Genomic DNA, 144,179 nt, shown 5'->3' with positions numbered 1-144,179 from the left:
GTTATTAGAGGTAGAATTATGTTTGTATAGCTATCTTCTTTTGGGGTTGTTGGAAGATTACTTCCTTGCTTTTTCTAGGTTGTAGTTTCCCTCCTTGTATTGGCGTTTTTCATCAATTATCCTTTGAAGTACTGAGTTTGTGGGAAGATATTGTGCAAATTTGGTTTTTTCATGGAATATCTTGGTTTCACCATCTATAGTGATTAAGAGTTTTGCTGGGTATAGTAGTCTGGGCTGGCATTTGTGTTCTCTTAGGGTCTGTATGATGTCAGTCCAGGCTTTTCTGGCTTTTATAGTCTCTGGTGAGAAGTCTGGTGTAATTCTTATAGGTCTGCCTTTATATGTTACTTGACTTTTTTCCCTTACTTCTTTTAGTATTTTTTCTTTGTTTTGTGCATTTGATGTTTTGATTATTATATGACTGGAGGTATTTCTTTTCTAATCTAGTCTATTTGATGTTCTGTAAGCTTCTTGTATGTTTATGGGCATCTAGTTCTTTTGGTTAGGGAAGTTTTCCTCAATAATTTTGTTGAAGATATTTACTGGCCCTTTAAGTTGGTAATCTTCACTCTCATCTATACCTATTATCCATAGGTTTGGTTTTCTCATTGTGTCCTGGATTTCCTGAATATTTTGGGTTAGGAGTTTTTTGCATTTTGCATTTTCTTTGACAGCTGTGTCAATGTTTTCCATGATATCTTCTGCACATGAGATTCTCTCTTCTACCTCTTGTATTCGGTTGTTGATGCTTGCGTCTATGACTCCTGATCTCTTTCCTAGGTTTTCTATCTCCATGGTTGTCTCCCTTTGAGATTTCTTTATTGTTTCTATTTCCATTTTCAGATCCTGAATGTTTTTGTTTAATTCCTTCTTTGTGTTTTCTTGCAGTCCTTTAAGGGATTTCTGTGTTTCCTCTTTAAGGGCTTCTAGCTGTTTATTTGTGCTCTCCTGTATTTCTTTAAGGGGGTTACTTATGTCCTTCTTAAAATCCTCTATCATCATCACGAGAAGTGATTTTAATTCTGAATCCTGCTTTTCCAGTGTGATGGGGTGTCCAGGGTTTGCTATATTGGGAGAACTGGGTACTGATGATGCCAAGTAACTTTGATTTCTGTTGCTTATGTTCTTGTGCTTGCCTTTTGCCATCTGGTTAACTCTAGTGTTACCTCCCCTCACTGTGTAAGACTGAGTCTGTATTTCCTGTTATCTTGCTTGTGTCAGAGCTCCTCAGAGTCCAGTTGTCTCTGTGATCTTATGATCCTAATCTCCTGGGTGGAAGAACTCCTGGGACTCAGGCCACCTCTGGGATCTGGAAATCCTTCTGCTCTGGGTGCGGTTGTTCCTCTAGGATGGCTCAGGATATGATGATGTCTCCACAAGTGCACACCAGCTAGGTGTCTGCTGCTCTGAGTGCAGTGGCTCCTCTAGGATGGCTCATGATTCAGTATCTCCACAGGAGCAGGCCAGCTACATGTCTGCCCCAGCCAAAAGGACCAGGCAGGGGCAGAAGGGAAGTGGAATTCTGGAGGGGTGGGGTTTGGGTAGCTGGTGGGTCCTGAGCATCCTTGGATCCCAGATGTATCTCTGGGGCTTAGGGAGTGAGATAGGGTTCTTACCCACTGCTCTGCGTGCAATCGCTCCTCTAGGATGGCTCAGTATTCGGTATCTTCACAGGAGCAGACCAGCTCTGTGTCTGCCCCAGCCAAAAGGGAATGTTGCTTCTAATACACCTCTCTTCTACTGGCATTTGGTAGCTTTGGGTTTGCATAGTCTTGTGCACACTATCACAACCACAGGAGTTCATATATGCAGCTTCCCTTCTGTGTCTACACATATTATAAAAGTTTTAGATTCTCAACCATAAGATATGGGCTCATTGTAACAACCTTCATATAAGGATTTAAGTTCAATAGTTATTTGTAATTCAAGGGCAGTATCATTTGTGGAAGATCATTGCTGTGCATGTCTGTCTTTTAGGTTATGAGCCAAGTAGTCTGTTCTTAGGATTTTGTGCAATTATTATGACATTTTATATTGATTTTTATTATTGTACCATGATTATATATGTTGAAAGCAAAACATTCAAATCCGCCAAGTTTTTCCACTTTAAAAATATTTTGGCTCTAGATCTTCACATATCTCTCTGTCTCTCTGTCTCTGTCTCTGACTCTGTCTATCTATCTATCTATCTATCTATCTATCTATCTGTCTATCTATAATTTCTATCTCTCTATAATATCTATCTATCATCCTTTGTCTTTTGATGAATCTTATATAGATTATTTGCTAGATGGAACCCATTCCAAATCTCAGAGTTTAATATTTCTATGCGTGGCTAATTGTCTCCCATCAGTAATTTTCTCCTACAATCAAAGATTCCCCAGATTCCCTGGAAATGGATCTGTCTATTAGCTGAATGATACCATGTATCTGTCAGCTTAGTGACACCATAGATCTGTCAGCTGAGTGACAACACAGTATCAGCAGCACATTTGGAATGAAATCTCAGTGGTCACTGATGTTTGTTATTTTCCTTTTTCTGAGAGCTCACTCCCAGAGGATACCAGTTGATAAATGAAAACCATGATTTCATTGGTCATCTCTAGTTTTCATATTGTTTATGGTAAGACTTATGTTTCCTGTTATCTTATAATAACTATACAAGAAAACTTTTAAGCATTGTTTATCCTTGCCTATATTCAGTTTCTTAATTCTTGCTCTTCAAGTTCCAAGTACTTACAAGTACTTCAAGTACTTACGTCTGGAGTTTGTTTTGGATTTCTTTAAAGCTTCATTTAAGCATCTATTTTACTAAAATCGACTCATCTACTTCTTTTGTTGTTATACTCCATAATGTTTCCTTTCTGTTTTATGGAAAATGAATGAGGTAGTATTATATATGCTTTGTTTCATAGCAGGTACAGTTTTACTTTTAATTACTAGAAATTTTTGTTGGACTTTTTCAGAGTGTTGTAATAATAGCTACAGTTGAGTTGTTCACGAGGTCATTCAAATTTGATCATTATATCATAAAAATTTTTCTTGATAAAGTTGCTGTTTTCTACATTAATGAACATTTTCTCTTTTTCTTTCTTTCTTGGTTTTTTTGAGCTTTAATCTTTGTATATAGCTCAAACATGTCTCAAATTTGATATCCGTCTGTCCAAGAATCCTAAATATTGACAATTTATAAGCATTTGCCACCACTCTAGACTGGTGTTTGGTTCTTTTTTATATATTTTACATATTTATATTCATGTATGTGTGTTTGTATCTTCTGGAATTAGAAGTACAGGCAATTGTAAGCTACTATGTGGGTTCTGGAAATTGAACTCCAGTCCTCTGGGAGAGCAGCAAGTGTCCTTAAGCTGTGAGCCATCTCTCCAGCCCCTGGTGTTTGGTTCTTGGCTCATAGTTCCACATTTCATTTTATCCATCCAAAGGCTTGTAGTGGAACATGTGTCATGCAAGTAATACACCTTTAAGCTTACACTTTATGTGTGTCTTTTCAGCTCTCATTGATCTTCAGACATTTGCCTCTCCACTTAATTTGCAATCCTCAGTTCACCTGATTGAAGTGTTCAGACTGAAAAGCACAATCACATTGATGCCCTCATTTAGTCAATGATAAAGTCCTCTCTCTCTCTCTCTCTCTCTCTCTCTCTCTCTCTCTCTCTCTCTCTCTCTCTCTCTTTCTCTCTGTCACACACACACACACACACTTTCTTTCCTTCTTTTCTTATTCATAGCGGTGGGTTCTACTGTCAGGCAAATGATTTTTCACTGTAGCTTATAATAGCCTTTTACTTTTTAATGAAAAGCTCATTTTTTTGCTTCTTAACAACTTTTTGCTTTCGTTAAAATACATACATCTTACTGTACACAATTGGGTACATTTTTAAAATTTTTAGTTATACAGTTAGAAGAGTTTCGCTGTAACTTAAGCTTTTGGCTCTCTCTTTCCCTAGCTCAGTTCAACAACTGTTTGCTTGTTTGTCTGCTATTTCTCTCGACCTTTGGCATTGACTCTATACCAGGACACCTTTGCTCAATGAATTTAACACATGAGAAGAGCGCAATGATCATTGGACAATTCTTTGAAGCATGGCTAACTTTGCCCTTATAAGATAACCCTATCTGATTCATGTAGATCACCAGATACATGCAGAAAGTGTAGCTACTTACTTGTCTTGATTTTGAAAAGTCAAGTCACTAACAAAATTAAAAACACTACTTCCAAGTGGACAGTGAGCTTTTATGTGCATGTGGGATGATGAGGAAGAAAAGATAAACACCTGCTTCAGCATCATCAAGGAAGATGCTACGAGCTCCCCTTTAAGCCTTATGCTTATTTGTAGTATTATCGAAGATTGGAAATCTACTCGGTATTCTTTTGAGACTTGCATTACTGGCTGTGTACTATAAGTTTTTCATCTCCTGAGTATTTATTAATCATACCCCCTTTGGCTAGAAAGACTGAGTTACTGGTAGCTTTTTGGCTCCTGGGATCTTTCAAAGCAATATCACATGAGTCATGGGACACGTATTTATTAGACTTTTAGTTCTATCTTTTATGAAACAAATATCCTCATGTCTTGGTTGTGAGGAGGTGTCCTGCTCTAGGCATTATTCACTTCCAAGGTCTTAGGGACCTTGTCTTTATTATTTCAAAATGACTATAGTCAGACACTTTGTAGCCCCATGCCAGACATTTCAAACAATAAATCATTTAGACATTTCAGATGAAGAAACATCTATTCTGTTATTCCATCTAGATATTCATTTTCAAGGAATCTAATTGTCTCTAATAGATCTCTTTTTAGATGAAGGCATTACAGAGAAGTTTGTTGACAAATAAAGAAAACAAGCCCACAGAATGAGTATCTTTTATAGCAATCCTAGCAATGTCAAGGGACACCATACTAATGGCATTGAAAAGCAACATAGGTGAGAACAGGAAATTGAAAGGGGGTTTTGATTAATGTCTACAGTAATTAATAAATTTTCAATATATTCACATTTATTTTCAATCCAGGTATTAGTGTTTTAAATGAATAATCCATTTTTAGTTTTTCTTTACCACACACAATTGTGGGCTGAAGAATGTGTGATTTATGTTTGCATTAGCCTTCTCCTTTGAGCACATGCACATACTTATATGCTAGCTCGATGATATGAAATAGAAGTGTAGAAAGAGATTTGGTAACAGAAGAAAAAGGAGGAAGAAGGGAAATTGAATGAATAATATTCTCATGTTAAAGAGAATTTAGAAATTATAGACAGCTTTTAATGAAACAAACATAAGAGCATGCAATGCAATTTAAATTGCAAAATACTAGCACACACACTCACACACTCAGAGAGAGAGAGAGAGAGAGAGAGAGAGAGAGAGAGAGAGAATGAACAAGAACAAAAATTAGATTACTAATAAGAAATCCTCAAGTCTTCACAGTGGAGAAACAATGTTACTAGTTTAAATTTGATGCATCAAGACTTAAAGTGATTGTCCCAATTGTAGAATAAGTTAAATTAGAGGGTGTACAGAATTCTTATACCTGGATATAGCTTTCATAATAAATTTTGTTAAGATTTTAACTTGTTCTATATCATTTTAACAGACTCTTTTGTAGTGCTCAGGATTAAATACAGGAGCATTCACTGTATTCATGGCTACATCTTGAGCTCCCACAGAATCTTTACAAGTCATCACCACTGTGTGCCCTTGTATTTCTCATGGTTAATATAAGCTACTAACAAAGGCATTGTAGGTCCTACGTGATGATAGGACAAGATATAATAATTCTTTTCTTTACCTAGTGTTAGAACAAATTTCTCAAATACTTACATTAGCAAAGATATTGGATCTAAAAGACAAGAATTTTTTGGTACAAATGAGATATTTTTACAATATTTCTTGCTAAGTGAAAAGATATTCATAGTTTGAAACCTTGGAAGTAAATAAAACATGTCACTCTTTGTCCAAATATCAGCTTATCTGAGACCTATGCTTTAGGGATACATTTAATTACTGACATTTCTTCCTAAGAACACAAGTGCTTACTCTGTTTGGGTATTTTTAACTGTTGTAGTATCATGAATGAATCTCACTGTAGTATCATAACTGTGTTTATTTATCATAATTTGTTTTGCTGTATTCTAAAAGCTTCTGATATAAAGTCAAAAATTGCAAGTTAGAATAGGTTCACAGAATACCCTTCCATAGCTTCATAAACCCCCTACACCTTTAAGCTTCTTCCTGTAATTCCTGCCTATCTGTACAGATATATACATTAGTCATGGGGGGGGCACACTGAGAGACTATGGAGTACTCTGTCCCAAAAGTGAGATGTTGTACTTCTTCCTAGCAAAGCTCAGGGATCATTGAGGAAGAGGAGCACAAAGGGTGTGTGAATCAGAGCAGTGGCTGACAAGGTAAATGCATTTTCTGAAAACAGTAAGGCAGCTGCATATATGAGCTCACTGTTGTGACAGCATGTATAAAACCTGTGCAAGCCAAGCCAGAAAAAATCCTGAATGGGGAAAGGTGGAGAACATAAAGTATTGTCCCTAGCTGAAGAGCTATTGGCAACTGTTAGCTTCCAGAAAAGGGGAGAGTTGGTATTATTTTAGGGCGTGGCTCTTTGTAGAATGCCCTTGTTACATACAGAGTGTATGGACTAAACCAATTGTATGTAAATGAACACCTCCTCTTCTTCCTCCTCCTCCTCTTCCTCCTTCTCTTTCTTTTCCTCTTTCTCCTCCTTCTCCTTTTTTACAGGAAAATGATAAAAAGTCCAGTGGGTGGAAAAAGGATAAAATTGAAAGGATTCAAGGGAGAGATAAATTTGGTCAAATTTTATTGTATGAAATTCTCAGAGAACTAACAGAAATTCAAAATAGCAACAAAACACCCTGCCAATAGTACAGTGTATTGTCTAGAATACATAAATTTTTTTTTGGTATTGTGCTCCCTTGATGTGGCAAAGGATCAGTTACAGTTACCAGATAATATTATTTCTGGGCCAATAATATGGCTCAGTTGGCACGAATGCTGATTGTTAAGCTTGACAGCCCGAGTTTAATCACTGACACCTACATATGATAAGAGAAAACAGATTCCTACAAGTTGTCCTCTGACCTCCACAGAATGCTATAGTATAGATGAGTAAACATATACAAAAAGTAAATAAACAAGTCAAAATGTTAAATTATTATTTTTTGATGAAGCAAAACGGGAGCGAAGCGTTAGGAAGATACCCTGATGAGCGCCGCCTCCCGGGTGAGTGAGCGCTGCCTCCCGGGTGAATGATACTGATGTCAGTCCTGTAGCCTGATGGAGAGGAGCTTTAGGGGAATGAAGAGTGCTTTAATATTTTTGACACCACATAAAAACAATTACGGAAAATGCAAATTATTAGCCAACAAAAATAGCATGGGAGGGAATAACAGGTGCATGTCTTTCCCTTCTTTTTAAATTGTATTATTTTGTAAACATGTGAGCACTGTATGTACCATTTCCACATCTCCCCACCTCAGAAACCTTCTGTGTTCCCACCAACAGAAATTCACCATCTCTCCTTTAGTTTTATTATGATTGTTTTATATCTACAGATATAATATATGTACATATTCACATGTGTATGTACAACCTAATGAGTCCGTTAAGCACCGGTTCTATGTACATGTGTCCAAGGCTAACTATTTGGGATTGGATTATCTTAGAAGCAAGCTCAGTCTTGGAGGAAACTAACTCTCCCTTTCTCAACACTGGCTCGTGATAGTTTTAAAATGGATGAATGAGTCTTTTCCTCACTTGTGTGTCTTTGCACCATGTGCATGCAGTGTCCTTGAAAGTCAGAAGAGTATCAGATTCTTTGGAACTGGAGACAGTTGTGATCCACTCAGGTCCTCTATAAGAGCAGCAAGTGCTATTAACCACAGCCATGTTTCCAGCCCCTGTTGGAGCTATGTTTACGGACACTGATTTGATTCATGGGTGCTCTGCCCTCATGATCTGAATACTTCCTGGTGATCTGGCCCTCATACTACCACACTGGAGATTATGCTTCAACATGTACATGTTTAAAGGAACAAATATTCAAAGTAGTGGTATGGTAGAAAATAGAGATTTGGAAGGCAAGGAAGATGATCAAAAGTTCATTTGCATTGAAGCTATTTGATGATAGATGTGCTACAAACAAAATTTGGAATATTAGATGATATAGCTTAGGGAAGACCAAATACTGTAAAATAAAATGCTTGCAAAAACTAGTCAAGCTGAGGGAAGTGTGGCAAGTTAGGAATAGGAAGAGCCTGGTGCTAACCAGCTCCACCTTGTTGGGGATTGAAGATACCAGGTGACTCCTTATTTGCCAACATAAATTTAGAAGCATTTTTAGCTTAAATATTGGTAAACAAGTCAAGTCAATATTTAAATAAGGACGACCCTGCTTGTTTGAGGAAAGCCATTTCTATATGTTCTGCATAGGATGTGGAGGAAGAGCTAATGATACCTGGCACAGGGAACAGAGCTTCTTTTTCATTGCATTTGAGGCATTGTTTACTTCAATAGTTCTTAGGTGTCAGTCTTGATGGACTCAGTGAGTTCATATTTTGCAGCCTAAGAATGCAAGGACAAAGGGAGACAAAACCATTTGCATGCCTTTTCTCTTGTCCTTTGAAGTTCTAAGTATGTCTCGATTTTTAAGTGGTTTTTCTCGGCATCTGTAGACAATCTCAGATGGACTATATTACATAACTAAGATAGTAATCGTTTTCATGTCTGGCACAAAATCAGGAAGAGCCTTCAGATGCCCTGCCTTCATCTGTTGTGTGCAGATAGATAACATTTAATTGTCTAGAAATGCGAACCTATGGGGCACTTTTTAGAAACATTTAAGTAGAGACAGAAGAAGCATGTCCTCTGTGAGAAATCTTTACTGACCATGCATGTTCTATTTTCTAAGGAGAATCTGAAGGAAGTGTGGGGTGTGTATCATAAGGAGCACTCTCACTGTATTAGGAATCAATATGGCAGGTGCTCACTTAAGTGAAGAGATGTACTTTGCAATCATGGAATTCTTTCCCTGAGAGATAATGTGTCATTACACATTTCCATTAAATTCTTCTTAGATGGTGTCTCTGCATTAAGCTCTGACTCTGGGCTGTATCACTCAGCTCCATATTGTCAGTCAAGTTTATCATGGGGTAAAGTGATGGCGAGCGACCGGAGCAGCCCTACCTGCAGGAGTCTTACTCACCTCTAGTAAGAAATGCTGCATTGTCCAGAAGGAATGCCCCCAAAAGATCCCTTAACGTGTCATCTCATCCCCAAACATGTGATATCTTTTGGAAAACTATATAATGTAGGAAACAATTGCCTGAAGTTATTTAACACCAAAACAGAAAGGATTTCTGCCAATTTTGCAGGTTACCATTTAAGGAATTTTAGGAATTGTATTGGTTAGAACCCAAACTTCAAAGTTCAAGCTTGTCTTCAACATTTACTATTTTGGGAAACCTATGTATATGGTTGGGAATGAAAGAGTAATGAAAGAGTATAATATATTTTATATATATATATATATATATATATGTATATATATATATAAAATCAGTATATCTATCCTCAGAAGAGAGTAGCACCACATACTAGGTTTTGCTTTGATGTTACTGTGCAACACCATGTGCAGAACATACAGCCTATTGCATGTGCAGGATTAAGTACCTACGCAAGATTGGACAACACTTCATGCACTTTAGACAATTTACTGAATCATGTATCATGTTCAGCTCCTTTGGGATTCACTAGTGTTTGCCTTGGTGTTACAGGACATGAAGATTTTTAACGCATATAAACATATGAAAACTATGTTTTTCATGGTTTCATTAAGTGTCGTAGTAGTCACAGAGATGCAGGTGCTGCATTTGGAAAAGCTTGGGGGAAGCAACATACTCAGTTTTCTGCTCTTGTGTTCTCTCTCTCCCTCCCTCCCTCCCCTATTGCTCTCTCTCTTTCTCTCATGCTCTCTCCCTTCTGTTTTTCCACAAGAGAGACTGAATCCAGGGCCTCTGTATCACCACTGAACTATGAACTGTATCTCCTGACCTCTTCTTTACTTTTTATGTTGAGGAGGTTTTACTCTATTGGTCTTGAACTTCTAATTCTCCTGTCCCATCCTCTTAAGGATTTGTACCATCAGTTCTGCAGCAGCAAGCTCAGCTGTAAAGTGCTCCAACTAACTGGGGATTATTTTGTCAAATAAAACTTCTGTAAAACAGAAAGATTATTATAATGTCTATGTGTTAATGGAAATAGTTTTGAAAAACACCCCATTGAATTGGCCAGCTGTGGGCTATTTTGCATGCTTAAAATGCATGGCATTACCCACTTCATATGGCTCTTCTCCCTTGATACCAAACATTTCCCCACAGGGTGATAAAATAATTCAACCTTGAGTTTCAAACTCTTAGCAGTACTAATCTATCAGAGGAGAGGAAGCTCTCAAGGTCACCATGGATAGGATTACAAAGATCAAGTTCCTGTTAAAACCATTCCTTTTGGCTAAATGAAAACACCAAGAAGTGAATAGATTGAAGGGAGGCATTTCTCTTTCTTTCTTTCTTTCTTTCTTTCTTTCTTTCTTTCTTTCTTTCTTTCTTTCTTTCTTTTTGTAGCCTTTCAACATGCAAGGTATGCATTTAACTCATTCACTGTATATTTTTCCTGCTTGTTTAAAGATGACCTTTGCAAATATCTTTTGAGTAACCATCACACTTGGAAAATTGTCCCAAGAGATGAGTCAGAAGATACATGAGGGATACTAGTTGCTAAGCACTTAAAAATTTCAATTTCTGTTTCCTATGCACCAATATGGAAACAACATCAAATCAGCTCCAACAAAACTCAGCTTTAAGCCCGGCCCATCTACTTCTTGTCCTTGTCTGTCACACATTTCTGGATCGGCTCCCCTGCTACAGTCATCACTCAAGAAAGTGCTGTGCACAGGTACAGCTTTTACAAAGTCACTCCTTTGTTTTCATCTCAAAAACACATGACCTTATTTGTAAATCAAAGAATCTTCAAAGAACCTTCTCTTCTGCAAGATTTCTCCTGTCCAAGATGACAAAGTGCCCATAATTTGGTTATTTATTCATATTTGTTCCTAGATGTTTTGTCTACATGTACAATTTATTTTTATTTTTCAAAACTGATACCATATATTACTGGATAATAGATAAGATAATATAGCCTTATTATAAGATGGAAAATAGCATTCAGGCAAATAAGCTCAACATAACAGAGAGATATAAAGAGAATGTCCTTCTACTTGTCTTATCTCCTATTCTTTGATCTCCAGAAAAGCTAGCTTCCTTGTTTCCAGCATAATTTGTACCCACATGAACTTAAGACATCGTTCTCCCCACTGCTCTCCATGTAGACACACATACACATACTCACTGCATGCATATATCCTGTCTCTTTTTCCTATTTGCCTCTTCTTTCATCTTTGCAAGACATCTTCAGTGACATAATTCAAGGAGATGTTTAGATACGAGTTCCATCGCAAGAAGGGGAATTCTTCAAAGCATTTGCTTTGGTGTGGGTTTCTTACCCAATCACCTAATCTCTGTACATTGAGATTTTTAGAGTGAATGAAACCAGCATCTCAAATGCACATCCTGGTATACCCTTAACTTCCTTAATAATGTTTTATTTTTTTTTAAAACAGGGCACAAGGACCATGCAGGGAGAAATAGTAGTTATTAAAGTATTTCAGAATTCTTCTACAGGACTTTCAAGATCTTCTGCATTTTTCATTAATTTTATGCATACACCTTCCTATTTTAAGTTATTCATTACTATTTCAATAGAAAATACTTTAAATAATTTTGCCACAGCTGCACATGCTAAGTAACACTAATATCATAATGGAAAATCAGGACCTGTGTTAGCATTTGTGTGTTTATCTTCATGGGAATGAGAAGTAAACCAAATGTAATTGCACTTAAAAATATTTCAGGAGGTAGAGGGCTTATTATGATAAGTTTCTGTTTTACTTTGACAAACAAAACAACTCTCTAGCTCTGTACATTCTAAGGACACTTTCAGAAAGCTTGTTCATCCTTCTCTTTTCCACTGACAGACTGACAGTCAGCTCACCAGTACTAACAGTATTCCCTCCACAGTGCTCCGCACCCCTGCAGCTAACTGACACAGACCAGATGACAACAGAAATTATCCAAACATTTAAAGGCAGCTCAGATTTCCTCCTCTCTATACTGACAATGCTCAACTAGCCAGTACAAAAAGAGGATATTAACAGGGGAAAAGGAAATGCTATTCTTCCTATTGACTGTAAGATAGAGTATCTTTAAAGTATAACTTATTTTTCTTTTATTTCCTTCAGCTGTAAACATGATAATTCCACAAGGAAATCACCTCACTCTAGTACTGGCCCATTGTTCTCTTCAGACTTTGGGCTGAACTGTTCCAGCTGGTTGTCTAATACAGAAACAGCAGTCTTTTCTGCAGGGAGTGGAGGATACAAAACCTCATCTAAGCAAAGGGTGCAGCAGTCTAAGTTGATGATTAACAGAGAGAAGGTGAAGGCTTTACTTGCAAGCCCTAATCTACCAGAGACAGCTCCTTGCTTCTTGGAGATGTGTAGACATAATTACAAATGAACAAGTCTAAGTCTTAGAAGGTTAGCTTAGTGACAGATGGGAATATACGTGACAGTTCGTCAATATTGTTAGTGAAATCCTATTTGAATATATGTACATGTTATACAGTACCAGATATAGTCATTAAAATGCAGAAAACATTTTATGAATGAAAAAATTGACATGTCAGCATGGTTGCTATGAAAGGCTTAACATGATTAGAGACACTGACTATTCCTTAAATGTATAGTAGATAAACCACAAATAGATGAAATACAAACAATACATGGATATATCTCTAAAATATTACTACAGGTTTGTATTTAAATGTATCATTTGCATTTTAAATTACTTTTTCTTTTAGATTTGTATTGATTTCTTCTGTAAGACATATATAGTCATATATGTATAAATTGCTTCCAACCCCTCAGTTTGTTTCTGTGGAATCAAAATTTAAGAATTTTTAATGATAATTCAGCATTTAAACTGGCCAGGGATTATTTTGTGCTAAAGATTTGTTTCTACCTTTGGGTAATGGTTAGAAAATGGCAACATGATTGCAGTGTGGTTAAAAAAGAAAGCTTACAGCAAAGAGAAATAGAATTCTATGAGAATTTGAGACTCTGAAAATCATCCCTTCTGCAGATATACACATATACATATGTGTGTCTGTGTGCGCACACGTGTGTGTGTGTGTGTGTGTGTGTGTCTTTGAGCTGTAGTTCAATGGTAGACTGTCTGATTAGTTTCAGCAAAGCTAAGGGCTTAACCCTTAGTATGTATAATCAAGGGACATTAAAACTGAGAGATTAAAACATTTCTAGACAGGAATAACAAAGAAAGGAGAAGTGTAAATGAGGTGAAAACTATGAAGACAGTTTGGGGCTCTTTCCTCAGCTCAGTCTTCATTATTACCACTTCCTCTTCCTTTCTAAATAAGCTGTTTTCAGTTCATTCCTTTCTTGGAAGACATGACTTTTTCTTCATCTCTCCTCCTGAAAGCAACTGGAACTTTGCTAAAGTTGTACTATGCTTTAAAAAATATTATTATTATTATCATTATTATCTAATAAAATCATCCTGGCAAAAAAGAACAAAGAAGTAGGAGAAGAAGAGGAGAGAACCAGGTATAAATAGAAAAGGAAAGGGAAGAAATAAGAAAGAACAGTCACAGCTACCCAGTTACAATAGAAAATAAGTCTCCCTAAGTAACAGGAAGATAACCAATTTAGAAGAAGCTCTAACAAAGCATTCTGTTAGACCTGAACACATGCTTCTAAGTAATTATATAAAACAGTTAATTAATATGAATAGAATTGTAAAGAGTGAAAAAAGTCAAACTCTCATTCTAGTAGCTGGTGCTTATTTAGGAGCTGCCACTCCATGGCATCATATGAGAGGGTCTAAGAGTCTCAGTGTTATGAGTGCCAAGTGCTTAAGTTGTTTCACAAACTACTCAGAACTATAATTACATAAAAAGGGAGAGTGTGAGGTTGTAGGCCACAGAGAGCAGATTCCCATCAGAGCTAAATGGTTTCCTTTCTCATCAGATATTAGGCTTTAAATACAGTATCACACAGACAGACTGGAACATTTGTCTACAGTTAAATGTAAATGATAAAATCAAGCAGCATACATTTACAATATGAGGTCAGCTCATCAAATAATGTCCTTAAATGTATAGTAGATAGCTGCTCATGATCATTTTCTGAGTTTGGGCATTGGTCAGACAAGTATAGAATTCAACTCTAAATAATAAAGATTTCAAAGATAATAAACTAACAGAAACATAGATATGTTTAATACTTACATACAAGTGTATGCTCTTATGGAGCACTCTTGAGTCTATTTTGTTGTGTTTGATAGTTATCATTACAGTCAATGACAAATGTGCAGGAACAGCATCACAGCTGTCAATCAAAGTCTTCCCCACAAGAAAAGACATGTTCAAAGAGTCTATTTTGCAGAATCTGAAATTGTGAACAACGAATTAGTATCAAGGCTCATGATCTTCTCTCAAATAAGCCATAATTACTCTATGCACTCTCTTTTTCACATGGATTATCTACTGTCTCCTTTGTACAGAAGTAGAGTTCTGTAGAACCTTAACTTTTGCTGCAAGACTTTCTGGGTGCTGGTACAAAAAAGTACAATTACCAAAAGGAGCTTCAGAAAATCCCACAAAACAGTAGACATATATTCAAGTGTCAAACAATCTGTGTGGGGAAAATTTAAGAAGGCTGCCACAGCGGCGCAAGCCCCGGAGGGGCTTCCGCCACTGTGGTGGGTCCCACATTGGGGGGAAAATCCTATGGTTCCAGCGGCCTGGGGGCTTTGGCAGCGGCAGGCCCCAGTAACACGAGGAAGTCCTTGGTTCCAAAAAGGTTTATTGTCATGGCAGATAATAGATGGATCTAGGCATACCCCCCAAAACTCAGGGCAGTCCCGAGTTATATAGGGAGGGAGAAAGGGGGAGGGTTGGGGGAGGATCTGGGGGAGGCATGTTTAATTTGCTCTGCCCTCTGGCCTTCATTAGTATGTAAATCCCTAGGGCCTGAGGCCTATAGCCTGGCCTATGTAGTAATTCTATGGAGACCTTGACCGCTTTTTCAGGATCCTGGGTTCTGGGGGCGTCGAACTCCTGCCAGTTCTCATGTAGAATTTCGCCCAGAATCTACAGAGTCTCAGGGTTCTAGACACCTGATCCACCATGATCCAGGATACCCTTACGCAGTCCCACAATCTGTGAGTACAAACCACTCACTTCTTTGAATTTGATGCTATATTTGCCATTTTTGAAAAAAAAATAAGGTTTTCATAATTTTCTTTAATGACTCTAGTCTTTGTTTTGTTCTGACATGGCTATTTGTTTCTCAGCCTCGATCTTAGACAACATGTTTCTTAGGAATCTATTGGTCACTGTTTTGTTCCCAATCCTCATTCAATTTTACCAACTACCTACCTTTGACCACTGACTTTTCATTCAAATCAAATCATCTTCCCAGTCCAAAAATAGCCTCAAATTTTCTTAGTCATATCACAAAATCTAACTGACTATATACCCTTATAGCAGTAATCTCAAAATAACCATGTTTAATATTAAAACTTCTCACCAAATATGCCACTATCTATAAATTTATCATCAGTGGGTAAGATAACTGTAAAGCCTTGCTTATTCAACTATTCAACTTGAAAAGATTTTGAAACATTAAGAACAATTAAATAATGCAGATGTATTAGTTGCTTATTGTTGAAAAAATCTGATAGAAGCAACTTAGTGTAGGAAGGGATTACTTTGGCTCACAGTCTAGGATATAGTCCATAAAGGCAGGAGAGTCGTGAAGCTTGAGGCAGCCAGCCACATTGGAAGTTGGGAAGCTGGAAAAGGAGAGCATAGCTGCTCAGTTCCCTTCCCCTCTCATTCAGGACCAGACTCTACTGTAAGGAAATGTGTGGACTAAAGATACTACGACAGAAGAATCATAAGTTTGAGGACAATGTGGACTTTGTAGTGAGCTCCAGCTACATAGCAAAACAAAAGAAAGCTACGGGGATAAAGAAATGATAGTAATTGTCTTTATAATTTGCTTCTTTGTTAAAAATCCTAACCTACAAAATATGCTACTCTCTCATTCTCTGTATCCTGATAAATAGGACGTTTTTTAAATGAACTTTGGTCCATGATTTTCCTATCATGATGATCCTTTCCCAGCTTGTAGTCTAGACAAAGGCAGTGCCTACCTGTTTGGACTGCCTAATTCCAGTCATGTTTGTTCTTAAATTCATCACTAGGCTTTTGTCTGTGTGTCTAATCCAAAATACAAACATGACCACGCATCCCTTCTTCTGATACTATGTAATTGTTTTACCCCTTTTGCAAGATATTTTTTAAAAATCCTGTACCATTTGTTTCTGAGAGTAACTCACTAACTCAGGCCAAATGGTGGGTTGGCCTGATGCTGCTTGTATTCTAATGCTAACTTTGGCCCCCAAACAGGTTGACTCAGAGGCCACGAGATTCCACACATACACAGACACTAGCTAAGTGACCCTATCTCCAGCTGTGATTGGGGTCTTAGGAGAAAGAGAAGATCAGTCAGGAGGGAGCAAGGGGAAGTAGCCATTGATTAGGAGAAATGAAAAGGTGGGCCCTGTGGGCTAGCCAATTGGAGTTAAGAGCAGTCCAGATGAAACATAGTAAGTAATAATTCAGGGTTATCAATAAGAAAGTAGATTCTAATAGCATGGAGGCTAGGTATCTGACCAACTCTTGTGCTGCTTAAGACCTATTAAAAATATAAAGTCTGTGTCTGATTTTTATCTGGGGACTCAATAACCAAAGGCATGTTAGAAGCCCTGGGCCTGGATTTAAATAATTTCTACAACAATTTCCCTACTTATATCTACTCCTGGGTTCTTCAGGGAATTTCATTGCACCATGTATTTCTTACATTTATTCCTACTAAATTTTCAAGACTCATTTTCACATCAACTGGGGTAGACATCCTCAAGCAAGTTAGTCTCTCTTTGTTGTTTTAAAAAAGAAGGACATATAACTTGTGTTTTCACCCAGAAAACTGGGGATTGGAAGTGATTATAGCATAGAAATCTGGGTTTATCTTTTGGGCCAGGCCATATCGACCAAGGCCAGAGGTGGTTAGTTGTCCAAAAGATCTTTACATTATCTATATAGCCAAGAGCTCCCCCAGGCTCTGATAACCAGGATCAGAAGTGGCTGATAGCTGAAATGACATTTACACTACCTTTATGTATGACTTGGACCATGCCAGATCCTTCCCTAGCGCCTTGAGCTAATATAGGTAGCCTATCTCTAGAACCCACCTTCTCGGAAGAAATACACGTTATGTATTTTGTAAGGATTCATGTTTCAGTTCTTCACATAAATATAATACCTAGGATGTGTGTTTCTAGCTCATAGATAATTTTGTCGTTTTCGAGAAATACACATGTTGATTGTGCTGTTTGATTTTTTGTTTTTGTTTTCCACTGTATATTATGGATACTATCTGTTTTTTTGTCCAATACAAAGCCAGTAAATATTCTCTCTCACTATTCGGGATGTTTCTTTACTTTATTAATTCTTTTCTTGTTGAGTAGAAGCTTTTAATTTCATAGCCCCATTTAAGGCAAATATTCTTAACAGAGCCTGAAAAGGTATGTTGGCCTTAAAGCCACCCGTATCTTAAGAGGCCCAATGTTCCCTCAGAACCCACAGCCCTTCCACATGCTATAACTTTCTTTCTGTATTATCATTTCCAAACCTTGATACACAAATACATAGAAATGTCTTATAATCATCAATCAGTCTTTCAAGATTCCAAGCCAATAATTTTCTCAGACAATTCTTCTGACTTAGACACATATTCATTTATAAAAGAATGAATACCCTTGATTTATGAATTATAATCCACAAGAATCATCAGATATGATTACCTAAGAGCAAAGCTGGGACTAATTGGAGCTACAAGAATATTGAAATACAAAATAAGATTCTGAATGGTGAGTACATACTGATTATTAATGAAAGTAAGTTGGGAATAAAGTAAACCAGCACCACACTTGAGAATAGCTTCGAGTGCTTCTGGTGACACGACATTTTCAACAACTTTTCAGAGAATTTGCTGTTTAAAGATTAAAAGAGAAATTTTGCATTTATCATCTTGTTATTATTGGTCATAAATACACAGTAATTTCCTTTTTGTATGGGTTCTGGATTTTCAGACTTTTCTTTAGTTGGATTCTGAAGAAAACAGTGAAAGTAATTAATCTTTGATAGACATATGGAGATAAACGTATGGATGTGGTGGAGATAAACGTATGGATGTGGTGATGCCTGGCGTGTGTCCCAGCACTCTAGAGCCAGAGCCAGACAGATCTCTATGAACTTGAAACCAACCTGGTGTACAAGCAAGTTCCTGACATTCTAGGGAAGAAATCATGGCCTCTTCAATAATGGCAGTCATCTACAATCTTGTATATCAAAACTTATAATTTGGAAAATCCATACAATTGCCTATATTGTTTTGAAGGTTAGTTCCAATAAAATTAGTTACATAATTTAAATTATGTAAAGATCTCACATTTATTCCTTAAAATATAAACTAGGGTCATTCAATTTCATATTTCAACAAATAAAACAAGGCCATATCTTCAAGGAAAATATAAATTTGTAAAAAGTCCTTGTACAAAATTTCATCATGACAAGAAAATTGAAATGCTTTGCCAGCATTATGGCTAGAATTAATCCCATGAAAGCATGGTAATATAAGTGCTCATTAGAAAATAAAACATTTATTTAGTTAGTTACATGTTCTGCTGACACCTGTGGCTGTTCTGTGTGAATCTCTATGCTGGGCACTAAGGGTGCAAATAAAATGCAAAATGCAAAAAAATTTTTTTAAGAAAGTCTTCTGCTTCTAAGGAGCTAGTGCATGTGACAGGCACACAAACTGCAAAATTTGAAAATAATACTAAAATCATGGAAATCATCTTTTTATAAGTTTTAAATTTTTTTAAAAAAATTTTAAATTATTTTTTAACTTACATTTCACCCGTTGCCCCACCCCCAGTCCCCTCTCCCATAGTTCCTTATCCCATTCTTCCTCCCCCTTGCTTCCTAGAGGGTGTCCCTCCCCAACAGACTCCTCCTTCCCTGCAGCCTCAAGTCTCTGGAGGATTAGGCTCATCTTCTCCCACTGAGGCCAGACCAGGCAGTCCTCTGCTACATATGTGCTGGGGGCACTGGACCAGCCCCAGTATGCTGCCTGGGTCAGTGTCTGGGAGCTCTTAGGTGTCAGGGTTAGTTGAGACTGATAGTCTTCCTATGGGGTAGCCCTCCCCTTCAGCTTCTTCAATTCTTCCCCTAAATCAACCATAGAGGTCCCTGACTTTAGTCCAGTGGTTGAGTGTAAGCATCTGAATCTGTCTCAGTCATCTGCTGGTAGGGCCTCTCAGAGGACAGCCATGCTAGGCTCCTGTCTGTAAGCCCATCATAGCACCAGTAATACTGTAAGGTTTTGGTGCCTGCCCGCTGACCTTCACCAATGAGATGGATCCCAAGTTGAGCTAGTCATTGGATGGCCATTCCTTCAGTCTCTTTTTCATTTTTGGACCTGTAGTTCCTTTAGACAGAAACAGTTTTAGGTCAGACATTTCGACTGTGGGTTGGTAACCCACTCCCTCCACTTGAAGCCCTGTTTGTCTACTTGAGGTGAACTCTTCGAGTTTCCTCTCCCTACTTTTTGGATGTTTTGGCTAAAGTCACCCCTAATGAGTACTGTGTGTCTCTTACCTCCCAGGTCTCTGGTACTCTCTAGAGAGTATTCCTTCTTCCAACCCCAAGAAGCCAGATATTTCTATTCATTCTCCTGGGCCTCTGGGCTTCTCCCCTGTCTCCTCCCCCATATCTGATCCTGTTCCCCTTTTCCCCTTCCCCTCTCCAATCCAGTTACCTCCCTCCCTCTGCTACCCTCCAGTGATTATTTTCTTCCCCCTTCAAAGTGGGATAGAAAAATCCTCACTTGAGCCTTTCTGCTTGTTAAACTTCTTATGGTCTGTGGGTTGTATTATAGGTATTCTGTACTTTTTGGCTAACCATCTTAATTAAGCACTACGATACATCTCGGAATGTATGCACCATAAGAAAATAACAGTGTCTTAAGTTCACATTGTGGGGATGTTTTCTTTAGACTAAATAAATAACACAACTCTCACATAGTTGTAGGCAGTTTAACTGTCTTCAACAAAACTAACAAATTTTGATAAATAAAGTCATCATCATGTCAGGTTAAAGAGGTATAAAAGTAAATGAGGATATCTTTAATATAACTGCTGTTACAATAAACAGTCATAATAAAAGTAAAGTTGAGGTCAATTGTACCTCCTCCACTCTTGAATAAAATAAATTTTTTTAAACAATAGAAAAATGGGGATAGCCAGAAGATTTTACCCCTGAATGACAGTTAAGGACTACCTGAAGTAATGATGCAGAATCTAAAAATGTCCTAAGTACAAAATGATATAGTTATTGATCATTTGTATGTTCTGTAAGAGAGGAGACTATTGACCCGTGTGTTTGCCATCCCTAGAATAGTTTAACAGCGTAGATAACACAAGATTGGTCTCAAGAACAGGAAATAGATGTGAATGTTTAAAAAAAAACTAAATGTGTGAGCAATCATTGAATGAGCAAGTTTAGAATTACCCATATGCTATTAGAGTTAGCATTTGTGCCTAAGTTGAGGAAGGATACTGAGGGACAGTGGGAAATCACAGAACATCTCTTGTACAGAACAATCTACTGTTATTATTAAATTCATTGGAAAAATGATAAAAATGAAACAATTGTGAAAGTGGCATTGCTTTATGTGTAATTAGGAGTGACTCTGATGAATTACGCTTTAGGGTAGAAATAAATCAAAACAATAAATTTTTACCTAAATATTTATATACATGATAGAGTTTTTAAGTTATATGAAACTTTTGAGTTACAATAAGAAGGATGAAAATGTCTTCTGTATTCTGACAACCCTTCCAAAGCTAGCATAGATAATAATCACGGATGAAAGTCTCAAGTTCTGAGACCCACAGAGCTATTAACAAGCTCTTAGCTTGGTTGAATGACAATCCATGGATAATTGCCAATTATTGAAATATATTTATGTTGAATATAAGTTCAAATTCACACCAGCACATGTAATGATAGAGCTTATTTTAAGGTGAATATTTTTTCCCTTGGTGGAAGGCATGAAACTCGCCATTTCATGTCTCCATTCTCCTGTGTTTTCATTCCCTTCGCTCATGCATTTTTATGCATGCAAAATTGAAGTTGACAGGCATATTCTTCTTACCACTTACTTGCTTTCTGTGTTTGCATACATTTATATTTGTTGGAGGGAGAATGTAGGAGAGCGTACACACACACACACACACACACACACACACAGTCTTGCTTATAACATAAAGAAGGTGTCTAGATTGAATCAGAATCATCTGGCGCATGCACACCTGCCATTGATGAATAAATCACTACATCTGAACCCAAAGAGAACATTGGTTTTCATCCTAACATCTGTTGGTAATGATCAATCACTGCAGCCCTAACAACAATAGAAACAATATTATCTATTTTATGTCTGTATTGCTATTTTTAAAATTCAAACATAATTTACAATTTATGGATAATCTCTACTCCTTAGAAATTTAAAATATTTTCTTTTCCAATAATCCATTAATTAAACAGAGTGGATTAAGAGAACTGTGTTCTTTAAAAATAGTATTTTATTTTATTGCTTCAAAAATCACAGAAAATTGGGTATTGAAAATATTTTTCTTATTCAGAAATCATAAAATAATTGCTATTTACTTAGTCTAAAGTTTTTAAGTAAATTTAATTTTCCTCATGAAAATGCAGAAGTCATGAGAATTCAAAATATTCTTATTTTCCTTTTTTAAAATTTCATATTTCTTACACACTCCTTATTTCTCTATCAAGAATGTGTGTGTGTGTGTGTGTGTGTGTGTGCATAATTTCAATGGCTTACATAAGTAAGCTGTCAAATAGTTTGGAATGAGACCATAGATTATTCTCTTTTGTTATCACATATCCAAGTGGCCTCTGCCACTTTTCCAATTCAATCTGTATATAACAATTCTTACTAACAGAGAATTCTTAATAACAGAGAATACATGGTTTCTATATGTAGAAGAGATGTTTCTGTCAAGATATATATCTTGTTTTGCTTAAACAGAATCAGAAACTATATAAAGTTACACACATCAAAGGTTTTGTTAGCATTTGGTATAACCTCCACCCCACAGTTACCTGGCAACAGTCAGGTAATCTCCACCCTACAGTTAGTTATCTGGTAACAGACAGGTAGGCCTGACCCACTATAAAAGGGGCTGCTTGCCCCCTCCTTGCTCTCTTGGTCTTCTCTTCTTGCTCTCCCTGCTTTGTCCTCTAGCCTCTTCCTCATTCCCTTCCCTGTGTCTCTCCACATGCTAAGGACAGCCTCCTCCTCCTCCTCCTCCTCCTCCTCCTCCTCCTCCTCCTCCTCTTTCTCTTCTCTGTGTCTCTGTCTCTCTCTGTCTCTCTGTCTCTCTGTCTCTCTGTCTCTCTGTCTCTCTCTCTCTCTCTCTCTCTCTCCTTCTCTCTGTCTCTATTACCCTCTTAACTCCCTTCCCCATGCCCTGAATAAACTCTATTCTATACTATACCATTGCTGCTGGTCCCTCAGGGGGAAGGGATGTTTCAGCATGTGCCCACTGGGACACCCCTATCCCTTACACCTCACCACACACCCACCAAAACATATTTCCCCTCTCTTTATCTTTTTACAAACACATCAGGTTTTATTAAACAGAAATTATTATCTTGTAATATTTTAATTCAGTTAATTGTAATTTTTTTCCAAATTTTAGTAAGCCAACACAAACCAATTTTTACATGGGTTTTGAATAAAGTAAAGACACTGTGCTGTCAATGAAAATACATTGGTGATTTGTTGAAATAATTGTTTTGAGTTGTTTTTAAATTTTATGCTTTTTCATGTTATAATTAAGAAATTAAAATTAGTATATTTGAGGTGACGATTAGATGTATACACACATTTGAAAGGACTACCACAATTAAGTCAATTAACACACTTATTATTTCACAGTCTCTATTTCAGGCTGTAGTAGGGGAAAAACACAGATTTACTGTCTTCCAAATCTCAATAATTTATGCCGAAAGAGCTTCCTTCTCCCATCCCATGATGGTCTCCATTTGTTGGCATATGCCCTCTTGTTCATGAGGACCCTTGCTGACTAGTTGATCTTCTCCATCTGGGAGCTGGGGCCTCTTCAGCTGCTGAGGCAACAGAAGTGCTCTGAAGAGTCTGGTAGCAGTAAGGAAATTCCTCCTCCTGTCTGCTCACAACCCGTTATCCAGAAATCGTCACATGAGGCAGAGGAGGAGAAATCGAATGTGGATGCTCACGAGCAGACATCTGTCGGCATGACCTTGGATCATAAACTGAGCCTTGGGATAACATGATGATAATTCCCCATAGTTAGAGTTCCTGAAATTAATTTCTATCCTTTGACAGAAATGACAAGATCAAGGAATAAAACCCCTTTAGAGTTTGCTTACAATATTTAAAGGGCTGACAGCCTGAATGGCAGCCAGCAGAAACCTTCCTTACACCGTTAAAATTTAGGTGTATCAGAAAGAGTAAGAAGTAATAGCCTTCATGTCAAAACTGAAAGAAAAAACACAGCAGTACACCTTCTTATTAATTGTTTCCTTCTAGTAGCAACATTTTAAAGATTCCTCAGATCCAGTCTATACTTCTTCAGACATGCAGAGCCATGTTTTGTTCTTGTATTTTATATTCTCAAAAATTGAGCAAGGAGAAAGTTCATTATCACCCTGAACTCTGGAAATTAGTGGGAGTAGCTACGTAATGATTTGAATAATTTCACACCTTAGAATTAAAAATAGCAGTAGAGTTGTGTGAGAAGAGGGCTAGTTCCCAAGCCCAATGTCCTTCATCTAGTTCTTGAAGAAACTAGCTGTAAAAACAGTGCAAAAATTAATATCTGCTTGCAATCATGAGGAACCTACAGTTTTAATCTTATGGGAGTCTTTTTGAGCTACAAAATATCAAAATTAAATAAGTTAGAATTGTAGCTGTCATCACAAATGTATGGGTGGTTGTGCTACCTATTCTTACGTGGACTTGACACAGAAGACAGTCGTTTGAGAAGAGGAACCTCAACTGAGAAAATGCCCCTGCCTAACTGACCTGTGAGCAAACCTGTAGGGCATTTCTTTTTAATTGACTGATGATTGGTGGGGAAGGGCCCATCTCACTGTGAGAGCTGCTGCCTGGGGCAGGTGGTCCTGTGTTCCATAAGAACGCAAGCTGAGCAAATTACAGGGAACAAGCCAGTAATCAGCACTCTCCCATGGCCTCTTGATCAGTTCCTGCCTCCAGGTTCTTTCCTGTGTTCCTGTCCTATATTCTCTTCCTTGATTTCCTTCAATTGACAACAAATTCTAAAATGAAATAAACCTTTGGTTTTTTTTTTCCTTAACACGATAGCAACAAAAACCTAGAACAAGAGTATAAGAGAATTTAAGGACAAATCAAATTCTGTGCACAGTGATATTTGGTACTACGACATGGATGGAAGGCACTACCTTAGGTAAACTTGTATAATCTATGGTCATTCTCCAGGAGCTAGCTTGTTTCCTTACCCTAGGACACTTGCATGAGACTGTGCATCATCCATCTCCAGAGGGCTTAGTAGAGCTGGCTTCAGTTGCTTGGCCTGACCCAGGAGTAAGGGGGAAAAGTACCTTGCTTCCTTTTGCCACTTGAATTAGTTTCTTGGATCTGACAGGCTCTGGACTGCAGCCACTGTCGTTGACTCTCCCTCAGTTGCACCTCCCTGTTGGTCTGGGAGGTTCTGGGGTAGACACTGCAACTGTAGCTACACTGATTTTCTTTCCTTTTCTCTCATTGCTTCTGAGGAAGTCTCAGGCTAAGTTAACAATTTCTATCTTCAGCATACTTTCTTGTTAAGAAAATACATAAGTTTATTCTAGGGAAATGACTGCTGACCCCAGGACAAACTCAGTCTTTTGATTTGTGCTGTTTCGTTGTTAATGCCTTCTGAGAACTGGTGCTCAATTTTTTGAGCCCTTTGTAAGCTCACTAGACCTGCACTTGGCTCTTTGTAATTTTATTCCTTAGAAACTTCAGCTGGACGTGGATCTTTTCATATTTGGCTTCAAGTGACAAAGAGACATTTTTCTGTTTTATCCTTGTTTTTAAATATCCTTAAGACAATTTCGTATTCATATGCTGGTCTAGATCATTCAGGTCTGTCAACACCTATTTTACTTTGTGAAGAACATTTCCCACCTGGGGCTCAACAAAACCACTAAAGGTCCATGTAAGTCTCAAAACTCCTGATGAATCCAGTGAAAAATAAAAGGAAAAACAAAAGCAAACAAACAAAACACTCTCCTGCAAGTATCTTTCCTTTTACCCCAGCGAACTTTAAAAAGGCACAGCTTTTCCTATTACCAGTAATGCCTGGCTTTCCTTTACTGATATTTAAGGGGAATCTCAGAAGGAAATAGCCAGATATTCCTAGTAGCTCTGACAAACCAGACTGTGAGTACTGATTTCTCCCATATTGTCTCAGGTTACACAGCTACCCATCCCTTTAAGGAGAGATGGATAGCTATATTGCTCAACTTTTCTACCCCCAAAACAGATCCCAAGATTTGTTTTAGTCCAAAAAGATTTTCATGTAAAGGTATCCTACATGACTGACAAGATGAGACCTAGCACACTCAAATGGATGTAGTTTGCATATTTGCCTCCAGCATCTAGCATGAGGTTTTTTTTGTTTTGTTTCGTTTTGTTTTGTTTTGTTTTGTTAATAGTGTGCTATGTTTATGAGACTCCCATGGTTTTCCCCCCAGAGCTAAATTTGATCAAATAAGGGCATAATTTGATGAAATAAAAGAAACTATTAATTTTTAATTGAAATGGAGTTTTTTCATAGAATCTATTCTGAGTGCAGTTTTTTTTTCTTCCAGCTTCTTCCGGATCCTCCTCAGCACTTCACACACCCAGATCCTTCTTATCCTTCTCATTAAAACACAAATATGTATCTAAAAGATAGTGAAGTAATACAAAACAAATTATGATAAAATAAAAATAAACCAGAATAGGATGAGGCAACCAAACTACCAGGAGAAAAATAGCCCAGGAAAAAGCACAAGAAACAAGTGCAAATGCACAAGATAGACACATTTGAACACACAGAAATGCCATAGACATGCAACACAGGAAACCAATATATACAAAAGGCAAATAAAAGGAAAGGAAAAATAAAAAGAAAGATAGAAAAAAATTAATGCTCAAACAAATGACTGAGAGACCAGAACCTCCAAAAATGTCCTTGAGTTTACTTTGTGTTGGCCATGTACTGCTGGACATGGAGTCTGTCTGTAAGGGTGGTTTGTATACATAGTGAGACGCCACTGGAGAAAACACATTTTTCTTTGTAAACACTATCAGTTAGAGATAGCTTCTGCATTAGGGATAGTGTCTTATGTCCACTCATTGCGCTGACCCCCTTCCCCGCTTCCAGCTTAGACCTGTATAGGGACTGTGCAAGTTGCCACAGTATCTGTGAGTTCAAAAGAAACTTTTAATTTATTAAGTTTATATTTGTATTGCACAAATATCTGGTCAATAATACAAAGCAATATATCCATGCTGCCTGATATCAAGCTGTTATTCCAATTCAAGCTAGTAAGCGGAAAAACAGGTTTTTAAAAACTTTTAGTGCTGTATACTAACTTCTGCCCAAACGAATCACTTCTGAAATATAAATCACATTTTTACATTTAAGTTTTAGCCAAAAACTTGTATCTGCCATTTTAATCTCCTAAACAGCCAGCGAGTGGGCTATCTCTTGAAAGAATGTGTTTCACAGTAACTTCTAAAAAAGAAAAAAATTAGTCCAGTGATTAGTAACCCCATATAATCATCCTAATATGGGCAAAAGTCAGCCTGGCTCTGTCTCTTTCCTCACAACTGGATCTATCCATTTATTTTCTCATGTTTTATTCAAGATGAATTTGCTAAAACTTATGTCTGCAAGATGCTCCTAGGAGCTAGAAATACAGAAGAAAGGATGACAGGGAGTGACTATGAATTTGAGGGGCTCTAAAATGTGCAAGTCCCTGAGAGGGGATGACCGTCACAGGTCCCCAACTGCTCTACACAATGGGAGGGCATGTTTACAAGCAGATGACTACTGTGTTTAGAAGAGTGTTTCAGGTACAAACCCAAAAGCCCAGGTAGATTCCACTAAACCACCATAGCCCCACCTACTTTAAAGGTCCTCATCCCCACTGGGAAGTGTATTCCTCACTCCTCTTCAAGGAAACTTCACTTTGCAATGGATTTACAGAAAAGCAAAACCAATTAAAAGGCGGGGTTGTGGAGCCTGTTCCCAATAGATACATATACAAAACAACTTCTATACCTTAGGCTCAGGGAACACTGTGGAGGATGGAGGAGAAGGATAGTAAGAGCCAGAGGATCAGGGAGTGTTCTGTGCAACTATGTCTCCTAATAATCTCAGAAGCTACAGCTATATATCTCACAATTATACTTGCCAAAACACAAGCTCAACAAGCTCAATGACGTGTCAAACTGGATGGGGAAAAGACCGTGAGGCCTCAGCCTTCAACCAAGAATGCTGGGAATAGGAGAAATCCTCTTCCCTAGGGAAGAGCATTCTAGTTGGTTATCCAATGGTCAGTTTTGAAAACTACATATAAGTAAAATTACACTGATCGGGCAGGTTATATTAGGACTATATATGTTTACACATTTATGCATAAATAACAATTAAAAGAGGCTACAGATTTGAAAGAGAACAAGGTTGTGGAGGTAGAAGAGGGAAGGGGGAAAAGGTGTAACTATAATCTCAACAACAGTGATGATGGCGGTGGTGCAGTAGATGATGGTGATGACGATGAGCTCAGGTAGAAGAAAGAAGTAGATACAGTGCTGTGGAATGGGAAAGACCTTAAGATCAGATTCTGTTTAGCTCTGGTTAGAACAGGTTAGAGCTGGTTAAATCTTGGAATGAAGAAGAGACCTGAAGGCTATATTCTGAAGGGTCTGATAGGTCAGAATGACAACTATGGATCCTCTTTCTGTTGAACTTGCTGACCATTGGAGGTATGGAAGTAAGAAAAAGTGAAATAGATAAACGTGTTTGGAGAACCACACTGCCTACTGAAGAATAGACTAGAGCACCTCAGTGTACAAGCTGAGCCCATAGAGACAGCTGCAGCAAGCCAGAGGCCTGTCTTCTTCTACCAATGTCATCCAATGGCTGTTACTTGCATGGTAGACTGCCATTATAAAATGATCAAAGACTGGAGAGTCCCATTTTGGTATGACTAAATTTTGTGTCTGATTACCTGTTTACTGCTCTGTAAAGAAGTTTACAAGTTCCCAAACCTTCAAAGTCTTGATTCTACTCTCCAGTAAAACACAATATTGTGTGACTTCTCCACAGGTAATCTTGCAGGATCAAAGGAAGTGATGTGTAATAAAAGCATTGGGTAGACCAGAAATTTCAAAGCTTTGTGTTGAGAAGGTGCCAGGCATTATTATCCTTAATTATTGGACCTGATTTCATTCTCAGCTAAATCTTCTTATTTTCTCTATATTGGTCAAGGAAAAACAAGCAACAAGCTGAACCACAGGAAATCATATTACTTAGTCCCCCAACTAAAGTAGGTGGAATCTAATGATCATTTCATATTTTTTTCCGTTAGAAAACAGATTTTTTTCTATGAAACTCAGAAGGCACAAAATTGACTGATTTGAAATACAAACAGCTGTTGGGATAATGTTTAAAAATACTTTCTGTAAAATGTCAACCATTATTTTGAAAACTGGGGTGGTTAATTTGACCATATAGAACATTACAGTGATATCTCAGACCTCCTATTACAACAATCCCCAAAGCAAAAGGAAATGTCCTCTGATTTGTAGAAGTTAATCAAATAACTTTACAATGAAATGAATAACAATAAGGTATCTCCATCAGTCTCCCTAGAGTGAAATTCATAACTAAAAAGGCGTCTCTGAAGGTCTTTCTATTTTACTGTCTTCTTGCTACATCTCTTTGATCTCAGTGTATTTTAAGTGCTAAAGCTCATAACTGAAACAGCTTGTTGGGAGTGTCCAGCATTTTCTCCACTAGGGATAGTATCTTTTGCTCCATTATTTAATTGATTCCTCAGTTTTACTCCAAGCACCACATTTAGACTTTGTGACGGTTTCCTGATAGATTAATTCACAGGAAAAAAATCTTCAATACATGAGTTTGAATAAATAGTTGACAGAAAAAAGTATATTTCCTTGTTTTTGCTACATAGTACTTTAAGACTTTAATTTAGCATTAGGAAATTTTCTTGAGATTTATTTAATTTATGTGTATGAATGTTTGCCTGCTTGTATGTCTATGCACCATGTGCATGCTTAGTGCCTACAGAATCTATAATAATGCATTAGATCCCCTGGAACTAGAGTTTCATGGGGCTGTTGGAAACTGAAGCCCAGTCCTTTACAAGAACAAGAGCTCATAATTGCTGAGCCCAAATTTGCAATTCTTTTAACTAAAGAAATTGCACTGATCCTGCTACACACACAAGCATGGAATAATGATGTATTCTTTCTCATGGTGTGTTACTATATCCGTAACTCAAAGGCATTCATATTATTTTCATTCAAAGAAACCCTCATTATCCAAGTTTATGAAAAGCGGTTAGCCTGAAGAATCAATGTGTCAGAGAGAACAACAATAATTTTGAGATACACAGGTTCTATTCTTATAACACGTTAGAACCAACACACAATATGCAAACAAATAAGTGGATAAAATAGATTATAATTGATAGATAAGGAGATCATAGGTGATGATTGGTAGGCACGTATGGCAAATAACTGAGAGATAGATAGGTAGATAGATAGAATCCTTAAACTTAATGCATGTACAGCATTATATACAAAATTACTATTATCTGTATTTCCAGAAAACTTTACAACCACTGAAAAAATAAGACCCTTTACAAACTTCTAGGTTAATGAAATAGCAGTTTCCATTATTTATAAAACATTCTTAAGTAATATGCCAAATAACTTGGAAAATCAATCCCCATACTCTTACAGTATATTACAGATATCTGCCTTTCTCATTTAGAAGCTGTCCTCTTAATTAAATGTCTTTTATATTTTTCCTGAAATCAGAATAAGATGCTTCCCTCTAGGTTTTATAATTATGTTGATATGATAGATCTCATAGACCCACTATCTGGACCCCAGGTGACACTCCTATTCCATGATTCTTGTCTCTGCCCCCCCCCCCATTCCCTAGGCTGGGCTTCCATCGCTGGGTCTTGGGGTTTGAGTATGCTGGGAAACCACTTCCCTTCCAGCCTATGGCCCTCACTCTCCTTGTCTTCTGTCTCTGTTAAGGCACTACTTTCAAATGCTTCATGAGTAAGTCAAATTTACACAACAAAAAGGAACCAGCTTGTTTAGAAATATTCTTTTCTTTAGGTTTGTCTTATTTGGAATTTTGGGTGTGGCTAATAGAACCCTGCAGGATTTTACTCAATTTGAAAAAAAAATATTAAAATAAGTACCATTTATTTTGAGTTGTATGCTGTGCCACTTCTTTTCAAATATTTGGCCTTTTGCATATCATCTAATTCATAAAATTATGCCACAGGGTAGGTAATGGTGAACTCCATTTAACACATGGGAAGGGTTACAGTAAAAATTACTTACCTTTTTTTATATATAAAGAACCAATATGTGAACCCAAGAAGCTTGGCTTGTTGCTCAGCATCTGATCACAATTGTAAGTGATACAGATTCAAACCAAACTCAAGGACTGGTGTTATATGCCTTTAATAGCAGTACTCTGGATGCAGAGGCCAGCAGGTATACATTAATTCCAGACAAACCTGGTTTACCAGACAGATTACCAGTTCTAGGCTAGGCAGAGCTACCAAGTGAGATCCCATCTCAAACAAAACAAAGCAGACAAAGAAGCAAAAGACTCACCTTCAAATGACATTGAGTTACTTGTCTGTTATTTTCTATTATTATTTGCCTCTTCACAAAGGAACTTAACTCACATGTTAGGTAAACATCCCATTTGGAAAGACTGAGTTATAAAAGGTATTTACTGGCACATGTCTCATTGTAGTAGTCCTGTAAAAGTTGGTATGTGATGCCATGTTCTGTGACACTATTCCTGGAGAGAGCTGACTGAACCAAGAGGGATTCAGCGGCCATCCTAAGTAAGGATGCTCCCTGTCCTGGTTTGTTCTCTATGTTAATAAACACCTGTGGTCAAACACCATGACCAGCAGCAATTTGAGGAGGCAAGAGTTTCTCTGGAGTAGGCATATCACAAACCATCATTGAAAGAAGTCAGAGTAGAAACTCAAGGCAGGAGCCTGGGGGCAGAAATGGAAGCAGAGAGCATGGAGGACTGATGCTCACTGGCTTACTCTCCATGGCTAATTTCTTTCACAACCTAGCACCACCTTCACAGACTCGGCACCATTTACTGTGAGCTGGCTCCTCTCACATTAAACATTACTCAATGAAATGCCCCCACAGACTTGCCTATAGGCCAATCTGATGGAGGCCTTTTCCCAGTTGAAGTTCCTCTTCCTAGGAGACACTAGCTGTATCAAGTTGACAAAAACAAGCACAGCACCTAAGCCCAACTTGTTGAGGCAATGTATTTTATTTGAGTTATTTACAGAAATGCTGGTGAGGAGTTACTTGACAGAAGCAAGAAATAATCCAAAGACATCATCACCAAAGCCTGCTTGAGTGTAGGTGACATTTCTTAAAAGCTGGAAACCTACAGGGCCCTGCATACCCTGCAGGTAGGGCACAGGTTGGATAGTGTCCTTGGTGGGTAGCTCATTTGCTCTGAGCCTGTTCCAGACAGCTCTGCTAGTCTCTGCTTCTTCTAGGAAATTTAGCTTGTTCGAGAGTATCTCTCAGCAGTCCTTACAACTTATATAAGCTTGCGGGGGGGGGGGGGGGGGGGCGTCTAATGTACCTGGTCAGTTTCGGGGAATTCCTGAAGGAAATTAGTTCTTTATTTCCTGAGCTTCCTCTGCAGGATAAATGATTTACTTCTTAGAACATCCTGATGTTTTATCACTCTTTGAACATCCTGTGTCTTCTATAGCTTCCTCCTTAGAATAGCCTTTTGTTTTTATCTTTTTTTAAAATAAAAATTATACCATAAGTCTTAAAAAGCTTGTGTGTAAGATGGAAGGTTGTAATGTCCTAGGAAACTGTTACAAAACATGCTACTCAATCCAGTCCTGCCTCATCTCCACTGCAGCACTTCCTCAATGTCATTTACAAACTCATTTTCTCCCCAGTGCTCTGTAAATGTTTATAGCCCACAAGTTTTTAGGCTCAGGAGACTCTCCATCAATTTCCCAATGAGAGGAGCTGCTCATCATCTGTGCATACCAGTGATGTTGAGCATTTTGTCCAGACAAGCACTGCGTTGGTATGTATCACTATCTTCTTGGGTCATAAGGGAAACATGAAAGAATTAAACTTACCAGATATTCTCCCTGTCTGAATTACAACTTATTTATTTTAGCCTCATACCTTATTATATCACACCAAAGAAAAGTCTCCAGAATATACTTTGCCTCCCCCATGCTTCATATTCTTTAAACCATTTATCCTGTAGACTTGACTTGATTTTATTGCTAATATACTTTATGTCTTTATATTTATATTGTTAGACTGGCCCAAATCTCTGGCCAAGGGAGAGCCGTTCCTGGTGGGTAGGAAGCCTGCACTTTCTGAACATCTCAGAAATCTGACCCAAGACCATTGAACCCTGTTATCTTAACCCCCAAAGCTTCTCATTATGTTAATGACCAATAGTCCTCTCTTAAAAAGTTCTGTTTATTAAAGTTTCTATGTAATAATTCCGTTTCCCCTTAGTATGCTATACCCAGCTTAAACCATACTACGGAAAACCAAACTCCCCTTTGGTGCTGCTGCCCTGCCTTCTTTCAGAGTCAGCTGGGCAGTCCATGCCTGCAGAAAGCTTCGTTATTTCACCTCAGTGCGCTCAAGTGGTCTTCTCTCATAAACCTTACACACATAAGCTATCACGATAAATACCTAATTGGTAATCTGATCATTTGTTTCTGGACCTGATACATTTTTCCACTTTGAAGCAATCTCTTTCCAAAGCTAGTTTGGTGTTGTACATTTTTCAGGAACAAATACTTTTATAGTGACATCTATCTACTGGCACAGAATCTTTTATTATCAGATTATTTCATACATGAATACAATGTATTTGATCATATTTACCCCATCCTTTCGCCCTCCACCTTCTCCCAGAAATACCCATCACATCTCCTAGCCACTGAATTTCACATTTCAACTATTTGTTTTTGTTTGCTTGCTTTTAACCGCAGAATCCAGTTGGTGCTGCACTAACATCCACTGTCACGGGATCATCTGCTAGTACGTAGAGACCTATCAGTGCCCACTTTGTTAAAGAAAAGTGTTTTCCTCGTCCCTTATAGCAAATTGGCTAAGACTGAGACTTTGGGAACTCCTTTCTGCTACATTCTGGAATTTTTAACTTTCTTACTTTGTGAAGGTCTCATATAGTAGACCACAGATACTGTGTGTATGTATGTATGCATGTATGTATGTGTGCATGAATGCATGAATGCTTGTATGTATGCATAGTTCATTTATGTAAATGCTATGACATGCTGGGGACACCATTTCAGAGCAGTCCTCCTGATCTTTTGTCTCTTACATTTTTCCAGTCTGGCTCCTTAATGTTCCCTAAGTTCTGTGGGAGGATGTTTACACCGATATCCCAATATGGCTGAGCTCACAGTCACATTTTTTTTCTCAACACATGAACAGTACTATGTCTCTGCATTAGCCACCATCTACTGTGTTAAGAAGCTTCGCTGACCAACATTGGTCATAATACAAATCTATGGATCTAAACATAGGTATGTAGAAAGTAGTTTGGTGACCTGGTCATTTAGAAAAACTTTGCCAATGGGTTCCTCCTACTTGAGTGATACATAGCTTTGGAAATGAGCCTTTGTAAAAAACATCGGTATAACTTTTGGTGCATAATAGGTATTTCACAAATTATTATAGAACTAATTACTGTTCAAAGGCAGAGAATAGTGACAAGATTTGCGTGGCATTTTTAACAGTTTCAACTATGACAAAAGAACTTGAAAACTTGGCATTAGTATAACAGTAATAATTTATTCATCTGATGGCATAAATGCCATCTTGTAATAAAATTTATATTGCTATAAAGAAAACAGTTTGCAGACACTAATTCGCAAAACATGGATCTATTAAAAAAAGCTTAACAATTCAAGGTTAAAAATGCTAAATGGATTTAGGAAAATGGAAGATACTTTATTGAAAAGAGGACTGGACATTAACATTGCAGACAAAGTAACTGGTATTTGAATAATAAAATCAGAATATAAGTTTAGAGCAAAGGATGAAAATAAACCTCCAAGTTTTTCTTTTCTTCTTCAGACAGTAATGCAGCCATTTTTGATGCCAGCATGTTTGCCAGAATTTGTTTCTATATGTTATTCTGATTAGGGATTTTATTTATCTTTCAGATGTCAGACAATGTGATTCAAGCTCTGACATGAGTATGAATTACCCAGGGATCCCACTGATAAGGTAGACTCCGATTTGCTAATCTAGAGTGGGGCTCATTTTTCTGCATTACCAGTAAGCTCTCCTGTGGCTCCAATGCTTTGGAGGTATGTGCCACATATGAGATAAGGAGGGTTTAGAGCAGAGGTTCAAATTCTGCGGTGTTCTGAAATAACCAGGGGATCTTTATAAACTACCAGTGTTTTCTCAGAGTTAATTGGGTTGGGATTTTTCTTCACTTTGGAACTTAAAAAATTGCCCAGATTTTTCAGATGCATAGAAAACTTGAGGAACAATAGCTTAGAGAATATTTAAAATGATTACATAGTTTTTTTCCCATGTAAACTGTTAAAAATACTTGTTTTGTTATTTTGACTATAAGTATATGAATGGTGTTGTTATGGTGTTATCATATTTATAGTTGATCTATATATTAATATTTCAGTAAAAGAATGGAGTATAAATAAATTTATGCTTTTTGACAAAAAAAGTATATGCTTGGTTAAAATAAACAGTATCATACCACCTCTCCTTTTTAGCTAATGTGCAGCAGGACACTATATCAACACCATTTAGAAAGAATATCATAAATCTACACATGCACATACACATATATAGTTACTAACGGACATATTTATTATCATAGATGAGGTAATCTTAAGTGCTTTACGTGTAATTCACACCAACTTTATAAAGTAGGTGTTGTTGTAGTTTTAGACTACCACACTAATGTATATTTGCTAGCAAGAGGCCAGACTAAGACTAATGTAGGGATGGATCAGCTAGTTGTGCTCTTATGGTGGCTCGCTTTGATGCTCTGTCCAGTGAATCTGATGTCACCTTCTCCTGATAGAGCATCTCTTCAAATTCAGCACTTAAAGGTAGTAATACACAATTATATGCAGTAGTTATATGCAGGAAGGAGTGACTTGCATTGCACCTGCTCTGGGAGTAAGTCGATTGACTCTGGTCAGGAGGTTTTCCTGAAATCATCATAGAAAGTTCAGTGGGTAATTGGAGTTTGCAAGAGTGGGACTGGTAGAAATCTTTTTTGGAAATCATTCTTTTTTAATGCAAACAAGACATTTTTTTCTAACAGTGAAGATAAACTAAGCTTTGCAATAATTGTATTTAAAGCATCAAAATCCTCCAACATTACAGGAATGATTTCAGTGGTAGATTAGTGCAGGTCTCAGGCCTCATCAGGGAACTCTCCCTATGTAGTTAATGGTGGTTAACACGGAAATTCAGAACTGGTTAAAGTACACAGTATGCAACTGTGAAGATCACAGTCATAAGTGGGACGTTTATATCACCTCTTCCCAGGGCTCAGGCACCGCTACAGAAGGAGAAGAAAGATTGTAAGAGACAGAGACTGGAGAGAATTAGAGCCAAACAGTGTCTTCAGAACATGGCAGCCCTAGTGCACTCAGAGCACCTGCAGTCGCCTGCGTAAGTCCTGAATAAAACTAAAACAGTCACCATTCTAGCATGGAGTGAGAAGGGGGCTCATGGGCACCCCATCTGAGGAGTTGTGGATAGTTCATACTGCCTCTGGCAAAGGCAGAGTCAGTTTTCTCTAAAGGTGTGGCTCTTGGTAGGTAGACCACACTCCAGTGAATGACACTACACCCAGAGTATATTGACAGAACAATTGGAGTTGATGGTTTATTAAATTAAAAGAAAAAAGATGCAAATTGGGAAGGTTAAGGAAATGAGAATGGATCTTGGAAGAATTAAGGGGAGGATTTAGGATGAGTATGATCAAAATATGTTGTATAAAATTCTCAAATATTTAATAAAATATTTATTAAAATAGTACAGAATGGGCAAAGCTCAGTGGTAAAGTACTTGACTACTTTAAGAGTCATCACCATGAGAGTCATCTGGGATCAATTTCCAACAACACCGTGACAGCATAAGACAAAATTAATTTAAAGTATAAAATATTCAAGAACTATTCTGCTTATTGTTCAGCTTTCTGCTCTATCACTATATATGTGTATATGTGCATGTTTATGTATATATGTTTATGTATATGTGTATGTGTAAGTCTGTTATATGTATATATTTCCACACATTCTTTTACAGAACTATACATGTATATAGAAAAATATATATTTTTAAATAAGAGTACATATTTGAATGTGGGGGTGCAGTGGAATATGACAATCTTCTTAAAGTAAAATACTGACTGCAAAAACTATAGACCATATATTCTGGTAAACCAGAAGATGGCTCAGTGTTGAAACTACAAAATGAAAGGTCCCACTGAAGATGATGAAGAGAATAATTTTACCCATTATCTCTGTAGTATTTCTCTTCAGAAGCACTCACCTGAACTCCAGAATATCAATTACTGACTAGAAATCACAGGATAGGTACTCTTTGCCCTTAAATCCATTGGCTGTCAGCTACAAATTTTTCTTCTCCATTTGTCCCCAGGTACTTACTACAAACTTGCTTATAACAATATTGTGTAGATCCCGATGACTAGGAGAACCTTTGTGATGGATGATAGGAAAGCTCGCCTCTGGGAAAGAATGAAGAACCAATCTTCTGCTCCATCAAAATTTGTGGTGACATTTTTCTTCGTTTTTTTCTGAGTTCTTTTTACAGGAAAATTCTATCTTTCTGAGATGCTTCAAATCCTGTATCTGACTAGGTTGAGATTATGAACTTGGAAGTGTATGGATAAGTATCATACAATGTGACACATATTTATATGAAAATTTTAATGGGGGATAGACTTCATTGCATGTTATTAAATGCTTACACACCTGTGAGAACTACCAGACTTTAAGAATCATGACTATGAAAAGCTAACTTCATTTCTGTACAATTTTACAGAGAAATTAAATGATAAAAAAGCAAAATGGCTATTTCTGGTAGATATATGTAGATATATTCTATTTTCTCCTAATTTTATGCGTTAGCTGTTAATCTAAATCTTATCATGAAGTCAAGAAAATGAACATCTTTGGTTCAAAGCATTGACAATGATACTAACAACCTTGGAGCAAGTTTATTATTTGGTTGATTATCCTGGTGTAATTATAGCCGGAGAACTTGAAAGAGGGACCAGTTCAACTGATTTAATTGATTATCCTCCATCATTTTTATGTATGTAATCTCTTCAAATTCTATTCTGTTCTACCTCAACATTTTTATTCCTGAGGAAAAAACATGACAATTGAAAGACTGCTCGTAATCATCCTTAAGCCAAAAAGGCCTCTCCAGTGCACTGAGTGTTTGGACCAGTGTGGACACTCAACAGGCTTTAATAATGCACAGCAGGAATTTGCACTGAGATCCTTTAGCTGTGGCAATGCAATTTGAACATATTACTAACATCTGCAGTTGCTCGGAACTATGGGTAAGGAGGGAGATAGACAAATTGCTATTTCAATTAATATCAGCTGTACTTTCTGTTCTCTTCTTTTGACTGACCAATAAAAAGCAACTGAGGATAAGAAACAATGTCTCAACAAAGCCAAACAGAGTCTCTGAAGATGAGCAATGAGTTGAAATTTAAATGTGAAACTATTAATGTAGGCATTTTGAAAGAAGCATGTAAAACAATATTTATATTATTATGGATATTCTAACACAACACTAATTTATTAGCAGTTTAAAAATAAATTTAAACATCCTTTTTAAGAGGCTTTGCCAAACTTTGTTTCTAATTTATATCTAGTCATATCTTTGCCAAATTTAGAGTACTAGATTCAAAAAAATGTTGTATACTACCTAAATAAACGGACCTGGCTTTCAGGACTTCTGGTTGAAAATTGTTGAGATGATTTGGTAAGTTTGCATTATTTCCCTGATGTTCTTAGCTAATATTTAGATCCATTAATTTGAGAACATTTTTATCAAATATTGAAGTTAACAACATTTTATCAAAGAAGGGCCAATAAAGGGGGAAATTTACTGTTTTCTGGTTGGATTTGAGTCTCCATCACTGGAGGGGATGAGCATTGGGCATGTAAACTGGATGAAATGCTCATAGCTATGGAGGTTATAGGCCCTAGGAGGAGAATTTTTTTTGCTAAGTCAACATGATATCAATCTGCCTTCTAATTGTTTGTGAATACAGCTATAAGCTAGTATTCCTCTTGGCCCTTGTCAGAGAAGCTTTGCTTTGAAGTGCGCAATGAATAATGCAGAGACAAATCCCAATACCTTTCCATGATTAAGCAAAATAAAAATTAATTTGAATCAGGTATTGTATTCAGTAAAGTTGCAGCATACAAAAGTCAATGTACAAGAATCTGTTGCATTTCTGTGTGATAATTAAAATACTATTAGAGACTGAAATTAGGAAAATTCCATTTGTAATGACATAAAATCAACATATTACTTCAGGAAAATTAAAAATTTATACAGTGAAAACTGTAAAATACCAATGATAGTAATTAAAGGCACACATGAAGAAATTAATACACTTAGCATGTTCATAGTACTTCACATAGTTACAGAACCTGATAGGATTTACATATAGGTATCGCCTATCAAAACACTAATTTTTTAAAACAGAAATGGAAACAATAATCATCACAGTATTTGAAGCAATAAAATCGAACTCATAGCTTATTTGCCAATAAAAAGGAGTTTCTTTTCATTTTATTTTTCTGAAGTTTTGTTAACTGAATTTCAAGACATATTCTTTGTTTTCTGCATTCAGTTCCAAATAAATGTATTTTGGTTGTTTATAAGAGCTGAACCTGTATTTAAATAGTATTCTGGGTTAGCACAGAATAGTCAAGGATCTTTAAATTTATCCCAATTCACATCCTTATTAATAGACTAAAACTTCAGATAATGGGTTTGGTTTTGTCTTTCAGGAAAAATGTCCAGCATTAATGTTAAATGTTTTGTGTAAGTGAATGCTGTTTTATTTCATAAAATACTTGTCTGACTTCCAAGGCCTAAATGCTATTCATTGCTGCGGTGTGCGGGGGTGGTGGTTAGGTATTTTCAACAAGCACCATGCCAGTGACTATTCATTTAAGCAGTAAATAAAAACCTCTAAAGAAAGTTAATTTTTTAAACAACAGAAATGTTAATTTTGTGGTATTAGAAGAAGATGTATTTATTCCTATTCTTATTTTACTTTCACCAAGTGGGTGTTTGGGAAATGCTTATTGTTTTTGAATAGTATGTGAACATATGATATGAGTGAAAATGATTCATTTCTGTTATTTACTACTGTGTCACAGGGGTAACTATTACTTGTAACCTTTTAGCCTCCCATCACTTATTCACATTTCACTTACTATATTGTCATGAAAACTATCAAAATAAACTGCTTTGATTATAGCGTTGCAAAGATAAAATAAGTTAATACATACCAAGAGCTTTGGCCTTATTTTGTGTCCCCACCTTTGTGTGTGTGTGTGTGTGTGTGTATTCATTATTGAAATATAAAATCTTTATCACATTCATTATTACTGGAAATAGATTCTTGTAATATATCTGGGAAGGTTGTGACTGATTTCAAAGATGCTGTGATGACGAATAAAACCAATTAATTATAGTAATCCTAGTTAATATACAGCTCTTTCCCAAACTGCTGTATGTTCTTCTTCTTATGCTAATACTCTTCACAATATTACATAATTACTGTGATTCAAAGTTTGGAGTGGTTAACCCAGAAATGAACAATTGAAAATTTAAATTTATCAATTGATAGTTTTATATTCAAACTCCCAAACACCCAGTAAAATTTCAACACCAAATTTCAAACAATTGACCATTTGGTTATCTTAGGAATTCAAATACTCAGGAATTCAAACACTCAGTAAAATTAAAATAAAAATCACAGAACCATTCTAAAAGACTAATGTTCTGCTGATATCAAAACCAGTTGAACATATGAGAAGAAAGTGACTGAGTAGACTCTCTTATGAATGCATATATAAAACCAAAGTGAATACAGCAGGATATTAGAAGAGGTCTATGCCATAAAGCACTGGGATTCATCCAAGGCAGGCAAGACTGCTCAAACACAAAATGAATCCAAGTGACATGACTTAGTCAAAAAAAAAGGAAAGAATGCATGATCTTCTCAATAGACATAAAACAGCATGACACGTTCATGATTTAGCAATAGCAACAACAAAAACAATTCAGCAAAACATTATAAGAGGAAACCACATTATGACAAAGGACAGAGACAAAACCACCTCAGCAATACCATATTGTGCTGTGAAAGATGGAAAATAGCCCCCAGTAAGATCAGGACTAGAAAGGGAGGTTCACAACTAACTAGTAACATTGTACAGGAGTTTTAGCTATAATGTTTCTAAAGAAAGAAGTAAATTATCTCTGGGAGATGCACTAATCTCTCGCTCTCTCTCTCTCTCTCTCTCTCTCTCTCTCTCTCTCTCTCTCTCACACACACACACACACACACACACACACACACACACGCACACACACACGAACATACACACACATGCATGCATACACACAAAGAGTCACACATACAGATATTGTAGTTAGTGAGTCCCTTAACAATGCAGGACATACGAGCAATATAAAAACACATATTTCTGTACATTAGAAATGAAAAATAGGAAAACAAAGATAAGGAAATTACAATAGCATCTAAAAAATAAGAGTTGTGGAACTAAATTCAAATGAAACTGTATTTCAATGTAAATAATATAAAATATTATAAAGGTTAATTTTAAAAGTCTTAAATAAGTTGAAAGAAATTCCATGTTCCTAGATAAGACTTAAAATGGCCCTATGCTGTAAAATAATCTATAAAAGTCCTACCAAATCTCCAAATACATTTTATTGTTCAGACATGGACTAGTAGAACCTAAATACTATATGAAATATATACTCATTAGTATATAAAACAACGTTAGAAAGAAATCAAAACTGGTAGACTCACACTTAACTAATCATAAAAATATGTGGCAAAGATACAATACTTTAAAGGTTGCAGCAACTGACATAAGAGTGGACATGGACTAGCATGGAGATGACAGAAGTTAAACCATATATCTATGGTTAATTGATTTTTAGCAGGGTTACGCACATCCTTCAGTGGGAGAGGCAAAGTCTTTTTGATAAACTGGTATTGGAATAACTTGATATCTAAACAACTGAGTTTTGATTCATCCCTATACCGTATACAAAATGGATCCAGAATGGATTCAATATCCTAAGAGCTAAATCTATAAAATGTTTAGAATGTAAGGTCTGTAATTATTTATGACCATATGGTAGGCAATGATTTCTAACATTATGAGACAAAAAGCAAACACACCTTTTAAAAAGTGAATCAATTGTACATCAGGTGATATAAAGAGTTCAGCAGGATGACTATACAGTGAGAAAATATTTGAAAAAATATATATTTGATGAAGAGAGTAATTAATTAACAGGTGTCTTGTCCTTATGCCTAGTGCCCATTGAGTCCAGATCTGATCCCCTGAAATTGGAGTTTCAAATGGTTATGAGCCACAATATAGATCTTAGGAATCAAACTCAGGCCCCCTGCCAATGATCTTGACAGATGAGCCATCTCTTCAGACACTTAGAATTACTACATAAAATAGGAGTTGTACTATTATCCGGCTGGGGAGATAATATCATGGGCCGAGTGCTTGCTATGGAAGCCTAGCAACATGAGTTTGGATCCCCAGCACCAACTTAAACAGCCAAGTACAGTGACACATGCCTGTAATTCTAGTACTCTGGGACTGAGATGGGTGATCCTGGGGACTTCCTGGAAAGCCAGGGCAGTCAAAATGACAGTTCCATGTGCAATGAAAATAACAGGAGAAGAAGGCTCTGCAAAGAGGAAGTGAATTCATAGAATGGCAAATCAAACAAAAAGATTCCCAACTCTATATCCAGAAACAGACATTATCAGTTGCACATACAGGAATTTCCTTAGTGCTCACATGAACCAATGTGATATGTATATAATTTTGATAAAATATTCACATTTTGAAAAAAAATTTCTACCTGCATTAAAACTAACACCTGATCAATGAATAACAACTGGTAAGGGCTGCCTGGAAAAGCAAGAAATGTGAATTAGACAACATCCTTGATTATAAACATACAGTGTTATAAAAAGTGTCCTAGAGAATCCAGGGTAGACTGACTTTACTTAGGCAAGATATCATCTTGCAGAATTAAACAATTTCCCTGCGTTTCTACAGTTTAAGTTCCATTAAAAACTGGCTAGAAAAAATGGCTCGGGGGTTAATAATACTTGCTACTCTTGGAGACAAGCTGGGTCCGGTTCCCAGCAACAATGTGGAAACTCATAACTGTCTGCAACTTCAGTCCCAAGTGACCAGGGGTATTTCATGCATTTGGTGCACAGACCTACTTGCAGGCAAAGCACCCATGCACATAAATAAGATAAATTAATATTCACAAATAATTTAAAATGTGAGACTATTGAAACATGCAAAATTATATGATCTTGTAATTGTCTTTAGTAAGATTAAGAATTTATTTTTATTATAAGAAAAGTAATTGTGCAGTATTATTTTCTGTCTATGCTATGGAACGAGAACTTGAAATGATGGAACGTGGAGTGGAATTGGTCCTTACAAATCTGGTCAAGGACTCTAAAGCCTTCCTGCATCCTAGCTTTAAACAAATTACTCAGACTTTCCATATCTCAGTTTCTGTGTAAATTTGAATAATTCATAAACTTTTCTTTATTAGTTACTTTTCTATTGCTATGATAAGGCACCATGACCAGGAAACTTACAGAAGAGTTTGTTGGGGGAGATTATGACCATCATTTCAGGGATCATAGGGTGGTAGCTGAGAGTTTACATCTTGATCCACAAGCGTGAGGCAGAGAAGGCTCACCTGAATTGCATGGGCTTTTGAAACCTTGAAGCCCTTCTCAGTGGCACACCTTCTCCAAAAAGGCTATATCTTCTAATTCTTCCCAATCCCATCAACTCAGCACTCCGAACTGTGTATTTAAATATACTATGCATATAACACCACGCTCCTCTCAATTTGAGTCATGAAGGTCAATTTTGTGAATATACATAAAGTTGCTGGCACAGCTTTGGCCTATGCAATCATGAACCTCCATCTGGCACCAGCTGCCTCACACACATTCAGAAGCAGAATATGGCACACATGCTTCCTCCAGATGGCCTTCTTGGCATCATTTTGGAGGACTAGATGTCTCTTCTACTTATGAATTCAAACCTTCTTAGGTATATCTATACCCCAATGTCTTTGCTCTACTGAATGAAATTTCTCATATGCCCCTGTATGCTTTTTTGCAACAAAGCTTGATAAAACAGATAAAATGTCCACATCAGCTCAACACAAGCTAGAGATGTAGTGAAATATTTATGTCAAACTATTTTACAATGCAGAATAAGAGGCAAAAAGGAACACAGAGCCTTCTTAGAGATGAGCCAGTATCAAAGGGGTTGGGACAACTTGGCTGCAAAATTAAAAAAGACCATCTTGAAAATGAAATGGAAGCTTTCTTCAAGCTGCATAGCTTTTGTAATGCCTAACGTTGCTATGCAAGCTTCAGTGGGAAAAACAAAAACAGACTTCTTTTCCAGTTTTGGACCTTGCAACTTGTAACAACAGTTTGTCAGGCAAATGTGCTTACTGATGTATTAGTGGCAAGAATGTCAAGGAGATAACCAACTGATTTCTTGTTACTCGGAGGCCCACTCTATAAGAGTGAGTTAAACCTAATGCTGTAAACCTGGTCAGAGGCCCCCAAACCATGGCTGGGGAAGCCATAGACACTACTAGTAAATTCACTACTTCCATTTTCCTAGATGGATTTGTTGTCAAACTGTATCCACAATATCTTAATATTAATAACCATAGACTGGTACAGTCTTTACCAGCAAAGCAACCTTTACCAAAGAAGCTTCTATTTGCTGTTATCTGCAATTAACAGAAACTCATAGTCCAAACACTGAGGACATGTGACTGTTATGTGCTCAGCCATACTTGGGACACCCATATCGTCCCCTCCAAGACTCAATTAACATAATGGAAGGGGGTAGAAAAAGATAAAAGAAAGAAAGTTAGAGGTAGAGAGGAAAATTATGAGATGTTGTCTTTTGAACACGACCTGGCCATGGCACTTATGAACTCATGACAGGCTGCATAGGATTTGTACAAGATGAACATCATCAAAACATTGAGTCAAAGGTAGGAGAGGAGAGTATGGGACCCCACTGAACCCAGTGGAGCTAATAGGAATTGAGTGCTGCTGGGAGAAAGGGCACTGTCTTCTGCGATGGTGAGGGGCTCACACTTCAGTGGATAGCTACGTATTTTTACTTGTATCAATGCCCCTAGTTAAACCAAAATGCAAAGGTGAAAATAGAACAGAAAGTCATGGAATTTGGATAGGAACTTGATGGAGTGTGTGTGTGTGTGTGTGTGTGTGTGTGTGTTAGTGAGGGTATGAATGTATTCTTTAATACATAGTAAAGCTCTGCTATTGGCAAAGAGTTTATGGCTATGGCTGTGGAGACTAATTGGAGTTGGGTAATACTCAAAAGTATAAGAGTTTGAATAGTCATCTATTTGAAAAAAAATATGACTATATAATAACCAAAATAGATTAATTTTTTTAAAAAGGCAATAGCAGAGAATAGAAAGATAGAGGTAGAGAGGGCACGTGTCACAATAAATTATGGTAAGTGACCTTCACTATTTACGGCTGAGTCTTCTCATGTCTGAAGTTACTCTTTTGCAGTAGACTCTCAATGGAAGAGCTGATCAACAGCACTCATCTCCTCTTTCATAGACTTCCAGAGCCCAATAACTCAGAACTTTTCAGAAAGATTTAGCTCATCGGTTTGTTGTAAGAAAATGTATGCTTGAGATCTAGAGATGTCAGCACTCAGTAGGTATATATAAGCTCTCAGTGATGTCATGCACACTGCCAGTGATGTCATTACTGACAGTGGTCTGTCTCATTCCAACAGAGAAGGGAGGCAAACAACTTCAAGTAGCAAGGAGACAAACACAGGCTATGTCTTGGCTTCTGTTCTCGAAAATCTCATTTCATAGAAACAGAAAACAGAACAGTGGTTTCACAGACTTTAAAGAGTAGAGGTAGGAAAGAGTGGGAAGAGATTGGCTAGCATGTACCAAGAAATACCTGTTTATTTCATAGCATTTAAAAGAATTGGTTTTAAATATACTTACCACAAAGAAATTATAGGTTTTAGGCAATGAATATGCTAATCATCAAGATTTGATCATTACATTTTGTATATATTTACTGACATACCATCCTGTATGGCATAAATATGTAGTCACTAGATGTCTGAAAAGCAGTCTTTTATATGTTGTTTTTGTTTTGTTTTGTTTTGTTTTGTTATGTTTTGTTTTAAATCAAATCATAATTTTTACTTATTCACAGAGGGGTTATAAACACAAAAAGTTAGGACTTGGGGAAGGGGATGACACCAGAGCGTGGGTGTTCAGGGGGTGTACAGATATCTTTCAGAACAGGGTATTGGCTGGGTGAAGGTTCAGGGGACAGGTCATTATGACTCTGCCTGTGATTCACTTGTCCTTATCTAAGTTGGTATTATCTGCCCAGGCTACCTATTTACAAGGTCTATGACTACTCAGGCTGGTAAATTTCCACAAAAGCTGCCTGTTTACAATAGTTTATAGCCATCTGTTTCAATGTTTTTCCACAGAGACCCAAGACTTGGTGTTAGTATGCATGTATGACAGGCCTATTGCTGATTTTAGGCCTATGGCTGATTTTAGGCCTACAGTGTATAAGCAGGGCTGCCCCTGACATCTCCTCCCTTCTCTAAGTATAGAAGGGATGTGACGATTCTAATCTTGTGAAGGTGGGGATAGAAGCCTGACCTCCAGTAATTGAAGGGGACCTTGTAATGGCTCCGGTCCCCCTGTCGTTGTCCAGTGAGGCATGAGGGCCATACCCATCCTGATGTCTTTTTCCTGGAAAGGGGATACTGTTGACATCAACCCCTTTGCAGTCAGGCTTGTCCCTCAGGGAACGCAGAGAGATATTTTTAACTTTTATTTATATTCCCTTGCAGTGCTTAGCCTCGAAGCCTAAGCAAGAATTCAGATTGCCAGTCAGAGGGGGTTCTGGGTGGCCCCTCTCTGCTTGGTCTAGGGGGTAGAAGTCCCCTCTTTTAGGTTGGGTGGAGATGGGTTTTGGGAACACCCTGGATAGAATAACAATCTCATCTTGAGTCTCGTGATCCTCCATAGCTAACTTATGATAATGTATCTGAATAGATTTTGATACCAAATTATTTATCTGTTGTTTCACAAAGTTAGTCAGCCTATTTAAGGCCCAGGGACCAAAAGAAGTAAGCAAAAATAACCCAGTTAATTGTCCCAAGATGGGAGGAAGTAGGGTTGACAACCATGGAGAGGTCGAAAACCAATTCTTGTACCAGCTCTCATCTTTCTCTCTGTCTTTTCTCAGGGCCTTCTCTGACCTTTTTCATACTCTCTTTAACCATCCCTGTCTTGTCTATGTAAAAGCAATATTCTTCTTAAAGGGTTGTACACAATCAAGAGCTGTACACAGTCTTTTCTATTGTAAAAGAATAAATCAAGTCCAATAAAATCTTTTACAATTTTTGGAGGTCTCTTCAGACAGCAAAACGAGGGATTTCTTCAGATTAGTGATGTCAATCTCTAGCTGTTTGATGTTCTTGTCAATGGCCCGTCAAAGGTCTGAGTAGTATAAGTTCGGAGGCCAGCATCTGGATTAGACCTTCTAACAGCAGACGTCATGGGCGATTCAATTTTACCTGAGATACTGTCCGGGTTAGAGCTCCTGGGAAGCTCTCATCTTCTGGGTTTTGTGAGGTTGGATACAGAGCTGCTGCCTGGGATTTGCTCTGTGCTCAGGCCCAGACCTGTTTAAAAGCAGTCTTAATGTACAGTTAAACTCAAGAAATAAACTTCGGCCATCTTACTATCTCATAGTAGAATTCTACATTCATACTCATACTTTCAAGTATCACCCAACTCTAGTCAGATCCCTCTTCCCCTCAGCAGAGCTTTGCTGGTCCCTCCTTTTTGTCTTCCCAAGACAATCTCTATACTCTTCCCAGCAAAGATTTCAAAGTCTGTCTTGCTTCCTTTCACCTTTTGGCTTCTGGTTTTCCAATTTCCTCTGCTTGAAAACCACCCACTTTAGTGACTAGGTGATCTCCTTTTTGTGTTTAAGGAGCCAGGTGAAGGGATGTTCCAGGAACAAAGCAATCCACCCTGGGTTTCTGCTTGCTGACAAATGTGTTCCTTCATGACCCCATGGTATGATGTGCCTTTTTCGTACCCCAATAATGCAGAGATTTGAAAATCTACACATTGTTCATTCACTAGAGGATAGACTGATTATTGAGGGTAACCTTACTTCTATTCATGGCCTTAATTTCTAGATAAACTATTGGAAAGAGGACAAATACTCAGAATCATTTACTGAAATGGATCCACAAAATTGTGGTAGGCCTAGAAAAGGATGATAAAATGATTTCATACTAGAAATAAAAAATAGCAAGTGGCACAGAAAACATTTTTTGATGTCATTAAGAAAGCTATGTAAAACCATTAAGAAATAATAAAAAGCTGGTTCTGTGACTTATTTTACTCACTGTCACTAATTTTTAATGTATTCAAATTACTAGGAGGGTCAAAGGTGTCTAATAAAACTATTCAGAATATTAAAAGATATATTTTACTTTTATGGAAAGCATTAATGCAAACATATGTATAGCAAATAACATTTGTGCTGGAAATCATAGTTTACACAGTTTTAGATCAAAAGCAATAAGATAATACACTTTAAAATTTTATTTTACACATAGATTTGGATTACTTTCAAAGAGAAGGTATTGCTTTAAAAATATTAACTAATTTAGAGGATTTAATGTGGCAATTTTAAGATCAGAAATAACATTGTGACCTGAAACTGTCTTGATACCTTTCCTTATATGTAGCAAAAAGATTTCAAAGTGAATGTTTACCTGAAAAAATTATAAAAGATGTTAACAGGTATAAAACAAAATAGCGTCCAGTCGGTAAGAAAGATTCATTATCCCTTCTGTGTTCATAGAAATGGAAAGCATCTTATAAGTGGGATGTTTCAGTGGAATTTTTACAGCACTAGAGTACCACAGACTTTAAGGAAAGTGTTTGATAAAACACAGAGAAGCGGAAATGGAATGTTCGTAGGCTGGAGATAAATCTAGGCTTGTTACAACCAAAGGCTGACATTGGAGTAACGTTGTAAAGATATTCTCATTTCTTCCCCCGACAACTGTAACACACGGGCATGATTAATCACAGGAGGAGACTTGGAAAAGGAAGACAAAGTGTAGACAGGTTAGATGCCGTACAATGGCAGCTAGTGACAATGACTCAAAAATAGCAGATGGAGCCCATTTTTATAGATCACCAATAGCAAGGAATCTCCAGACACTAACAAGTATAAATCCAATCAAAGGTGCAACAAGCCTTCACAGTTGAAATGAATAGTATAGGGAGAAAAAGATTAAATATTTATAAGTCACAGAAAGACACCAGCTTTCAACGTGTTCCAGATTTGTATCAGTGGATTTGAGGGAAGTCCATAGAAGGCCTGCTCCCTCACCCCTCTTTCACAGGGTACAATAGTTCTGGAGGAATGGAGGATCTTTTGAATGATAACATTAGCATTTAAATGATCTTAAGACTCCAACAAAATTAAATTTATACATGAACACATCATTGCTTTATTAGTTCCTTGAGAATTTTGTACTTATGTTGATCCATCTACTCCCTTTCCCAACCTTTCTAAGATCAACCTTACCTTCCCTACCTACTCAACTTTGTGTTCCTGTAACATTTTTATTCCATCAAGGCTAATTTGAGCTCAGATATTCTTAGATGCAGGGACCATCACTGGAGGGTAGGAGATTTAACCAGAGGATATAAGCTTAGAAAAAACAAAACAAAACAAAACAAAACAAAACAAAACAAAACACGACTCTCCCAGGAGCTAACAATTGCCAATACATCAGGAACTAGGATGAGTACTTTGTATCCAGCTGCCCTCTGCATGCTGAGGTTTGTTCTGGCATAGACTTGCACAGGTCCTGAACATGCTGCCTCAACCACTGTGAGTTCATATGTGCAGCTTCCCTACTGTGTCCATAAGACACTGATTCTTTGCAATCATTGATTGCTTCACTCTTAGGCTTTTTCAGACCCCTCTTCCCAAAATGATTCCTGAGCTGTAGGAGGAGGGCCTGTAGTACAATGTGTTCCTTTTAGGGCTAAACATCATGCAGCCTCGTATTCTCTGCATCTTGGCCAGTTCTGGGTCTCCATGTTAATCACCATCTACTGCAAACAGACTGTCCTCTGGTGCAGGTTGAGAGATGCATTAATTAATCTATTACTGTAACAAGTCATTAGGAGTTAGTTTAATACTATATGCACTTAGAAAAGTAGGTTCAGCTGAGTTTTGTTACATTTGCCCATAAAAGTGCAAATCCCTATTAAATACAGTCTTCGATTAAAAATGATCCTCTCCTCGTTTTTGATAAGGAGTGGCGTGGCAGGCAATGCCTTAACAATTCAACCATTGCCAACTTGGCACATGATAAATACTGCGATGCTATATTAAATATTAAAATATTTGGATGGAATGACTTTTGCATAGGCCTGTCTGAGGCTAGAGTGGCTGATGATTACTTTTACATATGCATAAAGACAAATGAAGAAGTGGATCTTCTGTTAACCATGCATTGACCTTCCTGCCACTTCCACAGGCTTATGCATGCCAGTATAGCATAGAAATTGCATGTAAAACAGAAGGCAAGTGATGGAAAAAGGACATGTGATCCACAAAGAAACAGGTTTAGGTAATTGCCTTTACTCCCTCCTTTCCTGCTCCACTTTTATTTTCCAGCTTCATCTCTCTGTCCCTCAGCTCTGGGGAAGGCTGTGGGCTGCAAGCTAAGTGCTGGAATGACGAATGATTGAGCTGAGGTCAAGGAGAATCTCTGCTCCAGAATCATTGCTGCAACCTCCCCTGCCATTTCCCTAGCTCTTCAGCAGCTTCTCCTGGTGCAAATCCCCTGCAAAGACACTGAAGCGGCAGCCCGAAGTTGCCGGGGCGCAGGGCTCTGGAGGCATTGGCTCAGGAACTTTTCACGTCATTCCCGGCTCCAGAGCCCCTAGTCGCGGCAGCGGCGGCGCAGCCTTTCCCACCGCGGATCCCCGGTGCTCATGGGGCAGGCGGAGACAAGCTTGCAGCACTGAGCCGAACCTGACCAGTCCGTGATGTCCAGCATCAAATTGGAGGATTCCCTCCCTCGTCGCAACTGGTCATCTGCCTCGGAGCTGAATGAAACTCAAGAGCCGTTTTTAAACCCCACGGACTATGACGACGAGGAATTCCTACGGTACCTGTGGAGGGAATACCTACACCCGAAAGAATATGAGTGGGTCCTGATCGCAGGGTATATCATCGTGTTCGTGGTGGCTCTCATCGGGAACGTGCTGGGTGAGTCTGGTCTCAGGCAGCCCTCCAGAAAGGTTGTCACCTCCACTCTGTCCAGGCTGCAAGGCTGGGAGACCCCTCCCTTCTCCTGGGGTGCAAACAAAGAGGTCGCTTCTCGTGGGTGAGGTTTTTAATTTTTTTTTTAAGTTTTCTGATTTTACAAACTAGGAGGGAATCTCTAGAATGATTATTCTGTTTGTCTGCAGGGAAAAGAGGGAAACTGTTTCTGTTTGAGAACCTAGAATACAAGCGCAAGGAGAGGGACAAGGACCTCCAGGTGGATTTGCTGAGTGTAGGGGAATCTGTAATGCTTTTGTGCAGGTTGGGTGGGTTTACTGGGGAGGGCTTGCACCCGCAGAAACTGATGAAGTCATAAGGCCTTCGGGAGCTCGGTGGCATGTCCTTTAGCAAGGAGCCTTAGGCTCGGGTCAAGAAGTGGTAATGAAGGGGCAGAGTGGAGGCACAGGCAGACAGAGGAGCGCGCTCAATCACAAAAGCAGAATTAAACAGAAGCGGTGCCTGGAGCAGCAGAAGGAAGGAGGAGCATCCTAAAAAGTACCCCGGAGCTCACTCTCACCGTCCATTCAAACATTCATTCATGCATGCATGCATACATTCATTCATTCAACCAATGCATACCCCTGGAGGAGTGGTTGTTACCAGTTTCAGAAAATATTTGTACCAACTGATTCTTTTTCTTACAATGATATTAAGCTTAATGTCAAAGTCTGTCTTGGTCCGTGAGAAGGTTCTCTTGTGTGCTCATTACTATTCTCCCCACCACCATGTCTGAGGGATGAAGTGAGGGATAAGCAAACTATGGGGACTGCAGTGATGGATTTATTAGGACAGGACGGGAATCGCTTTCAAGACAAGGAGCTTCCCCAGAGAGCTCCGACTTAAATTGTGAATGGAAAGAGCATGTACCTTGATGAATGGAGAATAGGAGGCTTTTAGAATGCAGAGGGCAGTGTGGAGGAAGTCTGTTGAAAATGACAGGAGGAGGCAGGCAGCTTGGAGACAGTGCTAACTCCCCAATAAAAAGGCTGAGAGGTGAGTGAAACGAAATAGGCTGGGAAGCTGGGAAGTAAAAAATAAAGGTTGTAACTGCAGTGAAGGACAGTAAGGATCTCTCCAGGCTATCAATAGCAACCTAGCTTTTCCCTTCTCTTCTAATACACAGTGTAGATAAGCAGACAGTTCCTGACTGAGAGGAACTCATCAGGGAGAATATAAGTCATGAGACTAGAAACCTCCAAGAACTTTAGCTTGTTCTATATTATTTTAGGATATTTTACTTTTTGATTTTTTTAAGAATAAAAATAAAGACAATCTTCTTAGGATACAATGAAAGTAAAGGGACATATGAATGGATATGATTCAGCCTTTTGTTAGAAGAGTAAGTCCTTTAATGGTTTATCTTCTGGTTTCTGCTTTGCCATCTATAGAGTCACGAGCTATACCCAGAGCACTGAGCACAGCAGCACTTCCTGCATGTGGCACATACTTACTGCTAAGTGAGCGGTAGAAATTGAACATGCACTGAGTATCTACTTTTGCAAGACCACTTGACATATGCTCTCTTGCTTAAATCTTAAAATAAACTACACTGAAAGAAAAAAAAAACAAGAAAAGCTTATTAGAGGGCATGATTCATATCCAGCCTCATTTTTTTTTCTAACCTCAGATCCAGAATTCTCAACTGTAATTCTACTCTAAAGCTAGAAAGCAGGTAGACAATGGATTCTCTGTTCTGGGTTGTCTGCAAAAAGCTTTCTTTTCTCCTCTGCATCTATGTACACTGCCAGCAAAGTACCACTGTGATTCACCTCACCAAAAGCAACAACAACAACAACAACAACAACAACAACAACAACTCAGCTGTCTAGGAAGAGATATTACTTCTTTTAAATTCAAGAAAAGTGGTTTTTTTGTTTTTTTTTTCTTGTTTTTATAGGAAATGGTTATAAACCTTATCCTTTTCCTTCCTAGTTTTATTTCAGGCTTAATCTTTGTGAGAAATGTGTTCTTTTTTGATGGTATTCCTGTTTGCTGTGCATAGACCCTGTGTTGCAGAGTCTTTGCGCCCTGATAACATTATATATATATATATATATATATATATATATATATATATATATATTCTGGTTAGGGGAATAGAAACATCACTGAGGCTACTACTTCATAGTGTCAATGAAGACAGAATTGTCCACAGTCTTGAGTCTTGAAACACTTCCATTCAGCTTAAAAGAAAGATTTACCCAAGGAATTCTACTCCGTAGACACTGGCAGCTATTTCCCCAGGGAATGAATTACATCTGAATAACATTGAAATCTCCTCTGGGGGAATTGAAGCTCCTACACTACTGACATATTTCCTGAAAGTTGGAAAGGTTTGGGTTTGACATTTAAACAAATGAGCACTGGCATTGCTTACAGACTTCTTGATCTTTGATGTCACTGTCAAGTCTGCAAAATGAATTGGAACAAGAATTACCTTTATGCTTCATGGTACAAATAGCTCTACTTAGGATATCAGGGGAAGTGACACTACTCATGTGGCATAAACAAAGGGATACCACTCATGTGAAGGAAGCATAACACAGTACAAGCAGCAGGTGTAATTACTGACCCTTGGGTCCATACAGCATGTACACTTTTGTGTAACTGACTGCTTGAAAAATATCAATCTTATTGAACTTACAAATGTAATGCCATTAACTAGAAGTGTGTTCTCTGACAATGTCCTTTTGTAAAATGATATCACAGAATACTGTCTAGGCAGAAAAGCAAAGTCTTGGTCATCCAGCCTCTTCTTTTTCGTCCTGACAATCTCTCACCAACATTGTGTCCCCACTTCATTATCAGGATGCTCCTTGCAGAGATAGAAAGCAGTTTCCTGGAAACAAATGACAAAGTCATTCACAAAAAGGTACAATTACTGTAAATGGGAGTTGATGAGTGTTTGTGTTCCAGCAGAAAGTCGTATGCATGTCTAATTATGGAACTTTAAGTCCTAGGAAGCAGTAGGTGGTGAGGTTCTATATCTTAGAACCAAGTCAACTCATCTACATATTTAACTGATATATTTTGAGCAATATTATATCTATAAAATTGATGAGCATAAGAAGGAAAAGTCTTCGGAACACTAAAACAAATAAATTAGATAAAATCTTTAGCCATTATTCCTAGAGAAAAAAACTGGAAAGAAAGATGTTTCTATTCATTCAAATATTAAATCCTCAGTAAAATGTTCAGTTCTCTGCCACTCTTTCCCTATCTGAATGATATTATTTCACTTTGGAAATTTCAAATCTCCCTATCATTGCCTCAATAGAGAAAGAGCAAAGTGTTCCAGCAATAAACATTCACCTAGATATGCTTCTTGCTGTTTATGTGTCCACTATCAAATTCTGAACGCTCCAAGTCTACCCTTTTCTAATTATAAACTATTATATAACTGTTATAAAAGTTTATACTAGTTGCCTTATAAAATTCATATCACAAATAATATATAAATATTTTTTTCTTGATAAAAAGAACATGAAAACCTATTTAAAAAAAAATAAATACAAATTAATGTTATTTGTTATCCCTTTACTTCCACTGTGGAGGTTTGTAGCCACCGTCTGCTGCCATTTTCCATTTTGATCTATGTGGTTCTTTCAGGTCTCTGTTCTCATTCCATTCCTCAACAGAGGGTTTTCCTAAAAGAAATAAGTAAGATGGAGTTGGTCGCATTATTCTCCCTTTCCATATCAGATCCATCTACCCATCTCCTACTTAACATTACATTTCGGTTTCTCCTTGAAAGTTCTTCCTAATTATTAGATTACCTTTTTTCCCCTCATAGATTGTTCTTGTTGCAGTATGTCTTACTTGTTTGACCATTTGTTTGTTTATTGCAGTTGTTGTTAGTCATTTGGTCTCTCAGTGATGTTCTAAATAATTATTTACAATATGTTGATTCAATAAGGTTAAACTACATTGACACTTAAGGATTTAACCAGTAAAAGTTAAGGCAAATTCTATTTGTGAGATGGTAGACATATATGCAATGTAGTTGTTTTCTACAGTTAATTTTGTATCCCAGAGGTACAACTCTACTCCCAGGCTCCACTGAGGTTAAGTTGATGCAATGTGATGTTATTAAATGAAACCCAGATATCGTGAGCATGTTTGACACATATTTTGGTTAAGAAGAATCACTATACCTTTCCCCAAGTTTACTCTTGTCATACCATGGAAATTTTAGGATATACGCATCAACTTACAAAATCAAAAGTAGCAAGAATATGATGCTTAATCTAAAAATCAAACACAACATTTCAGGTTTCTGATTCTTCTACAAATTTTAGTGAGAGATAATAACTAATATAGTTGAAGAATTTTCATCATCCAGCATTTTAGTTATGTTTGAAATTTTCCCATGCAAACACTGAAATTCACTGAGGTTTCACTAGGCTCTTAACATTCAAAACCACCACTGCTGATGCACTTTCTCTGGTGGAAGCGAACCCCACTGTTGCAGGCATTCTGGAGCTCCCTACTCAGCTAAGGCTACTAGCTTTGATAAGCAATGACTCATTGGGATTGATCAGTCAATAACATGTGACATATATGATCAATGTGCTTATCCCCCATTCCTTTTCTCACACTAAAGAAAGATGAAGACCATTTATTGAATACTATGACCCGAAGGCCCGTTAGCTAGGCTCTACTCCTGTATGTTTAAATGCTAGCATACAATCAATTTATAATATAGAAATGAATAAATGTTTAGCAAATGAGAAAAATACAATTTTAACTAGTCTGAAAGTTCAGTTACACAGAAAGCGGCAGCACTAAGTCTCAAATATGGATTTGTCGGAACCAGTGATCCAGGTTCTAGTGCTTCCCAGATCCTCTTTATCCTCTAAGCTCGACAGGAGAAGCACAGGTGAAGGGAGGGGACAGGCAATGCCCCGGTGCCCTCTAGACAGTGTGCAACGCTGTCCTGGCATATTGTCATGCTGTTTCTCTGATAGACTACACTTCTTCAGCTCTGAGAATGAGCTCATTTGATAAGCCAATCAAGGTCAGGATAGGGTTACATTACGAGAGAAAGTTTCAAGGTAAAATAGGTACTGCCAAAAATGCTTTTGCCCGTTCTGGAGAGCTGACTCATTGGGGAAAAAATGTTAGATAATTTTGGCTAGAGATTTTTTATGTTATTGTAAGTATTATTGCTAGACATAACGTAAGACCAGAACCCACTTAAAATCTCATGTAATCTGGAGACCCTAGTCTTTTCTCTTTGTTTTCAAATACAGTGATACATTTAAAATATTAATATTTTGTTAAACAGATTTTAGTTATTAATTTGACTATGTAGATTTGACAGTTTAATTTGCATTAAATTCCTCATCATTAGATACTCATAATCTAGCTCCTCAAATTAAGCATCTGTTTTGTTCCTTTATTCTCATTTATGTATCACTGTCACTGAATCTTTGATAGCAATTTGCCTTCAACAGTAAATGCCCAGAAATCAAGTTTAATATTTATAGAGTATTTATTCTTCTGGAAATCCTGCTACACTTTTGTCTTCATTACTCATCGGAGCACCTTTCTGAGGTAGGTTGTATTTAATTTAAGATTCAATATCTTGTAAGGTACTATGAAAGAAAAGCATGGCACATAGAAATATCCTGTAGGTAACTGCTCAGAGTGAGAACAACTTTCCATTTCCTATCAATCCAGAGAACCAGATCAGGAGCACAATGACCTTTTCCCAGTACTCTGCTAAACTACCTTTGATACCTGGACTTGTCAGTACAGTGGGAACACATTCATATCCAATCAAAATCAAAAACTTGTGAAAATAAGATGATCTCAACACCTTGCTTTGAAGGAAAAATAACTATAAGGTCTTGAAAGACCAAAGTCTATCTAGTCATCAGTTATTTCTGTAGGTAGATTAACATGATGATTTTTGTCTTAGTTATTTTCTTATTGCTATGAGACAATACTGTGACCAAGGCAACTTATAGAAGAAATAATTTGTCTTGGACTTAAAGTTTCAGATGGCAAATCCATGACTGCCACAGCAGGAAACATGGTGACAGATAGGCAAGCATGGCACTAGAGCAGTAGCTGGGGGCTTATATCCCGATCCACAAGCAAGAAGCAAAGAGTGGGAGAACTAACTGGGGATATTAGTTTTGAGCTAAAGAAACCTCAAACTCAACCCCAAGTAACACACCTCTTCCATGAAGGGCACTCCTCCTAATTCTTCCTAGGTTCCACCCACGGAGCACCAAGCATTCAAATTATCAACCTATGGAGGCTGTCTTAATTAGGGTTCCCATTACATCGAACGGATACCATGACAAAGGCAACTCTTATAAGGGCAACATTTAATTGGGGCTGGCTCACAGGTTCAGTCCATTATCATCAAGGCAGGCACATGGTAGCATCTAGGCAGGCATAGTGTAGGAGTTCTGTGCCTCCTGCTGAGAGTTCTACATCTTCATCTGAAGGCTGCTAAGACTTACTTCCAGGCAGCTAGGATAGGGTAGTAAAACCCAAGCCCACAGTGGCACATCTACTCCAACAAGGCCATACCTTCAAATAGTGCCACTCCCTGCACTAGGCATACTCAAACCACCACAGAGGCCATTCTCATTTAAACCACTAAAATAAGGTTTGCTCTGAATAGCATCTCCCTGCCACAATAGCCAATAAGCCCTGAATTTTCCTTGTCTCAGACCATATACATATATTCTTTCTTTTGGGGGGGTTTAAAATTATTTATGTGTGCGTGTGCTTTTGAGGTGTTATGTGCAACACAATGTGTGAGCAGGTAGCCTAAAAGGCCAGAAGGGGATGTTAAAAATTCTCTGGAGCTGAAGTAACAGGCTTCATGCAAATGCTGGGAACTAGATCACCATCTTCTATGAAAGAAGTCTGTAATCTTAACCACAGAACCATTTCTTCAGACCTTTGTCTTGATAATTTAACAAATGATGTGGGTCAGAAAGTCTGTTTTACACAATATCTCATGGTCCAAGAATCTTCTGTGTTTATGTACCACCTCAACACCTGCCACCTGTGGTAACCAGATTCCAGTATAGCTTCTAATATCTCTGCTTCCTAGTGTTCATACCTTGTCTCTTCAAAATTGACAACATCTTTGTTTTGGTCTGGATGACAACAGCAAACAGAATATGTGAGAATATGCCAAATCCAAGATTACGTTTTAAAAGATTAGAAACTTTAGCCAGAATGCATGTTTTCTTGTTTGTGTCTAAGTGTTTTTCTCTGATGCAAGTCTACTCAGGGTATATCTGAACTCCTTCCACAATCCAGAGAGAAAACGAAGACTCTTGACAACTTTATATGTGAACTTGACAGCAAGATCCCTCACTTCTGAGAGGGGCCATTTGAGAATCTGTGACATAACCCTGATCCAATTTGACTGACACTTAATAACAGACTCAGAAACAGAGTTGTCCACCCAAGCTCCATACCAATAACTGGCCCTCTGAAATTGAGAATATACCTCAGTTTTCTTAGGCCATTAGGTTTTCAGGTAAGTTGATGTGTGTATCCCAAAGTATCCATGGTAGGATAAGAGTGAACAGCAATTTTTTAAAAAAAGACAGATTCTTTAACCAAAATATGATGTGACAAAGTGACAAACATGCTCATAATTATTAGGCATCATCTAACAGCATTATATTTTATCAACTAATTGCAAAGGAGGCTGGGAGATGTGCATCTCTCTCACAGAAAAGGTAGGATACTAAATGATATTTTAATTTGTATAAAGTCAGAATAAGGGAAGTGAGAGAAATTCAGTAAGTAGCATACCATTAAGCTGATCTAAAGATATATAGTTTTATATCTCTAACAATAGAGTTATCTGGAAATGTTGAGAGGTTTTATGTTAGTACTAAGTACTAAGTCTGAGAGGACAAGAAGAAATGAGAAGGGCATGTTCCCCAGAAAAGACAGACATACACACTGTCTCACTGTGATATGGCAAGAGCTATGGTGGAAGAGTAGACACAGAGTAACAGAAAGACGTGAGAAAGCTGTAAGCTCTTTTACATCATTAGGTAGTGTCTTAGTTGGTGTTCTATTGTTGTGAAGAGACCCCATGCCTGTGGCAACTCTTGTAAACAAAAACATTGGATTAGGGATGGCTTACAGTTTCGAGGTTTAGTCCATTATCATCATGTCTGGAAGCTGGGAGGCAGGCAGGCAGACATGGATGGTGTTGGAGAAAGAGCTGAGAGTTTTACATCTGGATTGGCAGGCAGCAGAAGGAAGACTGTGGCATGCTGGCCAGGCTTGAGCTTTTCAAACCTCAAAGCCTACTCCCTAGTTACACACCTCCTCCAATAAAGCCACACCTACACCAACAAGGCCACACCTCCGAGTAATGCCACTCAGTATGGGCCTGTGAGGGCTATTTTATTCAAAGCACCACAGGTAAAGACAGAAAAAGAAGACTCTTAACCTGAGTATTAATGAGTAAATTCAAGTTGCCTGGGTAATGAAAATTGGGTAACCAGATACTCTAACCAGAGAAAACAGCATAAATAAAATCAAAGAGACATGAACTACAAAACGAACGCTACCAACTGGTAACTCCCAAGAAACCACAGGTAAGGAAAGACTGGAAGTAAGCCTGTGCATAATGCCTAAGCTCCAGGAGTTCTAACGAATGTTTATCTCTAGGTTGGCAATGCTACATACTTCACAATTTTTGAAAGCATGAGTAGGTTTAAAACTTTTGTTTTTTAGAATTCATAATGAAAGCACAGCAATGATTAATACTGAAGTGCCCTAGGTGGAAATCACATAGTGGCAAGTTCACAACTATGCACAATGTAGAGGAACATCTACATGAACACAGAAATAAACAAACATGATATTGTTATACAATTGTAATATTCTTCTCTAAATTGTCAGTGTCTTGAATTTCCCAAACTCAAGAGGATATTTTTAATGAATACCAGTATGAATGAACTAGCCTTTAAGAAAGTAGAAACCCAGAACTTGATACCACACAGTTGAGTCATGGAACATGGAGAAATCAAGTTGGTCCTGACCTGGTGAGTCATCCCTTCTGTATAGCTTTCATAGTGATGGCAGGTGTAATTCATGCTTCTGAAGGATAAAAATAATCACTTATCCAGCTGAGTGTTCTGGTTATAAAGTCCCTAGCTAATGAGCTATTGGTAATTGATAAGTATAGGGAAAAGAGTGCAGTGATTTTCTTTAAAAGTGTAGTCCTGGGAAAGTTGACCACATTCGAATACATGATCTTATTCACAAGAGTATATAAGCATCAGAAATTGGACTCCATGGATTTATTTTTAAAAATTATCTGATAACCCATAGTTGGACTATTATAGAATGGGCAGTAGATCTGGATAGAGTTAGAGGAGAGGAATGAATGTGATCAAAAATAATGTATGAAGTTCTCAAAGAATTAAAAACATTTTCACTAATATAAAAGATAAATACATAGAGATGAATACATTGTATTTATTTATTTACATGTGCATGTGTGCGTGTGTGCATGTATGTATGTATGTATGTATGTATGTACGTGTGTATGTGTGTAGTTTTGGTACTAGGACTAAACTTGGATCCCCATACATGATCAAGTATAAATTGTGTTAATAAAAGAAGTTTCAGTCCAACTTGGTTCTATTTTCTAAGGACACATACATCTCAAAAGAATCACGTTATAATTACTAAAGCAATAATTGAGAGATACCATCTAAGACATCTCTCTCCAGCAGTGCAAGGCCTTCACTATCACTCAGGGGCTCATACCAGGAAACCATTTTGCTCCTCTAGGAAACTTTGAGCTGCAGTAGTTCAAGTTTTTTTTTTTTTCAAGGAAAGTACACCATGATCTTACTAGATAATATTCTATATTGCTGCAATATCTGAGGCTTCATAATGTACAAAACCTTCACTTAAACTATCTTTGTTTCAAAACAATCCTGAGTTGCCTTTATGAATCTACAGGTACACTTGAGTTTCATGTTCTAACTGCAGGATGAGAGCTAATCCCAAATGTCACCATGACTCCAAAGTTCTGTTAGGCAAGCACATCTTTACCTGAGCACAGGGTGTTTCAAGCATGCCAACTTTGGGAACTTTCCATAAAGTACAAATAAATCATACTAACTGTAAACTTTTTGCTTTGTAGAAAATATTACAAGAAGGGTAATGTCACTAAGTCTAAGAGATCATCAGTCAATCAAAGCAAACTTCTCAACAGTGGACACTGTTAGCAGTCAGTGAACTACAGTACAATTTAAAGAATTTACTTCGGGGAACTATTATATTGCCCTAACTATGTAATTTTTCAACAAAGTATTTATAATAGCCCAACTTAGTCCTTGAGTCACAAGAATGACAGAGGTATTACCTCTCCTTCCCTAAGTGGCAACATTCAGTGTTAAAGAGTTGCTGCTGGGTTAGTTTTCTGAATAGCTTCTCATTCTTAAACAGTGACTTACTTCTTCATTCTGTTATCCATGGTTATTCTTGCTATTCATACGTTAGTCTATACAAGTAGAAAATGTCTGTGGACTTTACAGAGCAAATTATTATGTGCATTTTCTTGTAGAATTAACTGAAGGGATTTTGAATTCTACAATCACCATGGACACGGTGATCTATAATTGCCTGAGACCTGATCACAGGTGCTAGAGGGAGTGAGGAGGGAAAGACACAGAAAAGTAAGAAAAGTATGGCAGAGATGCTATTTTTCCCTCTTGGGAAGTACCTCTTACAACTAACTACTCATAAGGACTGAGTGTCATCAGCAACAAAGGAACTCTCTAAAGATTATGGGTTTCAAGTTATAAGAGATATATTTATCATCCAAGTGGAAACAAAAGCAGCAAAGCTTTATAGAAGACTCAGTCTTGTGCAGAAGAGAGAGGCAAATGGAAAAAAAACACAATGTCTTATAGCAACATGATAATTTTCTAGGATTATTTAATTTGGAGCTATTTCCTTTCCTCATTTCATTCAGCAAATATTTATTAAACACCCACAGCATGCAATCTCTTTTATTTCATTCTGTAGAGGAAATAGAGAAGCTAATAAGATATGACCATTACCTACAAGGAATTTCTAATTGTATGTTTGAGTCTAAGTTGTAAATAATAGACTACAGTGTGGTAGAAATTGAAGAGGGAAACATAAAGTCGGAGGGAACAGCAAATCTGACATGGGGTCAGATCCTCCACTAAAAAGGAAATGTATAATGTTCCATTTGTTGACATGTGAAGATAATTTTGAAGTGTTCTGAGGGTACAAAACATTCCAGTAAAGCTGATAAAGTAGTAAATTGAAATAAATTGTAAATACATAATTGTACATAAACCTTGCCAAAAAGCGATGCAGAAATCCCAACAAAACCTTTGTTTTCATATGCTTCTTGACAAATTTAGCAAAATACTTGTTTTGATTCTTTGAATTTCTTCCTTTGTTGTTTTCTGGGTCCTTACTTTGTATTTCTTTTATGTAGCATTGAGTGATGGTAAATTGCAAGAACAAAACCACCATTTTAATTGCTGACAAAATAGACTTCAAACCAAACCTAAAGTGTCTGTGTACTTTAAGGAACACATAAACTGTTATGAAAAAATAGAGAAGGGCACACTACACACTCATCAAAGGAAAAACCCACCAACAGGGTATTTACAATTCTAGACATTCCCTAGAGTAGTTGTTAAATGACTTTGTTGTCACATGTGAGAGTTCAGAAGGAAGATCACTTGGGAGCAGAGTAAGAATGAAGGTGTGAGAGACCAGACACTGACAAGCCTGCTCCAGATTCTGCAGGACAACGATTATTAGGGTAAAGTTCACCCAGCAGATGAATAAAAATAAAATGAAACAAATAAAAAAGATACCATAGAGCTGGAAGTTGGCAGCTCATCAGACATGAGGAGTGTGGTCCTATGATCTTTTCCACTAGCAATGACTGACTATTGAGAGGTCAGACGCAGAGAACCACAGCTGGTGTGAGTTAATAATTGCAACATCTGCCATACCAGGAAGACAGTGCTTCGCACCCTTCCTTCCCATCATCTGCTTCTTATGTGCTTTCTGTTCCCTCTTCTGTAATGTTCACTGATCCCTGAAGGGGTGATATTGGTGTCCCATTTAGAGCTGAGCACTCACCAGTGATGCTCATTGAGCAGCCAAGAGTCTTTTCATTTACATACATTGTTGCAAAAAAGGGTTTTCTCTGATCAAGGCTGAGAATAACACTTATCTAAGGGTGTAAATATAAACATTTAGAAAGCAGTGTAACACATGCTCATTTTACAATATAACAATAGTAAGTAATCCCTGGTGTCTATGGCCTCCCCAGTCATGAATATTTGAGTTTCCAGTACAAGGCAGGAATTCTTTCTGAAGAAGCAAGTCTCAAATCAAAGCAGGGAATGGTTGGTTAATCCCACTGTTGTACTAATGGGTACAACTTGCCTGGTAGGTCTATTCTGTAACACTCTAGATTTACTGATGAGTAACATTGTTGATTTCTTTTCTACCCTGGCTGTCATATAACATTCCCAGCAGTACAAGAGTCAGCTAGTAGATAGGAATATTCCAGTTCAGTTTCAGCTTGGTTTTCCTATCACTTGCTACAGAAGTCTGTGATTTCTTCAGCAGTAGGGTGAGCAACCAAGGGCAATAGTCTTTGCTGTTTGGAGGTTTACACGGGCATACGTGACCACCAATTCATGCAGACGTATCTTATCCTGGCACTGGGATTTTCATTTGATCATCTATGGCTTCTGAAATTAGCATTATCCACCCATGCAGGATACTTATATTTAATTCTTAAATGATTCTTAATTAATTTAAAGACAAGACTTCTTTACAAGTGTTTCTTCTATCTTTAGGTTTTGGTTATTCCTCATACTCATCTCCTTCCTTTCTTCTATCTCCTGACCTCTCCTCCTTTGACTTTATCAGTCCCAGTAGCAGCCCCTAACTTTATATTCATTTTGAATGTGTTCTATTATGTCCTGGTTGATTTTCCACTATACTGCTTCTCTCCTCCATTTTCCTGCAGCTCCTTCTCCTGCCTATATACTTTTATCCTCAGTCTTTCCTCACCACTTTATTTCACGTATGTTCTATTATCATTCCTGACTCCTTCCATCACACCTCACCCCTTATACACCTGTGATTCTTAGTGGTAATTGTCATTCAACACCTGGAAGGCACACCTGTGAGGAATTATCTAGATGAAGATCAGCCTCTGAGAAAGTCGATGAGGGATTGTATTAATCCTTGAGTTATGTGAGAAGACTCAACTTAATTGTGAGCAGGACTATGTCCTGGGTAGGGACCCTAGACTGCATGAGATGAGGCAAGCTGAGCACTACATGCATGCATTAATCGAGTCTGCTCTGCTCCTGAATGGGAATGAAGTGGCTCCAGCTTCCCCAAGCTTCTGCTACTTGATTTCCTGGTCTTGATGAACTTTAACCTGGAACTAAGAGCCAAGTTATCTTTTATCCCATATTCTGCTTTTGTCAAGATATTTCCATAGCAACAGGAAAAGAAGGCAAGACGAGTTTTTGTTTGGTTGTTGTTTGTTTGGTTTGTTTTTGCTTTTTTGTTTTCTGATTTCATGATCTATAACTACATTACACTTGTGGTACATTTAGTGTATTTTCCTGTTCTATTTACTTTTGCCAAATTTTTGTTCTTATAAGGATGAATAAAACCCCATCATGTATATAGAGCATACTTTCATTTTTCTTTCTTCTACTGATTGCATTTTCTTACTGTTACAAATAGAGAACAATAAAAAAAAATAAGAGTATAAGTATCTCTGATACAATATAGAACCCACTGAGGTTCTACTCAGGAGGAGAACTGAGTTGTATTAACTGTTTGAGAAATATCACCACTGATTTTCATAGTGGCTACATCAGTTTACACTCTCATTAGCAATAGATAAAGGTCCCTCTTTTTCCACATTCTCCACAGGGCTTGTTTTCCTGGTGATAGGAGCTCTGGAGTTCTAAAAGTAGTTGTAATTTGCATTTTTCTCATGGGTTTCTCATGGAGGTTGAATGCTTTTAAAAATATGTTTTATTTCTTTAGTGTGTGTACTTTTATTTGTGTCTGTGTGTGGCTGCATGGGCATCTTAGTACCAATGTGGAAGTCAGAGTTCAATTTGTGGCAGTCAGTTCTTTTCTACAATGTGGGTCCTGGGAATCAAAGTCAGTCCTGCTTGGTGGCAAGTATCCTTACCTGCTGAGCCTTCTTGGTTTTCTAGAACCTTGAGATACATCATTAGGTAATTAAGATCTCTCTGGTTTTTGTTTTGCTTTGTTGTCGTTGTTTGTTTGTTTTTTATTGGGAAGGCTTATAGCTATAAAGTTCCCATTAGTCCCGCTTTGGTTATATTCCAGAAGCTCTGGTAGTTTGTTCTATCACTTTCATTTGGTACCAGGAATTTTTTTTAAATGTCCTTTCTGCATTCTTTACTGACATGCTTTCGATTCAAAAGTATATAGTTTAATCTCAAAGTTGTTTCTGAGATTACTTTTACTGAGGATTTCTAGTTTTATTTCATAATGATCTGATAGATTGTTATAATTATTTCAATTTACTTTTGGTATTTGTTAAGTCTTCCTTTGTAGCCTACAATATACTCAATTTAGAGAAGATTCATGTGGAATGGAAAAGAATATTTATTCCCTATCTGTGAAGCAGAAGATTTTGTAGTTTTATATTAAATACAGTTGATCTATGCTATAAGTCACCTTTTAGGATTCTTTTCTGACTTCAGTTCTATAAGGCATATCCAACTATGAAGGAAATCTGAATTCTTCTGCAATTTTGGTAGGAACTGTGTGGTCTCTGATTCTTTTATCATTTGTTTTATGAAATTTTTAGCAAAGGATTTGTCATATAAATGTTTATAATAGTAGTATCTTCTTTATGTATTTTTCGTTTTATTAATATGTAGTTGTCCTCTGTGGGTCTTTTGATTCGTTTTGGGGTTAAAGTCTACTTTATCACATATAAGATTAAAGTTGCCAACTTGTTCATAGTTTACTTCTACTTCACGGGTTGTTTCTAATCTTTGATTTCTAGTTTGGAGATATTTTTTCTACTTATATGCACTTCTGCAGACAATAGAGAGTTGGAATTTTTTTGTCTCTTTTGGTTTTCATTTTGAAATTTTCATACACTATATTTTTTGTGATCTTCTTTCCCTTCCTTGAATGCATCCCAGATGCCCTCCACTCCTGCTCAGATTCACCTGCTTCATATTCTTCCCTTTCTCAAAACAACAACAAAACCAACAAGAACAAAAATACATTGCACATAGAAAAATGCACGTGCATGCACACACACAATTATAAGAGAAACCATGAAATCCATTTTGCATTGGCCAGCTATCCCTGGCTGTGCTGCCTCACCTGGAGTGTGGTTACTACCCCCTGTGTCACACCAGAAAGCTGAGTTTTTCATTTCTAAGCAACTTCAATCACAAAGGCCTTCTCTGTTAGGAACAGGACATTGTATCAACTTCCCTTCTCCAGGCTTAGATTTTGCCTGCTCTGAACTTGGGCAGATCTTGGGCATGCTATCAGAGTTTCTTTGATTTATATGTTCTTCAGCACATTTTTGCCTATAAAACCCAGTTTCCTTGCAGTTACCTTCCCACCTATGGCTTTTACAATCTGTCTGCCTCCTCTTTCATCTGCATTCCTGAGTTTTGAGGGGAGGTGTATGATGTAGAAATCCTATTTAAACTGAGTGCTCTGAAGTCTTTTGCTCTCTGCATTGTCCAGGTTTAGGTCTCTGTTAATTACCAGCTGCTACAAGAAGAAGCTTCTCTGATAAGGGTTCAGAGATGCGCTGATGAGAGATAAGTATAGCAAAGTGCCATTAGTAATAGTTTCCAAGTTCTTGTCGGGAGGTAGTGGGTTGTGGGAGGCAGCTGGGTACCTGGTTGAGCACAGGCCTCAAACCCTGGATAATGGGATGTTGATGTTTGGCCTTGCTCCTGGACCCTGGCTCCTTTCACTTATCCGCAGCCCCTCCCAAAGAAAGATTGTGGCCTTAGGTCACTTAGCACAGGCAGTACAGGTAGAGGGTGTGACTACAGGCCACAGAGCCTCCAGAGATCTCCATATTCATGAGTTACCTAAAGGCCAGAGGGCATAGCTAATTAAGCATTCCTTTTAAGACCCTCCTCCTACTCACAAAAGGTATTTAACCTCAGGCCTGCCCTGAGGGCACAGGGTACAGCTTCATCTACTTTCTGCCATGACAATAAACCTTTTCAAATCATGGACTTCCTCTTGTCTTTGGGACCCACCATGGAGAACCGTAGAGGGGGCCTTTAACCAATGAGCTGCCCCCTAATCTCCCTCCAGAAGACCTCTCTGTATTCCAGCCCCAGAGGCCTGTCAACTCAAGCAAGCTAGCCAAGCCAGCCATGACCCAGCCAAGCAAGTCGCTTGGACCAAGAGTTTCTACCCCACAGGGTAGCATCGGAGCTTCTTTCCTTCATCTCTTTTGTCTGAGGGCCGGTCCAGCCCATATGCACCCCCCCTTGTCTGAGTCCTTCTGTGGTTCCCCAGCGGCACTACAAACTTTTCTTTGGGAGGGGCTATGGTTAAGTGAAAGGAACCAGGGCCCAGGAGCAAGACTGAACACCTACCATCCCTTTAGGGTATTATCCAGGGTTCAAGGCCTGTGCTCGACCAGGTACCCAGCTGCCTCTCACAGCCCACAGCCCCACAATTTCTGGCTATTATGAATAGACTAGCAATGAATGTGGATCAACATGTATCTCTGTAGTACATGCAGAGTCTTTTGGGTATATGACACAGAATGTCATACCTTTATCTTTGGTACATCAATTTTCAGCTTGTTGAGGAACCTCTACATTAATTTCCTGTGTGGCCGTACCAGTTTGCACTCTCACCAGCAATAAATGAGTATTCCCCTTTCTTGAAACCTCACCAGTATAAAATGCTCTCATGTTTTGTTGATCTTGGTCATTCTGACTAGGATAAGGTAAAATCTCAACATAGTTTTAACTTACAGTTCCCTGATGGCTAAGGATATTGGACATTTTTAAGTGTTTCCCAGATGTTTGTGCTTCATTCCTTAAGAGCTCTGTTTATTTCTATACTTTTTGTTTGTTCATTTGTTTGTTTGTTTTTTGGGCACAGGGTTATTCTATGCAGCTCTGGCTGCTCTAGAACTCGCTATGTAGATCAGCATGGTCTTAAACCCACAGAGACCCACCTGATTCTGCCTTGCAAGTGCTGATATTAAGATGTGTACCACCACTGTTTAACTTCTAGACCATATTTTTATTTGTGTTTACTTTATTTTCTTAATGTTCAGATTTTTGAGTCCTTTATATTCCACATACTAACCCTGTGTCAGATGTAAAATTGATAAAATTTCTTTCTCCAATTTATAGGCTACCACATTGTGTTGCTTCAGTCCTTTGCTGAACCAAAGCTTTTTAGCTTCATTGAATCCTGCATTTTAGTTATTGGTCTTAATACCTAAACATTCAGGGATGTGTTCAGAAAGTCTTTTCTAGTGCCAGTAAGTTCAATTCTTTTCTATCACATTCTCTTCTATCAGATTTAGAAATTCTGGTCTTGTGTTGATCTACGTGATCCATTTAGAACTATGCTCTGTGCACAGTGGTAGATATGGATGTATTCTCATTCTTCTACATGTAACTATCCATTTTGACAGGGACTACATGTGGAAGATGTTAGTGTTTCTCTGTGTGTTCTTTTGTTTTGTTTCCTTGGCTTCTTTTTCAAAAATTAGGTGTTCATAGGTGTATTGACTTATGTCTTGGATTTCAACTCTACTCCACTAATCAATGCCAGTTTTATAAAAACATAATTTCAGGGTTTTTTATTGCTTTAGCTCTGTAGTATAATTTGAAATATGGAAGGGTGATACTCTCTTATCTATCATATTTTGTATGTGTGTGTGTGTTTCCATATAATATCTAAAAGTATTTTTTTTAATTCCTATGAAGAACTGTATAAGTAGTGCACTGACTATGTAGGATGTTTTTGGTAAGATGGTTATTTCACAATTTTAATCCTACAAATCCATGAACATGGAAAGTCTTTCTATCTTTTGATGTCTTCTTTGATTTCTTTCCTCACATATATTAAAGTTTTTATTATACAAGTTTTTCTCTTGCTTGATCAGAGTTATGACAAAATATTTTTGAGGCAACTGTGAAAAAGTATTGCTTCCCTGATTTCTTTCTTGGTAAGTTGGTAATCTGTATAAAGGAAGGCTGCTTATTGTTGTTTAGTTGGGGTGAAGATGTTGAGAATCTTTCCACCTCAGACTCTGAATGTCTCCAGACATTCAGTCTGGGGGCAATTGTTCTAAATGAGAAGCTTCCCCTCATTCCACAGTCTGCCATGGTTTTTCTGGGATTCCAATCTCTCTCTTGATTGGGCAATGGTAGTGTTTGTGTGTTTGTTATGTTTTGTTCTGTTCAATCTCACACTCCATGACTACTGCCCTGGTGCCTTTTCCTTTGTTTGCTGTCTTCCTTTTTCCTCTGCTGGCATGCTCACTGAATTCAACCTTTGATCAGCTTTTCAGCATTGCAAACGCCCTCTCTATGACTTACACTCACTAGCACTTGAAGTTCTTCACCACAATTACCTGATGGAACCTAGCTCAGCACTAACAGTGTGGTGTGACTAGGGGACAGGTTTGTTTCATTATGGAGAAACTCTTATCCAGTCTCCTTTCTGGTTTCTATAATCCATTCTTTTATTGCTCACTTGATGGCTTTTGATCTTGACTTTCTTCTATCCAAACTTGCTCTGCAAAGATGCTGTTTTTAAACAGCATTCTTCTCCTCCTTTTATAGTTACTTAAGACTTGAAAAGAATCATCTTGAACCATGTACTTGTAAAAACAGCCAGAAAACCAAAGCTAAATGCACATCAGAGATCTAACTTCAAGGTCTATGTTTCAACTCTTAAATCAGAATTCCAAATGTATAGAGATTTTGGAATTTACATTTACATTTTAGCATCTTACTTGGTACAATGAAGATGGAGATAGTTGCCATAAGAAACAGTAAAGATGTAACCCCCAAATGTTAGATGGCAACTGCTAGAAAGAAAAAAAATACTTTCACATGAAATGAAAGTTGATAGTGCCAGTAGTTACCAAGGGGAGAATATAAGACCAGTTTTGAATTAGAGTTAAACTAGAAAACAAAGAAATGTAACAAAAAGACCAATAGAAAAAGATAGAGGAAATAACAGAAGTTAAAGAGTATCAGAACTCTAAAATTGTTCTTGGTACTAAATTTTAAGTAATATTTTGATATCACTACTAATGTGTAGTTATAACTGTGGACTTAAGTAAATTCTATTATGTAACAGACAATCAGCATATGTTTTATTATACAACATTACACCAGAAAAGGAGATGTTTGAAGTCTGAGATGGTGAGTAAATTTCATTGCAAAATAAAATTGATAATACAAAATCTCTCTCTACATTTTCTACATAACAAGTCAGCTCTACAAAATTAAATTGAAGTCATTTCATTTACTGTGTCCTTTGAACCATTAAACAAAATCTACACACACATATTGCTCTTGCAATGTAAATGTAAGTTAATCAGTTATGTCATAGAAAGAACTGAAGTGGTGATATGAAAATTAAAGGGGTGTCACCACCAAAGGATTATGAAAGCCAAACTCTAAGTCATTCTTAGTAGCTCTGATTTTTTATGTCATAAATTTCAGGAGTCATTGGTCACATATTAGGATTACAAGAAATTTGTAAAGCATTAAAAATTTTCAAAAGTATTTTAAAATGTGAAAACACTAGAAGAATAACTCAAGATGAAAAATCTAAAAAACAAAAAGTCTAAGGATATGTCCATACCTAAATTTTAGAAATGCAGTCTCCACTCAAAAATACTTAATTTTTTAATATGTTATAAAGAAAGCACAAGATCCCAGCAAGCTCTATCTATTTCACTGTACATAAATGGTTGACTATATTTTTCTACAAATTTTCAGAATTTGCTAATATTATTTCTCCAAAAGTTATGTCTTTGCAAAATATGGAATAAGATTTATAAACCTAGAGATATATCAGGTATAATTAAGTTAGAGAATTTCTTTGTTATCAATTAAATAAATTTATTCAGATTTTAACATATCTAACATTTCTATATATTGCATATATGACATTACTTATACATTACATATATATGTATATATGTATATATATATATATGTTTCTGTTTCTCATACATTTTAAATAAATGTCTATAGTATTTTTAAATAACATGTTTTACAAAGTACTAAAGTTTGAAGCTGTCATTTTACTTCCACAAAACTTTTAAGCTTTTCTTAGCTTTTCCTATAAAAGTTGTTACTTTCAACACAATGTTATATCCCTTAGATAACAATTTGTTGCTTTGTGCTTAGCTTTCATATTGATAACTACTGATTAAAACATTTAAATATCTTCATTGCCAAATATAATTGGCTTCTTTTTCTGTAGGCAATCTCTAAATGTCATAAATTCATCCATGGTTCCAAATACAGTACAAGAGCTAAACATATGTTGTATTGTTAATGGCCATTTTCCTCATCAGTCTAATAATTAAAACTGCAACACTAATCATGAGTACAAGGAAAGATGATCTGTGTTCAGATCTGAAAACTGAAGAAAATTGATAGAAGCTTTGGGATAACAGAAGCAAGATCACAACTGATTTCCTTTGGAAACTTGTGGAAAATCATTTTATTAATAAAAGATATTGATCTCACTGCTTGCATCCTGTTCTGCTGAGATCTAACTCAGCCTCTGCTGAGTGTATACAAAGTAAGTCCCAATACTGTTAAAAATATCCATTCATCTTTCATGAAACCAGAGCCTATTGTTTAGAGTTTTCTTGATAATATAAGCATCAACTCTCAAAAATATATCCTCATTGACTTTGAAAAGTCAGATACATCATGAGTGTGTCAGAAATGAAATAATTAAAGTAAAACAAGACAGAATGGACAATCTTAAACAGAGAACTTGACAACCTGAGTATATATTCACACACAAATGCAGTGCATGTATGTACATGCACACACACACTGAGGACTTCAATGGATTAAAATGAAATATTAATATCAGAGATTGAATATTAAGGAAATGATAACAGAGGAGGTAAGAGAAAACTCAAAAGTGGCTACAGAAGCTTGGACACAAGAAAAATTCCACTAACTGCAATTCTTCAGATAAAACAAATAATAAGGAAAGCTAATTTCTTTTCTTTAATATTCATTTATTTTATGCAGGTGAATTCATGTTGCTATCTTCAAACACCAGAAGAGGACATCAGATCCCATTATTAATAGCTGTGAGCCACCATGTGGTTGCTGGGAATTGAACTCAGGACCTCAGTCTTAACCACTGAGCAATTTCTCCAGCCCCAGAAAAGCTATTTTCTCTATCCTGTTCCAAGCACCAAACTATCATGTCTGTTTAACATGCATAAGCACCATTTACCTATTATTTACCTTATAATGCACGTGACACTGCTTTCACCTTAGAATGCACTGGAAACATAGCTTGTTTACAAGTTTATCTTTTCAAAATCACACAAGCCGAAATAGTTCATGCTGCTCTTGTGTTGTAGTTTCTGGGGGACACGAACAACCTTCACTCACCTCAGACAGGGAAACTATGACAGAATGAAGTAAGGATATCGCTGAAAATGGATTGGGTGAGCCCATGAGTTTCATTGGGCTTCATTACAGAAATAATGAAGATGGGCTACTTACAGAGGCAGAAATGACTGAAATGCAGTTGCATCACCAAAAGCCCATCCCAGGATAGGTGGCCACTGGTGAAAACTGGAAACCTAGAGCACAGGGCGTGACCTGTAGGCAACTCAATATATTGGAGAGTATCCTTTGGAAGAAAAGTTGGCTGAGCCTCTTCCAGGAAGCTCAACAGGTAGGTCTCTGTTACTGTTGGGCTGCTTTAGTTAAGTTCTGTTCCTTTCAGGCAGCCTGCTTGGTCTGAGAGTTCTCTCAACAGTTCTAAGAGCTTGTGTATGCTTGTGGAGAAAAAGACAATGTATCTGGTCCATTTCAGGGACTTCCTGGAGCTTTGATGTGTTTACTTCCTGAGATTAATGGGCTACCTTCCAGGATGGCATGTTACACCTCCATTAGGATCACCCACTTGTTTTACCTCCTATCTGACACAGTATGTGGTAACAAGCATCCATCAGCGATGAGATGGGAGAGTTTAATCTAGGATGAACCTCTACACAATGGTTGCTAAGTAGCCATTGACTTTAAAAGATGATGACATTTCACACTAGATATAAGAAAAGAATTAGAGTTTGTTTACATATGCAATTCCCATATTACAATCTACTCTGTTGAAATAATAACAAGAAATCACCTAGAAATCTTTCTAATTTTTATAAAATTTGAAAACTATACAATGGACAATTGAGATGGATAATCTATGTCTCCATTTTCAAATTTCAAATAAATTAATTTCATCTGTGCCATGACTACCACAGCTGTGGGCATCAAGGGGAACCGGAAAGAGGGTATGGTTAGACAGAGACACAAGATTCTGTGTTCAGTGCAAGACTGAGTGCTTTTTATTTTTCCTACTTCTGTTGATATACTGTTTATCTAGCTACTAGATCTCTCACTGCAAGCAGAGCTTAACCAGATTCTTTGCCCCCCTTATCTGAGTTCTTCCTTCTGTACTTCCCTATCTCCATGACATTTTTCCCCCTGGAGGACAGTCCACCTAGGCCTTATGTCATGCCTGCAGTTTTCTAACATCATGGAACCACATCTGGGTCAGGGTTTGTGCTTTAGAAAGAAACTGTGATCACCTAGACCCCAACATATCTAAAATGGTACCTCATTCCTAATATATATTCTACTTCACTATTTTTTAATTGAAGCACTTATTATAATGCTTTTTATTGGATATTTTCTTTAGTTACATTTTGAATGTTATCCCCTTTTCTGGTCCCCCAGCCATCTATCCCATCCACCCCCTGCTTCTATGAGGGTGTTCCCCCACCCACCCACCTACCCACTCCCACCTCTCTGCCCTCAAATTTCCCTTCACCAAGGCATTAAGCCTTCCCAGGACCAAGAACATCACCTCCCATTGATGCCTGACAAGGCCATCCTTTGCTACATATGCAGCTGGAGCCATGGGTCCCTCCATGTGTACTCCTTGGTTAATGGTTTAGTCTCTGGGAGCTCTTAGGGGTCTGGTTAAGGAAAGGCCATCCAAATACTGCCCCACCTGGGGATCCATTCCATATACAGTCTCCAAACCCAGACACTATTGTGGATGCCAAGAAGTGCATGGTGACAGGAGCCTGACGTAGCTATCTTCTGAAAGACTCTGACAGAGCCTGACAAATACAGAGGCAGATGCTCACAGCCAACCATTAGAGTAAGCACAGAGTCCCCAGTGGGAAATGGAGGAGTTAGAATATGCCGGGCGGTGGTGGCGCACGCCTTTAATCCCAGCACTTGGGAGGCAGAGGCAGGCGGATTTCTGAGTTCGAGGCCAGCCTGGTCTACAGAGTGAGTTCCAGGACAGCCAGAGCTACACAGAGAAACTCTGTCTCGAAAAACAAAAAAAGAAAGAAAGAAAGAAAGAAAGAAAGAAAGAAAGAAAGAAAGAAAGAAAGAAAGAAAGAAAGAAAGAAAGAAAAGGGACTGAAGGAGCTGAAGGTGTTTGCAACCCCATAGGAAAAACAATAATATCGATGAATCTTAATACTGTAAGACTCAAACTATTAATTTTAGAGTTCAGGGTTTTAATAAATGCATTTAACAACATCAAGGGAAAACATAGGAGACTAATTTTTGAAGGTCTTTCTCGGTGTTTTATTCAACACCGTGATGTTCTGTTTACATTCATATATCTCTGTCCACAAGCCTAGAATATGACACCAAAACAATTAGATATTAATTCATTATCAAGTCTGATACCTTTAAAACTAAATGCCTACAAGGTGTAAAGGGAAGAAAAACAAGAGCAGAGATAGAGAGAATGTCCAACCAATGACTAATCTAACTTGAGACCCATCCCATGGGCAAGAACCAATTCCTGATACTATTAATGGTGCTCTGTTGTACTTGCAGACAAGAGCCTAGCATAACTCTCCTCATTATACATTTAGGACTTAATAGTGTTTAATGTTCCATTTCAAAATGTACTTTTAGTTAAAATAGAATCATATCACTTCCCTCTTCCATTTCCTTGCCCCACTCCCACCAAATACCACCCCTCCAATGCTTTCCATGATTCCCACTCTCAATACACTATTCCTGCTTTTATTATTATTGTTACATACATATATATGCATACATATCGTGAAAGAGTCTGATTCTGCCTCTCCCAGTGCTTATAATTGCCCATAGTTGTTTGTTTAAGAGCGGGACCAGTGAAATATTTTCCTTTCTACTTCACACATCTGTAGACATTGCGATCGCTCTAGTTTTGCTTATAAAATCATTTCTAGAAAACACTATTTCTTAGCAGATTCCTTGATATTCCGAGTCTTAAAAATCTTTTTGACCCCCATTTTTTGCGTTGGTCCCTGACACATAGATGCAAGAATTGTGATGTAAATGTATCCACTGGGACTGGCCTTGTCACTACATACTGATGTCTTCATTGTACTTGTGTTTTGCTGTATATCCTGTAAGGAGCTATAAAGAGACGTTTGTTGTGAATGCTCTATATGCTGGAAAGAGAAGCTTCGCTGATGAGGGGTGATGGGTACACTTATCTGTGAGTTTACAGGTAAATTCAGAAAGGAGTAAGGAAGTGTGAAGATCTAGCAAGTGGTGGGAGTAGATGCTTTTCTGAGGCCCATGACCTCTTTAGCCTCAGGAAAGTGGATAGCTTCCATCCTGCTGCATGGGTCTCAAGTCGACGTAGGCAGCTGTCTATATGTCACTTACTGCAAATTTAAGAATATCGTGCCATGGTGGTCATTGTGGTTCATAGGCATTGCATCCTGGTAAGACTATTAGCTGCCTCTCTCAGCAGCTCAGAATTTTCTGGTACTACAGTAACTAGACAGCAGGAAGGAGGCTTTCAGGTTAGATATAGCTCAAATGTTTATGTTTCTCACATTTGCTCCAAAATAATAAAATCTATTTTATTTTGAGAAAAATTAACTGATTCTAGGATAATTTCAAGATGAAAGGAAAAGACCTTCACTGTAATTGAGGATTTGACAGATAGCCAGATATTATATTAAAATTCTAGATTTTTCCTGTTTGAGTGAATGAAATGAAAAATTCATAAGGAAGGATTTAATGAGTCAGTGAAAAATCTCAATCCATCAGAATGTGATTCACTGCACACTACCAACTGCTCAGTACTTGAATGAATACATTAAAGAACTGTGTGTGTCCTGAGTTCTGAATGAAGATCGACACAAGGACTGAAGCCTGAGCTCTGTTACCAAACAGGCCTAGCCACTGCTTCACTTTGCCCAAGGGAACATTGCAACCTACTGGACTTGTTCACCACATTGCAACAACCAAGATGTACATGGTATGATCCATAAAAATTTTCATTTACATTTATATTTTAATATATGCTTTCTCATTTTCATTTGTTTAGATATCTTATTGTACTTATTTTTATGTTATTTTCAAAAAGGACCGTTTGGTGATTTGAAAGCCATCACTTAAAATTCATGTCTATTAATGTTTGTCTTTATAACATCAATTATTGTATAAAGCAGCCACTTGTCTTTCTTCCTCAATCCTGCTTACAGCATTATATGATTCCTTATATCTCATTAAATTTTCTCGGTCTTATTATTAAAATTTAAATCTGTAATATCATATTACTGCCATTCATAAAATATTTAGTGTAATTTTGACTCCATATCTATTATTATAGTGTCAATACATCTTATATAACATTATATACTTTATAAATAGTCTCTCTATATATTTTAATATGCACATTATTATTCAAGTATTGAATTGTTTTCAGTATTCCACAGCAGTTTATTCAATTTGTTTTCCACTGTCATCCTTGGTTTTGATATGTGCATTGATTTTGTGTTGCACAATTCCCTTATTCTATCAAAGAATGCAATTCGTAAGCAAGTTAATGTAAGGTTGATTGGACAAAAATCCTTGATTGATAAAAATTTTAGATTTTCTTGTGTATATATTTGTCCAGAAATGTTTTCATTTTACTGATGTAAGAAAATGATAAACCTGATACCTTTGCTTATTTAAAATAACCACATTTCTTCCATATCTTGTAATCATTCTTATCTCAGATTTTATGAATCCACTTCATTTGATTTAAACGGGTATTTTCATTGTTTTCTTCGTGCTAAAATTTCTTCCATGGTACACATTTTATTTTTAGACAACATCTCAGCAATGTGGGGCCTGGTTTTGCCTGGAACTTGCTGTCTAGACCAAGCTGGCTTCAAAGTCATAGATATCTACCTGCCTCTGCCTCCTGAGTACAAGGATTAAAGTCATGTGTCACCATGTCCAGCTTTAAACTGTATCTTTGTCATGTCTATTATCTTCACTTGAAGAGTTGCATCTCATTGTATTTCAGAATTCTTACGAATTCTGGAATGTGTTTCTGTATAGTTTGGAGCCTAGATTTTATTACCCCTCATTCATATGTGATTTAAGTCCCTTCAATCCTTAATGTCTTACTTAGAGTTTCTTTTGCTAACATAAAAAACAAACAAACAAAAACAAAACAAATAAACAAACAAAAACAAAAACCACCATGACTAAAAGTAACCTGGGGAGAAAAGGATTTATTTCAATTTATAGCACTCAGAACACGCTCTCAGCTTAAATGGAAGTCAAGTCAGGAATTCAAGTGGGAATCGAAATGGAGGAGTCCAAGAAATGCTGCTTACTGACTTGTTCCTTGTGGCTTTCTTAGACTGTTTTCTTATTGCATCTAGAACCACCTGTTCAGGAGTGACATTGCCTGCAGTGAGCAGGGCCCACCCACAGCTATCATTAGTCAAGAAAATGCGTTACAGATTTGCCAATTGGCAAATTTTCTGAAGTCAATTCTCAACTGAGAGTTCCTCTTCCCAAATGACTCTAACTCATGTCAAGTTGACATAACATTAACTAATATTACTCATTTCACAATTTCATTTTAATTCTTCTACCTGCTGTGCTGTGACCATATCTTAGATTGTTTCTGGATTTTTCATTTTCTGGAGTGGCTCCCATAACAGTTCCATCTTTTAGAAACTTTAGCAAAACGTTCCCCAATAATTTCATCCATTTTGTAGAATAATTCTAAATATGTTTCATCTTTATTCTCCTGCCTAATTCATTTTTACATTGCCACTGAATATTCTCTCTTTCATTCATTTTTAACTGGAAGATCAATATCTAGACAGCACATTTGACAGTGTTAAATCCCAGTGGAGTGTTACACCACTTAAGTGCTGAGAGCCTTTCTCCTCAGATTCAATTCAGAATAACATCATTTATTAATACAGAACTTTCTAAACTATGAATTCACAAGGCCAGTATTCCAGAATAGTATTTAAGTCATTTTTCTGTGAACTGTATGGTTTGCTAATTTTACTCAGTTTTAAAATATTACAAATCTACATGAAATTGGGAAACAAAGAAAATATTTGGTAGGAACCTATTAACCATTATAAAAACTTTTTGTTTGAGCAGGTCAGTTTGATTAGTTTTTTCCCCATAGTAAGATAGAGATCTATTATTTGAGTAGAAATATAGCATATCCTGTTCTATGATTCAGAGGATCACTCTGTTGCTGGACTAAAAACTAAAAACATGTCCTCAAACTTGAGATCAGGCCCATGTCAATTTTGGTAAACCTCTAATTAATACTTTGTTTCTTAATGTATAGGAGTATTTTGCTTGCATATCATAAGTGTACTCTGTGAATGCAATTCTAGGAGACCAGAAGAGGGTGTTGGTTTCCCTGGAACTGGAATTATGCAGAGTTGTAAGCTGCCCTGTGGGTGCTGAGTCTTCCAGAAGATCAGCAAGGGTTCTTAACCACTATGCCATCTTCCAGATTCAACTCCTTCTACTTTTCACAGGAGAGCTTTTTTGTGAATGCCCAAAACATGTCTCTGAGTGCAAATCCTCTCACAAGTGCATATTGGGCATGCTGAAAGTGACACTGAGTATGGCCCTTAAGCTTACACCTAGTTTCATTTGTGGAAGTTAATTGATGATCCTCTATCTCTCATTCACCTTGCAAAGATATCTGCAAAGTATGTTTGTGGGTATGTGCAGGGGTAGTGCTGAGGTTGTGCATACACAGGCTCTCACAAACTCTCCTCTCACCTTGAGGGCCTCCTCTACATTTATATTGACTTTCTCACACTTTGACCTGAATACTCCATTTCTAAATAGTACTTCTCCAAAGCTCTTCTCAAATAAACTAATGCAGTTCAATGTTTTAATTAGAGTCTTATTGTAAATAAAACTAAGCTAAACAAGGGCAAAAAGTAGTAATACAGATGTAACTGTAGATTTCTCTAGTGATGCAGCAGACAACCTGAAAGCTTGGGCCAGGTGGTAGCAATATTTTTTTTAAAGAAACTACCATGATTTGGCTACAGCAAAGATGAAGATGAAGAAACTTGTTGATATATAGATTGTGAAAGATGGAACAAGGAGAGAGAGAGAGAGAGAGGATAGATAGATAAATGATAGATAGATAGATAGATAGATAGATAGATAGATAGACAGATAGATAGATAGATGAGAGATAGATGGAATGAATATGAGCGTGCTCTCAAAGGTATTACCAAAGTGATTGTCTTAAATAAGCAAAGCAAAGTTTGGGTTTGAAATAATCCTTCTGTCTTAGGTTAGTAAAGCTCCGTCCAGTGTCTTATCCATCCTTGACTGGCCAGCCTGTTAATTTAATAACTTTGTCTTGGGGTCCATTTTCAGGCTCAAGCCATGTATTTTGGCTGCCAACATGTTGATGTGATTAAAGAAAAGCTTTAACACAAAGGGAAGGAATAAACGTATTCCCAGGACAAAAAGGCTACCATGATCAAGCTATATATGCCATTCTTGAAGCTTGACCAATATAGAGATACTGACCTCAGGCCATGGATAATTTTATCAACAGTATTTGCCACACCAACCATCAGTAGAGCAGCCTTCTTTAAATTCATAAGCTCACTATGCAAAGTTAAAACATCCAGAGAGGTGTTAGAATTATGCCAAATATTCTACAAGTGTCTTTAAACTTTTTTCTAGTTATAATGACTACCACCACTGTAAATTTTAGAACTAACATGGATCCAATGATATTTGGCATGACACTGGAGATGACTCCTTACTCTTAAATTCTGAACCTCCTTCCAATAATTTGAATATGATAAAGAGCATCAACCCATTCTTCCAAATGCCTATCTAAATCCTCTTGTGTATTCAACTGATTAGTAACATTTTTTGCTAAATGATTAACAAAAGTAGCTGTCTTGACTTCTTGTGTCAAAGCAATTGCAGAAGCAGTGATGATAGCAATCAATGAAATTAAAGCTTTTATACCAATAATAATCAAGCCCACTACCCTCTTGCTTCTGCTTAAAGCCTGACTCACTTCTTCCAGTACTTCCAAGTTTTTTTCAGAATACCAAGGTTCTGTGATACTCAGGGCACTAAAACAAAAGCTGGTTGATAGACCTCTGTAACAGATGTGCCAGGTTTCAACCCACTAACACAATTAGAAAGTGCACAATCAATACAACTTACATTAAATACTGTAGAAGAAACAAAAGTAATTTTAACTTGACAATTAAAAGAGCCTTAACACATGTACTAACACTTGTTTGAAATCCAGATCCTGCCCCAACTTTATCTCTTTCTAATATAACATCATAAAGAACTGCAGCTAACTTCCAAATATGTCTCCGAAAATGTCCAGAACCAGCCTTCCAAATGAAGACTGCTATTTCCAGTATTGGATTGATTTCTAGACCAGTCCATGATTGAGTCAAAGTAACTTGTCACATTTAAGAAAAATACAAGAGTCATTATAACTTCTCTTTTTGATTCTCTATTCCACAAGGTCTAAAAACCTGAGGCAAGGCAGCTTGTCCCATCTAGGGTATAGGTAAGCAAATGTGGGTCAAGAGCATATGTTCAATACAGCTTCCCAGTCACCATTATCAGGGCATTCAGCAACCTCACATTGCTTTTGATAATGCATATTCCGCAATGAGTAAGGAAGACATTCTTGGCAGAATGACCTAAGACAGGATCAGTCTTGTTTATGAAATAAAAAGGGGGGGGAGACAAAGAGATTTTTCAGGCTGCTTGTCAAGAATCTGACATGGGCCAAGGTCAAGGAAATGGGCTGCTTGGCAGGAATATGACATTGGCCAAGGACAAGGAAGTAGGCTTCAAGAAGGAATCTGCTATTAGGCTAGAACAAAGAAGTAATTTCAGACAGGAATCTAAATCTTAGGCTAGAACAAAGAAGTAGGCTTCACATATGAAAATGACTTTGGGCTAGGACAGAGAAGTAGGCTCAGATATTTTGGTCACCCTGATAAGCCCTTAGAAACAGTGATCACGGGAATGTTCAATGAACTTTGTTTATTGCCTTGCTTGTCCTTTGCCTATTTGTGTTTATTGCCTTGCTTGTTCCTTGACTATTTGCATGTACTGTGTTGCTAGTTTCTCAACATAGAACTGACCTTAATACATGAATGTAATTAAAATGGTATAAAAGCAAAAAGGAAGAGGAGGGATGGGTTAGGGGGGTTTCTAGGGAGGGGAAATGAGTAAGGGGGAACCACATTTGAAATGTAAATAAATAAAATATCCAATTAAAAGTAGAAGATGAAAAAGGAAATAATCAAACCAAAGTGTCTATTAGACACCCAAGTGGGAATGCCAGTAGGCACTGCAATGTGCAAAATCCTAGTTGAATAGTATTTTTGGAAACTAACAGCATACATTCATATTTAAAGTGACAAATGGGGGCTGGAGAGATGGCTCAGCGGTTAAGAGCACAGACTGCTCTTCCAGAGGTCCTGAGTTCAAATCCCAGCAACCACATGGTGGCTCACAACCATCCGTAATGAGATTGGATGCCCTCTTCTGGTGTGTCTGAAGACAGCTACAATGTACTCATCAATAAAATAAATAAATAAATATTTAAAAAAAAAAAAAATAAAGTGACAAATGGATGAGACCATCATATATGTGAATCTGGGTAAATAAAAGAAAAACCCAAATACCTCAGTAACAATGTTGAGAAGTAGTAAAGTTGAAGATAAGATTGAGCAAGAGTTACTGTGAAGAAGAAATATAAGTAAGTCAATTGTCTAAAATATTTCCAGGAGGGAGGGAAATGCTACTAAACAATTTAAATGAAATGAAGGTTGAAGTTTTAGCACCTACTATGGTATTATGTAACTCATCAACTACCTTAAGTGTTATTCATGAAATAATGTTTACCATCTGGTTTTATGTCAACTTGACACAAGCTAAATTCATTCGCAAGAGGGAAGCTCAATTGCAAAATATTCCACAAGATTACTTGGCAAGCCTGGGGTTTATTATATTTTATACATGATGTGGGGGTTTCCCCTCATTTTGAGTGGTGGCACCCCTGGGAAAGTGGTACTGGGTACTATAAGAAACAGGCTGAACAAGTTCTGAAGAGGTAGCCAGGAAACTTCACTCCTCCATGGCCTCTGCTTTAGTTCCTACCTCCAAATTCCTACCCCATTTGAGTTTCTGCTTTACTTTTCCTTAAAGACAGACTGTGTTATGGAACTATAGCCTAAAATAAACCTTTTCTTCCCCAAGTTGCTCTTGGTTAATGTTTTAGCACAGCAGAAGAAACCTAAATAAGATAGAAAATAATATCTGTTTGTGTGGTATTACTGTGACAGACATGACCCTGTGTTTTGGGAAGGACCATGGAAGAAGGACTTTGCATTTTTTGACTACAAAAGCCATTGAGTGCTCAGAGCTTAATAAACTGTAGGAGGAATTTAGAAGATAATGCTGAGAGTGGTGCTAATGACAGAAGCTCAGTGTGTCAGAGGGAAGGTTTGAGAGTCTTTAAAGTTTCTCTTGGGAGCATCCATGGAATACTTTGCTTTTCTGGAGCAGTGATACTAGTCAGCTGGATCTAAAGAATAAGCTGTGATTAAGAAAAGATCAGCATCACTGAAGCCACTTCTGAGAAGTGTTTCCTTGTTTCCTCAGGGTCAGCACACAGACACTGTGGTCCAGAGGCACCCAAACTATACCTTGTGCTGGTAGCTGAGCAAAGTCATATGCAAGAGTTTCTCAGAAGTTCCTAGATTTGTGTGCATGAGAGGGTCATGGAGAGCAGCTTAGGCTTTGCACCATGAGAGACCAAAAAAAGTGATTGATGAGTATATACCCTCATTAGAAATAGAAGCCCCAGGATTGAAGGGGTAATGGAAAAGAAGTTGAAGCTTAGCACCATGACACAGAATCACTCACAGAAGACAGCTCAGGGCAGACTATTGGTGAATGTGCAGTCCAGTTACAGTGAGTATCTCAGCATTTTGGAGATGCTAGTACCATGGGATGACCATTAAGGACAGCAGCAGATGAAGAGGGAGAATAACCAAGCCTATTGGTCAAGCTTTTGTGCTGTTCAATGCAGATCTGGAGAAATGAAGGCGTGTAAAACACAGATGATAGCGCATGGGCCCCAAACATCATGCACCTAACTTTAAAATACTCCCCAACTTTTATTTACTTCAAATATTCCCTGCTTTTTCTATCTTTGACTAAGAAAGTGATCAGTTTATTTTTTATTTAAAGGAGCCCACACTAGACAGAATTTTTAAAGAGACTCTAAAGTACTGCTGAGACTTTGGAGTACTAGACTTGGGATGTTTTAAGAGACAAAACATTTAAGTTGTTTACATTTGTAGACTGAGACTTTTAAAGGTTGGAATGTTTTACATTATGATATTACTATTAATATTATATGCTGGAGATGAATGATAAAGAAAGGTCGTGTTCACAACGAATCAACCATGCTGGCTAGTTTTCCATCAACATAACACATCCTAGAGTCATTTTGGAAGAGGGAATCAATTGCTTCTACCATACTGCCCAGTGGGCAAGCATGTGGCGCATTTCTTCTCTGATTTCGGAGGCTCAGTTCATTGTGGGCAGTACTATTTGTGGGCTGATTGTCCTGGGTACAAAAAGAAAGTGGGTTGTACAGGCCACGAGGAACAAACCAGTAAACATCGTTCCTCCATGACCTCTATATTTGCTTCTAACTCCAGGTTCTTCCCCAGTTTGAGTTCCTGCCCATCTCTCCATGATGGATAATGACTTAGAACAGTAAGCAAGAAGTAAATCTTTTCTCAGTAAGTTGCCTTGGGTTGTGGTGTTTTACAGTCATTGAAACCTAAAATAAATAGGGAATAACAATTAGAGTTGATTCAGTAGAAGAGAGATCAGATCCCACTACAGATGGTTGTGAGCCACCGTGTACATGCTGGGAAGTCAACTCCGGACTTCTGGAAACGCAGCAAGTGTTCTTAATTGCTGAGCACCTCTCCAGACCTATATATTTTTTAAGGTGAGCTGTTTTGTGTCTTTTAAATGGTATTTGATAAATACTATGTTTTCCTAGTTTTAGCCATTATTTCATCATAACCTATTATATCACAGATCTATAGCTTATTCAGTTAATTGGTAATTTGAAAAGAACTAAGTTATACCTCGAAGAGCTTTTATTTTTTTAAAAAAATTCATATATATATATATATATATATGTATATATGCGTGTGTGTGTCTGTGTGTCTGTGTGTGTCTGTGTATGTGTGTGTGTGTGTATGTGTCTGTGTCTGTGTGTGTATGTGTCTGTGTGTGTGCGTGTGTGTGTGCATGTATGTGCAGGAGCCATACAAATACAAGTTAAAGACTTTTTTAAATTTTATAACTGGCACATAAAATTTTATATATTCATGGCTGATTTGAAGTCATTAGATAGAAAACATTTACAAAGCAAACTAGAGAACCACCAATGATAATTATATATGTAAAATCATGAAACAATTATAACCAGAAGCAACGTCATTCTCAAGATAGTACCTGATGATTTTCCTTATCTCCTTTGAGAGGGAAGTCTTATGGAATATTCATCAGAGAAAACTCATTGGATAGGGGCTTAGACCAATTGAGATCTCAGTGTAGCAGTGAACCTTCTTTAGGGTGAGCTTTTTAACCACAAAAAACATATCCTGAGTTGACATACTTCAGTTATCGTGAACAGCTAGCCAGCAGCAGAACTTCAGAAGCCAAAAAAACAAGGTAGTACATTTAGAGACTCCCAAAACTATAGACTTTGATAGATTAGGCCTTTGTTTTAGTTTTGTCAGGTGGTGCTGTCTATGTGTTGAGTTTTACAGCCTGAATGGTACTTTCATTATTGAGTTGGTTGTCCTAAGATATGAGGCCTGTTACAGAAAGCATGCAATCTGTATTTAACTATGCACCAGCCAAAGTAAGTATAAGGAAATGATAAAGATTTTGATGCAGAAAGTAGGGCTAATAGAAATCATAAGACTAGAAGTATAATAAATAAAGTTGGCGATATAACTCAGTAGTCACACTTTTCTAGTTTACACAAAGTTCCAGGTACAAGTCCCAGTATCATAAAAAACAAAACAAACAAAAATGCACGTTTTGTAAGTGTCTGACTTTTTCTGGGAGAAAAACAGGACTATAAGGAGTATGATAAAAGTATTATCTGCCCATCAATACTCATGAAGCCACTTACAATTTTAAATATATTCCCATATGGAGAATTATGGTCATGTCCTGGTTCATTCTAACTAGATAATAATTAATGAATGAAAAAAATACCATACATAGCATAGAGCGGAAACATAAATGGTTTGTATGGATTGTTATATTTATTCTTGCTTACTACACAAAAAACCCTGGTTTTTAAACTATAGTACCACAAAAAGAAAGAGAAAATTTGGATTAAATTAATTTTAAAAAATTATTAATGACTTCTTAAAATATTACATTACACAGCAAAGATAATGATACTTGAATGATTGGTAGAATATATCTTGCCTGTATTATGTCATTGAGTTAGGGTAATTTTCCCAGATTACTGTCAAATATCTAGTTGTTTAGAATATACAATCAATTAAATTTTTGTCTTTACAACTAATTGATTGTGTGACCATGCAAAATAAGTTTATATTTCTTCATCTTTTTGAAACAGGAATACTGAAGATAATTTTAAGTTATTTTAAGAGCACTTGGTTTTAGAGATGCAAATTCATAAATTACTAAAGTTGAGTCCCCTCGATCCACTTATCAGTGAGATTGTTAATACTTTCAGAAATCTATCCAACCTGTTTTGATTAATGAATTAATATATCTTAATTTCTATTTTATATAAATCATTCTTAATTTGTAAAATAAATAAGTTATTAATGAAATCACTTGTTGATGTTTTAAGTTAAGCATTATATAGAGATTAAATGACTTCTTTGCCAGGAACTCGGTTACATGTGAAAAGCCATAGGTTAGAGCTTGCTCTTTTCCACAAATCTGATAATTTTCTGTTATATATGTATATATAAGCATCACTAAAGCTTCTAAACATATCGATGGTTAAGTAATTTACTATGATTTCTAATGGTTTTGAAGATTGTTCTGTCTTGAATGGAAGATTGGATAAAGTAACCTGAACAGTTTATAATAATAGTGAATGTTACAGAACGCACTTATTTTGTCTTCTATGAGCAATATTATTAAAGAAGCCATGCAATAATTTATTACTGAATGCCAAGATACAATCTCAACCCATAAAAATTCTCCAATTAAAGATAGTTGAAGAATTTACAATTTTTGTGACCCTCGATCAAAACTAGCATTTATAATTAGGGCACCTTTTCTTAATTTAATAGGTCTTCACTAGAAGTTAGAGCACTTTAAAAACATCATTTTATGATATGGCTTAAGATTTATATCTGTATAAACTTGGAACAAATATGGATTACCAACTAGTGAGAATACAAAAAGACTGAAGTCTTTTAATGAGAGCCATTTTTAACAACAATGAAAAAGGAAAAAAAACTCTGAACTATATCTGTAAACCTCTGTTGGATAATGAATTATTTAAAAATTTGCTCCCACAATCTTTCCACTGAACCCTGTCCTGCAAAGGTTTTGTATGAACAGGAAAGCATATTAGAGTGCTATCAGTGACATCTATTGATTTCTTCTGTCCACATGAATGAAGGTCAGTGTTATCCTTTGTGCTGCCACAAATCTTCCTATTATCCGATGTGACGAGTATCCAAGATCCTCAAATTATGTCTGTAATGGAATGAACACATGAGTATTTCTGAGTAGAGTTAGATGTACTAAATGAATTATGTTTTAATTAGCACCAGAGTTAGACAAACATATAAATAAAGGACCCATATATCTAAATGATGTAAGTGTAACAATATTATTTATTAGAGTCTACACTGAGTTTAAATTAAGAAATGTTTTGAAATATTTTGTAATCTAATCATGGCTTTGGGACTTATATTATGGCACAGACATGTTGATCTAAAAAAGAACATTTTTTAAGACTTTAGATTACTGATTTTTTTACTGTTATTTCAAACATACTTTTCTAAGTAAGCCAATACATACCATGTTCTGTCATACAAGCATAATGATATAGTAAACTATGCATTTTTAAAGAAAAAACATATTGGTGAAGAATTTGACAAGTTGAGTTGTGCATGTGTGTGTGTGTGTGTGTATTGGGATATTTTTCAGCCATTTAAAAGAATGTTAGAAGAAGGAAATCCTGTCTTTTGTACCATGACTCAACAGAGGATGTTATGGTAACTGAGATAATCAAGACAGAAAGACAAAATCCTCATGACATCACTGACAAATGGAATTTAAGAAAAGTGAGTCCATAAACAGGAAGATAGGATGGAGGAAAGAAGGCTAATGCTCCGTTTCCCAGTAGTCATTATTTGCCTGTAGGTATTTGTCCAAGGGTTGTACTGCATAAATTCATCCCCTTCAGATTAGCATGTCTAAGAATATTTCCTGACCATGTGAAAGTCACTGGTTTGAAAAGATGTTTTTAGAGGATAAAATGATTTAGTTGGATAAAATTAACTTAAGTATAACTATTATATTATACTTAATATGTGATGTATATTATATTATTAATTAATTTTGCTAATGAATAATGTGTAATATATATGTTTAATAGACTATATTGTCAATAATATGGTAATTATTGATGATATAAATGTGTTGCATTCTAGAAAACTACTAAGAGTAGATTTTTAAAGTACTATTACTACATATACATATATATGCATGCAATAATAATAATAATCAGGAAAGAGGCTATAATTTGAGAGAAAGGGCGTGGAAGTGGCTGGAGGAAGTGTAAATGGGAGTAAATACATGAGGTAATTAACACATGTAAATTAGGCTAAGTGTTGCTATTTTACCATATATATAAATATTTCAAAATGTACAGTAAATACATGTAATTTTGTCAACTAATCAGTAGTAAATATAAGTAAGTGTAAAATTTTAATGTATTCAAGTTAAAGAGGATTAGGTATCAGATTATGGAAAATTTAGTTTACAATATTAATATGTATTTGTATCAATGTTTATTTTAAATCCATTTTTAATTAAAATAGAATGTCATTATTTTATGCCCTTTTTTTTCTTCCTCCAGACATTTCTATTTATATTCCTTCCAGCCCCTTCCAATTATAGTACTAATATTCTCAAATTATAGCTTCTTTTTCCTTGATTATTATTGTTGCATGCATATGCATGTATATGTATGCACAGATAAATAAATACTACTTTTGAGTCTGTTTTTGTTGTTTGGGTGCATATGGTTTCAGGGCTGACCACTTGTATTTTATAGACAATAAAGAAGCTCTCCTTTGAGACAGGCTAATTCCCTCTCTCCCAGAAGTCATTAATTGCCTGTAGGTATTTGTCTAAGGGTAGACTCCATATATTCTCCCCTTTCAGGTTAGCAAGTCTAAAAATATTGCCACTGTTTCGGGCTTGTTTATGTAGCCATTTCTAGGAGGGACTGTTTCATAGCAGAATACCACTTACTGATATTTTGGCTCTTACAATCTACCTGTCGATGTTTCTGCCATGTTCTCAGAGCCATAGATGCAGGAACTGTGATGTGGACATATCCACTGTGGCTGGCTTCCCACAATCCATTGATCTTTGGATTAGCCTAGTTATGGTTTTCTGTAATGGTCTCCATTGCTATTAAGAGAAACTTCTGTGATGAAGTATTCTGTGATGAATAGCTATACTTATCTATGGGTGTGAAGATACAATATAAAATGTGGTACAAAATTATACTGCCCTAGCAAAAGTCAATTCTTCCTAAGGTCTATAATCTTCCTAGCCTTGGGAAGTTGGCTAGATTTCTAGCCACGATTTCCTTCCTATTGACTGGACATTTAGTAGATTTGGACAGCTGTTAGTTACCATGGAGGCAAGAACCACTTATTGCATCATTACAGATATTTTACAATTGTGGTCATTGTTGAGTTCATAAGTGTTGCAGATAGGTAGGACTATTAATTGTTTCCCTTGCTTGGAAACTTACAACACATTTTCTCATATCTTGGTAGGCAGGTTTTAGAAAGGAAGCTTTCAGATTAAATCTAGCCTAAACCACCTGAGTCCTATGTCCTAAATCTTTAGTGTTGTGGTGGTGAATATGTTCGGCCCATGGGAAATGGCACTAGTAGGAGGTGTAACCTTGTCAAAATAAGTGTGGCTTTGTTGGAGGAAGTGTGTCACTGAGTGGGCAGGATTTGATGGTTTCTCCTGTGTCCATACTCTGCTCAATGTGGCTATGTGTAGAGGAGAGTCTCTTCCGGGCTGCCTTTGGATCAAGATTTAGAAATCTTGGCTCCTCCAGCACCATGTCTGCATGGATAATGCGATGCTTCCTGCCATGATGATAATGGACTGAACCTCTGAAAGTAAGCCAGCCTCAATGAAATGTTTTCTCTCAAAAGACTTGCCTTGGTCATGGGGTCTGTTCACAGCAACAGAAACCCAAACTAAGACAAGTGTCTTCAGCAATAGTGACTTGCCTTCAACCTCAGAGAGGCAACCAAGGCAAATATCAATAATCTATATTGTTTGGGGAGTCTTTGGGACTACAATGACCAGGCAGATAAAAGAGCGTTTCTTAGTTGCCTTAGTCGCTGAGAGCTCAAACCTGGGGAATGTTATTGGATAGCTGACAGTTTTAAAATTGAATTCAGGTAACTTCTTCAATTAAAGTCCTGAAATAATCACTTAATAAAGTCTTGATTATCATATACCAAAGAGCATATTTTACTCGGTTGGAAATATATATTTTTAGTGAGTTTCTATAACATGTTTATAAGCTAAACTGTGAGAAATTCTTTCTTCATTAAAACATCTCTATGCTATAGGTACACATATCTCACCTCCACACATGTTATAGCTGAAGCATATATAAGCAAATAGGTTAAAAGTGATCACTGTTACCAAAACCTCAACTGTGCATCATTTTCTTGCAAAAGGCTAAAGCAAGTCATGTTTGGGAAAGATGCAGATATATTATGAATAGATTATTTACTCATCTATTGCAGTGACATTCAAGGGCTTCAAGACAACTGTTATTCTAAATATTAAAGCTAATAAAGCTATACACATAATAATAAAGAAATAATTTTGTGTGCATCTTTTAAATACAAATCAATATAAAGCAGAAACCATTGTGGTTTATGGTAGATATGGGATATTATGTCTTGACAGAAAGCTGTCTCCTACCTTCTGATAAATTGAAGATGAATCCCATACTCGTTGTTGTTGTTGTTGTCGTTGCTTTTCATTTTTTCCCTTCTCAGGTCCCTCTCTTTACCTCCCATGATTATTTTGTTTTCCCTTCTAAATAGGATTGAAGCATCCACACTTTGGTCTTCCTTCTTAAGCTTCATATAGTCTGTGAGTTGTATCTTGGGTATTCTGATCATTTGGGCTAATATCCACTTATCAGTGAGTGCATACCATGTGTGTTCTTTTGTGACTGGGTTTTCTCACTCAGGATGATATTTTCTAGTTCCATGCATTTGCCCACAAATTTCATGAAGTCATTGTTTTTAATGTCTGAGTATTACTCCATTGTGTAAATGTAGCACATTTTCTGTATCCATTTATCTGTTGAGGGACATCTGGGTTGTTTCCAGCTTCTGGCTGTTATAAATGAAGCTGCTATGAACACAGTGGAACATGTGTTTTTGAGTCCCATACTCTTGTTTAAGGTAAGTCTATTGTTTTCAGCTGTCAGCTAAGATACTCTTTGATATTAGTTAGTAAGTTTATGTGTCTGAAAAGATCTAAGTTGAAAAATTAGGAAAGGTGGGTGTTATGATTTACTTACATTAAGTTTTTTCTATTCTGAGTTGAATATTTGTGATAAATAATATAAAAAGGACAATGAGTCATATGGGTACCACGTGGTATCAACCACTTTCTGGACATCAACTAGATTTTTTAAAATAATTCCTGGCTAAAGAAAATAAAATAACAAAGGATCAATTACTTAAAATGGCATATAAAATCAAAGGAACACTAGACAATACTATGGATATAATAGAAAATAGCAGTGATATAAATGTTAACAAAATACTATTTAAAGGATACTTAGTTTTAAAATAAGTATAAATTTAAGCCAAGTAACCATCATGGTAATTTTAAAAGGAGTTATATTCTACAGTAGTCATGAGGTAAAGCAGTATTATTTTATATCGAATGACTGTAGTGAATTGACTTATCTTTTAAGATCAATAGTCAGGGCATGAGCATGCACAAGCCCCAGAGATCAATCTGTGGAACCATGAGGAAAGATATTAGTTTGGTAGAATTCTTATAGAATTTCTGTTTTGATCATTTAACTGCCAATTTCATTATGATGATTTAAAGATGATACATTTTTCTTTGTGCTTTAAGATTATCCCCAATGCTGCTTTTCACAAATTTTATAGGAAAGCATGAGTTTCTTTTATATTTATTTTAGTTGATATTTGGGCCACTTCTTAAATCGGTGAATGGATAACAAAGTTCAGTTTGGAGTAAATCTTGATTGATATATCTTCCTAGCTAGTATTTTCAAAATACTTCTTTCACTTTGTTTTCTCTACACACGTATAAAGAATGTAACTACCTGTACATTAAAATGTTCATCACTTTTACTTGTATGCTTTTCTACATTTTGTTTTTCTCTCCATCTAATCAGTGAAATCTATTTATTGTTTTTCTATATTTTTAGTTGTACATTTTCTTTAATTTCTCTAATTATTGCCTGATAGCTCCAATAACAAGTAATCTATTACAATTATTATACAAATCATCCTCAATTTTCTCATTTTTCTGTAGACAATCGTTGTTGTGGTGGTGCTAGTAGTGGTGGTTGTTGTTGTGTGGTGCTACATTCTTGGACAGGTGCAGTTTTTGATTGGATGAATGGAGTGGTATTTTTAATAGAAAAAAAAAGACATTGTAGAAATTATTTGATGCTTCGGATTATGCTATCTTCTTTTCCCTACAGCATTTGTTTTCTTTGGGCAGTTAGTATTGAGACAGAAACGTTCTGTCTAGTCAATGGACAAAATCCTTTGATACAAACTTCATCCTTTTGGTTCCCATGTCTGCTACAGTTATTTCTCTTAAGAGTTTATGGTTGGATTTCCTCTTTTCATTTGAATTTTTCAATTTTCTGCTCACACTCTCCCAAGAGCTCAGCTCTCGGTTTTCTTCTACATCCTCGGCTTATATTAACAGAGAAACTGAATGCTAGGGCCTTTCTTCTGTTGTTCTTCACCCAGAGACACTGGTCCTTCTGGTCATTGCCTTGAAGATGGCCTTCCAATGGCAAAGAGACAAATTCAGTGGCTCTGATGATTTAGAGAGACTGGGCATGCACAAAGTTAGATGTTCCTAGCTTCCATTGTCATCAGGTTCCTATAGGGCATTTGAATGGCAGCAAGCTTATCTGCTGCTACCAGGAATATACTTTCTGTGTAGGATAATGCAGCAAATGTGACTTTTGAGGACAACTAGACTTTCTTGAGTATTCTCCATTTCCTGGATGACTTAGATCATTGCTGTCTTATCCACTTGACTGCTTTAATCACAGTCTCTATTCTGGTGAAGCATAAATGTTTACCTCTAAGTGAAATATACGTCTTGAAATATAGAACTACGAGGTTGAATGTCAACTGGATTTTGGCAGTAGGGTAATTTACATGTGTTTCTGAACTATGTGTACATGGTTGAATTCTACATCTTATATTCCTGCTCCTGAACAGTCTCTTAATTCATTCTTTCCAGTTCAGTGAGTGTCCCCAGATGTTTGACACCACATGTCTAATTTTCCTCACATCTTCTTTGACAATAATTCATGTTTATGTTCATAGCTACTCATGTACCCACTGAAGGCTTCTATTTAAGATCCATTGTAGCCTTATCATTTTTACCAGTGTTTGCTCATTAATTTATTTATTTAAAACTGAAGAATAGCTTCAAAATTGATCCTTCTGATAGTATATTAAAGTCACATGTAAATTTCAAATAATCCCTCAAGTTACTTTTTTGGCGACCTGAAGCAGAAGGGGCTTGGGGTACAAAAAATGAGAGCTACCCAAGAATTAGAGTCAGACATTTTGATCGTAACTGTCAGTCTACCAGAGATGAACACTAGAGTTGTGAAAAACAGTTAGCAGTAACTAAGGGAAATACAGGGAAGAAGAAAAACAAGGGGATTCAGGATTACATATATTTTTATACTGAAAGAATTTTTTTCTTCTGTAAAGTGATCAAAATATGAGTTGCTTCTGGAATTAAATTGAAAGAAGCCAAATGTCACTGAAGGAATCCATTGCTGAGGTGATATAATTACTACATACAACACACAGATACTATCTTAGGCCCTGACCACCCAACCTCTGATCCAGGGCTTCCCAGTGGAGCCTTAGCTGACTATTCATACTTATTAAAGAAACTGTGATATTGTCTCTCTGGGAGCTTTTTCACAAAAGATTTAGAGACAGTTCTGAATCATCCCATTCCTCCTGTTGCTGAGTCTGGGTGACACACAGAAATAGTTGCTAAACAGTTTCAACACCCTTTTCACTGTCTTTTTTTTTCTGTAAAAATTTATCATTAGACTCTCTCCTGTCTGCTCTCTCTTCTTCCATCTCCCCTCTCCCCTCCCTCTTTCTTTCACTGTATGTATGTATGTGTGTATGTATGTGTGTATGTATGTATGTATGTATGTATGTACATGGAGACAGTATTTTTCTAAATCTCTTCCCAAGCAAATTCTTCCTGCAGTGGTGTAATTACTCCCTCACAGCATCATCACCATGGTGACACTCTTAGTCTTTCAGAGAAGACCTGGACACTTTCACAAAAGGACCAGGTATACCCGAGATCTCTGTTCAATTACAGACCTATATTTTCTTAAGTAAATGAAAGTGAATGTCATATAGACACTTGTCCATGTATAGTACCTTATTTTCAAAAGTTTCCTCTCTATTAATATTAGTTAACCTTTTGGTTAACAAATTCATAATAACTCAGTTGTATTCATGGCAAGATTCCAGCCATGAAGCATGTAAAAGGGGAAACACTATGTGTAAGCCTATGTGGGGATGTGGATAAGGGTTGATATAACAGGTCTATTGTTACATATGGAGATGGGCATAAAAACCAAAAGTACAAATAAGGAGGGCCACAGAGTCAATGTGGACATGGAAAGGGCCTTAGTGGTACATTGGAATTAGAGATATATTGATAACCCACTCCCTGGTTTCCTATGTCTACCCCTTAGGTATTCCATGAGTGACTCAATACAGGATACAGAAAAAGTTAACTGCAGGCTCCCCCACCTACATTTTGTTGCGGGTTTCTTTTTTTCTCACAAAGAAGTGCATTATTTCATCTTGACTAACTCATTTTCATAAATTGAGAAGGTACAGGATGGTTTATTCTTCCTTCAACATTCTTTCTGGCATGTGAAATGTGACTTTAAATGAACGTATTAATTTCTACATTATAATAAAAGTTACAGTTGATTCAAAGTTGAAAATATCCTTGAGAAGCCAAGGTAGGTGACTCCAAAGGCTTCCACTGACACTTGGTGGTACTAGGTGGTACTACACTATTTTTTTTTACAAATTTTGGGTTAATATTTTACTTAAGTGTAGATTTTTGTCTCAAGTGTCTCAATGCATATTCTATATAGAGCTGAAAATTAAAAAACAATAAAGTAATATTTCATTAGAAGATCTACATTATAATGTATAAATATCTACACTGCTGACCAATGCTACAAATTGTAAATGTTTCAGATAATTCATTTTTTCACCGAACACAGTAAAATTTTCTACAATGAATCATGTTTTCTGTCTTTAATATTACATTAGCACAATGAGACTGTAAATGTTAATTTGAAATGTTTTTAATTGAAATATAATTACATAACTTTCCCTCTCTCTTTTTTCCCTTCAGTCCCTCCCAACCACCATCCCTTGAAACCCTCCCAAGCCTCTTGACTTTCAAGTTGATAGCCTCATTTATTTATTATTGTTGTTTGTGATATTTATGCATGTGTGCCCTGTTGAGTATACTTTTATGTGTGTATGTATGTATGTATGTATGTATATGATTTCAAGGCTGACCACTCTGTATGGATAACAAATAAGAGGGCTTATCCCTGAGAGAGGCAAAGGGTGTTCATAGATGAAGGAGGGTCCCAGACACAGATCTGACTAGACTTGCAGATTTGTAGACAGCAGTGAGTCTAGGAAAGAGATGGCAGCTCACCTAGGAAAGGTGGAAAGATGGGTGGTATGTGAAGATGGTGTGTTTGCAGGCCCTGTGTATGAAACTGGGCTTCTGGGTTTGCAGGTGGCAGAGGGTTGGGGGAAGGAGAGAAAGGGAAGAAGCAACGTACCTAGGAAAGGTGGATTATGTACTAAGACTATAAATTTTCTTACACAACTTCAGCTCCCAGGAGGTTTGAAATTTTCTAGACCTCCACTGCTAATAAACACTGAAAAGAAATACAATTATGAGTCCAAGAGACGTGTGCTGCTGTGTTAATTATGTCACCATTTGCATCTGTTAAGAAATAAGAACAACCAAAGTGTCCAATAACTGAGAGATCAATGAAGAAAATATTACATGAGCAAAATAAAATGCTACAAATGCTCAAAAAAGCCTTCACTTCCAATAATGTGGATGGAACTCAAGATTGTAATTTTAATTGAAATAAGCCATGCACATAAAGACATGTTTACATGATCTCATTCATATGAGTAATCTGGAAAAAAAAACCCAGATGATCTCATAATCAAGGAGAATAGGATGGCACTTCCAGGAGCTAAGGTGAGTAGGGTAGCAGTGAATAAGGAAATATTGATCCATGGTTACTAGTCATAGTTAGAGGAGAAAGAAGTTCAGGTGTGCTTGTGCATAGCAGGACATCAACAGAGAGCCATAATATACTATAATTTTCAAAAAATTACAAGAAAGATTTATAAAGTTTTACCATAAATAACAGCTATGTGAGTGGACAGATATACTTACACTGTTTTAAACATTATACAATAATACATATATTTAAATACTACACTAGCCTATTATTATATTTAATTATCAACTTATACTTATCAGTTTCAAATAAGGTGAATTAAAAAGAATAATGTTATACAAAAATTTTCAGAAAGATATTATTAAGTTGTAGCCATTTTTATGGCTCTTCTTATCTTTGGAGACAATTCTGTAAATTGTGATGAACATCTATAACAAAATATACCATCTTTCTGTGTTTCCGCTGTTTTTGTTTTCAGATCTACATATGTAGCTCAGGCTGTACTAAAACTTGCAATCTTCCTGCCTTGTCCTCTTGTATATTGGGAACTCCCTGAGTAATGTGAAGATACTTGTCTTAGTTAGGGTTTCATTGCTATAAAGAGACACCATGATCAAGGTAACTTTTGTAAGAGACAACCTTTCACTGGGGCTGGCTTTACAGGTTCAGAGGTTCAGTCATTTGGCATCAAGGTGGGAGCATGGCAGTGTCTAGGCAGGCATATCACTGGAGGAGCTGAGAGTTCCACATCATGTTCCAAAGGCAAACAGGAGAAGACTGATTTCCAGGAAGCTAAAAGGAAGTTATCAAATACCACCCCCACAGTGACATACTTCCTCCCATAAAACCACATCTACTCCAACAAAGCCACCTCCTAATAGAGTCACACCCTGGGCCAAGCGTATTCAAACCACCACAATACTTAAGCAAATGAGATGCCACACATTCACTGACTTTCCGGGTGTTTCACTGGGGGCTCTGATAGATGGAGACAATTCCCACCAGACCCCAGGGGCAGGAAGACCACCTGGGACCTCCACTTTCCATCTGTCTACCTTTGAAGGATAAAGTCAAGTCACCTACCACTCCACCAAGCATCTGTATCCCACTATTTTCCTCTGGAAGAACCTGGAAGTCTCCAGACACACTTCCCCTTCTGTCTGCCTGCCATTCACACCACCCACAACCTTGCTGGGCATCCCATATTATGTGGAGTCTGACGAGACTGCCACATAGCTAAGACCACCCTAGCCTAATATATATATATATATATATATATATATATATATATATATATATATATATATATTTTACTAGTTTTCAATAGGAGAAATAGGAGTGGCTATAAAATATGTCCATCATCTTTAGTAATTAGAGAAATAAAATATTAAAATAACTTTGATATTTTGTCTCACCCCTATGAGAATGTCTAAGATCAATAAAACCACTCAGAATCAGTGTTAGACAGTGAGGAAAGGGAACGCTCATTTATCATGGCTTAGATTGAAAACTGGTATAGCCACTCTAGAAATCAAGGTGGAGAATTTTCACAGGCTAAGATAAATCTACCATATGACCCAGCTGAACATCTCCTTGACATATACCCAAGAACTAAATATTCTACTTCATAGATACTGGCTTAGACATGTTCATTGCCACTCTATTTATAATAGCAAAGAAAGGAAAATAACCGTTTTAATGTCCTTCAACTGATGAACGAATAATGAAAATGTGGCACATATACACTATGGGATACTCTTTATCTATAAAGAATAAATAATGAAGTCTGTGGATTAATGATGGAAATTGAAAATAGTATACTGTATCATGTACATTCAGAAAGACAAATAGCACATATTTTCCCTCATCTTTTATTCCTTGTTCTAAATGTTCAGATGTGAGTGTATCAGCTGGAGTAACCACAGAAACCAAGAAGGTAAAACTGGACCATGGGATAAGGGTAGTGCTAAAGAGGAGACTAGAGGGAATCAGGTGCTATGAAGGAGAAAATGGGAGAAATGTGAGTGAGGTGACGAGGATGTGTATATGGAAGGAGAGGGACGGAAAAGGGATAAGTGGCATCAAGGGTGTTTGAAAATCTCATGAAGAATCATATTATTTCATATTTTTCTAAAATTACATGAAGTATATATTAGCATATGTGTATACTTTCAATAAGATTATGCTTTTTGGAGTGATAATGCTCCCCTCAAGAATCATAGACTGACAAATACCCTATTACCCAACAATGGAAAACCCTTTTTGAGTTGTTGGCCCCGTATGTCCAAGAGACTTCCCAAAGCAATATGGCTGTATCTGCCCTTGGTTGACTCCTAGAAGTTGAGCATAGATTCTTATTTCTGACAACAATGTGCATTTAAAACCCAAGACTCAAAAGAGTCAAGCTGAATATGATACACTGTCTCCTCCCTGAGGACTGACTTTCATAACACAAGCTGCAAAGGAAGGGAAGAAATCAATAATCCTATCCAGCTGTGATGCCTATAAATGTGAACCATTACAGTGACCATAATGATAAGATATCCTTAAAGGTACAAAAGTGCCACTCATCTTGGCAGTAACCAAAAGATATCTAATTAGTTTTAAAGTCTACTCAACAGGAGGGAAATCATACCTAGTACTGTAAACCTAGCCAAATACCTGGAACTATTGAAGTCATGAATAGAAAAAAATCCACTACTGCCACCTTCATAAGCTAGTATAATTTCTAAGTCTAAACACTCCTCCATGTACTCACAGATATGTATACCTCATACCCCTTATCAAAGAAGCTTCTCTTTGGAACAGAGAAGACCATCAATGAAAGCTACAACTGATCAAAATACAGAGACCTGATCATAAAGTTCTCAGGACAAACTGTCACACCAACAACACAAACTCAGTATCTAAAGCTGAGGAGACATTTGGCAAGAGCAGTATAAAAATTGCAAAAGCCAGAGGACTGGAAATAAGCTGTGCTATTGCATCCTAAAATGACGGGGAAGCTATCTATATCCATGATGTTTTATCTGCATGGATGCCTAAAAAGACATGAAGAATGACAATACCAAGGAAGGGGAAGACATCACAAGTTTTCACCCCTAGAAAAGAACTACAGGCAGGCACGGACTACTGAGATAGAACTAGTCTTCCATTGGGGTGAGCCCCCAATTGATTCTCTAATGTAATGTGGTCCCCCTCAAAATATATCCTAGAACATTAAACACACTTGACATGTTGCATTTACGTATTTATGCATATATGTAATAACAATTAAAGTAAGAGAAGCAGTGAGTTTGAGAAGGAGCAGAGAAATATGGCAGGAATTGGAGGGAAGTGTGAGTGGGAAATTATATAATTAAATATTAATTTAGCAAAAAGAGAAAACCTGGATAAGGATTTCCTACAGAAATGATTCCTGTGAAAGATAAAGAGTTAATGTAACTGGAGTATGTGATCAAAGAATGCCATCCATAAAGATAAAAGCAGATGTTTTACCAGGAGCTCTCAGGAGGCCATGACATTGCTGTTGCTAATGGTTACAGTGACACTGGATATTTTCAATAGGAGTAGGAAAAAACATGGCAGGTGGGAGACATTGCGGAGATTTCAAGCATTGGTCACTGCGGGAAAAGGAAGGATATTACATTTCAGAGAAATATTAAATTTGAGTAAAGGCTTGAATCTAGTTTTGGATGAATTTGGCATTCTGTGGAAGAACAGAGTGGTTACTGTTGTATCTTTTGGTCTTGAATGGGCAAGTAAACAGACAAACACCCATGTGAACAGATCAGGAAACATACCTATAGGGTTGTGTGTAGCTGACAGGCCATTTAGAAACAGGTCCTGACCATGTGGAATGTTTTGACAAGTGAGGCCAGGGCTATGAGTTGTGGAGCTAGCTTGCTGCGTATGAGTAGAATGGTGAAAGTTCAAGAGAAGCAAAGCCTTGTGGATAAGCAAAGTCGTAATCTATAAATATCTGAACAGATATAATATAAACACTACCCTTAATTTTAGTGGCAGTAAAATACAACCCAACATAAAGTTCTAACATAAACTGCTCCAGGACACTCCTAATAATATTCTTTATTGATTTTTTCCCTTTTGTTAACCTCTACCATAATAATGTGTGATGATTCATGTTGAATTTCAATTTTCCAGCATTTAGAATCACAAAAGACAAGCCTTTGGGCAAAGTGTTTGTGAGGGATTTTCTTAATTATGTTAGCTGAAATGAGAATGCCTATCTTAATATGGTTGGCAACAGTCTATGGTTTGAGGTTCTATTTTTTTTTTCAGATATTTTGATCATGCTTCCCACCTCCTCCTGTTCCTTCCCATCTCCTTACCCACTCAACTTCTCCCTCTCTCCTCTCTCTCTCTCTCTCTCTCTCTCTCTCTCTCTCTCTCTCTCTCTCAAACACACACACACACACACACACACGTGTGTACACACACACACACCAAAAAGAAAACCCAATCTATGTTTTTGTGTTGCCCACTGCTGGACATAGCCTACACTAGATTATGGTTGATATAAGCAGTGTCACCCCATTAAAATGGCTTCTTGGTCAGTTGTGGGATTCAGTGTTCCCTTCCCCTCTCAGTGCTGAGACCTTGCCTGTCTTCCACCTACCTCTGTGCTGCCACAGTCTCTGAGTTGACATGTGCGTCAGTGTTGTTTTGTCTGGAATATACTGTATCCTTGGTGCCATCCAGCATCTCTGTATCTTACATTCTTTCTTCCTCTGCTTCACATAGACCCCTGAGCCTTAAGGGGAGGGGTTTGATGAAGACATCCCATTTAGGAATGAGTGCTGCAAAATCTTCACACTATCCAGTTTGGGTCTCTTTGTTAATTATTGTTCACTGCAAAAGAGAAGTTTCTGTGATACAGGTTGAGCAATGCCCTCATCAATAGGTATAGCACTATGTCAGTGGAGATATAACACTGAGATAGAAAACAGCAGTTTTCTATCTTTTTTTTTCTTTTCTCAACACTACACCTAGAAGCACATGCATTTACATATGGCTCATTGAGAGACTTTATTAATAACCTGGATGTCTTCATAGTACAGGGACCAGAATGACAAGTGATACAAAGTGATGAGTGTATGTGAGAGTCTTACAGATTCAGCCAGAGAAGAAAAGATTGAGAGGATAGCCATAACAGTGATCTTTAAATACTTTAAATTCATTATAGCTAGTGTTCAGTTATGCCCCTTAACTCCAAAAGATACAGTGAAATCCTGGTCTGTATTATCTCAGACAGTGGCTTTCTTTGTATACATGTTCTTTACATTTTTGTCTTATGTGTATGACTTTTTTCCTGAATATATTTCTGTATATTGTACATATCTTGTGCCTGGGGAGGCCAAGAGAAGGCACAGATCCCCTGGAACTGGAATTATAGACAGTTCTAAGCCACTGCCACATGGGTGCTGGGAATCCAACCCAGGTCCTCTTAAAAAGCAGCTGGTACTTTTAGTCACTGAGTCTTCTTTCCATCTCTTTGGACATGGGGTCACTGAAGATGGAATTTGTGGTGATGATGTTAAACTGTACTAGGGTGAACCTGTAACCCCATATGAATATGATCTTGTAAGATGACTGGGCAAAGATCTAGACAAGGGAGAGAGTCATGAGATCACTGATGCAGAGATTGGAATTACACATATAAGGTATGCAGATTAGACCACAAAAAGCTAGGAGAAAGCAAGGGAGATCTTCCATACAGGCTTGGGGGCTAGCAGGACTAACTGCATGTTCTTTTCTAGGTCTAAGTCACATAGTTTTGTAGAAGTTAAGCTTTGGTTCTTCCTCCCAGTCCCTCCCAGAAATAAGACTCAGACTCAAAATATATTTGCAAATACCTTGGCCATATAGGTAGGCTCTAATCTGACTAAATCATAACTAAAATGACCCAATTATTTTAACCTCCATTTTGCCATGTGGCTGGCATGCATCCTTTTCCTCATGTCTTTTCCCCTGGACTCTATCCTAGAATTCTTTCTTTTTTTAAATTTATTTTATTGTATTGTATTGGATATTTTTTATTTACATTTCAAATATAATCCCCTTTCCTGGTTGCCCCCCCCCCACTGAAACTCCCTATCCCACCCCTGTCCCCTGCAGGGGTATTCGTCCACCCACTCACTCACCCCCTGCCTCCCCGCCCTCGAATTCCCCTTCACTGGGGCATCAAGCCTTTACAGGACCAAGGACCTCTCCTTCCATTGATGCCCAACAAGGCCATCCTCTGCTACATATGTGGATGGAACCATGGATCACTCCTTGTGTACTCCTTGGTTGGTAGTTTAGTACCTGGGAGCTCTGGGGGGGTCTGGTTGGTTGATATTATTGTTCTTCCTATGGGGTTGCGAACCCCTTCAGCTCCTTCAGTTTTCTCTAACTCCTCCACTGGGGACTCCATTGGGGATGCCGTGCTCAGTCCAATAGTTGAATTGTGAGCATCCCCTCTGTATTTGTCAGGCTCTAACAGAGCCTCTCGGGAGACAGCTATATCCGGTTCCTGTCAGCATGCATTTCTTGGTTTCCACAATAGTGTCTGGGTTTGGTAACAGAATTCTTTTTCCTAACGGATGTTCCACCTCTATTTTCTGCTTTAGCCATGGGCCATAGGCTTTCTAATTGACAGGCAATGCACTCATACAATACACAAGATATTCACTCTACAGTAGATGATTGTCAAAAATAAGTTCTTACTCAGACACTTAAATTTAACAAGGTGATTTTATTTCTATGCCATTACTTAAGGTTTCCAATCACAGCATCATTTCCATGACAACCCTAGCAGGTTAAGGATACCCTGGAAACACAATCACAGTTCCATTTACTGAAAATCATTAGCAGATGAAGCTAGCACTGTGTGCAGTCATAGATTCTGAAACTGGTAGTTTTGAAATTTGTATGTGTCAAACAGGTGGAGGGCACAGTGTGTAGTAATTGATATTCTTTCTGTAAAAACCAGTTGAGCGGGCTAGCACAGCATTAAAGAAGGAAGGTTCCACAGTATGGTAAGGAGGCCAACCAGGTCAGATTTCAGCATGATGTTCAGAGGGCATCAAGAGTAATAAAGAGAGGATTGGAGCCTAGAATATAAATTTACTCTATTATAACCTCTTCATTTTCAAAAACGAAGGCAAGCTTCGTGGGTAAGGACACAATTACCACTTGCAATTTACTACTTTTCATACTTTGTGAGTATTTAAAAGTTCCAACAAATATCTTTGTCTCAACTTTCTTACACAAAAATATTCCTGATGTCTTCCTGTAAGATTTGCCCAAATAGCACAATATAAGTACATGAACTAAATATTTGGCTAAGTATTTGGCAAAAGTTGAGGTTGAGTAATGGGTGGGTAGTAGAAGGCTGTTTTGTTTGTTTGTTTCTTTGTTTGTCTCTCCAATAGTTAATATTTTCTTCTCCTGGTTGTCCATAATGCAATTTGTGGGGAGACATGGATCAAAGCCACGAGTGAGGTGATCACAAGGGTTCTTTGAAGATTACTAATTCTAATCCTCCTCGTTCAACTCTGACTCATCAATTTTTTATTTTAATTTTGGCAGAGTTTTATTATGTAGCCCTGACTGACTTGGACCTCACTGTGTAAACCAGGCTAATCTCAAACTCACAGAGAGCTGCCTACCTCTGCCTCCCAAGGCTAAGATTAAGAACATGTGCTACTATACCTAGCCCAAGAACTATTTCTTGATATTTTTCTACATACTGAGTACTAAGGTAATAGAAAAATCAATCAGAAGCTGCTCTTTGACTTGACATACAACTCAAGAAGTAAACAGAACAGCCATATGAATAGAAAATACAGGTGTTGGGTCAGTGAACCACAGATTCCAAATTCCCAGATATTAATGGATGGACAGACAGCAGCACAGCTTTAAACACACATGTGTGGGTTTTTCAGCACATGTGTATGGACTTCGAAGTCATGTTAATTCCTATCCCTTTTTCTTTCTCTGTCAGTCTGTGTGGCAGTGTGGAAGAACCACCACATGAGGACAGTCACCAACTACTTCATAGTCAACCTTTCCCTGGCAGACGTGCTTGTGACCATCACCTGCCTTCCAGCCACTCTCGTTGTTGATATCACTGAGACCTGGTTCTTTGGACAGTCCCTCTGTAAGGTCATTCCTTATTTACAGGTAATTCTTCTTTAAACTCTTTTACATGTTCTGAGCCTTTTTACATGTTTTTAATTAATGACATTACGGTCTGGTAAAATAGTTAATTAGTTAATAAATAAATATAGATATTCAGGAAGTAAACAATTTAAGGATGATAATACTTGAGAATTACTGAATAAATCATGCCTGGATAAAATTGAGGCAGTAATGCTGTTAATTATTTCACAGTCGTCATCATAAAATAGATGATTTGAACAAACTAATGATTAAGACAATCCTAGCTCAAATAATCATGAACATTTATTTTTCAATAATCAGTATATCAGGTTTTCTTAATGATTTCTTTTCTTCCTGAAAAATTGAGAGGTATGTGGTCAGTGAAGGGCAACTTTGGACATCAGTTCTGGTTTGGAATGTCAGTTCTGCCATCTCTAGATGGCACACTATTAAGTAAAATACATAGACTCTTGGCACTCACTTACCCAAAATGGTAATTATAGTAAGATCCACCTCAGATAGTGGTTGTGACAGATTATTAGATCATTTACGTAAGTCTCTTGGCTATGTGATTACCTAATCATGATCTTACAAAGCGATGCATCATTTTTCTGTCTAGCGCAACTTATGAGCAAGTTCTAAATGACAAGGGTCAAAGGGAGATTCTTGCTCCCAGATAAAGAGTGTCCAGCTTATCCATCGCCACAAGAGAAAAATTAATGTGGAAACAAACTGTACCCATCACTTATCTCATTCACCTCAACCTCTTGTTAGAAGCATGCAAGTGCATCAAGAAATTCATGTGCTAGCAAAACCAGTCTTCACCTCCTTACCTTTTCCCTTGTGTTTCAGGGGCACAGAGGCACAGTGATAGTACTTTCATTTCAAGTCCAGTATTTTTTCTTCTAGTTGACACAGCCTAACACTAATTGCTTTTTATCCCTAATGCACGACTTAAATATTTTGTATACATGTATATAATACACTTTCTATGTACTGAAGCTACACAGGAGTTGTAGGTTGTATTTAGCTTTTACTAATTTGAAACGATTTACATGTTGTTTTTCTTCTAAAACAATACATCTTAGATTTATGAGTAATATTCTATAATACTTTGACAAATTCTTAAATTGTTTAAGAATCTTATAAATGGAAAAAAATCAACTTAATAATTAAAATAGGCCTCTTAGATCTTTAATAATTTGCAGTTCCATGACCAATAACATCTATCCTTGGTAAGCAACCATTATATACTTTATTCACTAATAGTGACTGGAGTAATTGATTCTTTTAAAATATTTTTACAATACATAATGTTTCAGAAGAGGCCCATAACAGGAAATGGCAGGAAAAGAACAAATGAATGAGAGTGGGTAACTGGCAGTGGACAGGCAGACAGACTTGACTGTTTGTTCCAGTTATATCTTACATCCTCCTGTCCCAATAGGCCCTATCACCCACACTCATGTCTAGTCATAGGTCTTTGAGAACTTTCTGGAACATCTATATGTAATAATTAAAAAGTCCCCTCAGGCTTTACCTTCTGAATGAAATACCCAGAATATATATGAAGGACCAAGATACCCAAAGGCAGAAATTCCCAACATCTCTTTCTACTGTCTGTATTCACAATATTTACAGTTCACTTCTAAGTTCTAGGTTCAGGCTGACATGAGAGGTGGGAAGGAAAGAGGGAGGGAGGGTAAGAGAAAGAGAGGAATCACAATCACTCATAATAAGATGCAATTTTATGTTTTGCAAGAATATCTTATAAAGTTGATGCTAATTACACACTAAATGCACTTAAGACATTGACAGACATAGGAACTGAAATAAATCATTGGTTGACAAAGCCCACTCAATGGATTCTACTGTCAGATTCAACAGTTTTCCATGTTAGAAATAGACCAGTATAACTTTTCACCTTATGTACACCAAAGAAAGCAACACATCCAGTTTGATTCTGGAACTGAATGTCAGTCTTTGAAGTAAATTTATATGAATTGATCGTTACAGTTTATTAGTTGTGAAACATACTAGAAATAACATTTGAATTTGAGCCATGTTGCTTTCATTTCACCCACCAGGCTGATCAGAATACATGAATAACAAATTGAGAGGCCTTGATGGACATCTGCACTTCTAATTGCTGGAAGAAATAAACATAGCCTTGTCCCAGCAGTCATAAAACAGCAGCCCTACAGATCTAGACAATTCGTTTGCTACCCACGTTAAAAGTGGAATCTGGGGACTAAGGTCCTTGGCTTCCGAAACATAAAGAGAAAGAGGTTGTGGGGAGCAGGGAATTCACTAAAAGAAATTTGAAGGTGTCTAAACTTCTCAACAGTCATCAATTAACATAAGATTAACTTATAAAAAAATTACCCTCCAAGAGTTGAGAAAATCTATGGGTTTAGTTAGATTATCTATGAGTAGTTTTTCTTGAAAACCCTAAGTAAGATGATAAATATAGTATCATGAATAATATCATCATTTTAAATATAATGAATAAAAGAAAATACACAGGACTTGTGTGGAAGCCTTGAGTTAGACATTTTGCATCTCAATTAATTCTACAATCCTATTTAATCAATGCTTCATCCAGAACAGAATCATGTATTAAAGACAGGTCCATATATTAATTATGTGGGAACCAACAGGGTTGAAATGTTTATTTCTTTCCATTTCCAAAATGAAGAATCACTTGTGATGTTGTTATTTACATACAAGTCTGTACTAGGAGGACCTTCTTTTTTTTAGGAAGAAGTTACTAATTCTGTCAGTGAGTAAACTATAGCACACATACTCACATACAGAATTCTCTTTTAATGCGATTTAGGCTTTTATTTGTTCCAATATATTGAAAATCATTGATACAAAGTGCTCTTTTTTTTTAATTTAAAAATAAGAAATAAGATACCCATGACTTATCTACAATAATGAAATGTAACATGTGAAAGCCTACATGGTAACTTAAAATGCACAATACTATGTCATTAGGGTTGAAAAAGAATTTTCAGCTGCAGAAGAACACATGTATAATTTCTTTTCCTCGGAGGGAGAATAAACACTACTTACCCTGGCAGTACAAAAGCTGCAAAACAAAGTAAAGATAGGAATTATTCAAACATGATAAACTTAGCATTTAGTGTGAGAAAACTGCAAAGTTTCAAAACACCTACTACTTCACATCTGAAAGGAAATAGGAAATACAAAGTTTCCTCACTTGCTCCTACATTTCTACTTTCATTATTACTTAACACAAAAAATATTTTTGTGAATTAATACATAGAGCAGGCCACCCTGAATGCCATCTTTCCTGATGCATCAAATGTTCTCAAGGTACCTTTCAGACACCTAGTAATTCTCTTGACTCATGTTCCTTTCTTCTCCCTCTAGACTGTGTCAGTGTCTGTGTCTGTTCTTACATTGAGCTGCATTGCCTTGGACCGATGGTACGCCATTTGCCACCCTTTGATGTTCAAGAGCACAGCCAAACGGGCTCGAAACAGCATTGTTGTCATCTGGATCGTCTCCTGCATCATAATGATTCCTCAAGCCATTGTCATGGAGTGTAGCAGCATGCTCCCTGGCCTAGCCAATAAGACCACCCTCTTTACAGTATGTGATGAACACTGGGGCGGTAAGTAGGCTTCATCCATGTGTTCACCTTGACATGGTAGTGGCAAATATTGGATCAGCATCTTTGCTAAATTGGTCTTATACACTTTACTAACATACATTTAAAAGAGCTCAGCAAAGGGGTGAAAATAAAGTTGAAACGCACAATTTGCATAAATTATTTAAGTCCTTTGGATATGCTTTATGAACAATTTTTAATTTTCGTGTTTTTTACAGTAAAAATGAATCTAGGAGTTTATTCAATGACTCATTTTTAATTATTATAGTTTTAAAACAACTAGTCAATGAAACAAATCGAATTCCAAATTAATAGTTTATTAAAATCATTATGAAAGCTTTCTCAAAAGCTAAATATAGAGATTATATATAACCTAGTTTTCTCACTCCTGGACATAAACCTGAAGGACTCAGTATTTTATTTCAGAGATACTGAGCATCTATGTTTATTCTTACTCTACTCATAATATTAAATAAAACCATAATCAGCATAGACATGTAAGAAAGTGTAATACATATTACAATGGAATTTTATCCCACCATAAAGAAAAATAAAATATTCAGGGAAAATGAATGGAGATAGAAAATATTACATGGAGTAAACACAGGCTAGGAAACACAACTGCTACATGTGCTCTCTCATGTGTGTATCTTAGCATTTAATTTTTTAAATGTGAATTTACATGCAAATAAAGCAAAGCAGATACCAAAAAACTAGAAAGGGCCCTGTGAGAGGGGAAGAAAAAACAGTATGTTAAGGATGAGTTGTAGGAAGAGTAATAGAACACACATATCTTAAAGGTCTATTTTCAGTTTTCTTAGAGGATCTCAGTATCACAGAGATCCCTGATCACTGAGTGAGAAATTATAACAGTTAGGAATCACCTCTGTATGGTATACATCTGTACATACCCAGCACCCATGATAGCAATATAAACAAGCAGAATTTTAGAGGCATTGTGATTCTTTGCCTCAAAACTTCTAGCAATGGGAACACACCCAGCCATGCATGGCAGAGACACAGATATGAACAGAGAAAAAAAATAACAAAAGGTTACCATGCATTTCAGCATGGCATGTACTAGCTACACATGAGAGAAACAAATCCTCCTCTTTTAGATAATTGCATTACCATGGCTCATGCTTACAGAATTTAAACATCAGGAAAGAATGATTGTCAAATATACATGCAACATGCAGTCACACTTATTAGAAAGATGAATCAAGCCAGGTGACTTGGGAGGCTAGGGTAGATGGATCCTGAATCCTAAACCAGATTAGGCTGCACATTGATACTCAGTTTTAAAAGAGACTGAAAAATATTAAAACAACCAAAGCAAATAAATAAAAACTATAATAAATAAAAATATACAATTTGAATTTTCTGTTACTCAAGGTATTGAATTATTTTCAATTAGTTTTACCCTTCTTTCCTAACATTGTGATACTTTTGCTTTCTTCAGTCTTCAATTTCTTAATAAAATATCCCTCTAATATTACGGAAAAAAATAAACCGCATGGAAAGCTCCTAAATACTTTCCTTAAGTGTCCATGTCCCATTTATTTAATGCTCAAACAACAGCTACAGCATCTAGAGTGTGCTAGGCATTTGCCTAATAGAGCACATTCTCCAGTAAGGCCGAAAGACAAACTACTGTGAGATTAATGGACTTGTGTACCGAGTACTAGGGACGCAAAGGAGATAACACCTTCAGCCCTGGCAATCTGGGCAAATGTTTACAAAGACGTCGCTAAAATTTCAACAAGCATTAAAGATGAATATGAATTCTGACAGCTGGGAGCAGGGAATGGGTACCCCAGGGAAGGAAAAGATGTGCTGCTGAAACCCAAGCACTGAAGCCCACATCTTAAGGAAGAAGTGGGCAAGGGAGAAGGCATAACTTGTGGGGCACAGGCAGCCTGAGAAAATGACTTTGGTGGAGAGAGTTGAAATGTGTTACATGATTTCTTTACAGTAAGTTATTGCTGAAAAGCATCCTACAACCCATACCCTGACCCTTCTCTCTTAATCCATGACTAAACTGAGCCCTACAGAGATTATACTATGTGTTCAAATTAGAAAGCAGTGCGTACATGTCAATTACCAGAGACCTATTGAAATGTGGACATTCTTTGAGATAATGAAAAGGGCAATTAGAGTAAATATTTAATACCCTTTAAGTGTCAGGGAAGATTTTCTAAGGTATTTTGGCAATGGGTTTCATTTATATGTTCATGAATGTATATAAACGATAGCCCCCACACATGATCAAGCATGATTAACTCTATTAATGAAAAAATTACCAAGCTACAGAATCCTATCCATAAATGTAATGTTGTGTTGTTTATATCACATAACTACACATAATATTTTTAAATGACAAATAAACTGTAACTAAAATTTATTTCTATTTCTAGTATTTTATTATCTGGTTTTCATACAAATATTCAAAAATCATTGATAAAACTACTTGAAGATAATTTGGTAGTTACTCAAAATGATTATTAGGGACAAAATAAATTGATACTGAATTAATATGATAATCCATAAAATAAACAAACAATAAAACTATTATTTTTCAGATATTCATTTCAAATTACCTATAATTTATTGATTTCAAGAAGAGTGGAAAATAATTTTAAATGGCTTCTGATCATTTAACTCCTTAGCTATCTCATATAGTAACATTACCATTCTTAAACAGAATACTCCTGTTCATAGAGCCTATTTAAAATTCCAGCCCAAATTAAACGTTAAAGATCAGCATAGGCATTACAACTCTCTTAGTTTGCTTTCTATTGCTGTGATAAACATAAAGACCAGAACCAACTTGTGCGATGAAAACTTTATTGTAGCTTATAGTTTGATAATCATGAAAGGAAGTCAGAGCAAGAAATTAAGAGTTCCTGAAAGCAGGAACTGAAGTACAAACCATGGAGGAACACTTCTTGCTGGCTTGATACTCATGACTTATTCAGATACTTTCTTATACAATCCAGGGCCATTTTCCCAGGAATAGCACTGCCCATAATGGGCTGGACCCTGCAACATCAGTAATTAAGAAAATTGCCCACAGACTTGCCTATAGGCCAGTGTGGTGAAAGGATTTTCTCAATTGAAATTCCTTCTTCCCAGGTCACTCTAGCTTATGTTAACTTGGCAAAAACAAAAACAAAACAAACAAAAAAACATAATTCAAAATACCACACATCATAGAAAAGCACATAGTTTATAATGTACTTCTCCATAATGCTCTATGCTCTTTAGTCCAACTTAAAACATTGGCTGTAGAGTACAGTATCTTCTACTTGAGATTAATTTATTAGCTGTGATTCTTATTTTTTAATCTACCTCCTAAATTTAATAAAAATATGGTTATGAAAATAAATGGTATTGTTTTAATTATCAAATGATAGCGTACAAGAACTCCCACTGGTCTGTTGTCTATCAAATCATTTTGGGAACCCATGCAAATAAATATCTTTCATACATGGTACAAGATGACTGGGAATTCTCTAAACAGCAGTATTGTGAAGGATGGGTGACCGTGCAGGGACCAATGTTTTCAAAACGATCATATTCTTCATGTTCATTTTTTTTTAAAAAAACAAAAAGACAAATCCCTCCAGCAGAAAATAAGACAGGGTATACGTGTGTCTGAGCTGCTCACTTTAACATGCAATGTGGGTGTGTCCTACTAAATTCATTGCTGTTGGACTTCACTGTTATCCATGTTTATTATTTGATCAGTCACCTCTCTCATATTTTTAAAACTTAACAACTTCCAGAATTATATTCATACTTCCTTGGCTAGCAAGTGAATATTTAGTTCCTTAATATAAGCTCTATTTAAAGAAAGTTACTTATTTTTAACACTTACTTCAAGAAATAATCATCTGATTATGGCTTCATCAAACATTTTATGAATGTAAATGTCCACCAAATATTGTTCAAGACATTACAATTTTATTTGAGAGGGAGTCTCATTGTAGCCCAAGGCAGTCTTTGAACTTATTTTGTAGCATGGTCTATCTTCAAACTCTTTTTGTAACCCAAGCTGTCCTAGTACTTACTCTAAATCCGAGGTTGTCCTCAATCCCAAGATTTAACAAATATATTATTTTTTTTTTTTTTTGGTTTTTTCGAGACAGGGTTTCTCTGTGTAGCCCTGGCTGTCCTGGAACTCACTCTGTAGACCAGGCTGGCCTTGAACTCTCGAACTCAGAGATCCACCTGCCTCTGCCTCCCAAGTGATGGGATTAAAGGCGTGCGCCACCACCGCCCGGCTTAACAATATATTATTATTGCCTGGGCCTCATGAATGCTAAGATTTCAGGAATAAGCCACAGAGCCAGTTAATATTGTAGATTGAAAGTACCCCTCCTCTTGGATCTAACAAAATGTACTTTGGTGGTCTGATAAAAGAAAAATTGAGTAAACCTTCCTTACGATCAGAGTAATTATGGGTTTTGACTCATGAGTTTATTAATATATATTAATAAATATTTGTAAAATATTCATTAAGTTTAAAAATTGTCAATTTGAACATTGGCAAATTACATTTAACACACTTGTCCCTGACAAGTGTATCACAGAGGAAAATGTAAGTTTTGTATAATTAGGTAAATATCCTGGTGGACAATGTGCCTTAACTCTTCTGAAGAATATTATTCTGTAATTTCTGATTTCAAAGACATCATAAATATCCATTTTTCTTCCTGATTTCTTGATTTCAGATAGTAATAGGTAAGAAGATAGATGATAGATAGATAGATAGATAGATAGATAGATAGATAGATGATAGATACATAGACAGATAGATAGATAGATGATAGATAGATAGATAGATAGATAGATGATAGATACATAGATAGATAGATGATAGATAGATAGATAGATAGATAGATAGATAGATAGATAGATAGATAGATGGATGATAGAATATATGGATCTATAGATACATACAGACAAGAATTTATTTAGATACTACCTTCCATCAGTTGAATAAAGATACTAGTTGTTGCTGCTGGTGCCACTGCTGTTGTTGTTTTTGAAACAAGTACTCATGTTAGCCCAGTCTGGCACTAAACTTGTCATGCAGGCAAGGATGATGTTAAACTTCTGATCTTCACGCCTCTCCTCCCTAACTCTGTGATGATAGATGCCTACCACTACAGATGGCTTTGTGCAGAGCTAGAGATCAAGCTCACGTCATGATAAGCAAGTGTTATATTGCCTGAGCAACATCTGCTGCCTAGGACACAGATTTGTAGTCACCAGACTGCAAAATGCCACTTTCTAACTCAGGCAGTGCTTAAGCAAAACAAGTTTTATGTAACTATATTCTAGATTATAAGTTTCATAAATATATATATATATATTCCACAATCAAGTGGAATATTCAAGGATATTTTCAACACACGCAACTTAAATTTTCAGTAGTATATTTGAATTTGTAACTAGTTCTTAATCTGAGAATGTAAAGCAGATTTTTAAGACATTACATTTCCCTAATTATCTGTTATAACCTCTTCAGTAATACATTTGTTCTAGCTTAGAATATAATTTTGTTTGATCAACTTCTCTGCATAAATATCCATCATAATATATACTTACTAGTCAGTCATTAATTTTTTCACTTTTACAAAATTACCAAAAGTCTCCTTACTTCCACCCATTCAAAACTCCAAATTGCTGTTAGTAATGGTATCTACTACTGTAGTAGAAAAAATGTTAGCAGTCAAATCTTCTTTCCCCCATCTGCTCAGTTTCGCCTGAGGCAGGTATTAGAGCTTCAGTGTGCACCGAGCTTCAAAGCTCCCTCCCTCCCTCCCTCCCTCCCTCCCGCCCCGGCCCCCTCCCTCCCTCCCTCCCTCCCTCTCTCTCTCTCTCTCTCTGTGCCTGTGTGTATGTTTGTGTGTGTATGCACATGTGTGTAGTACATGTGATATATGATACTTTTTAAGACAAATAAAAGATCAAAGCCACTCGGGTCCCTGGGAATTGCTGGATGACCTTCTAGTTGCTTTGAAATTGGTCTAGTAAATTCTGTTCAAGCTGCTGCACTTCCAGTGGGAATGTTATCAGCTATTACTCCAGTACTTGAACTCTATAACTCTTTATAATGACTTGTTTTACAAGATAAACTTGAAAGTAAATTAGAAATGAGTGAGGTGGATTAGTGTCTTCTGATCCAAAAAGGCTCTAAACTGACACCTCAAAATGATCTGTTACACCACCCAGAAGCCTATGTACCATCTATACAATACAATACAGAAAAACTGAGATATGAGATAATTTCAGAATGAAGAATATAAAAAAAATTAGACTCAAAAATATTAGATTCAGTCAATTCCAGATAAGAAGATGTATGTTCTACTGTTGTGAAGAGACACTTTGACAAAGGCAACTTTGATGAAAGAAAATATTTCATGGAACCTTACTTAACAGTTTCAAAGGTTTAGTCCATTATCGCCATGATGGGGAGCATGGCCACATGCAGGCAAACACAGTGCTGGAAAAGTAGCTAAGAGCTATATTCATAGGCAGAAAGAGACCCTGAGCCTGGGATGGAATTTTTAAACTTCAAATCTCCCCATCCAGTAACACATTCCCCACACAAAGCCATTCTTTATAATCCTTCTTATCCTTTCAAATACTGTCACTCCCTGGTGAGTATGCATTCACATATGAGCCTATGAGGGTAATTCTTACTTAAATCATCACCTCATCAATACCAGCACTGATTTCAAGATAAAATATGTAATTTTAGAAGGAAGAAAAATGAAAGAAAAAGCAAAAATGAAGTGAAATCTTTGCTTTGCTCTGATAGCATGCAGTTAGAATTATAACTAATTGCTGATTTATTACTTATAGAACTTATTTAGGAGAAATACTGAAATATTTGAAATATTGTTAGGCTTAATTGCATTAATTAGTTGATTAAGTTATTGTTTAGTAAATGCTAACATTGGGATAGATATATTTGTGTTTAGGATTAGTGACAAGAAAATCACTACAATCCTAAAGATAATTATTACTAATAAGTGAGATGGGTATGAAAAAACACAGATAAAAAATTAACTGTAAAATCCCTAAAGTTCTCAATTTCATTATAAACATATGTGTGAATGCTACAAATATAGGTATATTGACAATAAATCAGCAAAACAAATATTGATTGTATTTACTTTTCCAATTTTTTCACATTTATATTTAAGAGCACAACTGGTCCCATCATTGAAGAAACTTACATTTTTATAAGCATAGTGAACTGTATTTACATTTAGCTCTATTTAAACAAGGAGTTAGTCATCTCATGTTTTAATGGAATATTTTACTGTTTGACTCTCATCTCAGGTGAAGTTTACCCAAAGATGTACCATATCTGCTTCTTTCTGGTGACATACATGGCACCTCTGTGTCTTATGGTATTGGCTTATCTCCAGATATTCCGTAAACTCTGGTGCCGACAGGTCAGTATTATCAAATAATTTTGTTTGAATCTTCTTTAGAATGTATATAAAAACAAATTTTAAAATTAATTGAATTAATATAACAGATCTAACATAGGATTATTTGTTCTAACATAGTAAGACTCTGGATGTGAAAACATCTCTTGACTGTTTTACTGATATTTAGAAAATGTCTTAAATTCTGCCTCAAGAAGTCTACACTTCTGATAAACTCTCAACCACAATAATTAACTAAGTTATATTTTGTCTGGGAGCAACATTTAAGGATTTTGTTTGCATGTATATCTGCATACTACCTGTACACGGTGTTCTCAGAAGCCAGAAGAAGAAACTAAATACTCTGGAGGGAGTTACAGATAGTTGAGAGCAACCATGTGGATCTGGGAACCAAACCTGGATCCTCAACAACAACAACAACAAAAAACAGCTGCCAGTCCAGGGTTTTCAGCTGCTAAGCCATCTATCCAGACCCTCTCTCCCTCTTCCGTCTCTCCTTCCCTCCCTCCTTCCTTCCTTCCTTCCCTCTTTCCCTCCCTCCTTTCCTCCCTCCCTCCCTCCCTCTTCCCTCTCTCCCTTCTTCCCTCCCTCCCTTCCCTTTCCTTCCTTCCCTTTCCTTTTTTCTTTCTTTCATTATTTATTTATTTATTTGTTTGTTTGTTTTTTTTATCAAATATAGTCTAACAGGAATCAAATTGAAAAAGTAAACTTTAATTGGGAAAATGTTTCCATCAGATTGTCCAGTAGGCAAAAGATCACTGAGTATTTTCTTGACCAATGATTTACTATTGCAAGTGCCATCCCTGAACAGCTGGAATAAGAAATCAGTCTGCACAAGATAGTAGTTCTATTCCTTCCTGACCTCTTCTTCAGTGCCTGCCTCCATACTCATGTTTGATTTCCTGTCCTGACTACCATTCATAATGTACTATAAGATATAAGATAAAATAAACTCCAAAAAATAAAGAAAAAAGAATTGAAGGATTTTAAATTCTAATAAATTTTAAATTAGAAAATGGTAACATCCATGAGATTTCAGTCACTCCAGTGATTTCTTTGTCATATATTAATATTTTTTGTGTACTACCTTTCAAACTAAACCACCAATTCATGTGAGCAGTAATTTAAGGCTATAGAAGAGATATAATCAGGTACACAGTGAAAACAACTTTTTAATACAAGTACAGAATCCTAGAGCTGAGTGAGGCGGGGTCTCTAAACTCAGGATGGGAACTTCTAAGTTGAATCTTGATAACTTGAAAAAAATCAGCAAGTGTGAACTGTAAATATCCCGAGTGGATATAGCTCATCTAATGTTGTTTAGTAAATTATATAACATGATAAGGATGTTTTTTTTCTTATTTCTCTATAACATTGGCCAGTACAGTGATTTATTTGATTTTAAGCTTGTGGACTAACAGGTTGGCCTCTTTTGTCTAAAAATTTGTATTGAGAAAGAACTTACTGAGACCGTCTTAATTAATTAAAGGCAATTCCATTTGTTTTCTTATTAAGAAATATTTCTATTATATGTGAATTTCATATATTTATTCAATATCCAATGTATTTTAATCATGTTTACCTATGACTCGACTCCTCTCTCTTACTCCTCCCAGAACTTTGGATCTTGCAAAGTCTGATCCTCTTTTTATTTTTATCTTTTTTATGATCAACTGTGTCAGTTTTGTGCTTCTCATGGACTCATGGACTTGAGTACATCCAATGAAGCAAGAGCCACACACTCAAAGAAAATTGATTTCTCCATCCTCCACCCCTACTAATCACCCACCAACCTTACAGCCTTTCAGATAGACCCTGGGCCCCTCCTACCTGCATAATGGAATGTTGATTGGCTTGATCTTGTGTATGTCTTATATAGGCCACCGTAGCTGCTGTGAATTCATGAATATAGTGGACCCATCACTTCCAGAAGATGCTATTTGCTCCCATTTTTTCCCTACATCTGGGAAATCTCTTCATTCCAGTTCCTCTTCCATGTGTCTGTGAATTGTGAGAGTAGAGTGTGTGTGATGAATATGTCCTATTCGTGACTGAATATTCCACAGGTACTGGGCACTTTAGCTAGTTGCGACTTTCTGCATTAACTGCCATTCACAACAAAAGAAAAACTACTCTGTAAAGGTGGGAGACCTACACTAATCTTTGGTTGTAGAGACAGATATATTGTATTCAAGGTCATACTCCATAAGTTTCCTTTTCTAGAAATACCATACCTGATATTATAAACCTTGGCAAGATTCCAGGGCTAGGCAGCTCAGAAAAGGATAAATCAACAACTATCATTTTGCTAAAATTTCTCCTTAAATTCTAATCAGAAAGTGGTTGGGTATCCACATAACACTCTTGCCATTGTGGCACTCATGATTGTATCTTGAAATACCTGCCTTTATTGTAGCTCAGAGGGTCATAGCTGAGTAAGGACTGGTGATGACTTTTCTCCCCCAGTACCTTCATAGCATCTTCTGATGCTATAAAAACTAGCTAACAGAATGGAACTTTCTCCCTCAACACCACCTTTATTTCTCCATTTCAAAGTGTATAGCATTGTCATCATCAGTGTCTTACCATCATAATCTGTAGGACACAACAGCAAAGCAATAGCAATTGCTTTGGGTATTCTACAAGACTCCTCTGCCTAATAATTCAATAGTTGGCAATAGGCTTTTTATTTTGCAATTTACAGCTTCTGGGAGGATTATCCCTGTGTAACTCCAAATAAAACATTAAACTCTTACATGAATATATCTATACACAGGCATATAATTTACTATGCATATAATATATATGCTTATAAAATAGTAAATTACTAAAATGCCCCATTTGGTTTTTGAGGATGAGTCTTCATTTGTATTTTCTTCAGTCCTTGGTATTCAAACCATCTTTTCAAGACCATCTTTCACTAATTGGAAACAAACAACTTTTACAGTTTCTAGGCATATATGTTGTATAAGTCCTAATTTTTCTGTTTTCTTCTATTTTTACAAGGTAAGATTTTTTTAAACCATATACTTTATAGAGAGTTATTGTCATTTTTTGTATACTAGTGTATTAGCAACAATAATTTGAGGCATAACAGAATTGAATACATTAGATCTGTATTTTATACTAAATTTTATTCATAAATCAATCTGTAATCACTACTTTGCCAGCCAGACTAGCCAGATCAGAGAGCTTCCCATTCAGTGAGAGATGCTGTCTCAAGCCAATCAGGCAACAGATCAAGTAAGTCACCCAACACCCTTCTTGCTCTGGCCTCTTTTTGAGCACACAGAGGACTTGCACGCTTAAAACTCCAAACACTGAGGACACTAGAAATGAAATTGTCAAGGCCAAAAATATTCCTAAAGCATGAGTTTTGTAAAGTGTAGATATTCATGTTATGTGCTAAAATGCATGTTACTGGCTAAGTTTTAAATAAATAAACTCTAAATAATAATCTATGAGTTCTTTGAGCATAGAGTAAGCTACTGAATATAAACGGGCACACAAACACAAGGTAAGATTTTTAATGATTCCTTTCATTATATCTATATATAGTCATATATTTACATGCATATATATATATATATATGTATATATATCTTATACAACTTCTGTGACCTTTTTGTGTCCAGTAGTGAAGTCAAGTCACATACTGTTCTCCAAATCTTTTAATCAAAACAAAGAAAGACAATGAGCACAAACACTGTAAGACATGAGCAGTGATGTGTTTAATTCTCAGCAACTGTTTTCTGATTTTCTATCTGTCCTAAAGACAATGCCACTTACTCTAGGATGTTTTGTTTTTGTAACACCCCATTTCCTCGTGTGTGCTATTGCATCAGCTTTTACTAAGTTATATACCATCCAAGATGTATACTGTTCTCAGCAACGGTTATGTCTCACTCCTGTCTCATGTCAATGCTGGGCTCTAGCTACAGTTCCACCAGTCTATGTGAGTGACGCTTTCTGGGACATGGCATTCTGGGTATCATACTAAAGACGGAAGTGCTGGAAAAAATATCCACCACCATTCGGAATTTCTGTTACGAGCTTACATTTTGTAATCTTCCATTGCCCCCCAAAGTCAGATGTTTCAGTATTCTCTGACAAAAGGCACAAATCACAGAGCCATAAGGATATTCTCACAAGCTGAAAGTAGATGATGTGGAATATCACAGCATGAAAATGCAAAAATGCAGACATGGGCAAGAATGTAAGAGTTTAAACTCAGAGCATGTTACTTGGTAGTTGCACAAAGTTTCCCAATAATTCCTGTGACTTCGATCATCATTTTTTTTAATTCAATTGTATGTGTATGTATGGGGATTATGTGTGTACAGTGCCTGTGGGAACCAAAAGAGGGCACTATATATCTTGGGTAGGAGTTACTGGGATAGGAGTTACAGAAGATTGTCGGCTACCACATGTGTGCTCTGGGAGAGCAACCAGTGTTCTTAGCCACCCAGTCACATATCCAGCCTCATTTTCATCATGTTTACATTAGGGGTGTACAGCTCACAAAATCATACCATGTTTTAAGTGTACATTGAATATCTGAGGATCAAATTAAACATCAAGATATACTATTGTGTAGTTTCACATACATTTGCATATTCACTTGCTTAAAAAAGTAATACACTGTTAAAACTCTAAGGTGTGATACATAATTTGTCTTGCTATCATGTTGACAACTGCTACCTTTTACCTTACACAAAGAAAGGACTTTAAAAATGTTCTTTAATGTATAAATGACTCTTGAACCATAAACAATGTGCTTTTTTATTATTTAAATGTATATTTCTCAATTTCCAAACCTTTAAAATAGGTTCAAAATGTATTACAGGCTTAGAAATGATCTACAATTTTTGACAAAACGTCTTACTTAGTGCTATCCACATGATTCACAAGATTTGCAGTGAATTGCCTGAACTGTGAAACTAAAACATTTTAGAAGCAGATTGGAATGGAAATTGGCAAGTTGAGCTGAGCCCACTTTACAGCCGTAATAAAGTAAATCGACCCCAGATGGATAATTAAATAGAACTCTGCATGAGCGTCGCTTGGCTTCTAACTCTTACTGCCTCTAAAGTTGTCAGGCGTCGTGTTTGCCACGGGCCACATCAAGAGAGCCATCAAGAGAAGGGCCTACCCTATTTGCTTAAAGTTATGAAGATACATGGATTCTGTTTTGCACTTTTGAATTAGCAAATATAAAATTATTAGTGAACAAATTGTGTGTCCTTGTCTGACTCTGTTAAGAACTTTAGGAATCAGTTAAAAAGTAGCAATAGTCTTGCTCGAATCAGTAGACTTCCCTTTCCTTGACAACATGATTCAAAGAATTCACTGGAATGAGACTCACAGACTAGTCTCTCAAGATCCTCTCGTTCAGAAACTTCGGAAGCTTGACTTGCTTGGCTACTGTACATACTTTAGCGTTCAATCCAGTACTGAGAATTCAATAACAGATCTTGGTTATTCTGTAAACTTCTGTTAATGCATTCCAAAAATATTATTAAGCACTTATGTGTCTCACACTATGTAAGGCATTAGGAGTAAACAGCAATATACTCTGAAGTCAAACAGGATGTTAACTTTCCAAAGACTGAAAGGCCTTCCATACTATGGTTGTGTCTATGGGCCCGGTTACCTTTTATTTACCCATTTTTAGAGTCCTTAGAATTCATGCAGTGATGTTGAGTTATAAAAATTAGTCTAGTGTGAGAATATAGACAGAAGGTTATAGAAGAAGAGGAGATGTAGGAAGGCAATGCTTCAAGTTCCATAAGGAAATCACAAGCACAACTAAAAGTAGTGCCTTACTGCCAAGCAGTGGAGGTGCACACCTTTAATCCCAACACCCTAAAAGCAAAGGCAGTCAGATCTCTGCATTCAAAGCTAGCCTAGTCTACAAAGAGGGTTCCAGAATAACCAAGGCTACAAAGTGAGACCTTGTCTTGAAATAAGAATTTACTATAAAGATACTTTTGTTTGTAATTCTTTTCTATTTGTATACAGACTGAAATATAATTGTGTTATATAATAAAGCTAAGAATTCAATTTATAATTTATAAATACATAACAAAGGATAGATGAAGGGGGTGTGGAGTGATGTTGAAAAAAACTAGTGAAAGACACAGTAAAATTTAGATGGTATAGTAGAAAACAATAAAAAAATACTAATAGAGAAATAAACACAATAGATGATATATACATATTCAAAAATACCAAAATGGCAAATGTAAATTAGAAAATCTGAACAAACCTATATTAGGAAACAGAATGAGTAACCAGAATTCTACAAATATTAAAGTGAAGAGCCACATGATTTTGTCTTTCAGACTGAGATACCTCACTTAGTATAATACTTGCCAGTATAATCCATGTTCCCGTAATTTTCATAGTTAATTTTTCCTAACCAACTCCTGAATGTGTTTCCATTCTGTATATGTGTCACAATTTCATTATCCATTTTTTTGTTGATGATGATGGACATCTAGGCTGGTTCCTTTCCCTTGTTTTTGTGAATAGTACAACAGCAAATACAGATGTACAACACTCACTTCTGTGATAGAATACAGAATCACTTGCTATCCTGGGTCATATGGTAGTTAGAATTGGGTATTTTAAGAAACCTTGATACTGACTTCCATAATGGTTATACTAGTTTACACTCTTACCAGCAGTGGATAAGAATTCATTTTTCCTCACACGTTCACTAACACGTGTCCTTTGTTTTTGTTTTTGATATTCTTTTGTTTTGTCTTTTTGTTTGTTTGTTTGTTTTGATGGTAGTTGTCAGATGTAAATGAATTTTAATCCATCAACATTGCTGCTCTGGCAACAGATCACATACAAAGACCTTCTAGGTCTGTGTGATCTGACTGGAATGACACTCCTTTAATCCCTCTGGATGGAATGCAGACACTCCGTTAATACCTTTAATCTCTAACAATTATGTAAGGTTAATTTGTAGAAGAAAGCACTGGTGTTTGAAAGTGATGTCTAATTGAAGGACAGACAAAGTGGTAAATCAGAGAAATATTTGACAGAATGACTCAGAGATAGGATATGTCCAACTATCGCAAGACAGGCAGTGAAGAGAGCAGTGTAGAGAGATGGAAAGTAGGAGGGGTGCAGTTTTACAAAGACAGGTTGAAGAGAGAGAACAAGCTAAACACAGGTGAAGAGATAATAAGCCAGATAATATGAAGGAGCCAGAAGATTAAAACATATTGACAGAGTTAGTTTGAGGCCAAACAGAGCAATACAGTCAGAAGCCAAGAGAAATCAGTTTGAATCAGTCACCTTAAAAAGGAGTCAGACAGCTAATTTGAACGAGCAAGCCACAATTCAGAAAGAACTAGAAAGGGTGAGTTTATTGAGCAGCAAGCCTCTGAGACAACAATTACATCTGGTGAATAAAAGTTACTTGGACAATCCTAACTGGGTTTTTGGCAACATAAGATAAAGTCATTTTGGAATCGAGGGCCTCAATTGAGGAAATGTCCCCCACCAGATTAGTCTGTTGATGTTGGCAAGCCTGTGGTGCATTTTCTTGATTGATAACTGATATGAGAGGACCTTGCTCATCATAAGTATGCAACTCTTGGGCAAAAGGCACTGTGTGCCATGAGAAAGCAGATTGAGCAAGTCATGGAAAGCAAAGCAGCACACCACCACCACCACCCCCAGCCCCTCCTTCATTTCTTGCTTCATGTGCCTGCCCTGAGTTCTTACCCTAACTTCTCTTCATGATGGTCTGTGATTCTTGTGGAGACTTACCTCCTCAAGCTGTTAGGGTTTTTGTTTTGTTTTGTTTTGTTTGTCATAATATTTCACCACAGCAATAGAAAGCCAAACTAAAACAGTAATCATTCAGTAGGGTTGAGATTGAATCTTTGAATGGTTTTAATTTACATTTGCCTGATAGCTGAGGATGTTAAACAGTTCTGAAAACATTTATTGGCCATTTGCATTTCCTTTGAGAACTGGCTGCTTGTTTCATTAGCTCATTTATCTACTGGTAGTTCTGTGGCTTGGGTATTTAAATTTTACAGTGCTTTATTTATTCTATATATCAACACCCTCCCCCTGTGTGAGTTATAGCTGACAAAGACTTTCTTCTTAATCTGTGGTATATCTTTTCCTCTACTGATAATTTTTCTTGCTGCATAGAGACTTTTAAATTTCACATAGTCTGCTTCTTGATTCATAGGACTATTCTCTGTCATTGGAGTTCTAGTAAAAAAAAAAGTCTGTGCTTGTGCCCTTAACTTCAAGTACATTCCTTATGTTTTGCTCAAAGATCTCAGATTTCAATTAAAGTCTTGGGGTGGGAGAGATGGGCAAGTTGTTAAAAACATGTTGTATTTTTACAGAAGACTCAAGTTCAGTTCCCAGTACTATGCCAAGGAGCTCACAACTGTCTGTAATTCCAGCTCCAGAAAGACCTAACATCTTCAGCCTCTTTTGGCTGTGCACTCACACACACACACACACACACACACACACACGCACACACACTCAGAGAGAGAGAGACAGAGACACAGAGAGAATTAAAAATAAAACTTGCATCTTAATCTTTGAACAGTTTGAATTGACTTTTGTATAAAGATGAAGCTGTGGATCCTAGTTGATTCTTCTGCATGAAGACACTGCCTTGTCAGTGCCATTCCTTAACTCTGCATGAAGATACTGCCTTGTCGGTGCCATTCCTTAACTAGGCTGCCATTTTGCAGTGTATATTCTTGATGTCCTTTTCAGATTTAGGTAGCCACTGTTGTGTATTTGTTAATGGGTTCTTTATCTATTTTATTGGTGTACATGTCCTTTTATGTGCCAATATCTTGCTGTCTTTTTCACTATAGTAGTCCAGGGTTGGATACTATGCTATCTTCAACAGTATTCTTTCTGTTTACAGTTGTTTTGTCTATCCATGGTCACTTGGGTTTACATTTGATTATGATTTTTTTTAGATTATTTTATAGTTCTTCAAAGAATGTCACTGGGATTTTGATGTGGATTACAGTGAATGTGCAGCTTACTTTTTATTTTTATTTTTATATGACCATTTTCACTAAATTAACTCTGCCAGTCCAGGAACATGAAAATCCTCTTTCCTATCTGGTTTGCATTTTATTTCTTTTTCAGTATTCATCACTTGCATGGTACTTTGAACTAATAACTATTGTTCACATTTCTATTGTAGTATTTTTATATAAAGATAGTTTACACAGTTCATTTATACTATAATGAACATGTATTTCTGTGTTTTGCTTTCTTCTGTTAGGTATTGTAGAGCCCTCAGTGAAATTATTGGTGAAAGGACATAAGGACAAACTTCTTGGAATGTGTCTTTTTCTGGCTTTTTAAAATCATTATTAGTACTTTTATGTTATAAAACATGCATTCAAAAATCAAGGGCCTAGAGTGATACCTCATCCTACTAATTTCCTACCTCGTAAGCATGAAAGAGTTTAATATTTCAAAGTCATGCAAAAAATCTAGGTCTCATGGCACATAGTTGTAACCTCGGTACTGGAGAGGGGGAGCCAGGAAGAACCCTAAGGTTAACTAGCCAGACAAGCTGGCCGACTTGGCAAATTCCAGACCAATGAAAGACCCTGTCTAAAGAATAAGATGGATATCAACCAAGGAATGCCGACCTACATTGTCTTCTGACCTCCAATGCTTGTGCACACACATGTACACAAACAAAACTGCACACACATGCATATAAAAACACACACAAAAAGGCTTACTCTCTTATATGTAAATTTGCAAAAGGAATCTTTTTACAATTAAAGAATAAGGTGTGTTTTGAAGTTCTGTACAAATTAAATATACGGTCTGAAATATTTTGCTTTATTCTACTTAGTATCTTCTCAATCCAATCTATAAAATGTAATTTGTAATTTACCTTTAAGGACACACTGAACATGGCTTAAGGTTATGTGCAATTCTTGAATGTCAGTTGATGTAATGACTCCTGTTAAATTTTCACTGTCCCCTTCAGGCTGCCCAGCTTTCTGCACAGTTTATCAGTGGAGAATGGGTTCCAGGATTAAGCCTCTTCTGCCTTCAGGTTGTTATTTGAGAATCACATCAGCCCATGTTCTTTTCTTTTCATTGCAAGGGCTACAACTCTGCCCCTGTACAACTTCCTCTTCATGGGAACATTTTTGATATTTGAAGAAGTCATCATTGGGCAGAGTATTGGTTCTCTCTTCATGGGAACATTAAAAAATAAAACGATCTTTACAGTTTTCTTTAGAAACCACGACCACTTATGGTTACTTACCAGCTTTTGTGATAGAATGATTCTGGAACTTTCTAAGATCTATTGTTACTTCTAAAACAATTGTTTCTAAACCTGTTTTTTTTTAAAAAAGAGAGCCACAATACTGAAGACATTCTCAGAAATTAAGAGTAATGACTACTTTTGCAGAAGGTCTATGTTCAATTCCAGCCACACACATGGCAGCTCACAACCATCCAAATTTCAGGTCCAGGCAATCTAATATCTTTTTCTGACCTGTTCAGGCACCAGGTGTACATGTGACGCACAGATATACAAGAGAACAAAACCCTCATAGACACAAAATAAAAACTGAAAAATCTTTTTAGAAATGTAAAAATAGAATCATCGAGATGGGAACGTCTGTAGCTCTTTATCTCCCCAGCTAGTGGTTCGGTGAGGTGGCCCCGCCCATTTCTGAGAAGTTCTGTCTCAGGGCAGGTTTTCATCTGCATGATTGATCTCTTGAACTGAGAAGATGGTCAAGTGGGGTCTCATGTAATGAGACTCATCTGTTTGGACATCAAAGCAAAGCTCCATTTTCAAAGGAAAGAGTCTCTAATAGACTTTGATCTCGTAGTGTAAACAGCCACGGGTTCAATGTAACCTTCCTTCTGAGAGGCCACGGGAACGCACTGCTCTCTACTGTGTGCGGCCCAAAGATAAAAGTAGCAGCTGAGTAACTGTAACACAATCAAGCTGTCCCCGCGTTGTACTTATTGGCACATCTTTCTAAGATCTATCAATTTTCATGAGATTATAATTAAGAAAATATTATACTTGGCAGAACTTTCTGATATTATCAACCAAAGGAAAAATCAAGGGGGAGCGCCCGTTGTGTAACGTGATTGCTACAAATCGTGGCTATTTGAAATATTAGTGTAAGACCCGGAAGGAGTCTCAGTGTGTTCGTGTGCTTTCCAGAAGGGAAAATTGCAAAATTAGTTTCAGGCAGTTTTGTAAGTGCGAACAGTAAATCACGAAGAATAGTTTTTGTTCCTTCTACACACAGATTTGCTTTGTCTGACCAGGAGACAAAAAAAAAAAAAAAAAAAAAAAAAAAAAAAAAAACTCTTAAAAACCAATAGCTGGTTAGGTGCCGTGTCTCCACGCGACAGCAGATGGCAGTATCGATGCATCAAAATTTCACTTAAGTTTTTTGTTGTTTTTCAGTGTGTGCGGAGGTGGGGGTGGGGAGTCCTGTTATCTGTTGAGTGTTTAAATTTAGGCGACATCTGAATTTAGAATTTATAATGAAATTTTATAATTTGAATTTTCATAGCATTCTTTTCTCCATATGTACTCTTCATTGTTCTCTTCAGACCTTGACAAGATTATCGTGTTTTAACACAAGACCAACAGAAGCTTGTTTCTAACTTTTCCCCAAATACTTATTAGGCGTTTGAGTAAATGAGTGCTAAGAACATACTCTGCCTAGCTAGTGCTCTGGAAAGACGGAAATTTCAAACTCCATACTTCTGTTTCTTGATCTTTGTTAGTGGTTACATCTTTGTAGAACTTTGCTAAGTACCAATGAGAGATCCCATCTCCTTTCAGATTCCCGGAACTTCTTCTGTGGTTCAGAGAAAATGGAAGCAGCCGCAGCCGGTTTCTCAGCCCCGGGGCTCAGGACTGCAGAGCAAGGCCCGGATAAGCACTGTTGCTGCTGAGATAAAGCAGATCCGAGCACGAAGGAAAACAGCCCGGATGCTCATGGTGGTACTTCTGGTCTTTGCAATTTGCTATCTACCAATCAGCATCCTCAATGTGCTAAAGAGGTAAAACACGTGCATTTATTTAAAAATGAAGCAGCTTGGCATTTTAATTAAGAACTCTTTTCTTTCTAAACAGACAAAACCCTCTCTCCCTAGGCACTTTGTCTGGCCAATCAGCTCAGCTGTTTGTGCTGATGGAGTTCTTTGAGCACTTAAGGCAATACTAATGGTCAAGCACAGTCTGGAAATACACTCTTTCAGTCTCAGTTGAATGGCAGATAAAACGGTTGTTTTCCTAACCTTCTGATGTTGACTGCTAAGGCTTGGATGTGAAAGTATTTTAATAAAAATTGTTTCAATAACTAATTTCATAAGTAAATAAAAGTCAATTGTACTTCTAAATTATTTTGGAAAAGAGTAAATGAGCTTTACAAAACTTTTTTTCTCAAATATATAAACAACCATATTTTTCCGGTGAGCGCAAGTACATAGACAAAACTCTGAAGTTGAAATGATTTTGACCAGTGATGTGAACAGCAGATGCTGAGATGCAAGTCCAGCACAGTACGTGAATAGCCAGCTTTCGTGGGAAACATCAAAGCTCTTACACATACACTGGTCCCAAGGCAGCCTTATTTCTGTTTATAAGAGGTTTTGAATTTAGCCTGAAATTGCTCATGTCCTTTTTCCTAAAGTCAGAGTCAATATCATATTCCTCACAGCTGGGGACCTGGGAGACAGGTAAGTTTAGCCAAAGTCAGACAAAAAGTGGTATAAACCAGCTGCGAAGATCTCTCCTCTTTGGCCTTTGTTTTGATTCTTTAAAGGCTTCCTCAATGACGAAGTAGAAAATGAACGATTGTTCAGAAAGAATATAGCCTTGAATGTTTAAAGGTTTTTGAAAACTCCTGTTCTTGAAATATGTGTTCATTCACATGTTTACCCTCTGCTTCAGCCATGGTCCCCTCTCATTTTCTTCCTTGCGGAAATCTTACACAAATGTATTAAGTGTGTAGCTAGTTTGCTAGTTTTCCACTATTAAGAATTCTATAAACCAGGCAGTCCCTCTAGCAGAAGAGAATCCAGTGGTGGGTAACTTCCAGGGTGGGGCGGTGCCTAAGGAGGATTTCCTCTTCTCCTCAGGGAAGGTGAAGGGGTAGCAAGGACAGGAGCTTGTAAGGGTGGGACTTCCGGGATGAGATGCCATCCAGATGTAAAATGAACAAATAAATTAATTTTAAAAAGGTACCATAAACATGAATGATACTGAATAGATTCATCCCTCCTTTCCCCTGCTCTCCTTCCCCCTCCTCTCCCTCCCCTTCTTCCTCCTTTCTGTAATTTTCTCTCCTCCTCCTTCATCTTTTCCTCCTCCTCTTCTTCCTCCTCCTCTTCTTTCCTTCTCCCCTTCTTTCTTTACCAATCCAGATCAAATATTTTGAAAATGGATTTAGCATTTTGTAAGATGCACATTTGGATTTCTAATGTCTGCACTCGCACCTCTTCCTCTAGTTATTTCCAGATGCCCTCTTGTCAGTGATATTCATCTTATTATTCTGAATTAAATAGTTTCCTTTTTCAGGGTGGGAAAGAAATCTAGGTATAATTTAAAACTCTTTTTAACGTTTTTGAGCAATCTGTGTCTTTGTACCCCCACACACAAACATTTTACAATAATTTTGAAAATGTTTTTACTGAAGACAGCTTTTTAAAAGGAGAAGGAAAGAAGAGGAGGGATAAAGGAGGGATGAGTCTAGTCAGTATCATTCATGTTTATGGTGTCCATGGATGGGTCTGAATTTGGGGCAGTTGTTGTTTGGCCATTCCCTCTATCTCTGCTCTAGCTTTGTCACTGTACTTCTTGTAGGCAGGACACATTTTGAGTCAAAAGTTTTGCGGGTGGGTGGCTGTCCTTACCCCTCTTCTGAGAGTCTTGCCTAGCTACAGGAAGTGACCACTTCGGGATTCCTATCCCCTACTGCTAGGAGTCTCAGCTAGAGTCACCCCCATAGACCCTCTGGGGCCATTCCCCATCCCTGGTGTCTGACATGCTCCTCCCACACACACCACTGATTGCCTTCTCTTTCCCCCTACACTTGACACCCCGCCCCCTCCCTCCCTATTCCCTCTTTCAATGTGATTTTTATTGGCCTAATATTTCAGAGATTTTGAGCCAGCAACTGCATCTTATTGTATATTTAATTTGTCTACGTTCTTTCACTCTGTTTTATTTGTGAATTTCTATTATGTTTGTTTGTGAACTTCTACCACTCTATAGAGCATCACTTCTTCCCTGAAATTGATTTCTATTGTGTACCTTCTCATTAGAAAAATATAAGACATAAATCACATAAGCAGGGTTGGGACCTCCAAGAAGGAACACAATGTCTCTTCATCCTAGGACTTACTGAGTAGTTACTGAATATAATCATCAAATAATACAAAAGATAAATGGGAATTTCTAAGAATAAAATATAATGAGTTAGTTTTCTTTTCTTTTTAGTGGTGTGTGTGTGTGTGTGTGTATGTGTGTGTGTGTGTGACGGCTGTTGTACACATATTATAGCATAGGTTAGAGGGAAAGAGGAAACCGTCTTTATGAGGGTGGGTTCTGGCTTTCCGAGTCTTTTGAAGCTCTTGTTTAATCAGCTGTGCTGTATGCCCTGGGCCAGCTGGCCTGGGAGCTTCCAGGAGAGTCTCCTGTCTCCATCTCCTAGCTCACAATATGATTGCTAGGATTACAGATGTATGCTATTCTATCAGGATTTGTTAGTGTTCCGACAATCTGAACTCAGGTCATCAAGTCTTCGTAGGACTTGCTTCTGCCCACTGTCCAGTCTCCCCACACCAAAGAACGCAAAATGTAAAACGCCTTTAAGGCAGACAGCAAGATTGGTCAGTGAGTAAGACACTCGTAATGCAGTCTGCAGACTTCTGAGACCCGCCTGGTGGAAGGAGGTGGGAATCAATTCTTGACAGTTATTCTCTGAACTTCACACATGTGCTCTGCCTGATGCCCACAGCCCAGAAAATCAATGGTAAAATTGCTTTAAAACGGACTTTAAGGATACTATAATGCATTTTCTTTTAGTTTAACATAATTAATATATGAAAACTTGAAACTCATGTAGACTCTTACCCACTGAAAACCAGTTATTGCCCGCACACATTGAAGGCTCATTTCGACAAGGCTGGGATCATTGAAGTTGACGATAACGCATTGATCTGTGCACAGGTGAAAGTTGGGAGAATCTAACAGTGCGACTTTGGAGTGCTAATTAAAATATGTGCAGTGGGGCTGCTAGATGGCTCAGTGGTGACGAACACTCATTGCCCTTTCAGAGGACCGTGGTTCGATTCTCAGCATCCACTTGGAAGCTCATTGCCATCTAGTTAAAGGAAATCCAGTACCCTCTTCTTACCTCTGTGGGTACCTGGTGTGTTCACACTTGGTACCCAGACCTGTAGGCATACCACCCATACGCTTAAACAAGCAAATAAACAAATGAAAACATGTACATGGTGGAATACCAACAGGTTACTCAGTCACATTCAGAAACAAAATAACAGAAGGGAAATGTTCATCTTCTTTCTTCTTGACAAGAGATTTGCATTTCCTGATTGCAAGACACAGAGACTTTTTCTCTGACCTAGGGTTTCTAATAGGTACAAGAAACCATTCTAAAGAGGCTGTGCTGTCAGTGTCTTTGCAGAGGACAAGGTCAGGCTATTTCTGTGATGTTTTTAATTCAATCCTTTAAGACTCTTGATTTTCTGTTTCTTTTCCTACAGAGTATTTGGGATGTTCACACACACTGAAGACAGAGAGACTGTCTACGCTTGGTTCACTTTTTCACACTGGCTTGTATATGCCAATAGTGCTGCAAATCCAATTATTTACAATTTTCTTAGTGGTAAGTATTCATCGTTTCTTTGTTGAGCCTCTACCCAAGGGTGGAACTGCTAGAACTGCCCTGGAACAGTTCTGAAGTAGATACAGAACTTAGTTTCTATTTGAGCTTGGTTTGTCCCTGAATAGATTTCTGTAGAATGTCTTCATTTTGAAAGTGAATATATACCATCTAGCTCGTCAGAGAAAATGATCTAATCTTTTTCATTGGAAAACTTAAAATAAATGTTAAAGGGATAATTGGCATCTTGCATGCCTTATATCAAACTTATGATTGAAACACACACACACACACACACACACACACACACGAATATACTCTAAGATATGATCTCATCTACCCTATTTCTTCCTTCCAAATTCTTCTCATGATCTGGCAAACATATACTTATCAATTACATGTTTGTTTTATTTATAGAATTGCCCATAAATTATAGGGGAGGGCCATCTACCAGCACTTGGAAAACCAACAAGTAGCTGAATCAGAATTGTGCTGTGATTAGCCACATCTTTGTACTGTTTTATTCCCAAATGCGTGACTATTTGTTTCTTATTTTCATTTCTAACAAAACAGTCATTTTATTTGTACGTTTTGTTGTATTCATTTTTAAATTTTTGTTACATATTTAATAAACAGTGCTTGTCTTCCAAGTTCATATTGTTATTTATTTATTTATTTATTTGGTTTGCTTGATTTTCTTAAGTACTTAGAACAGCCAGACAGGGATAGACTTTCTAGAAAGATAACTACAAATAGAAGTTTCTATTATAGATCTCAAAATTTAAAAAACAGAAAAGGATTTTAAATGTTTCTACCATCAAATATTTTCATTCATTTAATTCCATTCAAGCCTTGAAAATTATATACATTTACAAAAATATATCGTGGTAGTCTAGAAATGTAATTTCTATAATATTATGAATTAAAAAGTTATAATTAATAAAAAGAAAAAAGCACAACCAATTTTATTTCTGTAAAGGGATTTTGTCACTTTTGAAATAATCATTGCACTCCGACTAGTGCTCTGACCTTACACTAAGTAGGTGAGACCCAGAAGGAAATGGGGAGGCAAGTGTTTGAAATAGAAGGCACAGAGCAAGGCAGAGTCCTGGTCTGAGGTCAAGAATAGTTAGGGAGACCACTGACAGACCCTGGTGTGTGCCTGCTATTGTCCTAGGCCTGTGAACAATCACCTCACCAGCCTAGTGCAAAGGGTGACCTAGGCACAAAGAGAAGGAAGAACAGTTTCCTGTCTTGCCCTTTGCTCTCTAATAATGGCAATCATTTCGTTTTTTCAACTGCCTGGAATCGCATTTATAGTTTAAAGATAACTATCTCCTCTTCCATTTTCTTTATTTACTTAATTTGCCATACTTGGATTATGAAACATTTTTTCATAAATATTTCAGTGTATTTTTTTCTTGTTTTGTTGAACACTTATGATTCCAACGTCCTTAGAATATAATGTATCTGTGTTCTTGCTTATACAGAAGGTAGATTTCATTGCTTTTTGAAGCCATTGAAAGTCTAGGCAAACTTTTCCTAAGAGCCATTTGGTATTATTACAGGGTTAAAAACTAACTTGAGAAACACAGTGGGGGTTGACTTTAAAGAAAGAAAACAAATGCCAAGTATTACATATGAAATACTTCATCTTTTAATTTCCTTTTTCTATTTCCTTTACTGATGCAAAATGCTCCACCTCACTGTTACCTTGGCTCAAGGGAACGACTCATTTGTATCCTGTGCATTAGGTGTTGAGCTCTTTATGCATAGTTCACTTTTCTTTCATTCTTTCTGGTCTGCCAGGAAAATTTCGAGAGGAATTTAAAGCTGCCTTTTCTTGTTGTCTTGGGGTTCATCATCGCCAAGGAGATCGCCTCGCCAGGGGATGTACGAGCACAGAGAGCAGGAAGTCCCTGACCACGCAGATCAGCAACTTTGATAATGTATCAAAACTCTCAGAGCACGTGGTGCTCACCAGCATAAGCACACTCCCAGAAGCCAACGGGGCAGGACCGCTTCAAAACTGGTAGAATATTTATTGCTATGATGAGGATACCCGACTCAAACTGTTCTTTTATACAAACTCTGTGAACGGAAGTTTTAGTATCCAGTTGATCTAAACCTAAAATTACTTGTCAATGCATTTTTTTTAATAGATCATTCTTTGGAAATAAACAAATTTGAAGTATTTCCTGAACCATTTACTCAAACGTGTTATAAGTTTAAATTCGGCTGAATTTAGTTTCAAGCTATTTTTTCTTAATTCTATGTACTGAAGTTTGTGGCAATTAAGGGTTTGAACATTTTTAATTCTTTCTATAACCCTTTGTTATTTTAATTTAACCATATAAATTGATTGCTAAAAATCACCCAAAATTAATCATTTCCTTTCAGCATATAAAGGAAGTAACAATTATTAATTCTTAGTTAACAACAAGCATAATTAGTTCACTTAATTTAAAAAGCATTACAAAAGCTATCATTACAATGTGCTACCTGGGAGAATACTAATTAAAAGCATATAATTTATATATATATTCAAAGTATACTTTTCCAAATCACATAAAATATATACGATTAAACTTAGTTTTCCACTGATTTTATTTTTCATTTACTAAATGTTCTCAGGATTATAACCTTACAATATCTAAGATTTTTGTGTGTGTTTGTGTAATACAGAATCAAAATGACTGAATTAAAGTAAAAAATTTGTAGCAACTACTATACACAATCATTTTCATCTCTAGGGAAGGATTTAAGATTTAACTTAAGAGATAAAAATTAGATTATTCTCCTAGTTAAGGATAATGAGTTAGTCACCCTTGCTGGATTAAGAATGTGACTCTGTGCTAGGTAATAAGTAAAGCAAAGAGGTTACGGACAGGGCTCAGGAAGGGCTGTACTCTAGGTCTGGGATAAGGATAAATGGCCGAGCATTTCCCTAGCAGTTTACACGAGGCTTGGGCTCAGTCCTCATCACTGAAAATGAACAACAAAAAATAAATGAACCAAGGCTTACTGTAGTCTAGTGAGAGAGGAAGGCTGAAGATTGTCAAGCATGGCAGAGAATTCACACAACCAAAGACAGTGGTCCCCACCACAACACTGGCAGGACTGTTACAACCCTCCCCCTCCCCCATTTAATTATATTACACTCTCTGTGTTACTAATTTCAGCATGCCTGAGGCTAAGAGCCTGGAAGCTAGGAAAGTGGTAAGCTGGCTCCTAATTCATATACAAATAGAAATATATACTCTAGAGTATATTTTGCATAAATTTAAATTATGGAATTGAAATGATCATTTCAAACTCGTTCTTTGCAAAATTCTGATGATGTAAGTATCCACTTCTAAATTAAGAATTTGAAAGTGTACCTATTAAATTGTTCTTCATCTCATAGGGTAGTAGTAGTGTGCAGGCACTCTGATTATAAAGAAACAGTACATATTTAATACTTGAGAGAGATTTTATTTGGAAGTACCTATATTGTCATTTTGCCTTTTCCCCAACTCTTTATTCTCAGAGAAAAATAACACAACAAAATTATCCATACTTTCTTTTCAAGAGTTTAGGGTTTTGTTACCATGTGCCTTTTAGTATTCCAAGCCAGGACTACCCTCTGCTATGAGGTTTATCAAAATTATATGGCTGAATATCATGATGTCCTATATCTATGAACACAATCACTTTCAATGTCTCCTTTCTCCCTTTTGAGAACTTTATCGTATACTACATGCAAGGAGAGCTGTAGTTTTCTGATCATGATGACAGTTAGCACTTTAAGATTTGAAGTTATCTTCAAATCTTCTTGGTAATAAGCCTTAATAGCCTTGCAGCTCACTAAGCATGATATAATGATTTTCTCCAATATAATTGAGTTCATTAACTCTAAAGCTGTGAGACAGTATTAGATCCCAAGATGATAGTTCATGTTATATAAATAAGAAGAGAGGCCTTAAGAGGGAAAGAATGGAGAGAGATGGAGAGAGACATGGGGAGAGGAGAGAAGAGGAGAGAGAGAGAGAGAGAGAGAGAGAGAGAGAGAGAGAGAGAGAGAGAGATGGTATTGGCTTCAGAAGTCTGAATTTCTGTGTTCTAAGTTAGTGATTCTCAGTGCAGTGTGGTCCCTGCAACTCCCACATTTAGCAGAAGTTAGTATTAAACATGTATCCTAAACTTACTGAACCTGAATCTATTGGGTTTGGTACCCAGGAATGTAGGCACTTACAAATCCTATGGGTGATTATGAAGCACATTAGCACTGAGAACCTCTGTTCTAAATGGGGTCTCCTGGCCTCAATTTATTAGCCCATGTGAAATAAAGTCTTTTACTGCACAGGTATCTACAACAGGGAGTACCATCTTCACTCCTGTCCACCTGGCTGGAGGTCTGAGAGAAGAGGCCTGAGCATCCGTATGGAATCTCACCCATGTCTTCTCAAAGAGATAACGGTTTACAAAACAATTGCCACTGTGTTCTTAGTGTGACGTTAAAAAAGATGGACTTTGAGGCACTTACGCGCTTTATACATGACCCGGATGACTTGAGTTTTTATTTACTAAAGTTTCTGTTTTGTGGAAGCCATTCATGTTCAAGAATGATTGTTGCCTGGAAGAAAACTGATAAATAAAATGCGTACATAAATGATGTGATGAGGATGGAATCATGAAGCGTATATATACTTCTCACCATTAGGACCCATGAATCCTGAGAGATTTGGATTAAAAACTAAAACAGGAGACCCCCAAACATAGAAATGGTGTTGGGGTGCTTAACTACTTACTTCATTGTGTGCTAACAATGCAAATGAGAAGACTTCATAGGAAAATTTTCTTTTGGAACTGAGCTATGCTGAACATTGGACATTGACCTACCTTTATTCCCTTTGTATTTCAAGCCTTCGATGTGAGATGTCAACATCATTAATTTTGTTGCTAATAAGGTGGTGTAATAATTTTGCCAAATATATTTGAGATGAATGAATTTTTATAATATCATGAAAGCCAGGTTTGTGTGAAAGAGAAAAAAATATGAGTTCTAAGTTTTCCACAATGTGGAATAATTAAATAGTTATAAACTGTTGATAAGTTCAGTGCAAAAGTGTTAGGCATAGTAATACCCAATTTCACCTCAGTGTACATTGATTAATCCAGGAAGAATAATTATCTATGTTTATAAGTGACAATCTGAATGTGTCTAGAGTTGTTACTAAGCATAACAGAAATGAGGGCTACTAGCACTTTGATACAATGTAACAATATCAGGTTTGCATTAGCTGTGAATCATAGCAGGAATTAACTGCATTTCAAGAAACATGGCTAGTCCTTACAATTAGAAACCTTTCAGTGAAACTTAACTTTGAACAGCTCGCTCTTCTACTTCATGATATGGGCAAAAGCATAAATTCCATTAGATTCTTTTCAAATAATTTCCATATTGCTTGAAGCAAAACAATGGGATTTTAGGGTCATTATATAAGTAGAAAAGCATTCATTTACAATCCTTTTTATTACTTTATGCACAGAAGAATACAACAGAAACATGAAAAGCACTATTCGTTCTCAAAGTTCAAAGGGAATGCTTTTTACACTCTTCTGCTATTGAAAAGGAAGAGAAAAGACTTCTCTAACTTGCCACGTATTTCTATTCTTTTAAATTTTCTTTATAGACTTTGGAGTTATGAAATATGTTGTTGTTATTGTATCCATGTATGTCTGTATCAGCATGCCAGTTGCTCAATAATTATTTATTTAAAATAATTATATCTTTATGCTTGATTGTACTGTGTCTTCATGAGAATCTTTTTCATATAAAAAATGTGATTATATGTCTCCCAGTGTGAAGATTGAATTATGTAATTTTTAAGTAAAATATCTCTGAGAAGTTCATAATCACATCCACGTTGTCCTGCTGTCCTATGTGAAGAATTATGATGTTGTTCAATACATAAATTGGATATTTGCTCATAATTATTGTCAAATCTTTGCAGTTAAGGATTAAATTAACCCTGGTGCAGTACTTGATGACCAAAATATTTTTCCAATAAGTTTATATAACCAGGAATAATTATGATATAAAAGATATTTAATATTATTTCTAAGAGGAGGTACTATTATAAAGGTTAATATTAAACACACAGCTAATTCATAAAAGTTATATAAAACCACTCATTTATAGAAGTAAAAATCAAAGCTTTTATCTGAGTCAGAATTTTCCTCTGCTTGTGACTTAGAATAGTAACCCCCTTAGTTTACAAATGATTATCATAGTCTGCAAGTGTATGAGTTAGCCTTCTCTAAAATATTAAACTTTTAAACTATACCTTTAGTTGGCTCTTTTTGTTTTATCAAGCTGATTATCAAGGACTTCAGAATCTAGTGTAAATAATTTAAATTCTTAAAATCAGTTCTTATTAGAACATTTTATTCTATTTGCAAAGGTAAACATTTGACCCATAAGGAGGTATAACTAAAGATTATTTGGCTTTCCTGGAGGAAAAGAGACATTTTGCAATAAAGTTCAAAGAGGAGGTTCTCAGTGATGAGAATGTTGAGGGAGTAATCCACAGTCACTTGCTAGGCACCTACCTACCTCCCATTCCAGCCAATAGCCATCCAATAGGAGTGTAACAGAGGAGAACTTGTTGAGGCATTCTCTGGTTCTGTCCTCTTCGTCTGATTCTGCTTGTTTACCTGTTCCACTTTTCTCCAAATTAACCTTCCTTGTTTCCCGAAGTGAGCAAGTAACACGTTCCAGAGCAAATGAGTCTAAACTCAAGAAAAAAGAGAAAGAAATAAGAAGAGGCATTTCACAATTTATACCCAAGAAATAAACTTGGAACTATTAGTATGTCCATGATAGGACCAACAGACATCTGTGCATATGTCCAGAAAAGACATAGCAGCATCTTCTGTTCATTCTATTTTTAGATATTTGAGGAATCTCCATACAAATACTTACATTGGTGGCACCAGTTTACATTCATATCAGAAGAGAAAGAGAATTACCACTTTCCTATATCCCTGCTAAGATTTGCTGTTTGTTTTCTTGGTGGTAGAAATTCTAATTGGATAAGATATCAAAGTAGTTTTCATCTGTATTTCTCTCATGGCTAATGATATGAACACTTTTTAAAATATCTATTGGTCATTTGTGTTTCTTCTTTTGATAACTGGAGGGTGTGTTTTGGTAGTGTTCATTTTTTGCTGAGACATATGTGTGTGTACATATATATGCATATGATGACATCATATTTATATACATATGTATCTAAATTGCCAGTCAAATTTATAATTGAGATAATTTTTCTCTGTTTCTGTCCCTTATTTTGGTGGTTGGTTATTTTCTTTGCTGTACAGAAGATTTGAATTCTCTAAAGTCCCACTTATCTGTTCTAAGAAGTCCTTGTTCATGTTTATAGCATGAAATGTTTGCCCTCTTTTGCTCTAGAAATGTCAGAGTTAGAGGATTTGGGCTAAGCTGTTTTATCCATTACAGAATTTGTTCAGGATGAGATATATAGAGATAATTTCCACATAAATACCCATTGTCACAGCAGCATTTTGTAAAGAAGTTTTCTTTTTTTCAGTATCCTATTGACACATCACTTTTCTTCTTTTCTGGATGTAAGCAGTGACTCCATTGGGTCTTGCCATTCTCTTTATGTTGTGACATTTAATCGCCTGTCCTATTGCCTATTGTGAACCCATTTGAGCTGTTTACATCCTTTTGATTTAATTTCAGGAGGGCAGATGTGTTTAGAGATTTATCCATTTCTTTCTGATTTTTCTTTTTTAAGGTGATATAAATAGGTTTGCAAGATAATTCCTCTTTAATGAATCTTGGAACTTTACTAGAGACTGTTAGAGCAATTCTCTTCATTTCTAATCTTTTCTATTTTGATCCTTTCTCTTGTTTTGTGATTAGTATCCTTAGGGGTTTGTCAAATTCATTTATCTCTTCAAATAATTAACTCCTGGAAAGTTTCTATGAGTTGTTCATTTGGTTTCCGTTTCATTACAACTTCCCGCAGTCTTTACTATTTCTTGCTGTCCGTTGTGTTTATAGCAGGCTTGTTGCTGTCTTCTGGGGCCACGTGACACATCATTAGCATATTTGATTCATGTCTTTCTGACTTTCTAATGGCAGTACTTACAGTTGGCAACTTTCTGTGTAGAACTGCATAAGCCACATCTCAGACACCTGAGGAAGTTATACCATTATTTTCTATGTTTTTACGATTTTGAGAATGTCCTCACTGGTTCTTCAATGGCCCACAGTTCTTTCTGAAGTATACTGTTTTATTTCCAGTCACTTGTGTTGCTTCTGTGTCTATTCGCTGTTTTTCTCACTGCTGTGTTGATATGAACCAACATAAAAGAATATCTTTTATTTTAACTGATTGTTCAAGAAGATTCAGTCACTCCTGGCCAGAATGAATTACAGTGTATCTACAGTCAGCAAGCAGAGAGAGGAGGACTGATGCTCAGGTTCCTTTTTCTAAATGTTTTTAATTGTTTTATGTACATGTATGTAAATATATACCATACTACCATACATGTGGTTGTCTATGGAAGAGAGGCACTAGAAGAGGGCACTGGATCTCCTGGAGCTGGAGTTAAAGGTGGTTGTGAACCACCTGATGTAGGGGTGGAACTCTGGTATCTGGGAGAGCAATAAGCACTCTTAAACATGGGACCATACTTCCAGGCCATCATTTTATCTTTTCTGTTCAGTACAGGTCCTCTGCCCACAGAATGATGCTATCCACACTGGAGTGGATCTTCCACTCTCATTTAACCTAATAAAAACCACCCTCACAGACAGCAGGGAGGGGAGCTTACAAATCTCAAGTGGGAAGGATTAACCTGGACACTGTGGGTTTTCTAATGTTGATTTCCTCTTTTATTCCTCTAGAATCTGGTAAGAGGGGTTATTTGATTCTTTTGAACTTTTAAAGACTGCTTGGCAGTCTATAATATAATTAATTTTAGGGAGGGTTCTATGAGCCATTATGAATAATGTATATTTCCTATGTGTTGGATGAAATATGCTATAAATACCTATTAAGTACAGCTGAGCTATGTTGTAAATTTTGTTTTTCAGTTTTTGAGTTTATAAGACTTATCTAATGATAAGTATGAAATGTAGAAGTCTCTGGCAATTACTATAATTATTATAGCCAGATTTAGCTGAAGTCTCAATTAGGCCTTTTAGTGTTTGTCCTATGAAAAATTAGGATCCCTGAGATTCAGTGCATAAATATTTGCATTTTTTTACTCTTTAAATATGTAGTGGTCTTCATATTTCCCTGATTATTTTTTATATCATTTCTATCAGATATTTTAATAGTCATACCAGCTTTTTCTTGGCTTCTGTTGGCTGCATCGATACTTTCCATTCCTCTCCTCTCCAACTACGTTTGTGCCTATCTGTGCCTCAAGAGGCCTACAATTCCCTTATACATTTTAGAGCATTTGCCATGGCTTCTCAAGGAGAGTGTCTGTGGCTCCCTCTTCCCATGTCTAACTGAGGTTGGAAGGATGCCTCTCTAGCCCTTTCAGTTTTTTGTTTCTTAATATTCAGGAAATTTCAACATACTCTCACCATCACATGATCTAAACTATACAGCTCTGCACCACTCTGATAACATGGCCACATTCAAGCCTTACATACAAATTCATAGAGGTTCTTCCTGCTATAAATTTTCAACTTAAAATAGTTTATTTTAAAAAATTATATATCAAAATTAAACTTCTCACCACTATCAGATGGTGTCACTTGGGGTTATAATAGCAATGGACTTCCAGGTAGGCTTTTAAAAGCTAACCATAAATACAAAAAACTCAAAGAACTTATGTCTTCTCTTTGTCATCTCAAGACCTATCTCAGAAAATTGTATCTTTAGAAAGTTTTCTATAAGGGTTAGCAATATTTTTTGAATCCATTCTAATATTAACCACAGGTATATCTGTCTTCTGTTGTAGAAGGGGTGTGTGTGTGTGTGTGTGTGTCTGTGTGTCTGTGTGTGTGTGTGTGTGTGTGTGTGTGTCTGTGTTTATACACCCTAGAAGAGTTCCTAGAGCTGGAAAGATAACAAGTAAATCTGTAGCCTGCTCTATCCCACTTTTGTAAATATAAAAAATGCCATGGCCAGTGATATGTATAATCATCTCCATTCAGCTCTTTACTGTCGTCTAATAGCTTTCTCTATTGCGCCATCTCTTTATTTGCCTCCACTTCACTCTATGTTGCTTTTTTAAGATTGCATTTGGCACTAAAATGACAGTTTGAATAAATAATAAAAGTCATTTAGAAAGCCAGGAATTTAAAAATACTAGAAAATTCAAAGAGGTATATATGCTTAAAATAATTTCATAAAATAATTTTTTATCATTTATTTATTTATTTTTCTTTTTTTCACACTCTAGATTTTATTATCGTATAAACTGCCAATAGTGATACTTTTATTTATTCTTTGCCAATTTATATCCCCCTGATCTCTCAGGGTGGAAATCAACCAAACAGAAACAAAGAGAATAATGCAAAGAATCAGCAAAGACAAAAGCTAGTCCTTTGAGAGAATCAACAAGATAGATAAACCCCTAGCCAAACTAACTAAAGGGCCCAGAGACAGTATCCAAATTAACGAAGTCAGAAATGAAAAGGGAGACATAACAACAGAAACAGAAAATTCAAAAAATCATCATATCCTACTATAAAAGCCTATACTCAACAAAACTGGAAAATATAGATGAAATAGATGATTTTCTAGACAGAAACCACATACTAAAGTTAAATCAAGAGCAGGTAAACTATCTAAACAGGCCAATATCTTATAAAGAGAGAGAAGAAGTCATTGAAAACTTCCCAACCTAAAGAAACCCAGGGCTAGAGTGGATTTAGTGCAGAGTTCTACCAGACCTTCAAAGAAGAACTGATACCAATATTCCTCAAACTAGTCCAGAAAATAGAAACAGAAGGAACAGTGCCTAATTTATTCTATGAAGCTACAATAACTCTGATACCTAAAACATACAAGGACTCAACCAAAAAAAGGGAACTTCAGACCAATCTCACTTATGAATATTGATGCAAAAATCCTCAATAAAATTCTTGCAAATCGAATCCAAGGACACATCCAAACCATCATTCACTATGATCAAGTAGGCTTCATCCCAGGGTTGCAAGGTTGGTTCAATATATGAAAACCTATTAATGTAATCCACTATATAAACAAACTCAGAGGGAAAAAATCACATGATCATCTCCTTAGAGGCAGAAAAAGCATTTGACAAAATACAGCACCCCTTCATGTTAAAATTATTGGAGAGGTCAGGAATTCAAGGCCCATACCTAAACATAATAAAAGCAATTTACTGTAAACCAACAGCCAATATCAAATTAAATGGAGAGCTACTTGAAGCTATCCCACTAAAATGGGGGCCAAGACAAGGCTGCCCACTCTCCCCATATCTATTCAATATAGTACTCAAAGTGCTAGCAAGAACAGTAAGACAACAAAAAGAAATCAAGGAAATTAATTTTTTTAGAGTTACTCAACCTATATCACAGATACAAAGTTTTAACTTTTAAGATACAGAAAAATAACAATGCATATCTAGGGTCTCCATCTCAAAGATTATGCCCTGTGCTTTTAAGAGCTGTCAAACCTAAATTTCTCTGAGAATAGGCTAGGTTATTTTTGTCCAGGCCTCAGCTGAAGTTACTTTGGTTTATGTATCTTGGGACTCCCAGGTGTGCTCTAAAAATCCAATGCACTACTATAGAGCATACAGATAACGTTTATTCAGAAAAAA

General features: G+C 36.8%; 1 protein-coding gene across 1 annotated transcript; it reads left to right on the top strand.

Moving 5' to 3' along the window:
• The first annotated feature begins 51,207 nt into the window (after window positions 1–51,207).
• On the top strand, window positions 51,208–138,823 carry Hcrtr2 (hypocretin receptor 2). Its single transcript, XM_028773613.1, has 8 exons — window positions 51,208–51,555; window positions 105,155–105,333; window positions 108,712–108,955; window positions 116,312–116,427; window positions 128,285–128,505; window positions 132,235–132,356; window positions 134,163–134,385; window positions 136,699–138,823. Exons 1-8 carry the CDS (start codon window positions 51,333–51,335, stop codon window positions 136,751–136,753), a joined length of 1,383 nt encoding a protein of 460 aa, XP_028629446.1. The 5' UTR covers window positions 51,208–51,332; the 3' UTR covers window positions 136,754–138,823.
• Window positions 138,824–144,179: the final 5,356 nt, after the last annotated feature.

Source organism: Grammomys surdaster, unplaced genomic scaffold (genome assembly GCF_004785775.1).
Source record: "Grammomys surdaster isolate TR1022 unplaced genomic scaffold, NIH_TR_1.0 231, whole genome shotgun sequence".
In the NCBI taxonomy this organism is placed as follows: domain Eukaryota; kingdom Metazoa; phylum Chordata; class Mammalia; order Rodentia; family Muridae; genus Grammomys; species Grammomys surdaster.
Note: the sequence above shows the minus strand (reverse complement) of the source record. Positions and strands in the feature narration are given on the sequence as shown.

What these genes read in the sequence shown, in the direction of transcription:
- Hcrtr2 (XM_028773613.1), top strand. Translation starts at nt 51,333, where the DNA reads ATGTCCAGCATCAAATTGGAGGATTCCCTCCCTCGTCGCAACTGGTCA. An exon ending in AGGTCATTCCTTATTTACAG is followed by an intron (nt 105,334 to 108,711) that starts GTAATTCTTCTT and finishes TTCTCCCTCTAG; the next exon opens with ACTGTGTCAGTGTCTGTGTC. An exon ending in GCAGGACCGCTTCAAAACTG is followed by an intron (nt 134,386 to 136,698) that starts GTAGAATATTTA and finishes TTTACTGCACAG; the next exon opens with GTATCTACAACAGGGAGTAC.